The sequence below is a fragment of the Cynocephalus volans genome, chromosome 2 (assembly GCF_027409185.1).
Source record: "Cynocephalus volans isolate mCynVol1 chromosome 2, mCynVol1.pri, whole genome shotgun sequence".
NCBI classification, from domain to species: domain Eukaryota; kingdom Metazoa; phylum Chordata; class Mammalia; order Dermoptera; family Cynocephalidae; genus Cynocephalus; species Cynocephalus volans.
This window is the reverse complement of record NC_084461.1, coordinates 167,593,709-167,721,800: the sequence shown is the minus strand read 5'-3', so window position 1 is coordinate 167,721,800 and position 128,092 is coordinate 167,593,709. Positions and strand designations below refer to the sequence as shown.

General features: G+C 49.7%; 1 protein-coding gene across 1 annotated transcript; it reads right to left on the bottom strand.

Moving 5' to 3' along the window:
* Positions 1 to 14,701: 14,701 nt before the first annotated feature.
* On the bottom strand, positions 14,702 to 121,253 carry SCARA5 (scavenger receptor class A member 5). The gene is made up of 9 exons (XM_063087085.1): positions 121,132 to 121,253; positions 116,946 to 117,063; positions 96,081 to 96,209; positions 56,745 to 57,419; positions 47,673 to 47,753; positions 47,136 to 47,234; positions 45,421 to 45,477; positions 23,355 to 23,549; positions 14,702 to 14,869 (listed from the first exon to the last, which is right to left on the bottom strand). The coding sequence occupies exons 1-9, from the start codon at positions 121,180 to 121,182 to the stop codon at positions 14,733 to 14,735; spliced, it is 1,542 nt and encodes a 513-aa protein (XP_062943155.1). The 5' UTR covers positions 121,183 to 121,253; the 3' UTR covers positions 14,702 to 14,732.
* Positions 121,254 to 128,092: the final 6,839 nt, after the last annotated feature.

The window sequence follows — 128,092 nt, the reverse complement described above, 5'->3', positions numbered from 1 at the left end:
CAACTGCTAGACCAAAAGAAGAGCACATCAAAGGCCGAGGCTGGATGGAGGTTGACACTCGATGGAGGGTGACTTTCTGAGGAAAGGCCAGGCCAGCCAGTGGAGTGCGGAGGGAGAGCAGAGGGGGGTCACCAGATGAGGCTGCAGAGAGAAGCCGGAGCCAAAACATGCAGAGCCTGAATTTCATCCTAAGAGCAATGGGAATGCTCTGAAAGGTTTTCAGCAAGGGGATGCAATGACCCAGTGTGTGCTTTTCAAAGTTCTCCCTGACTGCTGTGTGGAATGTTGATTGGAGGCAGGCGAGAGTGGAAACGGTGAGACCAGCAGCAAGGTGTGGAAGTTGTCTGGCAGAGTCTGTGGTGAGGGCTGGAAGGTCTAAGCGAGGTGGAGAGCTGCAGACAGGGTGAGAAAGACACCGGACGGACGTAGGGCAGGAGCGGGAGCTGTCAGCATCCCAGTTGGGTGCGGTGTGAGGTGCACTGAGCTCGACAGCCCTGGACGGAAGGGGACCACATGGTGGGAGTGGAGGAGGGAAATAGCGAATTCAGTTTGGGACTTACTGTATTTTAATGTTTTTAAATTCACATACAGTAAAATTCAGGGGTTTTGGGGGGGGTGGGAGCATATACATTTCTATACATTTTGGCAAATGCATAGATTCCTATAACCACCACTGTAATCAGGATACATAACAATTTCATCTCCCAAAACGTTTGCTCATGCCAACCTTTGTAGTCATGTCTTCCCCTTACTCCTAAAACCTGGCGACCACAGATGCAGTGTTTGTCTCTACACTTTCACCTTTTCAAGAATGTCCTTCAAGTGGAATCATGTAGTGTATTCGTATAGTCTTTGCAGTCTGGCTTCTTTCACTTAGCATAATGCATTTGTGTTGTTGTGTTTTTGTTGTTGTTTTGGTATAAGCGCTGTCTTCTATTTCTTTTTTTTTTTTTTATGATTATACATATTCATGGGGCACAGCACTGACCATCAGCACCTGTGCCCAAGATGTGATGATCAGATCTATACTTCTCATCTGTGTTGTTGTGTGCATCAACAGTTCATTTCTTTCTGTTCCTAAGCAGCATTGCATTGTTTGGGTGTACCACAGCTTATTAATCTGCTCACCCATCGAAGGACATTTGGGTTGTTTCCAGCTTCGGCATTTATGAATAATGATGCTGTATAGTTTCATGCGTAGGTTTTTCATGTAAACATAGGTTTTCATTCCTCTAGGGCAAATGCCTAGATTTGGGGTGCTGGCTTGTATAAATTTATGTTTGACTATAAAAAACAGCTCAGGTATTTTCCAGAATGGCTATGCCATTTTTCTTTCCCACCAGCAAAGTGTGTTGCTCTACATCTTCATCACTACTCAGTATTGCCAGGTTTGTTTGTCTTTATTCATTTTGGCCGTTCTAGTGGGTGTGATTTTAATACTGTTGAGTATCTTTTCATGCACTTATTTGACATATGTGTATCTTCTTTGCTGATGTGTCTGTTCAAGACTTTTTGCTTAATTTTAATTGGGTTTGTTTTCTTATCGGTGAGTTGGCCATATTGTATTTGAAGGGCCTTTGTGATATCGAGGTGGCACTGTGGGTCCTTGGAGACATACGCTTGGGATGCAGGGGAGAGGTCTGATCTGAAGGTGTTCATTTGGGAGTCAGTGGCATATAGATACATGAAATAGTTCAAGGAATGCTCGTAGAACTGCGTCTTGAGAAATTCCAGCACCTCATGGCCAGGGAGAAAGGCGAACCTACAAAGCACATTTAGGATAAGCAATGACAGGAGCTGGAGGGAAACCAGACGTGTGTGGTGTGAACCAAGCCACAGGTGAACCGGCTACAGACAAGAAGGTAGAGGCGGAGTTGAATGCTGGTGAATGATCAGATGTAACAAAGACTACAGAAGGCTCTTTTGGTTTACCAACCCAATCCATCGGTAAGTTAGGACTATTTCAGCAGCCTGAGGTGCGGACGGATTGGAACACGCTGAGGAGAGAGAAAATGGAGTTGGCAGATCATCTCTTTTGAGATTTGGCTTTAAAGGGAGGACAGAGTAGTAACTGGAAGTAGGATCAACGAAATTGTGTTCTTGAGCCTTGCAGGAATTTCACAATTTCTGAATTAAGATTGGACTCCTTCCTTTCTTACTTTTTTGTTTTTTGGTGTCTGGCTGGTGTGGGGATCTGAACCCTGGACCTTGGTGTTATCGATGCCGTGCTTTACCCAACTGAGCTAACCAGCCAGCCCAACTCAACTCTTTCATTCACTCACTCACTCCCCATTTATGAGGTCCTGAAACGTGTCAAATATGTTGCTAGGAAACAAAGCTGAATGTGATTGAGGCCCCAGATGACAACAAGCTGTGTATACAGTTTCCGCATGTGTCAACCCAAACAGAACAAGGTACAAGAGAGATGTTTCTAGTAACATTTTTCTTCTGCAGAAATTGTGAATTTTCTTAAGGCTATACAGGTTTCAAGGTCATAAAATATAGGAGCTGAAAGAGAACTGAGAGACCATCTAATACAACCCTTTCAAGTTACAAATGTAGGAATTTGAATCGCAGAGAGGCTAAATAGCTTGTCCATGGACACATGTCCAGTAAGTGGCAGATACGGAGCTAAAGCCTTTATCTTCTTCTCAGTTCAGAAAACTTTTCCACTACCCCATGCCAGATTATACACAGGAGCGTCAGTTTCTGCATTTCTAAATTCATATAGCTTAAAGATCCCTTTAAATGATACTGTTAATGAGTTCCATGAGTCAGTGCTTATTTTACATATTCTGCCAATTAATTGTGGTTTGGGGGTAATCCATTCCAATGCCCTGGATTATAAAGAGTGGCATCACCTGTTATTTGAAGGTAATTCATTCCAAAGCTTGTACCAATTACATCTAATAGAGTTGAGAGTTAGCTAAATTTGTCTGTTAAGTGTCCTCAAATTGGAAATCAATTCGATTCTGTTTCTTTGCACCCTAGGAGCAACTATGGCATTGGGGGAGGCGGGGTCTCTACCTGATCTGGGGATGTGGATACCCTGGGGGTGGTAAAGTGGTAAGGCTTGAAGACTTGAAGCAGTTCCCCTAGCCCCGCACCCCCCTTACCTTGTGGATGACAGGCTGGAGCTGTCTGTTTTGGGTGTTGGCTTTTCTTTGTTGTTGCCACTAGAGATAACAGTAAGAAGAACTTATTGTTATTTCTAACCTTCACCACCCCCACTCCTATTCTCCCTCCCCATGAAATATCTGGATTGGGCTCTTACCATCTGCAAAATATTAATTTCATTTGGAAACCAGGAGCATCTTCTACCTCATCTAGAACTGGTTACTTCCCCAGCCAGCAGCATGTCAAGGAGAAATAGAGAAAAAAATATATTCCCGTTGTACAAAACAGCCATTTTCATGCTCAATGCATTTGGCAATCAGATCAATCTTTGTTGGCCTCTACCTAATCTCAAGAAGGCAAATACCTGCACCACTGTATCTAGCTGTGGCCCTGGGCAAGTGATATCATCATTAAATATTAGAGCTGGAAAGTGTAGAGGAGGAAAAAATAATTTTTCTCTACCCTTCTAAGTGCCTGGCTGAGGCCCCTGTAACAAAAGACAGATTAACAAGAGAAAAATGAATGGAAGTTTATTAACATGTATATCTTACATATGCATGGGAGGAAACTCAGGGAAAGCCTAGCTCTCAATGAGGTGGCTTAGAACTCTTGTCTATATAGCATCTTTAACAAAGAGCAAAATATTTCTAGAGAAGCCAATGTGGACCTGAACCCCTTCCCCCACCCTTAAATATTAACTGACTAGCTTTTCTGCTTCTGTAATTAGCTTGCGCAAGGTTTTACAAGCCCCTGCGGGTGGGACTTTCTGGTAAGGGCAGATGAAGGACTTCCCAAACTGTCCAAAGTTCACCCAGTTCTGGGAAGGGCCTAACCACACAAGGGGTGGGCTGTTGGGCAATTCCCCAGTTCCTCGTCTGTATACCACCCCACTGAAAGCCACCAATGAATTTAAAAGTCACCTCAGGTGACCAATAAGCTGTATACAACTCATCCTGTTGCCAAAGTCTGCCTACCAAACTGTATAAAAAGTGCTCGTGTTAAGAGCTCGAGGCCGCTTCTGTCCTGAAGACGGAGTGACCCCAGCATGCTGGAGTAAAACAACCTCTTGCTTGATTGCAGCGATCTCTGTCTCCTGGTCTTTGCGAGATGAGCCTTCCCAACAAGTACGATTTGTGCTTTCGGGCCAGTCTTACACCACAAGAAAAAGGAAATGGATTTTGAGTCTCTAGGAGTGGCAAGCTGTGGAAGGCAAATGTAGATACAGGCTAGTTAGAAAAGTTTGTTATGTAGGCTCCTCTGATGCTGTCTCCAGGCTGATAAGGCTCTAAAGTCATCTCCAGTAATCAACTTAGTCCTTCCTGGTAGAAAGGGGAGGAGGGACACCATTGCAAATTTATGTGCTGCTTTTAGGCATATAGGGTGAGGGAAGAGAGCTTTTCTTGTATCCAGTTCTTCTCAATTGCCTTTAGCTCAAAATAATCCTATGCCAAAGTGGCATATTTTGGGGGTGGTGTGTTCAGCTACCTTTTGAAAGACTTTCTGAGCCCACATCATTTGATATCACGGACAAAATAATTAGGCTTAGGGAATGAAACATCTGACATCTTATACATTTGTGCTGGTGCCTGCCTTCTCTTTCTGTTCTGTTTCTTTGCCTCTAAAATAAGAGGGCTATGCACTCCAAATGTCCTTTCCACCTTTGACATCCACTACTCTGAAAGTCCCTTTGAGCCCTGCACTCCACATGTAGCTGTGGACACGCAGCCCTGCTTCACCGCCTGGGAGCTATTAGGAATGCAGAATCCCAGACCTCACCCCAGAACTACTGAATGAGAAGCTGCACTTTTTGTCGTTGTTGTAAAAAAACTAAATTTATTGCTTATAGTTTCTGAGGCTGGGAAGTCCAAAGTCCAAGGAACACATCTGGTGACGGTCCTGGTGGTGGCAACAGTGACCCAGGGGTCTCACATGGCAGAAAATGGCAGAGAGAGACTAACCGCTCATGTGCTTGAGAAGCTGCATCTGAACAACGTCCACAGGTGATTCATGCACAAGAGTCCGGTTTAGAAATCAAATTGATGTTGGCCATAGACCTGTGCTTTTTCCCTAAAGCTTTCAGTGCCCTTTCTCTCATTAGCCTGCAGAGGGCACCAGAGAGCCAACAGCGGTCTTACTGAAGAAAGTCCATGAAGCTTTGTTTTTCCCTCTTTACCTGTGCCCAACTCTACTCTCCTGACTTTCAAGTTTCTGTTAGCTCGTCAACTATGGGAAAATGGGCTACAAAGTATATTTTGAGGCTGTTCACAGTACAGATAGAAAAGAACTGGACACAAGGATCCATGAGCGGACAAACCCCGTGCATGATTAAAAAAAACATAAGCCCTGTTTCCTTGCAAATTCAGGTAAATCCGTGGTTGATATCACCACTCTAACAATGTAATTTAATAAAGTAAAATTTATTTTGGTTCTGGAATTTATTTATTAAGGCATTTATATTGTATTTTATTGTTCACCAGTTCCCTATAATTTTTAATCATAATGACCACCTCTCCAAAAAACCAAAAGCCAAAGTCTTTATGTTATCATACAAATATAATAACATGGAAGATTTTATTATACATAGCATTATTTGTATAGTGCTTCAGAGTTTGTAAAACACTTTCAGTTTAACTTTTTAAAAAAATCCTCATAATACAGGGTATATAGGATACCCCACTAATAATGATGATCCCTAAGCCAGGGGTTCATCAGGTAAGACGTGGAACTAAGATTTGAATCCAGGTCTCCTTATCTTCCATAAACATTCTATTTTACCAAATGGCTTTCATTAATTATAATAAAATTTCTGTTCAATGAATGATGTCAATGTGTAGTTATTCACTATTGATATATTTTATTTGGATATTTGACATTTTACCTATAGGCTACCTGCTTAGCTCAGTTAGTTAGACTGTGGTGTTGTAACACCAAGGTCAGGGGTTCAGATTCCCCTACCAGCCAGTTAACAAAAATCAAAACAACAAAAAATTTTACCTGCTAATATTTTTTCCAGCAGTGCAATTCACCAGAAATAACTGATTAGATATTATAATTGCCTAAGAAGACCCCATCTTATCTGTTGTTGGGAAGCTGCTACTGGGCAAAATGGACTTTAAAAACCATATTCTAAAATACTAGGGGATGGGGATGTTTCCCAGAAAACAAAGTCAACATTCCCTTGTCCCGCCAACAATCCCTTTGATACCCTATTCCCACTCTGTAAGCTCTCTTTCCTCTTTCTCTAGTGCAGAAAGGAGAGGATTTTTTTCCTCCCTCTCTACCTTCCTTTTTTTCTCAAATATTAAGTACCTGGTGTCTCAGTCTGTTCAGCCAGCTATAACAAACTACCAGAGACTGGGTAGCTTATACACAATGGACATTTCTTTCTCACAGTGCTGCAGGCTGGGAAGTCCAAGATTAAGGCAATGGCAGATTCAGTGTCTGGTGAGGGTCCCCTTCCTTGTTCATAGACAGCCGTCATCTGGCTGTGGCCTCACATGGTGGAAGAGGTGAGGGAGCTCTCGGGGGTCTCTTTTATGGGGACACTAATCTCATTCATGAGGGCTCCACACTCATGACTAATCACAAAGGCCCCACCTCCTAACACCATCACCTTGGGTGTTGGGATTTCAACCCATGAATTTTGAGGAGACACAAACATTCAGCCAGTAGTACCTAGTATTTATCCGGTGCTGATGGTACAGTGGTGCGTAAGGCCCTGTTTCTATCCGTTGAGTCTATTGAGGAAATCAGACACTGGACAAATAGGAATACTAATGTGGAAGGGGACCACGGCAGCTGATAACAAAGGGACATGCCCCGGTTCGGGGATCAGGGAAAGCTCCCCTTGGGAGCAGTGGTGTTTAGGGTGAGACCTGAAGAATTGCAACAGTCAGGGGTGGGAGTGGAACAGTGGGAGGAAGAGATATAATCCCTACAGCTGAGGGAACCAAGAAAACTCAGGGAGAAACTCAGAAACTTAGAGGAAACCCTGCAGAGCAGGAACTCAACCCTCTGAGGAGGCGCACAGTCCTGCAGCTGCTGGTGCTGCTGAGACGATGTGGCAGGGCTGGTTCTACCAGTGCTGGGAAAACTGTAGGCTGGATCCAGCTGATGCTACAGGAAGGAACCTTAATGGCTGGGAGCAAGACGTCTCGCTGGGGTGACACTTAAAGAAACCTCAAGCAAACAGGAAGAGATGACAGACGGAAAGCCTGCTTCTGTGGCAGCAAACAGCAGCCATCCAGCCCTCTCTCTCCCCAGACTCACAGTCTCTGCCTAGCACTGCCCATGTGTAGAGCCCGCCAGGGAGCCCCCACAGCAGAAACAGCACTTGCAGAGCATCAGAAAGTATTGCAAAGCTGAGCACAGCATGGGTTTGGGGCTGAGAGACAATCACTTAATAACAGACACAGATGCTCAAAGTGGCCACTGCCACTCTTTGCAAAGTAGCACAGGGCTTTGGATGCCAAGCTGGTCTGATGCCCCAGGACCATCCGAACAGGACTTTGGGCTCTAAAAGAAGTAAGGAATTACAATGGAACCTTCTAATCTAGGCCTCAGAAAGATCTGAAATTTGAATGGGCATCATAACACACACACAGAAGCAGGCACTTGGCTGTTATGGTTATCATTCTAGTAAAATGAGTGAATGTCATGATGTGGAACTGTTGTTAATGAAGACTTCTGGCTTTACATTTACTAGGATGAACAATTACTAGAGCTAGTGGTTTTGGATTTTCTATTGGCAGTTGCTGCCTGATGGGAGGTGACCCTCAATGAAGGCACAATGTCTAAGGGATCAAGTAATGGAACAACCACCAAAATGACATACTCAAATTTTTTTTCTTTGATGGGGAAATCTTTCCATCAGAAGGTACTACAGGGGGCTGGCCAGGTAGCTCACTTGGTAGAGCATGGTGCTGGTAACACCAAGGTCAAGGGTTTGGATCCCTGTACCAGCCAACCGCCCCCCGCCCCCCCCAAAAAGATTGACCTGTCAGATAAGTTTTTTAACTTTCTGGTTTTCTATGTTCATGCATAAGTATGGCTCAGAAACACATGGAAAGAATAAGGTATTTGTCTGATTAAAACTAGATAAGTCAGGAAGTAAGTTCGGTATAAACAGTAAATGACTCTTAATCTTAATCCAGGAAATGTTCCTCCATTTGCCAGGATCAGCACGTGTTGTGGTGGCACCTGCTGGACGTTCTTCTTTGCATAAAGTTATACAGTCCCAAATGTCAAACAACTTCCTCCTCAGTCTGATTTGTGATTCAAGAATAGACAAATAAATACGTCAAAGGGTTTGAAAGAGGGAAGAAATTATACATGAAAATAGTTTGGTTTGGAATTCTTTGCCAAGAGAGATTTTAGGAATAATTTCAGAAAGACCAGAGGTGCTGAGTAATATGGGAAGGAGAAGAAACCCAAAGTCTTTTGGATCATGGATAGGCTCCTTCGATGATGTAGTAGGTGAACAAATCATAGAAATTCCACAGCTTTATTTTTCCCTGACTCCTTTGTTTTTTTTAAATTAATTTATTATTATTAAATTTTTTACCTTCCAAGATGTTGCAGAGCAGTTGGGGGAGGGGAGATGGGAAGGGGGAGGAGGATGAGAGGAAGAGGAAGGGGTGACATGGCTGAGGCCCATAGCAACCCCTTCATTCTGTCAGGGGAGCCCAGGGGGCTTCCAACGGTGGTTCAGTCATGGCTGGGCTAGATGCAGACTTGGGGGGGGGCATAGCTGAAGCCCTTGGCCCCACCCCCATCCTGGGAGCCCGGGGGTGCTTCCAGTGGCAGCTCAGCGGTCGCCACTGGGCTGGATGTGGACATTGGAGGGGCATGGCTGAGGTCCTCAGCCCCCAACTGCCCCAGTACAGGAGCTCAGGGTGCTTCTGGCAGCAGCTTGGTGGTTGTCACTGGGCTGGATGTGGACATCAGGGGGTGTGGCTGAGGCCCTCAGCACCCCCCACTCTGGCCCGGAAGCCTGGGGCACTTCTGTCAGAGGCCTGGTGATCATTGCTGGGCTGGATGCTGACGGGGACATGGCTGAGGTCCTTGGCCCCCACAGCCCCAGCTTGGGAGCCTGGGGAGCTTCCAGTCCTTCTAGGTTTTATAGGTGCTTCTTTGGTGGTGTTAGACCTTTACTGGTTAATATCAGAACTTTGTCTCTGATCTGTGGGTTTTTTGTTTTTTCTTTCAGTTCTGTGTTGGATTATTTGCTGTTCCCACCACTTAAACTCTGCACTGGAACTAATTTGTTATCCTTTGCTGGCTTCTAAAATGGGGGAACTTCCTGTGGGGACCAGCATTGGAGCCCTGTGGTTGAGCTAAGTTGCTGTTTTGCCACTGATTTCCTGGGGAAAGCTTTTAGTACAGCTCTGGTTTTAATTGTTGACCTTTTAAGCATTTCCAGGACTGTGAGGTCTGGTACACCTGGGTTGTGTGGAAACTCTGGTCTGAGCCTGAGTCTTTTCAGCAAACTGCAGTTCTATATTCCTGACCAGTCTATACCGAGTGGGCCTATGCTGATTGGAGGGCAGATCAGCTGTCCATGCTGTGCCCCAAAGTTCCCCCGGTGGCTCCCCCAACCCCACACTCCAAATGTTTCCCATGGGTCAGGCCGCATGCTGGTCCCTTGAGATGACTCACTGCCCTCTGAGTTGCTCCTTTTTTCAGTTGTCTGTGGCCCCTCACTCCTCACTACATGGGAATCCTGTTAGTGGTCTTGCTGGCTTGGGGGCCACCAAGGCCCTCTTCTCCCCAGTAGCCTCCAGGCAACTTCATACGAAGGGCTCAGCTGTGGCTTTTGCCAGCTCCTGCTCCATGTGCTCACCAGGGCCAGGCTTGAAGTGGCCAGGGCTTGAAATGGTGGGAGAGGTTCTTTCTCTCACTGTGGCTTTTCCTGTCTTCATGAACTCTGTAGTCTCTCCTCCTTTTCCCCTGAGCTCTAGCAGCCCCCACTTGGCAGTTGTTGCTTTTTAATAGTTGCAAATTTGTTGATTGTGGGAGAGGGTGACACTGGATACTGTCTATTCTGCCATCTTGATCGGACTAGTCCCCTGACTCCTTTAAATGCTGCAATAATCTAGACCTTCCAGGACTAGCCAAGGAGGAGGAGTCATCAGTCTATTTTGAGAGTTTATTAGGGATCATAGGAAGTCTGTGGTCTTGGTTGGTGTTAATTAAAGGGCGTGCTGTGGGCTCACTCTCTAGAGGTGGTGTGGGGGGGTCATTTGAATGTAGGTAATTAAATGTAGAGCTGGTTATTTCTGTAGGCGTATTAACAGTATTCAAGGGCTCAAATGTTTTCTGTTCTAACATGACTGATCTTAGACATTCACCTCCACCTACCCTGACTTGGCCTTTCAGAATTCTAGCACTGTTGTTGGTTAGGTTGCATAGAGTGCAGTGCTTAAGGTTTCTTGGATTCAAGTCCTAACTTCTCCCTTTACTGTATGATCCTCTCACTGCCTGAGTCTCCTATGTAGAACTGGGGTGATTAGAACAGATTCAAGGGAGTTCATTCTTGTAAAGCTCTTAGAGCTACTACATGGTAAATGTTCAAGGAAAGTGACTATTGCTTCTACCACAGTAGCTTATCTACTAATATTTGAATGAATGGGTGTATTAGTTCATTTTCTGTCACTGATAACAGAATACCTGAAACTGGATAGTTTTTAAAGAAAGGGATTTATTTCTTACAGTTCGGGAAGCTGGGAAGTCCAAAGTCCAGGGGGCACATCTGGTGAGGGCCTTCTTCTTGGTGGAGACTCTCTACAGAGTCCTTGGCAACACAGAGCATCACATGGGGAGGGCCAAAACATTTCCACGTGCTCACTTGCTCTCCTTATAAAGCCTCCAGTCTACTCCCCGATGCCCCATCAAACTGCTAACCCATCAATCTGTGAATGGACAATCCTCACAATCCAATCATCTCTCAAAGGCTCCACCTTCCAAACACCATAGTCTGATTGCCCCCCTCTTAACACTGTTGCATTGAGGACCAAGCTTCAGTGAGCTGGGGGAGGACATTCAAACCACAGCAATGGGTTTGTGTTCTTAGTGTTCAATCATCTCCATTTTGTATTGTTGATTATTTATATAACCAGAGCCACCTGGGTTATTGTTAACTCATTAGCAATAAAGATGGTGTGTTTGTTTGTCTGTTTGTTTTAACAATGAGCTATTTGTGTCTTGCATAAGTAGCTTGGCAAGCAATCACTGTCCCCTTCACCTGTGTATTTCTTCCAGTTGCACATTATTGTTCTTGTGTGGAGGATGTTATACTAAATGCCTGTCAAAAGGTAAGAGTTAGAATGCAGAGTTCCACAAGGGCAGGACTGGCCAGTCTGCTCCATCCCTCTATCTCCTGTATCTGTAGGTGCCTTGCTCATGGTAGATACTCAATAAACACATATCAAGTGAACACACAAACAAATGACGGCAAAGAACCTTGTCCAAACCACTCCCATGTGGGTGGGGCATGGGTTTCCACAGGGAAAGAAAGTAACTCATTGCGTCCATTAAAACTGATCTGATCAAGGTCAAGTGCTCGGATCCCCATACTGGCAGCCAGCTACAAAAAAACAAACAACCCCCCCCCCCAAAAAAAAACTGATCTGGATCTGTAGTTTCACAAGTAACCGGTCTGTCCCTCAGACCCCAGGCCACATCTCAGTGAGTGGCACGCAGGCAGCGGCAGAGTCGGTGCTTTCTCTTCTATCTGTTGAGAACACAAGATGGGAAATGAGAAACCCCCCTGTGTGGACATAGGCAGGAGCTGAGAGGTCAGGGAATTGGGGAGGAGCTAGTTATTGAAGGGTCTGAGATTCCACTGTGGACGCTTGTCTGTTTTAAAGCCGATTGTATTTTTCTGAAATTATTTCCTTGTTGCTCATTCATAGCTTAACTCTGCCCATGCTAAGGAGAATCCAGCAAGAGCCCTGAGCTGGCATCGGGAAGGAGTCTGGTGGGCGAGGGCCGTGGTGGGGGCCGTGAGAGAAGGCTCAGGGCAGCCTCTGCATGTTCAGTCACCCTCCCCACCCAGAGAGTCCTTTCCCAGGTCTGGTCTCTGCCAAACCCTCACGTTGTATTTTGTGTGAATGTGGAAGACTCTTCCCTCAGGATCCTCTTCAACTAGAAAATACCCACTGGGAGGACTTCTACTTCCAGCCATGAGAGAGCAGCACTTACCAGAATTACCCTCTCTATGACATAACCAGAAAATTGTCCAAAATACTCAAAACATGTCATTTCAGACCCTGGACAATAGGTAGCTCAAGACTGTGATCCCTGAGATAAGAGGCCTAGATACAGGCAGGGGAACCCCAAGTGAGAACCATGGAGGTGTGCAGAAATAGACAGGTGTTCTCTTCTCTGTTGAACACAAAAGCAATTCTCTCGTGAGATGGGCCGTGACTACTGTGACTCGAGGCATCACGTTTCAGCATGTTCTCAGTCTAGACTGTGTTGACTGCCTTCTGGAAGTATGAAGGTGGCTGTCATAAGCCACCCATGCTGCCAATCCCTGCTGAAAAACGACCAGACCACTGACTCCACCAGCCCTCCTCACACCCACTGGGTTTTCATGCGAAAGAACGTGATGAAAAGCTTGTCAGTGATGTGTTTTTTGCTTTATTGAAATTCTTTCTTACAAAAGGTCTGATGTATTTTAGGCCAGGCCTAATTTCACTTAGTCCCTGAAATACAGGTCCATGGTCATGTCCATGTCCTCTTAAGAAGGTATGTAAACTAGCAGACTTCTATCAAGGTTCAAATGCTTTTCAACAATGTTTTTATTTGATGCAAAACAAAACTTGTGTTTTCCCAAATGAAGACCAAGTAAGAAAATTATGTGGGTCTTCATAGGTGGGGTAAACTATACTCTTTGTTAGAACCAAGATTTTTTTATCTAAAAAAAAAAAACTCAATGTGACATCTTTCCACCTTTAATTTTTTTTTTTTTTAATGTAAACTGTGCAATGTGCTGAGCTATGCAGTAAAGAGTGCTATGTTTATATATGCATACGTATATTGGCTCTGGGAAAAGATGCATGAATACATGCGTGTCATGTAAACATAGCAGTTGGTCAGGAGAGTCTCTGACATTAGGACATTAATAAGTAACAAGCATATTGTAAGCATAGAATGACCAAGGGCGCGGATTAGGTTTGTCAGCTGGAACTCTGCTGGTCCTGTATGGGGAGGGGCCCGGGTCTCATGTTCCCCAGGCAGGCCGATGCTCACCCCATGTGATCACGTATCCAAGGCCTGACTGTGAGTTTGTGATTCCCCGAAGTGAGGGAGGTCTGTGCTCACTCACTACCATGTAGCTCCCTAGTTATAGAACACATATACGGCCCAGTTTGACCTCCTCCTTGTGTAAAAAGCAGAATATGACCTCCCTGTCACTAGGAGGGGGTGTAGACTATAAACCTGCAGAGGCCCATGGTCGCTTAAAACCCCTGGAAGTTATGGGGAATCCTCACTTCCTTCCACCCCTGTAGGATGCATCAGGACTTGTGTTTTCCTGACCAGAGTATCACACCTGAAAAGTCCAGGAAGGGGCAATTATCATCACCTCCACACAGCTCCAAGAAACAGGTGACTTGGCTTAAGCCCTGACTGCCCAATGACTGAGTGTCAGACTCAGGTAAACACAGACAGTCTCCTGTCATGCTCCACAGCAGTTATCCTACCTGGATGGCAGACCTGGAAACCTATCTTGTCTGACCATGTGCTTCCACACTATGGGCTTTGGAATATGCAACCTTCTGATCACATGTGTCTCACACCTGAGCTCTTGCTCAGGTGCAGCAAAGACACACTGAGGTTCAGGTGGGAACATGGTCTCAGGCATTCTCAGTCTTCTGACTCGTAGGCCGGGTGGATGGGCCAGCTGAGTGCCACCTGGAGGTAAGGTCTTACCCTGACTGACATGCCTTGTACCAATGCCACACAGCAGATAAATGAATCTTGCTCCCAAGACACTATTTAGCATGCCATGGTAGTCATTCAGTAAATGTCAGTTTCACTCCTCATCTCCAAATCCAACTGGATTCCTGCAGGTGACTTGCAGCCCCTACCGCTGGCTTCTCCTCTTTCACTTGCCCAAACTAAGAATGGAAGGAGGAAAGAGGTCCCCGCTGTTTGCTGGGGAGGACGATGTTGAAACTATGGCCTAACTGAGGTTTGGAAATCATCGGAAGAGTAAACGATCCGCCATCCCTCCCGTCTCCACTGCAGCTTTTGTCTTCTCTGACATATTCTCAGCATTTGTCTGTAACTAACAGATGGGAGGGAACATGGACACAGAGGCCCAACGTGTGGTGCTCAGAAGTCTGAGCAGGCTGGCGATTCAGCTGACTAGGGCTCCCCACGCAGGAGCCCTGGCAGAAGGGACAGGCAGGCAGCAGATTCCTTTGGCGCAGACATCCAAGAGGAGAACAACCACAGGCCACCACAGTCCTGGGCTAGAGATCTGGGGGCTGGGTGTGCTGGACTGGGCAGGGCAGAGTGTGGTCAGGGTAGCCCTGCGCAATGCCCCCACCCCAGGAATACATGAAGATAGCTGGAGGTGGGGCCCTGACCTCGGGCTGTGCCCACTCTCAGTGTCTGTTGCACGTCAGCCCAGCATCCTCGGCATGTCCACAGTTTGTCACCCCCCACTTGGAGAAGCTGCAGTGGAAGATGGTGTCCTCTGTGCCCTTGCAGGCAACGTCATCCATCCAGATCTTCCCTGTGCCTGTGGAGACAGGTCAACATAGTTTCTTAGCAGACATGCAGGAGGGTAGGAAGGAGAAGATGGAGCTGACCCTATCTGCCCTTTACCAGGCTGGCCCTGGCTCGGCAGGCACTTTTCATGTCTGGTGACTTCCTCCTGCCCTCTGCACCCCACCGAGATCTCCCACTTATTCATTAGGCTCAGTTTCCTGAGGGCAGAATCACAGTAATTGATGGTGATATTGGTGGGGTTTATGAGTATCTTCTCTGTCTCAGTCCTCACCATAGTGCCATGAGGCAGGTAGTAATAGACCCATTTTATAGATGGGAAACCTGAGGTTCAAAGAGTGATTGGTGCAAGATCCCTCAGCTTGTTAGTGGTAGAGTCTGAATTCAAACCTCCCAGGCCCATACTTTATAAGAAACAGCACACAGCTTTTGGGCATGACAGCTTGCAGCCTTTGCTGATGAGAGTCAGGCAGGGCTGAATCAGAGGGACAATGTCAGACAGATCCTGGGTTGCCCTAGTGCCCCAGAGCCAAGTGCATCAGTACCAACATTATTTCTGATCTTCTGAGGTTCCCATTCTATGAGCCCAAAATAATGGTTAGGGAATGGCAAGGGATCCCAGAATTTAACATTAGAGCCAGCGGTATATTTAAGGATATGCAGGAGCATTCCTAAACCCTAAGTAATTAGGTCAGTTTCCACATAAAATGTCCCTAAGACAATTTATTTGACAGTTTTACCTGCAGCCAGCCTGCTCACCCAGCTGTCAAGGGGACCAAGCTACTGGTCTGCAGGTGCCCATGCAGGATGCCCTAGGGCTTTAGCTGGCTCTCCCAGCTCTATACCTGAGTCCTGAAAGTCATAAACTTGGCACTGAGGTCCCTCAGTGAACACCAGGGAAATAGGGCAGCTGAGCAAGCCTCTGTGAGTGAGTGGAGAGGGCTTGTCTAGGGTCAGAAGGGGCGGTGGAGAGAGAGAGAGCTGAGCAGAAGTCACCTGGGGCTCCCACCGACAAACCGGTGGGACCACCACCCATGGTTCCAGTGGGCTGTCTGGGCTGATGGCTGTGCCCGGCCCCAGTTGGCAAGAGCCCATTTGGGAGCCCTCTGGAAGAGTGGCTGAGGTCCAGGGCTCCCACGAATCAGTCAGTGGCTCAGAGCCTCGCTCCTCAAAGTGAGGTCCTAGACCCACAGCACCAGCCTCACCAGAAGCCTGTTAGAAACGCAGACCTCGGGTCTGCCCAGGCCGCACTGAACCAGAATCTGCATTTTAATGAAGCAGCTATGCCTTGCAGCGTGGGAAGCCCTGGGAGAGACACAGGAGCAGGGCTTTGCAATGAGATAGGCCTCAATTCGAGCCTCAGCGCCATCTGGAGTGACAATTTCAGCGTTCAAACTGGGAGGGGATTCCCTGGCTGTGGGACTTTCAGTAGTAAAAGTGGGTAAATTCTAGGTAAACTGGAATGGCTGGTCACCCCAGTAAACTCACCTCTTAGCTCTCTGACCTGGCATCAAAAAGCACGGGTTACAGGTCGTAGGCTGGGTTCCAACATTACTGGCTGCATCACCCCGAGCAAGTCAATGAGTCCCTGTGTTGGAAAGGGCTTTGCCATCTACCAGAGCCTCCGAGCTCCCAGCCCGGAGGAGCAGTACCATACCTCATCTCTCCACAGCCCCTCCCTGGCCCATCTCCTGCAGCCGGACAGTCTCTCTCTCTTTTTTTTTTTTTTTAGTGGATTGTCAAGATGGACTATTAAAGGCTTAAACTCCATCATTCACTCTTGAACAGTGAAATCCGTTCACAGAGAATGTCAAGGGAACACCTAAACGATTTCACTGCCACCCAAATCTACTGCATAAACTAAGTGGTTTAGGCCTATTTTTGTTACGTGGAGATTTTCAGCATCTGTTGTCACAGGATCGTCACACAGTGAATCCAGGGACGGAGCAGGGAGGAGAGGCCCCCTTCCGCCACCCTCTTGGATGTGTCCCTTGTCCAGAACCTCTTCCTGGCCTATAGAGCTGTGGCTCTTACACAATAAGCCCTTTGAGGCTGAGTAATAACTCGCAGATTAAACGTCTCCTGGAAAACACATCGGTTTACAAATGACCCAGGAAAAGGCAGCAGGCCCAAGAGCTCTGTGGGATTAGTCACACCCAAAGCAAATGAAGAAGCAATAAGAACAGGCCCAAGGTCACCCAGCCCAAGGCACACACAGGATCTCCAAACTCCAAACTCCAGCTGGTGTTTAGCCAGGGAGTTCTGGCTAATGTCCAGTCATAAACAGACCAATAAAATGGGAATAGGGTCACTAAATGAGCAGCACTGAGTATCTACAGTTGCAACAGTCTGGAGCATCATCGAAGGGGTCATTAACCAGAAAACCATCTCTGCACCTCACACCATGCACCAGAGACTGGAACCCTATCAGCTCCAGGTACCCATTGTGGTTTATCTTTAGAACTGACCTATGGCTACTCAGAGTGTGGGCCGAGAACCAAGGTGACAATGGCATCTGGGAGCTTGGTGGAAATTCAGAGCCTGCACTGTAGCAAGACCCCAAGAGAGTCACCAGCACATGGAGTCCAAGAGCCAAGTTCTAGGTTAGGTCTGTCTGCGCTTCCACACTGGTTAGCTCCGTCGAGTCACACAACAAAGCCCTAGCAGGTAAGCAGGGTTGGTACCATGCTCCCCGTTTTACAGATGGGCATAATGAAGCCTGTGGGACCGTCTTATCCTGAGGAGGCGAGATGGGCAAGAGCACAGGTTGTCCGAAACTTACAGCGCCAGGGCCTGTTTGAAGGCAGGGCTGCTTGGATGAGTGAGTGGGGATTTTATTTTAGCCTTATCATTCATTTATTTGACAAATAATTGAGGGCCTACTGTGTGCTCAGTACTATTCTGGGTGTTTAGAATACATGGATGAGCAAAAGAAGGCAAAACAACCAGAACAAAAAAATCTCTGCCTCAAGGAGCTGATGTCTGAGTTCGTATGTGTCTATTTAGAGTAATGTTAATAATGGAATAAATCACACTGAATCCTGCAAGCTTCCATCTGAGCTTCACACAGAGGTTGGCAGGACAGCTATTCAACAGCCATTTAAGAAAGAGGAAAACTGAGGACCCAGAAATTTTAAGTGAATTGTCCATGGTCCCAAAACTATTAAGAAGAGACCATGACTCAGGCCTATGGCCCAATCAGTTTAGTCCTTGCTCCTTATATAACCACAGCCCACAGCACAAACCACCAAGCCAGGGGGTGGCAAAACTGGGGGCCAGATTTTGTAAATAAAGTTTTATTGGAACACAGGGCCACCTATTTGATTTTGTATTATCTACAGTTGCTTTCATGCTACAACTGCAGAACTGAGTTGTGACAGAGACCACCTGGCCCACAAAACTGAAATGATTTGCTGTCCTGCCCTTTACAGAGAATATTGGCTGTGCTTTGCACTAAGCCATCTCTCAGTATTTGAATCTTACCTCAGAAAAAAGGGCAAAAAAGGGTAAAAACAATCTAATGAGCAAACACTCCCAATTCCATCCATCCATTTCCTCCTACAAATCTGTCTGATTTGCACTGGTCCCGGCCTCCTCTCCTGGTCGTCTGTCTCACAGGGAGGTCTCCCTGCTGGTCCGAGGCTACTCCCAGCTGCACTGGCTCCCCCCTCCCCTGTCCTCCCAGACCACACCCAGAACTCACCGTGCTACCATCTTCTCCAAGGCCCCTTGGGCCAATTTAAAATTTAAAGCATCTTCAAGGATCTCCCATTTGGGTCTTCCTTGCTTTTCCCCAGGGAAACAGGTAATTTGATTACTAAGCCATGCCCAGGAAAAACTCTTTGGTGCCAGACCACTGAGAGAACTGCCAGGGACTGGGGACATCTTACTGGGGAGGGCTCAGGTCAGGCAAGCACTAGATTCCTTCCTTCCTTCTTCATTCCCTCCCTCCGTCTCCCTCCCTCCTTCCCTCCTGCATTTATCCAGTATCTATTACATTATTACATCCCAGGCACAGTTCTGGGTTTTGGAACTATAAAGGCAAATCCCTCAAGATGTTCACATACACTGAAGATCCTAGATTGGGAGGTCATGAGAGGTGCTATGACAAAGATATAAAAATGGCACAGGATAGAGGTATTTACATCATGGGGGTCGGGGGGTGGAAGGAGCCAGAGAAGCTTCCCTCAGGAGACGACAATTGAGCTGACATAAAAGCTGAGCAGGAAGGAGGGAAAGGCCTTCCAGACAGGAGGAGCAGCACGTAGGAGACACAGCAGCATGACGGGCATCGCACATGCTCTGAGAACCACTGAAGGTGAACAGCACGACTGGGTGGGGGACAGGAGGCAGAGACAGGAGGCCCTGGGTGCTAAGCTGAGGAAATCATACGCGAGCCTGAGAGCAACGACCCACTGAGGACAGGCAGGGAGGGACAAGAGCAGGCGCTCATCTTGGGAAGACCCCTGGCAGCCACAGGGAGGAAGGCCCCAGGAGCTGGCCTGCAGGGGTGCGGCAGCCGTGGGGAAGTCGCTCCCAGAAGACTGCAGCTACTGCCATGTCCTCTCCCACTGACGCCCACCTGCACCCAACACACAGCATATAACACGTACCATGCCAACTGCTCGACATGTGTAATCTCCTGTAACGTTTGCAATGTCCCTTACAAAGTGGAGGAACTACAGCTCACAGAGGTGAAGAAATCTGCTCAAGGTCACCAGCCAGTAAGTGGCAGATGTGGGATTCCAGCATGGGTGGCTTGACCCCAGAGCCTGAGCTCCCAGGGTGAGGTAGTGGGCATGGGTTCAAGAGACACCAGAGAGGCAGACACTGGTGGGATCTGCAGGACTTGGGGACCAACCAGATAAGGGGATGGGGTGGGTAACAGGGAGGAGGTGCCACGGGATTCTGGTGTGGATGGGGTCTGACTGAGCTGGGTGTGCAGTGGACCAAGGTGGGGAGGTAGAGGACTCGGTGGGAAGGAAATGTGTGCAGGGCAGGCCAGCAGGGGAGCTTAGAGGGTCCTGGTGAGGGTGGGGGAAGGACAGCCGCGGTCCCAGCTGGCAGGAGAGGAGCACATCAGTGGGGCTGATGAAAACAGAGACCACAAGGGGCCAAGGGCCTGGGGGCTCCGTGAGGCTGAAGTGGGGTGAACTGGGAGTAAATCAGGGCACCAGTGGGTGGGAGGTTGTGGAGAGACCTTTTCCTTGGCCCTGTCCCCCTGCCTCACCGCTGCCACCAAACCACTGAGAATCCCCTCCAGACCAAACAGGCTGCAGCCGGGAGTGGGCATGCTCAGCTCTGTGCCCTGGCCCAGGAGGTGCCTGGAGGCTGCTTGTGGAAAGAGGAGGTGGCGGGAGGGTGGCCTGGGCTAGCAGAAGGGGCACCAGATGTGCCTCGGCTGTGTCAGGCCCTGCCTGCCCGGGCCTCGGCTTCCCTCCATGCACCCAGGAGTGACACCTGGCTTGCCCACCTGTAACGGTCCTGACTAGCACATGGATCAGTCATCAGACCACGATGGGGACATAGTGCACATCTGAGACATCTCTGGAAGCAAGTCCAGCACCCACTGACTGCTCTGAAGAAGCAAGCGGCAAGATGAGAGCTTCCCGACATGTATCCTGCCCCCTGAGAGTTGGGGGAGGCCAGTGGCCACCAATCCACAGCACCACTGGCCCACGGGGCTCGGGCTGGGCCACCTTTTCAACAGCTGCCCATGACCTTCAAACTACCTATCTTGGCTTCTTGAAAAGAGCTTATGATTTTTTTTCTAAAACGGTTTTGCTTGGACTCCTTTCATTTTGGGCTCCCACAAGGACTGCTCCTCTTCTTCCTCTTGTAAGCGGTTGCGGTGGTTTTTCTGGAAGAAAACAAGCTGGAATCCAGCCCAGAGCTTCAGGTGGGAGGAAATGGCTCTGTCCCGGGGGGCTGCCCTACGTGGTACTGGCCGCCTTTGAACTCCCTGCATCTGGCTTTTAAGAAGAGGGGCCGGGATGTGTGGGAGTCCACTGGCCACTCCCTGCCAGCTGTCCCAGAAGACATCACCAAGAGTCACTTTCCGCCAATGAGACTGGGGAATAAGAGATTCTGAGCAAGAACTGTACAGCCTGTGCTGGGAATGCAGAGGGACATGGCTATGAGGAGGGGGTCTCATGGCCAGTCTGGATGGGACCTGGCTCCATTCTGGGTCCCTGTAGCCATTTAGCACAGGGGGTTGGACAGCTGTGGCAAGACAGCAGGCACACCGGCTCCACCCCAGGAGGAAAGGAGCTCCCGCCGAGGGCAGCTGTGTCCACAGGTCACCAGGGGGACCTGGCAACAGAGCGTGAGAGCATCAGCCCAAATCCTTACCCCATCTGCCAGCACACAGGTCCTCTGGACAGGTGACAGCAGCACCTTAAAACCCTAGGGACCAGGCTGGAAGGCATATCCCAGAGTCTGCAAGGCCCCAAAGTTACAGACAAGACACCAAGACCCCAGGCAGAGAGGGGACAGGCCCAAGACCCCATGGCCAAGGGGCAGATCACTATTATGTAAGTCTGGGGAATACCAGGTTTATGAATGTGGGGCCGTTGTTTTAGTTTGGGGTCAACATAGTTTTCTCCATGTCCAAGGTCGGATGGAGGAGAAGGCACATGAGTGTGAATTTGTGTATTTGAGTGTGAGAGTGTGTGTGGTAGCGTGGGGTGTGTGTGGGTTCAGCACATGTCATTTGGTGGGTGTGGAATACGTGCTCCCTGCATCTGGGTACAGATCTTCGTATCAGTTTGGGTGGTGGCTGCAATAGACTGAATGTGTTCCCCCAAAATTCATATATTGAAAACCTAATCCCATAACACTAAGGGCAAGGGTTCAGATCCCTATACTGGCCAGCCACCAAAAAAAAAAAAAAAAAAGAAAGAAAGAAAAGAAAAGAAAAAGAAAAAAAACCCCACCTAATCCCCAATGTGATGGTGTTAGGACGTGGGGCCTCTGGGAGGTGATTGGGCCATGAGGGTGGAGCCCTCATGAATGGAATTAGTGCTCTTATGAGAGCCCCAGAGAGCTCCCTGGCCCCTTCTGCCATGTGCAACACACAAGCACTGTCTATAACCAGGAAGAGGCCCTCACCAGATACAGAATCTGCCGGCATCTTGATCTTGGGCTTCCAGACTCCAGAACTGTGAGCAATAAATTTTTGTTGCTTATAGACCACCCAGTCTAAGGCATTTTGTTATAACAGCCCAAATGGACATAGACAGTGGCCATAGTAAGCATGCCAAGGTATACAGAGTGTTATGGGCTGCATTTGTCCCTCCAAAGTTCATAAGTTGAAGCCTGACCCCCAGTACCTCAGAATGTGACTGTATTTGGAGATGGGGCCTGAAAAGAGGTGGCTGAGGTAAAGTGAGTTCATGTGGGTGGATACTAATTCTATCTGGTGTCCTTATAAGAAGAGGAAGAGACATCAGGAACCTGCACCTGCAAATACAGAGGGACGACCCTGTGAGGACGCGGGGAGAATATGCCATCTACAAGCCTCAGAGGACGGCCTCAGAAAGAACCAACCCTGCCTGTCCTTAATCTTGGACTTCCAGCCTCCAGAACCCTGAGAAATAAACGTGTGTGGTTTGAGGCACCCAGCCTGTGGTTTCTGTTACATCAGCCCCAGCTGACTCATACAGAGAGCTAGCTGGAGAGACAGACCCAGGGGTAAATGGAGACTGGAGCTGGGAGGGACAGACGGTTCAAACCCGCCCGCCACCTGAGAGGAGTCTGCGCACCTCCCTCAAGTCTCTTGTGCCACCTGTGGGAAGGGGGATGTGTGTGCACACATCAAAAGGAAAGCAGACGAACGGCAATGGCTTGTGAAATCTTGTCACACAAGGACAAGATGAATTATCTGGAGATATTCATCTGGAGAAGAGAAGACTCGGAGAGGCAGAGACAGCCGGCAGCGTGGTTAAGAGTACAGACTCTCCCCAGCCTCTGCTTGCGTCTGCCATTTGCTAGCTGTGTGACATTGGGTAAGTTACCCCACCTCTCTGAGGTTCTGTTTTCTCCTTTGGAAAAGGGGGATGATATCTGCACATATATCACAGTGAGTGTTGTCAAGATTAAATGAGTGAATATTTGTAACGTAGCCTGGCACACAGGGAGCTATATAAATGTGAAATTATAATAAAAAGAGGAGAGAGATAGGAGAGCAAGTTACAATCATCTGGGGAGCTGTTCAGTGGGAGAGGGGCTAGGTTTGTGCCTGAGACACAGGACTGAGAGTGAGGGCCAGCAGGGGAAACTGACGAAGACATGATTTAGATTCAGAGAAAGAAAGAACTTCTAACAATCAGATCTGTCTGAAGATGACAGGCTTACTTGGGGGACAGTGAGTTCCTACTGCAGGAAGAATCCAGGGAGAGGCCAGTGACACTTGGCAGAATGGCAGTCAAGTGACACGGGCTTTGGAGAGGAGACCTGTCCTAGCTTCCACGGGCCCTCTCCCCCATCCTTTGCCTTACCTTGGCCAAAGCGAGCTGTCCGGTACACCTCCTCAGCGCTGCGGAAGCCCAGCATGCGGCACACCACATCCCCGTCCTTCTTGTCCCAGCCGTCATCGCACACGGTGCCCCAGTGCCGGTCATGAAACACCTCCACGCGGCCCTCGTGCGGCCCCGAGCCGTTCACCAGCCGGATCATCACAGCCTCCTTGCCACCTGCCGGGAGCAGCCAACTGTCACTACCAGCTCTGGACACTCTGGGGACCACCCAGGCACCCCTCTACCCCAGCAGGAGGGAAGAGAGGGATGGGGCCATGGCCATGCCAAGACCTCAGCCCCAGAAGTCACGCCATGTCACCTCTGCCCTTTGCCAGCCTCCTTCTCCTCACCTTTTGTTTTTTTAACAGCCATTTTAAGGTCATTTTAAGGTCACAGCAAAATGATCGGACGGTACAGAGACTTCCCATATACACCCCCTGTCCCCACACACGCACAGCCTCCCCACTGTCAATATCCCCCTCCAGAGTGGTGCATTTGGTACAGTCCGTGAACCTGCACTGACACGTCATTATCACCCATGTCCACAGTTCACATCAGGGTTCAGTCTCGTAGTTACACAATCTATGGGTTTGGACAAACACACAGTGACATGTATCCACCAATGACAGCATCATACAGAACACCTGTTCATCCCTCTCTCCCCCTAACCCTGGCAACCACTGATCTTTTCACTGACTCCATAGTTTTGCCTTTTCCAGAACATCATATAGATGGAACCATATGGTACGCAGCCTTTCACACTGGCTCTTTCACTTAGTAGTATGCATTTATGTTTCCTCTGGGTCTTTCCATAGCTTGGTTTTTAGCACTGAGTAATAGTCTGTAGTTGGATGTATACCCACCGAAGGATGTTTTGGTTGCCTCCAAGTTTTGGCAATGATGACGACAGCTGCAGGTTTTTGTATGGGTGCAAGTTCTCAGCTCCTTTGGGTAAATATCAGGGTGCGTGATTGCTGGATTCCTCCCCACCATTTGTGACCTGGTGACCAGCAGCCAGGCCTGACAGGAAGGAGGGTATAGGAGGAACAGAGGAAACTGAGGGATGGTTGGGGCACTGTGGCAGGTGGCCTTGCTGTGTGGCTCAGTAAGTGGAGAGGTGCCTGGGAGGCGTCTCAGCCCTGCAGTCATCATTCAGCTCTACTGTCCCATGAGGCTGTGAGCGCGAAAGTGCTTGAAGCCAGACAGACCCAGCTGTGGACTGTGGCTCTGCCACTCACTGTCTGAGAGAGACGGTGGTCCATCAGATCTATAATGCGCCTGTGGTGAGGCACATCGCTGCCTTATATGCCACTGAGAAGGAAAGAACGGCTAGTTAGGTGGCAAACTATGTCAACTGCTGGATGCTTCCTGATTTCACAGATGTTAAGATGTGTGTCACAGAATCAATGAAATGTGGCGATAGATGTAAAGAGCTTAGAACAGCAGCTGGCACATAGTAGGCTCTTCCCACCTAAACGAACTTGAGGAAATTTCATAGCCTCTCTGACGGGGGGGACAACAGTCACAGGACTGCTGTGCAGATGAAATGATGCACACAAAGCTCCGAGCACTGTGCCCGGCACATAGTAGGCACTAGGTAAATGAGAGTTTGCTCCTTTTTCTAGTGGCTGATGCCCTGTGGCCTTCACCTCTAAATGCATCCAGCATGGTGCCTGGCTGGAGGAAATGCACAGTCAGTCCTTGCTGAGCAGATGCATGAGTAAGGACTCATCCTTGTGCATGACAAAGCATCATCTTAGTTCTCCAAAGGGACGTTCTGGAGACTCAACAAACATGGGGGCAAACAAAAGGAGCCTTCAGATCATCACAAAGCCAGGGTTTGGCTGGGGAGTCATAAGTGTCAGGGTGATACCACGGTAGAGCCAGTGTTGGGATCACAGCTGGGGTCTCCTGATGTGTCTTTTCATCATCCCATCTGCCCCACCATTCATGGGGGGCTATACCATCTCATGGGGGCCTTCAAAGGGAAGCCTCAGCGTGAGGTCAGTCGGTAGAGCGAGCAGCGACAGGAGGGTGCTGTGGGTCCCAGGGCAGGTCAGGCAGAGTTCAGGGTGTCAGATCAAAACAACAGGAAGAGGCCGGAGTGAGTGGGGAGTCAAAGCTGGTGTTCAGAGGTTCCCTGACTTAGCCTCTCTCTCTGGCCAGCCTGAGCTTGGCTCTCGGTGACTGAGAGTCAGTTAGAGAGCTGTGGGTACATCCACGGGCAAAGCCCTGCCCTCGTGGAGTGACATGCTAGTTGGGGACACTACCAGCAAAGCGCTGGATCTACCTTAGCAGTAAACAAATACAAGCAGGACTATGGCCAAGTAGTGGTGACAGTACAGATGGGAGGAGAAGCACGGGGACGGGTGGGAGCGAGGTGAGCCCCTCTGGCACGGGAGACAAGGAGGGCCTTGGGTGGAGACCGAGTGAGCTGAGGAAGGACACGGACTCTGCCAGCTCAAGAAAAACCAACCCTCTGTACTCCAGCCTAAGCTTTTCTCATTCTCTAGGTCTCAGCTTAGATGTCCCTTCTCCCGAGAAGCCTCCTCTGATCCCACACCTGGCTGGGGCCCCTTCTATGGACTGACTTACTGCTTCGTATCATAATTACTCTCTCGGGACACTGTGAGCATTCTGAGGACCATGTGGTCTGAGACAGGGCCTGGTACATGGAGATGCCCAAATCTGTGCAAAATGAAGCCCTGCACGAGTGAGTGGATGCGTCTGATAATGTAGACCTGGGTGGGCAGGTGCCATATGGTGGACACAGCCCCCCAGAGTTCAGGGCTTGGTGGGAGCCTGAATGAAGAAGCCGCCATCAGGGTGTCCCATGGCTCCACCGTCCTCTTCACACATCTCAGCCCATTCTAGTCATGCTCTTGCTGGCTTCTTGTTGTGAGATGGTTCTGGACCCAGAGCTCAGGCTATTGGTACAATGACTGTACATTCCAGATGTGCCTGTCATAGGACTATGGTGGGTGTTAAAGAAGTCTGGACAATGTCATTTGGACACTGAAATATTGAAATTTCCAGGAGGTTCCAAGGTATGTGGAACTGTCCAAAACAAGACGAGTGAAAAATTGAAAGTATAAGGTAACCATAATTATGGGACCCACAGCATCAATGTCAAGGATGTCTCTAGTTCTTGGCTTATATTCCCCATGCTACAAGCAAAGTCATAGCTCCCAGGACTCCCCATGGCCCCTAGTGGGGTACCCCCACCCCCACTACAACCACAGTGATCTCAAGGACTGAAAAGAGAAAAAGTGCCCATGAGGTGATTAAAAAAAAACTAGACAGCACCTTGATGAGGCTGGACCCCACCCAGACCTCAACGTTGGTTCATCAAACACCAGAGCCTGTTCCTCATCCCTTGTCCCCAGAGCCTCCAAAGTCAGCTTGCCCCCATGTGGAGGACCACCTGCCCACGGGATCGACCTATGCTGCAGGCCCCAGAAGGGTCAAAAGGATTCTGAAGCTGCATCACCTCCCCTGGACCCATCCAAACCAGACATCTGTTCCAGCTCTGTCTTGTGGAATTTGGCCCTAAACTGTTTTTTTGCATCCTTTTCCAGCTAACAAAATCAGCTCTGTCGACATCTCCCTGGGACACTCCAGGCTGAGTGAGGTCTCACCTGCATCAGATGCAGACTTCCCCGTTCAGGGACTCAGACAGTCCAAGGGGCTGTTCCACCAACAGTGTCTCTGGTCCCCTTTGTTCTCAAGGCTGCCAGGCAGGTGGACAGGCACCTTTCCCAGGCCTGAACAATAATGCCACCTCCTGCAACGCGCTTGGGGAATCACCAAACATGCTGCAAAAGTGACCCCCCTCCAGCCCAAGAAGGGCCTCATGACTTGTTAAGAGGTTTGGGTTTCTGCGGGCAGAGGTTTTGAACTCTGCAGTTTTCTAGCATTTTCCACCCCAGGGCAAAGGTTTCCCACTAAGCAACCAACCACGACTGGGAAATGCTGTCACTGAACAGACGCATCAGCTCCACCTAATCAGACACAGTGCCTGAGTGGTGGCCACACCTGGTTTGTGACCCCCCCATCCCCCCAACCAGAACGCTTCTTGTTACTCCAGGGAGTGTCCTCAGACGCCCAGAGTGATCCTTGCAGGGCATGTGGGGCGCAGGGGTCAGGGAGATGCCTCTCTTTGCATGTGACAGCAGAGAGAAACAGAGAGCCAGATTCCTGCTTGTGTAAAGCCGGCCAGTCCCAGGACGGCAGTGAGGGGCGCAGTGCGAGGCGAGGGCAAGCTGCTCGTCCACGACGGGCGAGGGGACCCCACACTCTGGGGCTGCAGTCACATCCTTAATAACTGCCCTGCATTGACCCAGAGGCCCCTCCCCCTCTTCTTTGCATCCAGAGCCCTGGAAAGTCCTTCCTTCCCTGCCCGCCCCCCCGCTGCTTGCTCCCCCAGGCCTATCTGATTTGTAGTTACAGGTGAGTGCCTGGGGTGAGGAGGACATCACACTGTTCCTCTTGTTCTGGGTCCTGAGCCCAGACTGGGGTCTACCTGTCCACATGCCCACAGTTTGCAAGTGGAGAGGAAGGGACTGGCCCCAAGGTCAGCTGCTACCCAGCTCTGCACAGGAGTGGCACCCCAGTGTTCCACCTCTCGGCTGGAAAACCCAGAATTGAGGGAACTGCCAAGTGGCTGTTCCTCCCCAAACACACGGAAGTCATGTGGAGATCTTTCCGACATAGCTTGTCCCAATCCCCAGCCCATCAAGCCCGGGGTAGAGCTTTTCCTTTGAATCTTCCCCCCTGCCCACAGCAGGGACATGCAGATGTCCACAGGACTGGTCTCTGCTCCTGTCTTCTCTGCTGCCCCAAGGTTGGGGACCATGCTGCCACCCTGACACCCTGTGGCAGAGGCTCTCCCCTTTTATACAGAGCAGCCAGCAGACAATGGTGCTCTCTATTCAAAGCCTAGACCCTAAGCATCACACTTGGCCTGGCTGTGCAACCCCAGGGGAGAAAACCGACGTGAGGGAGCCCAGGGCAGGAGACTGGCCCCTTCCAGCTGGGTGGCCTCCTCACTGTCCCCCAGATCAAAGGGCTCACTGAGTTACCCCCACAAGTCTTCTGGAGCATCATTGGTTCCACCTCCCTTGGGGCTTTCTGCCTCCCCGTTCCCCGACCTGCTTTGCTGAGCCCGCCCACCACCCTGCCGCTCCTGCCACCAACGCTGTGGCCCTCGGCCACCCTCCTGCAGCAGGCCCCAGTCGCATGGACCCTGACCTGGCTCCCTGTAAAGAGGGTATGGCTGGGGCATAGACGGGGTTGGTTCACGTAGAAGGAGGAGGCCCGGGCATGGACTGGGAGGCTTTGCGTTTTCTGAGGATATCGCTGGTGACAACTTCCGTGAGTTCAGGTGTGGGCTACAGATGTCCTATTACTTAGCGCACAGAGCTACTTCTAGGGAAGTGTGACACAGTCTTTGGGCTTTTCCCATCATCACGAGTCACAGAGAAGCAGGGAATCTGCCAGGTGGCGGACACTTGAGATAACACAGTCCAAGATCTTCACATGATACAGGAGGGAACAGAGGCCCAGAGAGGGGATGGCCTCCCCCACAGCATCCCATGGGTGAGAGGAGAGCTGGGCCTGAACTTGAGACGTGACCCTCAGAACAGCTCTCTGTCTATACCCTCCTTTCTCTCCCAGAGTCCTTCATTCTTCATGAGATCTCCGAGCAGGGTCCCCTAATCCGCTCCATGACTTTGCTGCAAGATGCCTTTTGATGGAGCAGTTGCCTGAAGAACAACTCCTTTAACCCTGGAACTGTACTGGCTTCTCCTGAGTCTCACGGAGGGCCAGGATGGCCGGACAGTCCTCATGAAGCACCCCCACTGCTGAGTGCGTTTGGGAAAGTGGACAGGCCGCTGCTTCCAGGGAGGCGAGAACAAACCAGCCCCAGCTTTTGAAGAGAGAGACCATATCCATTGAAAGCCTGGGTGATTCCACTTCCTGTGCACAGATTTGAGGACACTAAAGATACATAATCCGTATTAATTCTTGATTTTGTTTTTTGGGGGCTGGCTGGTAATGGGATCCAAACCATTGACCTTGGTATTGCAAGACTGCGCTCTAACCACTTAGATAACTGGCCAGCCCCTAATTCTTTACACATACCTTTAAGAACGCATTTCTTTTTTCAATGTCTCATTTATTTATCCCTCTAGATGCATGTCCAGAATCGCTACCACACTACGGGATTGCACTAAGTGCTAAGGATACGAGGACAGATAGTCTTTGCTCTTGAGTCGCTCAAGTGAACTAACAGCCTAACAAGGACAAGGCTGCAGAATGTCAGGGCTGGCAGGGAGCTCGGGGCCTCCTGAGGCCAAACCCCTCATTTAGAGGGGAGGGAACTGAGGTTGGGAGAGAGGAAGTCATCAGCTGTTCCTAGGCTGCCCGATGCCTCTCCTTCTAGCCACAGTCACTTCCAGCCCTGGCCGCTCTCAGTGCTAAGCCATGGTGCAAGAGAAGCTGGTTTGAGGTTAAGCCAGCGGGCCACGGGTGGAGGCAGGACCCTTCTTGGGAGGGCTCAGGAAGAGCTTTCAGGCTGTGAGGGTTGTGTGCACATATCCTGCTTGCTTTTGGACAGAGAGATCATATCTTACTCGTCCACAGCTGCTCAACACTTAACATCACACCTGACTGGACGGAAGTGCTACACGAGTGTTTGATGATTTGGTGACAGACGCATGACTCTGTTGGCACACACCATTGCAATCCCCTTCCGAATGTCTCACAGTTGATTCCTGTCCCTCCTGGTTCCAGTCTTAACCTTTGGTGCCTGGCTGTCCAGAATGGTGCTGTGCTCGTCCACATATGCCACCTGCTCGGGACGGAGAGGCAGAGTAACACTGTCCCAGCATGGAGCCTGTGCCCTTGCTGTGCATACCACGATCGGGGCCCTGGGCTGCATCTGTTGGCACGCCTTTCCGTAGATTCTTCTAGACTCCCATTGTTCACTGATCTCTACACATAGGTTGAGCCAGCTGTGGGACACAGAGGTCATAGGGAAAGCGAAAGTAAATGGTCAGGATCCCTCAGGTGTTTGGAATCTTGCTGGGCTTGACCTAGCCTGTTTGATGTAAATATAACTGCACACATGCGCCCAGGTGTTCCTTGGCTACTATCTGATGTAGATGCACATGGGCACCCAGGTGTTCCTGGGTTATTTGACTTGAGTATAAAAGATGAGTGGCTCTGATCCACAGTGCCCCCCACCCCCTGGATGACTCTGGGGGTGGGTGGGGGCACAAGGGGGCTGCTACTGCTGATGGAGGCTGTTGCTGCCAGGGCCCCTGGAGTGTCCCCGGAGGCCACCGCTGCTGCTGCCGGATCTGCTGCAGGTTGCTGTAAGCTGCTGCTGAGGAAGTTTAGGACTGAGCTCACATCAGAATAAAGCATGTCAACTCTGCCAATGACTCCGAGGATCTTTTCCCAATTACCTAGCTTGTGACCTGTATGTGAGGGGTCTGTGACCCAGTCTGTACAACGGGTTTGAAGGGTCTGAGCCCTAGCCTGACATAGGCCTATCACCCTGTCTCTTCTTTGCACACGACAGTGCTGCAGTGTAATCGCAGTGAGCACGGTGGCACCACGGGGGGCCTGAGAGCAGCGGGTGGAGCAGGAGCCCACAGCCCAGTTGAGGCTGCCACCAGCCATGCTCTCCTGTCCTCGGGGCACTCTCTGCCTCACTTCCTCACCTGTCACACTGGCTCCTGAGGGTTGCTGAGGCATCCCTGACAGAGGGTCTCCTTGGCTGAATTGCAGTCAGGCCCCCCTGAGTCCCCTTCTCAGCTACATCTCAACCTCGGCCTGTGACGACTTGAACACACATGAACGTACTTTCTCATGGCTCCAGGCCACATCCCTAGGATGACCCTAGTCCCTCTTAAACTGCCTGCCTGAGAAAAGTCCAGGCTGCCAAAAGAATTGGCTATTGGTTCCAGTGACATCTGAGGCTAGGGCCCTGTCCCCCAGCCTCTGGGAGGCCAGGAGCCTGATTCTGATCATCAGGGTTCCAAACCAGTTGGGTTTCACATGGGTCAACCCCACCTTCCTGCTTTTCGTAATTTTTCACTTCCCTGAGCCCCTGCTCACCCCCTCCTTAGTCCTTCATTCTCCTTTAAAACACCCGTCACCTCTGTACAAATCAAAGGTGAATCGGTTCACTCTGGACTCTTTCCCTACTGTGATAGATATTGCTGATTAAGATCTGTCTTGACACTAACCAGTGTCACCTTTGTCTTTGACATGGGGTGTGGCAGGACTGTAGCGTTAGACAAGCCGAGGTGTGGGCTGGGCACAGAGCCCGGGGGCTCTTCTCTACGTGCGGGAAAGGCCAATGACTGGTCTGTCTCGGAAGTTCTGTCCAAACTACAGTGACCAAGATCAGCAGGACCACCCGGACTCTCTGGGGAATCTGAGCTGGTGATATGGAGAGAGCGGAGCAGAAGCAGACAAGGAGAGGCAGGGACAGTGGCATTGACAAGCTGTGTGGGAGCTGAGACATCACAGAGAAGAGCTGCGCCCCCCAGTGTGGGGCCCCCAAGAAGGCCATGGGTCTTGCTTGGCCTCCTCATTCCAGGCTCTGCAAGGCCCGCCTGTCTTATGGGTCCTGGTCTTCCAAAGTCTTCCCAGGGGCTCTCACTGGGAGTCCCCATTACTTGAGGTGACCCAGATGAGTCTCTGGTAGCAAGGACCAGAAGAGCCCAAAGAGAGCCCCTGTGAATCGCACGCCCCCATCCGAGGGCTGATTAGCTACTTGCCTTCTTGGGCTCTGGGGTTCTAGGAAATTGGGGTGGAGTCAACATGGCTGTGGTGATTCCTGTGGAAAGGCAGTGCAGGAGGCTGGAAAGAGGCTGGTCTGGAGCAGGGTTGGAATTCTGGCTCCACCACTGGCCAGATATGACCTTTCAACACCTAACCTCTTCTTCAAATGGGTACAACGGTGGTGATTGAGATCAACAGCGCATGTCAAAGATGTGTATGTCATCAGCGCCCGCCAAACCCAGCAGTGTGTCAGCTCTGAGGAGTCTCCACACGTCGCTGAGGACAGCTTGGATACGAGTGGCCCGAGCAGGGATCGCATCCTTGAAAGCCTCTTTGCAGAGCAACCCTGCTGCGTAAGGAGTGGGAATGAGTGGGCTGATCCCTCCAACTGGACTAACCTCCTCTTCACTTCCTCATTTTCCCCAGGGCTCAGTTCCTGGCTCTATTGCATTTTAGGGGAGGGGAGACAAGGGTGTCCGGCAGAAGACCAGCTCCTGCTGTCAGCAACTTTCTGCACACCAATGCAAACTGGATGTGATGCGCCCAGCCAGACAGCTCTGGAACAGTCTAGGAATGCAGCGCTAGGGCCGGGGCCACTCTCAGGCTTCTAGCCCAGACCTTATAAGTCTTCTAACATGTGGGGATTCTCCTCTCAAACAAGCATTTCTTTGTTCTTTCTGCCTTGTAAATACATACATAGCAAAAGTGGGTTCCAGACAGAGCAGGCTGGGTCTTACCCTGATTCCCCTGGCTTTGAATCCTGGAGTCCAGGGCTGGTCAGATAGCTTAGCTGGTTAGAGAACAGCCTTATGACACCAAGGTCACAGATCTGGATTCCTGTACCAGCCAGCTGCCCCCCACCCCAAAAGATGAATCCTGGAGCCCCAAGAGCTGGAAGGGACCTTCAGTATTGGTTTAGAGCCCCTCCCCCACTTCAAACACAGGACTCCTCTCCTCTCTGCACCACCTGACAGCCGCTCGTCCTGCCTCTGGGAGTAGAAAGGAACTCGACAGTGTCTCTGGGGAATCCATTCCAGGATTTTAATGCTAGCATCTGGTTTCATTTACTGGGCACTGGCATCTCTGGACGTCTCCAGTGTTTTTTATCAGGTGATTCCCTACCTTATTTTACACTACATGCTCTGGGTTTCGTGGGTATAATCGGGGAGCGAGATATAGAACATCTTTCTCTTTCTCTCAGCACCACTGAGCAAGTGGCTTCATGACTCAGCCCTTCAGTGCATCTAGGAGGACAGCTTCATGGCCAAGAGCCACCATCTCTCAGATCTGGTTTCCAGGGCTGGGGTAGCCCCGATTCTACCCACGACGAGCAGAGCTTATTTACGCCTGGCTCAGAGCTGCCCCCAAACCCAACTGCAACAAAGCCAATTTCAGGGCACTGCCCAGGAGAGATTTCAAGTCAAGCCTGAAGAAATGGTGAAAAGAATTCTTGTCTGTTTGCTGAGTTCCTCCTACACGTCAGGCACTGTGCACAGTGCTTTATACATGCATTTTCTCACCCACTCTTCACGAAAGCTCCACAAGTGAGTTATCATGGCTCTCATCTAACAGAAGAGAAAACGAGCCCAGGAAAGTCGAGTAACTTGTTCAGGGTTACACAGCTGCTACATGGTAGAGTCAGAGAGCAGAGCAAAAAGCACAGAGCCGACTCTCAGGCTGAACACTTTAAACAAATACTCATATTTAAACAGCCTTCCCATTACACAGAGTGTTTTTCATTTATCTCACAACAGCATTATAGGGTCTGCAGTATTTACTCTCCTTGGGCTTAAGGGAATGACTCCGACTGAAAGCAGTGATTCTCAGCCCTGACTGCCTACAGGAATCACCTGGGGGGCTTTGAAAGACATCAGTGTGGGGGATATTTTTGAACAGTTTTTTTTTTTTTTTTGGCGGCTGGCCGGTATAGGGATCCGAACCCTTGACCGTGGTGTTATGCGCACCACGCTCTTCCAAGTGCACTAACCGGCCAGCCCTGCAGGTGACTTGATGCACAGCCAGGGCTAAGAAATACTATCTGAGAGGATGGATCCGGGAGTAGAACACACAACTCACCAGTGGTAGAGCCTTGTAAGTAAGAACATCACAGATGTCACCTCATCTGGGAAGGTTTCCCTGACCTGTGGCCACACTACATGCACCCACATATGAGAACAATTGCACTACTCTTCCCTCTGCCCTGCCTCCATGTACTCCCTGTCGTAAGCATCCCTGTAGTCCCCGCTTGTAAACAGAGACTTTCATTGCAGCACTCAGAAAAGTGTATTGAATAAATGATGGGGGAACAAATGGATGAATGGGACTCACAGCTCTCTGAGGGGCTCTAAGAATGGAGCTGATCACTCAGTACCCCAGAACCCACTTGGCTGTGCATCAGAAGGTCCATAAAGCCCAGGGAACTTTGCTCCTAAAGAAACACAGGAGGGAAAGCCCAACCTGAGCCTGGAATATTGCAGCCCCTTTATGTTTGTTTTTCCTGCCTTCCAGTTCCCCTGCCAAAGCAAAACAAGACTAGAGGGAAGAGGTTGTAAAGAACAGAAATAAACACACTGGGCTGGGAAAAAGAGGCTCTCATTCTCGGCAGCTGCAGAATAGAGCCCCGGGGATAATTAGGACCATCTGCCCATTAAGGAGTTGAACTTTTATTCTCTTGTAATGAAAGAGCCCCCCATGCCCCTAGCCGGCCTGCGGCACCGGGCTGGGGTGACACTTCTCAATGGGGAAATGCGATCCATATGGGAAGGACAGGAGCCATCCCAAAAGCAAGAGAAGGAATTTCTGGTCAGGCTCTCCTGGAGGGCATCATTTTCAAAATGTGGTCTAGCCTGTGGGCGGGCTTTATAAAATGTTCTTTCCTGATGGTAATCTGCTCTTAATATGGTCCTTTACAACTCTTCCAAGCACTTTCATTAGACAGTCTCCTGTGGTCTTGGCAGCCTTCCTCTAAGGTAGATAACGGTATCCCCATTTTACAGATGAGAAAGCTGAGACTCAGAGAAGGCAAGCAACTTTTTCTCAAGGTCATGTCATAAAGTGACCACACCTGGGCCTCCACAGTGCTGTGTCTCTGATTGGGGGTCACATGAGGTACTCAGGACTTTGCAGAGTAGAAGGAGCAAGAGACACATCTCCCGAGTTATCTCTGCACTAGTCACCTCGGCTTTCCCTTCAGCTGCTGACTCACCCCTTTGTCTGCCCAGCTCTGTTGCATATTCTTTGGAAACTGGGAGTTTGTCTTGGCTGATTTTGCTGTCCCTGGCTGCAAGGCTCCTAGTAGGTGTTTACTGAAAATGTGTCCCATCAAATAATAAATGAAGAGTTTTCTCTACCAAGCCCTGAACCAGGAGCTCAGCCCCATCACAGTGGGAGGGTGTTGCTAATGCCCAGAAGCTCTGCTCCGAGCTGGATTTGTAGGAATTTACTAAGTGGCCTGAATGGACAGATGAATCCCCATCCTTCCTTTTACTCCTGGATCTCTCAAAGGGCAGCAAGAGGTCAGAAAGTCAACAGGCATTTAGGACTAGAAAGATATGCTGAAGAGCCAGGAGAAAATCGGAGATGCTGAAGAAAGTTCCTTTTATCAGGCCTGTAGCCCTCCCGGCCGAATGCCCAGCGAGGAGGTGCTGACATTTAGAAGGCCTCCCTCTCAAAGGCATTATGGACCTGTTGCTTTTATCTCCAGGTCCCGTGCCCAGGACTAGTAGCCTTTCCTGGGAGGGCTCTCTTGTCCCCTCTGCCTATCTCAGTTTCCTATCTCTGTTCTGCTCCTCCTTTCTAGTTCCAGGTCTGGGACCCCTGTCTGGGGCCACTGTCTGGGATGCATCCGTGCCCTGCTATTGCAAATCCTCTACTGTAAATCCTCAAAGGCAGGTTTACCACTTTCTAACTCTGTGACCTCGGGCAAGGAATTTAACTCAGTGGTTTCCTGCTGTTAGATGGGATAATGAGACACACCTTAGAAAGTTACTCTGAACTACACATGAGCTCAGTCACGGGGGTGGTTGAGTCTCAATAGCATTGATCAGTATCATCGCTGAGGACCATGGTGGGGACTGAGATGCTGTGGCAAGTGACCTGGCCAGCCTCTGAGTCAGTGAGGAGCCAGATGCATGTCCCTCCCACCACAGAATCCACAAGGCCCCCGAGGAGGTCCCCAGGCTTTGCCTGTCTTCCATCTTGTCTTTCTTACATCTGAATTTGACAAACAGCCCCCTGTGGAAAGGGAGCATGGAGCCCAGCCCCATCTGCATGGCTGGCCCCAAGTACCCACCAAGAGTGTTTTCCACGTCAAAGGACAGGAGGGGACACGGAGCTGTGAAGTTATGGCAATGGTGGCCAGAGCTGATCCAGTTACGTCAAAAAGGCACTGTGGAGACCTCCCAGGCTGGACGTGTGGTGCCCACGTCGGGCTTCACCTCCCAGCACAATGGAAGAGACAGCGTCACGGGGATGGAGAACAGTTCCCAAGTTTGTTTGAAATATTTTCTAAATAAACAGTTAAACCATTGCTGGTTTTAATGTACGTCTGGACTTAGTTTCAACTTAAAACTTCCTTCAGATGAAACCCACATCAAAGACCCAAACTTCAGTTCTTCAGTGGTTTCAAGGCGTTGTTTTTGTAGAAAATTCTGCGCACACCTTCAGTCTGAGGTTTGTATTACTCAAGGTGTTTTCTTGTGGGGCAAATCCGGGAAACTGCTGCCTGTGTGCCAGGGACTGGGTCTGCCCGTCCCTGAGGGAGCTGCCTCCAGGCCTGTGCAGGGAGGGAGGGGACAGCCGTGTCAGCTGAATGTGCTGAAGAGAGAAGCCCAGATGGCACAGACCCCACGGGGCTGCTAATGCACCAAAAAAGAATAGCAATTTAGGGAGCAGTAAAACCAGAGCTATGGTCTGAATGGTTGTCTCCTCCAAAGCTCATGTTGGAAGTTAATCTCCAATATGGTATCTGAAAGGTGGGCCCTTTAAGAGGTGATTAGATCTCAAGGACTGTGCTTTCGTGAATGGATCAATCCATTCATGAATCAGTAGGTTAAAGGTTTAATGGGTTATCAAGGAGTAGGGTGGGGGCTTTATAAAGACAGCAAGTGAGAACATTAACATGCTCCCACTCAGCCCTCACCCTGTGATGCCCTGTGTCACCCCAGGACTCTGCAGAGTCCCCACCAAGAAGAAGGCCTTCACCAGATGCACCCCCTGGATCTTGGACCTCCCAGACTCCAAAGCTGTAAGAAACAAATTCTATTTCTTTGTAAATTACCCAGTTTCAGGGATTCTGTTATCAGCGAAAGAAAATGGATTGATTCAACTGATTACCTCGACTCACAAGCATGAAATACCCCACTGGAGTGATGGGTCACAGCAGCAAACCCTCTTAAGTACACTTCCACACCTGGCTTAACATAAACTCCAAACACTGGCTTGTTTATTTTCTTCCAACTAGTGGCTCTTCCCAGGACTTGGCCCTGGGATTCTGCTTTCACTTAGCATGTATTTAGAATACAAATATTAGTCATCCTGTTAATGACCTCTCACGTTTCCCAAGGGGGGCCTCATTTCCCCTTGCCTAAGCACATTCCCCTTGCCAGGGTGCATGCCAGCTCTTGTTCCTCTGGCCAGGGACACTGAAAATACCTTTTACAAGAAATGAATGTAATATAACTAGCTTAGTTGTTCTGACTCTCAGGCAGCCCCCTGCAACCCTCATTTTACCACATGGCTTCGTAAAGGGGCTTTAATTTTTTTTAGGTCCTCTTGAATCTATTCATACAAGGGTACCTCAAAAAGTTCATGGAAAAATAGAATTGAAAAATAATACAAATATTTCTATGAACTTTTTGAAGTACATTCGTATATGAAGCTATCCAACTAAACGCAACATGGATTAATCAGAATTAAACTGTTTTCTGCACACAGCAATGTAAAAGCTCTCCTGGAAGGGGTCACTGGAAGCTTTCGGGAAGAGTCGCTAGATTTGTTTTTGGAAGGCTTAAGATAGGATCTTGGCAAACCAGAACAGCCGGAAGGCCAGATCCCGTCCTCTGCACAGAACAGGGGGAACAGAAGAGAAAATTGTGGGCCTGGAGATGAGTGACTGGGTCTCAGGACCACACAGCCAGTTGGGTCAGCACAGGACTTGGATCTCAGGTTTGCTACTATGATATTGTAATATAATAAGAAATGTATATTTGGTCTTATTAAATAAAAGTTAGAGGAAGCCATTTTTTGGACCAAGTTCCTGTACTAGGCCCAGAAAGACCAGACTAAAAATCAAAATGAAGTCACCCCTGCTAAGTTCTTCTAAGTCACTTAGGTTATGATCTGACCTTCCCAGAAATCAGGAGAAAGAGATAACAGCCAATTTCCCAAACAGGCCAGTTTCAATCTTCAACAGATGTGATAATAAAGGTGCCTTTGCTATAAACCTTACACAGAAAAGACAGCCTGAAGTCACCTGACGTTACCTAGAGTAGGGAAAATATAGGAAAATGGTCAGGGCCGCTCAGATGTTCAGAATCTTGCTGAGCATTTGATGTAAATATGCACGTGCACCCAGGTGTTCCTTGGCTATTGACTAATGTAATTACATATGTGCACCCAGGTGTCCTGGGTTATGGACTTAAGTATAAAGGACTAACGGCTCTAATACACGATGTGTCGCAGCCCCTTGGAATGCTCCGGGAGGGGGTGGCTGCTCTTATCTCTGAATAAAGCCTATTAATTTTTTACCCACAGCTTCCAGGATTTTTTCCCTATTACCCAGCTCGTGGACCTGCATGTGAGGAGTTTGTGACCCAGTCTGTACAACGGGCTTGAAGGGTTTGTGAATTCTAAGCCCTCGCTTGACAACTAGTCAGTTATTTTTCTATTGCTCTGTATTCCTGTCCCCACCTCACAAGGAAAGTAACTTTGAAATGACCAATATTCTTTTTGTTCTTTGATTTTACTTTCTTTAGCCATTTCTGTCTATAAAGCTTTTGTTATTTGTAATAGACTTTCTCTGAATCTGTGTCGGATGATGTTTCTATGGTCGATCCTCACACTTGGCTCCCAGTAAACTTTATAAAATTATTTCTGCCTCAGCCTTAATTTCAGTCTGCAGTCTTCCTCCTGGTTCCTGGCCAGAGTTCACAAAACTCTTGTAATTTCCTAAGTGATAAGAGAGGTGAAATAGCTCTGGAGCATCTTTTCTTTTCTTTTCTTTTTTTTTTTTGGTGGCTGGACACTGCATGGATCCGAACCCTTGATCTTAGTGTTATTAGCACCATGCTCTCCCAAATGAACTAACTGGCCAGCCCAGAGCATCTTTTGTTATTCGTAAGATGCCCCTTTCAACCACACCAGAGTATAAGTTAATGTGATGGCTTTTGGAAAGCCCCCATGGGTTGCTGGGGGAATCAACCATGTTTTTGGAGGTTGGGGCCGGCCAATTATTTAATCAACCATTTCTACCTAATGAAGCCTTCATAAAATCCCCAGAGGACAGGGTTCAGAGAGCTTCTGGGCTGCTGAACCCATAAGGTGCTGGGAAGGTCAGGCCTAAGCTGGCACTGTGAGGCCCTCTGTGACCCCGCATACCTCTCCGGCCTTATTTTTTGTTTCTTATATCCCAGACCCTTGCCATGCCAAACTATTTGAGATTATCAGACAACACTATGCTGTTTCATGCATGGTTCTCTTTACGGGGGTCATCCATGCCCACCTTTTAAACACTAACGTACCCTTCAAGACTTAGGTCAAAGACACCTCCTAACTGGCCCCCAAAAGCAGGAGGCAAAGTTAGCCTGTGTACCTACCTCTAGCAGCCCTGCCCCCCTCGATGGCAGTGGTGTGTTGATGTGTCTCTCACCTGCTAGGCTGTGAGCTCCTGCAACGTGAGGCCAGGCCTTAGCGAGGTGCCGGGTGTACCACGAAAGCTCAGTAGATGAACCCACCAAGCTCTCCTCCCGTTTTCCTTCCTCGCACACAGCTATCTTTTCTTTACAACGGAAGTCGGGGGCCAGTTCTTCCCTTCGTGAAGGTGCCCCCAAATCTCTCTGGCCCCCGCTCCTTTCTAATGCCTGCTCTGTCCCCAACTGCTGTGTTTCCAGCCTCTGCTGTCCCCACTCTCCCCAGAACTCCCTGTGCTTGGTGTCATCTTGCTCCCGACATGTCCTTGTTTACCATTTCCTTGAGCTTGCTTTTCCTTCTCCCTGATGTTTCTGTGGCACCTCACTCTGCTTCAGTTTTCCTAAGTGAATTTTGGGTCCCTGTGTGTTCTCAGTTACTAGACATCCGCTTAGCAGAGGAAACACGAGAAAAAGGCTTTTGCAGTTCCACGTGGGCTTCGTGTTTGCATCTGTCAAGCGAGTACCTGTCAAGCAAGTTATCAGATAAGGACAAAGAGAATGGAGGAACGAGTGATGCATAAACTGAGCAAGTGGCAGGAACGTGCTGGGGGCCTCTGTACCTGTCACCTAAGTCAAGCTACTATGCACAGTTGACACAATCCCTCAGCACATGAAAGGCAAGTGGGGTGGGCAGGGCTTGGCTGGCAGAGGCTGGATCCCCCCACCCCCGGGTGAGAGCTTGCCCTGGTCTGTCTCAGAGCCACAGAAGTAGGTTAAGGCAGCCAGGGCTTGGTGACATTAAGAGCAAACTCTGAGACACAGAAGAGTAACTGAGAATTGCTAAGGGAGAAATCAGCACCTTCATACGAAACTGCTAGGAATAGACAGAGTGGCCCTTGATGACCCCACGCTGAATCAGGGACAATCAAAGATGGTAGAAGGATGGACGTGTGGACTCCAGGCCAGACAGACCGGGTTCGTGTCCCTCACAAATTCTGGTGACACAGGCAAGCGCCTGATCCTCTGAACTCTCAGCCTGGTCTCCCTCATGTGCCTCCTGTGGGTCACTGTGAGAACTAAGTGACACAGCATGCACAGACACTCACAGAACCAGGTGCAAGGTTGCTAGTACCATTATGTGAGTGGTCAGTTTTTCTTACATGTGTGGTTTACTTTTTTCTGTTTTTTATTTATGTATTTGTTTATTTTTATGGCTGGCCGATAACATGGATTGAACCCTGGGCCTTGGTGTTATAAGCACCACACTCTAGCCAGCTGTGGTTTACTCTTAAATCACACTGTTGCTGGGATATTAAAGTTACATAAGAAATGCGTGGTTAAGGGCTGGCTGGTTAGCTCAGTTGGTTAGAGTGGTTTTATAACACCAAGGTCAAGGGTTTCAATCCCCATACCCGCCAGCTGCCAAAAAAATAAGAAAACATGGTTAATGTATATATTTGCATGTTAAAGGAGCAGTAGCTCTGTCTCTGCATATCTGAGATAAGGCTGACTTTTGATACTTGGTACTGCATTACCCCAAACAGATTCCCCAGGGCTCCTGGTGCAGCTCACTCCTGGCACAGGGATGGGGGTAGTTCAAGGACTCCCAGGGACTTTTTGCCTCCTTTATTCTAAAACATCTCAGCAGCTATGGGGAAGACTGTCTGGAACCCCTTCCCCTGATCATTTCTTCTGAGCTTACACCCCATGCTGGGGCGCCCACTGTCCCGCCCCTCGCCCCCAAATGTATGTCTCTAAATATTGAAAACATGCCCAAATATTTTTTTCAAGTTTTCCAAGATGCCAATGATAACTATCAATAAGCTCTGGTTTAGAACTCACCCGTGTCATCCTGCATATTTTTTTCCATGTGAGACAAAATAAAGAAATGTTTTCTAAACAATCTGAACTTACATTCTGCTTTAAATTCACGCTATGGGACTTAAACAAAACTGACTCTTTTACCCACCCCCTGGTTGCAAAAATACTATTTATTTTTCCTGCAAACGGGCTATATACTAGGGTAAAACAAATGTCTTTCTCTCTTGAGATGGGTATACATAACTTTTTTTTTTCCTTGCCAAACTTCCAAAAGTCGAACATCTAATGGGAATGACTGATATCGCCCTTGCCAGCTGAAAACCTTTTCCTCTCACCCAGCAGAAATTAGGAGGTCTGGATTCTAGACCCAATTTGGCCATAAGCGGGGTGACCTCGGGGGTTTCCCTCCTCCTCCCTGTTCTTGGTCTTTATTCAGTGAACTGGTAGGGTGCGGCTGGGAGAAGGAGAGCAGGTCATCTGAAACCCATCCAGCCCTAAGATCCTATGACTCCAGATCAAAACACGGGTAAACAATGGTAAGATTTTTGTCCTGAAAAATATTTTAATATGGATTCAAAACGCCTCCTGAGAAGTCTTCTCTGTAATGCCCTCCTCAAAGGAAAATCCCCAATTGCCACTTCCCACGCGAGGGGCATCTTTTCTGTTTTTCTCAACAATCCCTTTAATGTAGTAACATCCCCACCTGCTGGAACTTTAGTTTTTTGCTGCTAAAGGTACCCACTTGGGAGGTGTTTGGTAAAGGTTCTGCGGCTTCAGGCAAAGCTGGGTCCCAGGAGACCAGCCTGGTTAGCAGCTTCTCCACAGTATTGGCTTTTGGACAAGGGGAGCTTTCTGGTGCTGAGAACTCTTTTTTCCCACCCTGTAGGTCCCATGGCGGGGGGTGGGGGGACTTCCCAGGGCCCAGAGAATGACTAAGAAACCCCAAAAAGTGGGCATCCTGTTCCTCAGAATTTCCACACTTTTCTGAAAGATGAGCCCTGGCTGTCTCCTCAGAGCCTGGCTCTCAGGGATATAGTTAACACCTCTGGGACTGGAGATCCTTGGAAACAGCAGCAGGAGTCTGAATATAGCCTGGTTGTGGCATGGCCAGAGGCAGGGGGGTGGAGGCCATGGGAAGGCGCCCCCTGTGGCGGGGCACAGGCCTCAGTCCTGACCGGCTTCCACAGCCCCCTCGGCCTGAGGCCCTTCCATGGATCTCTGGTGAGGGAGGGAATCACTGGTGGTGTTAGGAGCCAGACCTGCCACCCAAGACCAGGGGCTTCCCAGAATCAGGAAGTCAGAGGTGCCATGTTGAGTTCTGCCTCTGCCCCTGCCTGATGACGTGGGGCAGTCAGTCCCCCTCATTATGCCTCTGAAAATGGGAAGGTGGAGGATGACCGTCCTGTGTGCCCCCCAGGCCCCACCACCCTGTGTGGTGTGAAGCCTCTTGACAATGGCGCTGGCCCCCCACCTTCCCATCCCATCACCCATGGATACCATTTTTGGGGTCTTGTCAGGGAGCAGGAAGGAAAAGCTCAGAGCTGTGTGTCTGAGTTCTGGGCCCCAGTGAGGGTGTAGCCTCCTCAAGGCGAGACAGAAAACCTCAGTCCCCGAGGAGGGACCGCCCAGAGTGACATCAGCCTCTGGCCATGCAGCCTGTAGGCTCCAGGCCCAAGTCGGATGGGTGCCCTTCCCCATGCTGCCCCCCCACCCCCGGGGTGGCCCACCACCACCTCCCCACCCTGTGCCCCGGCCCCAGAGCCCACCCAGCTCAGCCCATGGATGCAAGGGAAACAGCGACCAAAGCACCCTTGGTACAATGGCGACTTTGCCAGCTCAGCCCTCCTCTTCTCTCTCTCAAGCCAGCCAAAAGAACAGCTGCCAAAGAACTCCTGATGAGAGCCCCTCTGGTATGTGGGCAGTGTTTCTGATCTCCCTCTCAAAGGTCATCTTTCCACACAGTGCATCCCTTCCTGCCTGCCTGGGCCAAGAGTTCCTTGTTTCTCAGAGCCACATGCCACGGTCCTTCTCAGCTACCTTGGCAGCCTCTGTCAGAAACTGATCAGCAAGCAGAGGAAGAAAGCGCTCCTCAGGACGACTCCCTACACTTAGATCTGTCACCCATAACGTCCAGACTCCCTGCCCTTGTCTTCAAAACTCTTTCTGGCTCCAGGCAGGGGCTAGCACATCACCTCATCTGGCCAGACATTCCAGTTAAGCCCTTGAAAGGGACTCTAGATAATGCCAGAAACGTGGTGAGGCACACAGATGGCTCTGTGGATTTTGGCGTCTCGGAGGAGGTGGGCGTGGGAAGTCCAGGACAGGCCAGGCGCTTCCTTGGTTTTCCTCTGGTGTGTCCATCGCTTTAGAGGACAGAGTGTGGTCACATATCTTGGTCCTATTTGATTCATAATCGCTGCCCCAGGGAAGGGGAAGCCAGAGGAAGTAGGAGGAAAGTCCAAGTGTCAGGGGGCCTTGGGCAAGGGGCCTTGGGCAAGGGCCCTTGTTGGGAGCAGGTCTCCTTCTGGTCCTGTGCGTCTGGGATAAAAGTATCATTTGAAGGACCTACTGAAACCAAGGGAGATCAGCCATGTGGAGACCACGATCTGGGTCTACTTGTGACTGCAGTGGTACTTGTCCCTGAGTGTCCCCAAGAGAACCAGAACACAGGTGCTCTTTGCCCAGGCCCAGGCTTCCCAGAGCCAAGACAGGAGCACAGATGCCCAAGGAGGTGATAACCTGCTGTGACAGATGCATTTCAAAGCCCAACTAATATGGGATTTTTTGGGAACTTAGCTAGGAGACTCGAATTCATTCTTCTCTGGCAATCTCTCCTAGATTCTACATGTAGCCCTTTGGGGGTAAAATAAGCCTGGGATAGGGTGGCATGATGAGATACACTGGCTTCCCTTGTAAACGTTTTTGTAAGATGCCAGCCCTCCCCGTGGCAGTCTGCCAGATACTGAGATCTCCAGCCTCACTGCTCGTTTCGTGGCAAGGGAGAAAAACAAAACTAAATCCACTTTGCTTCTGCACCTTTCCGCAGGTAGGACCCAGGGAAGGGAGTATTTAACGAGGTCAGTAACTGAATTTTAGCAAGTGTCTCCAATGATTTCAAGAAATATGTCTGAATTAGTGTATTACATGGGATAATAATGAACACTTCCTGAATCCTAACCAGGTATCTGGGCACTGTAAAAAGCACTTTACATGGATTAACTAATTTAATTGTCACAATGATCCTATGAGGTAAGGGCTCTTAGCATCCCCATGTTATAGATGAGAAAACTGAGGCACGGCGATTACACATGGCTAGCTAGTGAGGCCACCAGGAGGGAGCCTCCAGGTCCATCCACACACCTTCTAGGCTTCTACGCCCTCTAAACTTGTAGCCTGTGCCCCTGGGTCTATCGGTGTCACTTGCTGGACTAGCAGGACCCTGAAGAGGTAGGACAGCTCCTTTGACACTTGAATCCCAGCCCATAGCTCCAGCCTCTAGACCCCAAACTTGTGGGGCTGCTTGGGTGACAGCTACACCTGTGTTGACACAGTGTCCAGTGACCCCAGCAGAATCTCCTTACTGGCTTCCCCTGCTCTGTCTCCTTTCTCTCCTTTCTCTCCTTTCAGGCCTCGGTCACCTAAAACAGAGAGGAAAACTGGCATTAGGAATGGAAACAAATCCTAAATGTGAACAAAATGTTATCTGCGGGAGACTTATTAACCCAAGACCAGAGAAAATGACTCAGGCAGGAGCCAGCAGCAGCTGGAGGGCACAGCAGGCCGATAAGATCACAGCCAATTATGCTGCCCACTCTGGTCACCCCGAGAAGGAGGAGGGGGCCGCTGAGCAAGCCGCCTTCCCTCCTAGGAAAGCACAGAAGAGCAGCGTCTACAGCACCGACTCAGAGCACTCACTATCAGCTGCAAGAGGACACAGCAAAGATATTCCTGTGGAACAGTTAGGGTTTTAGAAGTCCACATCTAAGTCTGCTCCAATGAGCGTAGGGGAAATTCAGGGGGGAAGGGGCTTCAGTTATAAAAGGGGAGAGACGGGTTATACACCAGGCAGATTATCCGGTCAGGGAGAGTTTCCAGGGAACTGTGGAATTTCCTTCCCAGGGCATGGTTAAAGAGCTGAGCTCTTTTCCCAGCTGTGTTTTTACACTACAGAGAAGTTGAAAATCCTGGCACCAGTCGATGGGCAGTGACAAGGGAATTCTACCCCAAGGACCTCCAGAAAGATACTTGCAAATCAAAAGCCCATGGCATGCTGTGGGTGAAAAGCAAATCAGCAAGTTCCAGAGGAGCATGCTCGGGGCAACCCAAGTCTTAAAAACAAGGACAACCATGTATGTGTATACCCAAGTACTTAGGGAAAGGTCTGGCAGGATACACTCCAAAGCATTTACACGGGTTAGAGCTGAAGAGACTGAAGGAGCAGGGGACTCACGTCCTACTTTATGCTTTATATACTTCTGCATTGTCTATTTTTTTTTAACAAGCATGTGCTACTTTTACATTCTGTTTTAAAATCGATTATTTTTTTTTCAAATGGGACCATAAAACGAAGGAAATCCTCAGCCTGTTTCATCTCTAACCAGAAAGTAAAATAAAATTTCCCAGTGATCCAAGGTTCAGGAACCATCCCTGACATGGGGTGGGAATGATCAACTGTTCTTTTTTCTTAGTTTTCATTTTTAGAAGTGAGAGTAGGGAGCCTGGGGACAGAGGTCATCTTCTGCAGTGATGATAGGAGGTCTGGACACTCTTCAAAGGAGCACGGAGAGACAGGGACTGACTATAAAATAGGCACCCCTAAAATGAAAAAGGGGACCGTCCATTGGAAGAAAGAAAAATCAGAAACGCTGTTGGCAATATAAATTGGAGAGCTGAATTAAAGTTGTAAATATTGGGGTAATGAAAAGAATATTTCATAAGGTTACGAAACTGGCACAGGACTGGAGAGGACAGCTGTCACTTGTGTCTGTCCTAGGGCCCATCCTGCCGGCTTCCTCTGGTTCCATCTCTGGGCTATCATTTCTACAAGGACTTTGGCGTTTGCAGAGCGCGGTCACACACACGCACTCCATGTCTCCTCATCAGAGCCCTGTGCAATATGGTATCGTGAGGATTTCTAGTTTGCAGATGGAACACTGATGCTGTTCAGGATAGAGCAACTTGCCCCAGGTGGCTCAGCTGGCCAGGGGCAGAGCGAAGATGGCCTACTCCAGTGCCCACACGTTGCCTGGGGCTGGCAGTGAGCCGGACTATGGGGTGCACTGAGAGTTGTCATTACCTTTGAACCCGCGCATGCCCATAGGTCCCGTGGCCCCCAGCTTCCCAGCATCGCCCTTGGGGCCAGGCAGTCCTGGGGTTCCTCTCTCCCCTGGCAGACCTGGAGAGAGAAGAGACAGAGGGTGGAGCCTTAGACTCCCAATGGAGAGGGCCTTAGAGGTCATTGTCTGGGGGTGTCAGGGACCTGGGGCTTCAGGAAACATTGACAGGGGATACAGCATGCTTGAAGGCTGGTCTGGATTGTGGGACACCTCCAGCTCCTCGGAAGGCCCTGGTCACACAGACCCTGATTCCTGGGGGGGGGGGAGTGGTTTCAGGGAGCTGTGGGCCTCTCCTGCACCCTTTTTGTTCAGACCCTGACACTTTCTGAAAAGGAGCATTTGCTCCATCTTATTAATTTCTGGAAGAAACAGAGCATCTGCAGCTGAGTTGACTGAGCATTCTCCCAGGGAGCCCCATCTTTCATACCAATGACAAGGTGGGGTTCAGGGACAAATTTGGGGTCTCTCCCAGGCCCCACCCAGGGCATCCCCATTACCTCGAAGTCCAGGTAACCCAGGGGTGCCAGGTTCGCCTTCCTTTCCTTCATTCCCCTGATCACCTTTGGGTCCCGGTGGCCCTGAAAGGGTTAAAACAGCACCAAGGTTAGAGAGCTGCTTTCTGGAACAAGACCAAGACTTCTGTGGAGAAACCAAAATTCCCTGTCTCAGAGAGGAAGGGTCAGCATGGTGCTTCAGAAGCACACAGGGCCCCACTTAGCCCAGTTTTGGGGAGCATCAGCGAAGGCTTCCTGGAAGAAGTAATACCCAGAGTGAAATCTCAAGGAGAAATAGGAGATAGCTAAGTAAAGATGGAGTGAGAGTGTGTTATGGCCTGAGTATTTGTACCACACCATCCATATGTTGAAGCTATCACCTGCAATGTGATGGGATTAGAGGAGGGGCCCTTGGGAGGTAATTAGGTTTGGATGAGGTCATGAAGGTGGAACCTCCATGATGAGATTAGTAGCTTTATAAGAAAAGATACCAGAGAACTAGCACTAGCCCTCTCTCCATCTTCCTGTCCCTCAGTCCCTCTCTCATGCTCTCTTTCCCTTGATGTCACTGCCATGGGAGGACACAGCAAGAAGGTGGCCACCAGCAATCCAGGGGGAGGGCCCTCATCAGAGCCTGACCGTGCTGGCGCCCTGAGCTCGGACTTCCAGCCTCCACGGCAGTGAGAAATCAATAGCTGTTGTTCAAGCCACTCTCCAGGCTATGATTTTTCTTTTGTCTCTTCAGATACCTTTTTACCATGGGTCTGTGATCTTTTGTTATGGCAGCCTAGGCTGGCTGAGAGTGAAAAGGGAGAGTTCCAGGAAGAGGGGAAAATCCCTATACAGGCTTTAAGGGAAGAAAGAGATATGTAAGCCACGATGGGATAAGAAGCTGGGGAGCACGGTGGGGTGGGAAAGTGGGGAGTCTTGGAGGCTTGGCCTGAGCCTTGGACTCGACCCCAACTGAGGGCACGAGGAGTCAGAGGAAAGGCATGAGGAAAGAGCCCCGTTAGATCTGCACGCAGGAAGGCGGCTCAGTTTTGGTGTAGAAAGTGGATCAGGACAGGAAGGAGGCCGGAAGAGAAGGAGGCTGCCGCCTGTCCAGGTGAGAGGTGGTGGAGCCCTTCATGCATGAGCTGGCTGTGTGGCCTCAGACAGGTCACTTCAACATGCAGCGTTGTGGTGGGGACTGAATCCAACCACGTGCGTTAGAATCCCTGCCATGCCGGAGCCTTGGCCTGGAAGGCAGCCCCCTCAGGAGCAATGGGAAACCCTTTGCTGTGGTTTCACCCCAGGTCTTTCTGTCCCTGTGCACTCAGCCACACCCCCAGGGCTAGACATCTTGCGATTCCCAGGACCCTCCTGCCACCCACTGCTGCACCTGCTGTTCTGGTGGGTGAGCCTGTGAGCCCACCCTGTCACTGCCAGCCCTGAGACTGTGCATGGCCATCTTCTTGACTCATCATTCCTGCTGAAAGTGGGCGTGACCTGTTTGAACACACGTCCTTGATGCCATTGGACATGTATCTCACACTGTCTTATCCTGTAGCCATACAGAGTGGGTTCTCTCTTTTCTAACAAAACTGCCAGCTCCCTGGGACAGGACTTTACCTCCTGGACCTGCTGGGAAGACTCAGACTGCAAGCTCTCACCTCCCGCTGCTTTGCAAGAGAGAAAGGGGATCAGGAATAATGTCCACACCATATTGTACTGGGTTGCAGTGTCCCCCTCAGCCCCATTCATGTCAACTCAGAACCTCAGAATATGACCTTATCTGGAAATAGGGCCTTGGCAGATGTAATTAGTTAAGATGAGGTCGTACTGGAGTATGGTGGGCCCTAATCCAATGACCACCAGTCCTTGTAAGAAGAGAAAACAGACAGAAGTGCGAGGAGAACACCACGTGATGACAGAGACAGAGACTGCAGTGACATGTCTACAAGCCAAGGAACATCGAGGATTGCCAGCGACCACCAGGAATTAAGAAAAGGCAAGGAAGGGCCCACCCTTAGAGCTCTCAGAGGGAACATGTCCCTGTGGACACCTTGATTTCAGACTTCCAGTCTCTAGAACTGTGAGAGGGTAATTTCTGTTAAGCCATGCAGTTTGTGGTGCTTTGTTATGGCAGCCCTAGGAAACCAAAACATGTATACTCACAGCATAGCGGTCATGTCTTGCACAATAAATAGTTGATGAATGAATGAATGCATGAGATCAGAGGGTGCTAATACACACAAAACAACCATGCAGCCAAGATCGAGATGTACTGATACATTCCAAAAGTTGGCACTGTCTTCAGACCCTGACCAAAGTTGACAGCTGTTTAGTATTTCAATAGCACATGCTATAAGGGAAAAGTAATCAACAAATTCACAAGTTACACAGATCATTTAAGGAGGACCAGGTTTTGTATCTATTATCCTCTTTTCCATGAAGAAAAGCAAAGTAGGACTGGCCATGCAGATCCCAGTTTGCAGACGCAGAACCTGTTTGGAACAAACCTAAGACTGCACAGCCAGTGAAAGGCACAGTTAAGAATCAAACGAGCTACACAGCTCCATTCCAGCCATCTCTCATCCAGGCCAGGGCTGCAGTGATGGCAGCCGAGAGAGAGCGCCTGGATCTGTGCTGCTGGGCTGGCCCCCACTTTGCCCTGCCGGGAACCCAGGCGCTCCAGGAATCAAGCTGGTCACAGTGTAAAGGATGCGGGTGTGAGCCACCATCTGGATCTTCCCAGGAATACCTCTCACAAAGGGAGAACACTGCCCGGCAGGCTGGCGTTGATGGGGCACCCGGTGGAGACATGTGGAAGGTGGGGGTTGACTATGGACACAGAGTGTCTTGGATTCAGGGCCCGGTTCTATTAAAATGCAGGTGGAAATCCCTTTTTCCTGCAGTCGGCAGGAGGCATGAGTGGATTTGACAACATGATGAACACAAATGGCTCCATAATCTTGAGAGGTTAGACCACCCCGACCACCTGTGTGCTACTCTTCATAAGGTGACCTCAGAACTGTCATAAGATTTCTGCTCAGGGTTATTCTACGGCACACCTGAAGTCACCCTGCCTCTCTGGGATGGGTCACCCAGGGATGTCTAAAAACATCCCACACATGGATATATTGTTTTAAACACAAGTGAGTGGTGAATGAGGGTCTTCACTAGAGGTTGCCCGGGAGAAACTGGGGTGGACAGTGACAGTGGCCGCTGGTTCCCAAGCCTCAGTCACGCCCTCAAGTGGTGCTGGCAGTGTGACCAGGGCCTGGGGGCAAGGTGGCCTGGTGCTCCCAGGACCCAGTACTTCCTCCATCTCGGCTGCTGCCACAGGCAGTGCATACCCCAGACCTGACTTCTCTCCATGTTCATCAGAGCCTTTTCCCCCAGGAATCCAGGCTAGAAACCTCGAGCCTGCTTGAGCCCTCTTTCCTTTGTCCCCTCAGCCTCCTTCCCACCACTTGTATTGCAGGCTTGTCATCAAGGAGAGTCCCTCTCATGTCTCCACCTCCTGCTTCAACACCACCATTGGGTCCCCATGGCCTCACTTAAGGCTTTCCAATGACCTCCTGTTTCTGGTCTCTCTCTGAGCCCACTGTGTGCCTTGCTGTCTGATTAATCTCTCTGAAATAGCAGGACAACCACACGAATTCAGAGCCTTCAGGGGCCCTCACAGCACGCTGGGCCATAACCCCTCCACTGGAGACCCCTCAAGTCCACTCGCCATCTGACTCTTTCTGCTGCAGACTTATGGCTGGAGGATTCTGGGCACAAACTCTCCTCTACTTTGGCAAAAACGTTCTCCTCAGGGTGTCTCCAACCACGAGCCAAATCCTTTCCTTTTTAAGAGTCCAGTCCCTCTGAGACCTGAAGTCACCTTCAGGCCCACCCTTCTGATCTCTTAGGGCACTACAGGCAGAGCCCCTGAATCTCAGAGCTGGAGGGAACCAGGAGACCACTGTGCTCAATGGCCTGTGGGAGCACCCCAAGCCTGGTCAGGACGGCCCCCTTGCTGGGCACCATCACCCACCTGGAGCTGTGGTCTCGCTAGGAGACAGCCTCCCCGTAGCCCTGTGCCTCACACACACCTGGCACACAGTTGGGATGGGGGACTTGTATGTGCTGGAATTGGGGAGAGACCCCCTGAAGAACACATGCTCAGGACCACTGATGAACCAGGCCTGCAGCCAGCCATACTGTGACCAAAATCGTGATGTAAACACCACCCTGAGAATCATACGAATCCCGAGGTGGCTGGCAGAGGGTAGAGTCCCCAGCTAAGTGCTCCACTTGCAGGTCCCCGAAGTCCCCAGGGCACTAGACTCCCAGCAACTAGCACCTGCACGGTTTGGGGAGCTCTCCCACTTCCATCATTTATGGCATCTGTCCACACCCCTGAGAAGTGAACAGGGTGGGGATGGTCAGCCCTGTTTCACAGCCACGGCCACTTGGACCCCAAAAGGTGCAGGGACTGCCCTGGCTGCGGTCCTCTGAGCCACAAGGGAACAAGGGATGGGGGGCTGGGCTGGGTCCAACTTTCACAGGCCCCCCACTCCCTTCCTAGTGGAGAGTGATACAGTTCACTCAGGTCTCTGCCAGGCCATGTCCCCATCTTTAGAAGAGCAGGAATGCTGTTTTACATGTTGCTGCATTTGCTGAGATGCTCAGCACTTTCAACAGATCCCCTGTAACTGGAAGCCACTGTCCCAGTGTTTGAGCTGGAAGCCACTGTTTCACTCCTTTCCTCCATCCCTTTGTAAATATTTGTTGAACTGGACTCTCTACTAGCTGGTGTCTTTCCTTAAAAAAAGCAGCCCACAGATAAATCTGCTTTGGACTTTTCTTGAGCCCAGAGAAGTGTTTTCTAGTCCCAGCTCGGCCGCTGGCTCGGTATTTGACTCAGGCAAGTCATTCCCCTTTGCTGAGCCTCAGGGTCCTCAACTGCAAAACGAGAGGACTGCACTGGAGGATTTCAGAGACCTATCACCTCTCCAAAGTTCTGTGGTCCTAGAAGCTTGCATTCCAGCAGAAAGAGCCATCTGAATGTGGCTGGAGCTCTGCCTCCAGGCTTAGTTAGTGTCTTCCCTCCTAGCATGTCTCCCTTTACTGGTAATCTAAATTTTCTGCTTCTTTCAAACCCACAGACAGATTTCAACAGACCTGACTGATGCTGAAAATCCAAAGCAGAAAATAGAAAGCCTCACTGTGGATGTTTGCAAAAAACAAACTGGAGACAAAACTCATCAAAAACTGTACAACAAAGCTAGAGAATAGAAACCATTTGGGTCAAGCTCAATAATAACATAAATAAACTCTTATTTGAGAAAAATTCAGTATTTGTGGATTCTGAGGAATTCACAAGTACTGAGTGTGTGCGTGTATGTGAGTATGTCTATGTATGTGTGTGTTTGTCTACGTATATGTGTGCACGTGTGTATGTGTGTGCATGTGTGTGCACATGTGTGTGTGCATACATACGTGTTTAAAGATCCTAAGAGAGGAACTGGACAAAGCTGGGCAGAAAGGCCACTCCAGACAGCAATTTGGAAATAAATGCACGGAAGTTTATCTGGTAAAACATCCCTTGTCCAAAAGCTAGGGTAGAATGTTGTTTTATTAAAGTTGAGTGGTAATTACATTCAGATATGTCAAACAGAAGTCTTTGTTTTATTTGTGGCTGGCTGGTACAGGGATCCAAACTCTTGACCTTGGTGTTACAACACTGCACTCTACCAAGTGAGCTAGCCGGCCAGCCCAGAAGTCTTTTAATAACAACAATTAGGCCACAATGAGAGAGCAAGGTGAGAAAGGGAGAAACTAGATATGGGGTGACATGAGAGCTGGGGGCCAAGTGGTTCAACTATGAAGAGCCAGGAGCCCCTGCACTGTGGTCTGAATGTCTGCGTCCTCCCCCCAACCCCAGGTCATATGTTGAAACCTAACCCCTAGTGCGGTGGTATTAGGAGGTGGGGCCTTTGGGAGGGGATGAGGTCATGAGGGCTCGCTCCTGAATGGAATTTGAGCCCTTGCGAGAGAGACTCCAGAACGCTGCTTTACACTGTCCACACGTCAGGACTCAGCAAGAAGGCACCAGCTGTGAACCAGGAAGCGGCCCCTCGCCAGACACTGAACCTGCCGGCACCTTGACCTTAGACTCCCCAGTCCCAGAACTGTGAGAAAGAACCGTCTGTTGTTCATAAGCCACACATCTATGCTATTCCACTACGGCAGCCTGAACTGACTCCTCCACCCATCAAGAAACCAGCGCCTGGAGACTGGAAGGCAGGCCTGGGCAGGACGGAGATGAAACTTTCAGTTCAAGGGAACCAAGGGTAGAACTTAGTTTGAGAACCAAAGACAGACTACTTAGAAGATTCCACTGGATGCACCCTGGCAAATGGGTGACCCCCAGAGCAAGGAGCCAAGGAGAGTGGATGTGGAAAGGAAAGAACCCGGATGTGAATGTTTGGTGAGGCCCCGGAGGATGCACAGGCAGGGAGCGTGGTGATGTCTGTGGACTGGAAGAGGATGGAAAGAGAAAATGCCCCAAATGCAGGAAGGGAGCCCAAGGGACCATGCACTCTTCTCTCGTCCTTGCTTGTGGCTGGGAACCTGGATGGTCAGTGACAACAACCCAGGTTTCTGGGCCAAAGAGGCCCATGTGCAGACCTCGGCTTTGCCACTTGCCGACTGCATAGAAAACAGTGGGAAAGTTTTTCAGGTTTCTCATCTATAAAGTGGGGACAACAATACTTTTTGCAGGATGTGAGGATTAGTGGTCTTGAACATCTATTTGGAGAATTAATATCTACACAATATCTGGCTCATCAGAGGTCATAATCAGTGTGGCTACTGTTATTAGTAAGCACCTGAACAGACCGCCATGGGCAGGGGAGGTCGAGGGAGAGAGAAGACAGGAAAAGCCAGCTTCCCAGGGGTGGGCATTTGGAAGAAGAAATTCTACCTCAAACCCTTCTTTGATTTCTGAGATGTAAAAGTTGAAAGTGAGTCAGGACCAGAAAACCAGGTCGGGCATGGGAAGCCTCCGATTGCCCAGTGTCCAGATTCACCAGCTGTCCCACAAGCATTCTTTGAGTCTCGTCGTGTGTATTGCAGCGTTAGTGCTGGGCACACAGAGACAGACAGATCAGCGTGGGCTTCGAGCAGCAGCAGGAGCACTGGGCATCGGGATTAAAAGTCCTGGTCTTGTCATTGAACTATACACTTAAAATGGGTGAATTTTATGGCATGTAGATTATACCTCATTAAAGCTGCTGAAAGAAAAAGGCCTGGGTTGGATCATTACCAGCCGTGTGGTCTTGAATTAGCCAGGTCCTTCCTCCCTGAGCCTGTCATCTTCCTGCCAAAATCCTACCCCTCCCTCAGTGATGACACTTGCCTTAAACCTAGCCCAGAGCTGAGATGGCCACAAGGACTCACTTTAAAACAAAACAGTGTGCATGAACACGCTCTGTGGACTGGGAAGGAAGGCCCATCACTACACTTTCCACTCTGGTAAATGTAGAAGCTCAGAGGAGGGAGTCTTTAGTGGGCTAGAGAGGTTAAGGAGTTCTTGGAGGAGTAGGTTTGGGTGAGATCTTGAAGCATCAGTGGGATTGGGATGGGTGAGGAGGAGGGGCAGGAGGAGGGCACTGCAGTGGGTGGACAGCTGGGGGAAAGCGGTGGAGGAACAGGGAAAGGCAGGCAATGCTTTCAGGGCAGTGACCAGGTGTGTCCCTCTGGACTGGACACCTCACCCAGGACCAGGGGTGCAAGCTGACCATGCATGAGCTGTATATGGCCCACAGAGTTAAACACTGAAATTTTTCCAGAAGTTCCCACGCTTCTATTTTCTCTTGGAAGATGGGAAGACTTTGACATCCTGGACCCACCTTCCAGCCTGGCAAAAATGGGCTGGACTTGCCATAGCCCCCTGACACCAAGATCACTTTGCTTATTGCTCAATGGCCCCTGCAGACAGTTCCATGTGCACCCCTGGTATGAGGGACAGTGGAAGAGAAGGCAGGAAGGACAGAACAGGAATGCAATTCTGGGATCAGAAAGGCCTGGGGCCAAATCCTGCTTTGTCACCTCTTGGCCCTGCAACGGTGGCCAAGCTAAGCTTTTTCAGCTTCCAGAATCTCAGTGTCCTCATCAAAGCAGCATGGACAACTGTCTCAGAGAGTTGTTTTTAAAGGATGCTGTATGAGATACACCCAGCACAGGACCCGACCCATAGTAGAGGCTCAAAATGGCATTACTACTGCTGCCTGTCAGGCTAGGGAGTTTTTGGTGAATCAGCAGACTTTGGGGAACCAGGGCAGGTGTTGAGCCAGGGAGAGGTATGGGAAAAGTGCACTGCATGAGGAGCCTCTGCGGGCACATGCAGCAGGAAGGGACAGGGGTGGGGAGTGGGGGGAGGGACCCACTGGTGAGGGGTGAAGGCAGGGAAGGTGGGTCTCTAGACTCTCACATTTGCAGGCCCGTGGCGAGAGAACGGGGGCCCATGCGTTTGTGCTTCTGTATTTAAGAGTTACAAATGAAACTAGCAAATTGTTAAATAAAATATGTTCTTCTACCTGGATGATTACATCTTCATCACAGCCTACAAGGCCAGCTTCAAATGTGGAATTCTCCAACTCCCTGGAGCTCCGACTATCGGAACACCATGACACTGCAGGAGCCAGCCCTCTTTATTCCCTGCCTGAGCCTGCAGCCTGACCCCTTCTCCTCCCAGCAGTCCCAAGCTCTAGGAGGCTCCGATGGATCTGCCTAGGTATGAGAACGGCCAAAGGGGACTAATGAGGACAGGCCATTCTCATGCCTAGGGGTGTGGACACTGAGTTGGCTCTCTGCCCTAGGGAGGTTTGCCCAGGGGAGAGACCCATGCAGGCCCTGGAGGTGGGTACAGGCCGTTTGGGCTGAAAATTCCAGAGTAGGGCAACACTTAATAGCGGGAGTACGAGCTAGGAGTGGCAAGTGCACTTGGGGATGGGGACTCCTAGGCCCTTGGGAAAGGGTGCACAGGAGGAAGCCCTGAGTACCCCAGGGCACTGCGGGCTGGGATGGGCGGGGCAGTACCTTTGGCCAGGGAGATGTTCCTCAGCGCGATGGAGTGCTCCCAGTCCTTGAGACGCAGGTCTTCGGTGACCGTGTTGAGCACGGCCAACTCCTGCTTGAGCTGCAGCTCCATGCCCATGTGCACCAGGCGCATGCGGCGCGTGTCCTCGCTGGCGTTGCTCACCAGCACCTGCAGGTCCTGCAGCCGCGTGTGGTGCAGAGCCACGTCATAGGACAGGCTGTGGTTGAGGCCGCGCAGCGCACCCCCAACGTCAGCCAGCTCCTCGCCCAGGACGCCCACCCTGCGGGCCAGCCCGTCCAGCAGGCCCGCGTGGCGGCGCAGCAGCAGCTGGCTGCGGTTGCTCTCCACCTGCAGCTGGTACAGCTCCAGCTGCGCAGCATCGCTCTGCTGGCCCGTGCGGTCGCGCAGCAGGGCCACCGCCTGCTCGGTCTGCGCCGCCTGCGCGTGCAGCCCCCACAGCACGCCCTCCAGCCGCTGCACCGCGCCCGCCAGCGCCAGCAGCGAGTCTGACTGGTTCTGCAGTGCGTCCTGCACCTTCCACACCTGCTCCGTCAGGTCGGCCTGCAGCGGAGCCTGCAGTAGCCGCAGCTGCAAGTCCCGCCAGCTCTCATTCAGCCGGTTCACGTTCCGAGTGAGCGCCTTCAGGTCATCCGGGGAGCTCCGGGGCCTGGATACTGCGGAGGAGGAGGAGAGAGATCAGCGCACTGGGGAGCGGGTCCCAGGTACCAAGAGCCTAGCGTGCAGTAGGTGCTCAATAAATGATAGCTGAATGAAAAGCAGATCCCAGCCACTGTGCTCACCAGCCAGTGGTCCCCAGACCTGTGTGTGCATTTGAATCACCTGGCTAGGTGTCTCACCTGCAGAAACTGTGATTGAAACGGTTTGGGGTGTGACCTGGGCTCTGGAATTTTTAAAAGACCCCAAAATAATTGTAAGATGCAAACAAGTTTATGAACCAGGACTGTACGAATCTAACCATCAGGTGTTAAGTTGATCTGTATGAAATTGCCATTTTTGTGTATTGATGAATGGTTAGATATCAGCGGTTTCCTGTGGTTCAGCTTAAGAAATGGATGTTGTTATCCTCTCGACTTTAGAGGTGGAGACCTGCTATGGTCTGAATATGCCCCCCCCCATTCCTATGTGGAAACTTAGTTGCCAAAGTGATAGTATTGAGAGGAGGGCCCAAGATCAAGGGATTGGATCCCCCTACCAGCCAGCCACCACCCCACCCCACATATAAACATAGAGGCAGGGAATTTAGGAGATGATTAAGTCATGGGAATGGGATTAGTTTCCTTATAAAAGAGGTGCCAAGGAGCTGTTGTCCCTTCTGCCATGTGAGGACCCATAGAAGGTGCCATCTATGAGAGACAGGCCCTCACCGACACTGAATCTGCTGGCACCTTAATCTTGGACTTCCCAGCCTCCAGAACTGTGAGTAATAAATTTCTGTCATTTATAAATTATCCAGTCTAAGGTATTTTTTTATAGCAGCCTGAACAGACTATGACAGTACCATTATTATCCCTCTTACAGTTAGAGCTGGGAACACTGCCCCGGGTAGCACGGCAAGCAAATGGTAGCCCAGAGGGCTTGCTCCAGAGCCTGGAGACTTTCCCTCAAGTCTGTGCCACCCCAGGGCAGCCTCAGCTAGGCTCAAGGCGACAGTGTTTATTTTATGGCCTCCTGAGTGCCGGGGCCCATTTCCTCCTGCTTCAGGAAGGGCCCCCCTGGGCAGTGAGGACTGATTTTACATCAATACCCTCCCTTCTCTGCATCCCCCAGCCCTTCTAGATTCCCCCTTTTCCTCCCCAGCAAAGAACCTGTCCCATGGACTCCCACCCTTTCCTCTTAGTTTCCTTCTCTTAGTTTCCTTTTCGGTTTTAAGCAGCTGTTGCACGAGACCAAGAGGAGGGCTGTGTGCGTCAGTCATTGTACCCTAGCATCCCTGTATCTCCTAGAGTTCAGGACTGCACAGGTGCACCACCAGTCCTGTAGCAGGGCTGTCTAGGGATGCCTGTTCGCACACTCTGCTCTGCACAGTAGAAAAACAGAAACGAGAAATGGGGGTGGAGCCAAGTAGGGGTGGGGCAGGTGAGGCACAGAGAGATTCCATCTTGGAAATCTCGGAATGGAGAAAAACAGAAAACTTGGTACACAGATTGTTCAAACAATGAGAAAATTGGAATGGAATAGGTTCTCTTGCGGAATGTTATGTTGGGAAGGGGGAATCAGTTGTGAGGGCTCTTGGGCCAGGAGCAGACCTGCTGGTGCAATCCTTCAGTGATGCTTCCAGAAGCACACAGCACTGGTGGTGGCCACACTGGAGGAGATGTCATTAAAGATTAGGTCCAGAGGCTCATAGGGCTGCATGGATCTTGAGACCGACCTCTCCTCCCCCACCCAGAACATGAACTGAAGAAGATCCTGCTGCCAAGTGGTCACCCAGCCTCTGCTTGCACCAGTCCCTCTGCCTTCAGTTACTGCTGACTGTTAGAATGTTCTGCAATCTATCCAGACTTGAAACTTGCCTCCCTGTAGTTTCTATCCACTGAGGCTGACCTTTGTCGTCACATGGAACATGGGAAGTATTTTTTCCATAACACAGCTCTTCAGAATTTCAGAGAGTTATCATGTCCTACTACACCATAATTTTTCTGGTTTAAAATCTGCACTGCCTTTATTTATTTCCTGATGTCTAGGTTCTAAACCTCTATTCATACTGGCTGTCCTCTACCGTATGTACCCCAGATCGTCAACTTCCCTGTAAAAGCTGGTGCTTGATCAAAGTGTGATTTTACAAGGTGCAGACAGACTGAGCAAAGTGTGGTAAAAGGATCGTCTCCCCCATCCCGGCCATGAGACTCCCACTGAGATGATCAACACCGGGCCTTGGTTAGCTTCATCGGAGCTGTGCAGAGTCTAGCCTCAGGGTTGGGTCTATGCAGTCTCTGCTGAACTGGACATTACCCCATTTGACAAATGAAGAGACTGATGCTGGGAGAGTGTGAGTGACCTGCTAATGGCAGGCCTCCTGACGCCACGGCTCATCTCTGGAAGGTTAACTAGAGTTGTCAACACCAGGAAAGATCCCAGGGAAAATGAATCCACAACTTGGTCATAGCCCAGGGGTCCACAGGGTTTGTCTGTTGAAGAAGGCATCACAGGCCAGGATCTGATCCTAAAACCAACATGTCAGTCCAATATTTGGCCCAGATTGGGTGACAAGTACTGACAGGGGGCACCAGGGAACAGAAGCCAATACTTACATGTCAGTCTCTTCTCTCGATGCCCCTGGAGCTCAGAGAGACGCTGCGGCTTATCAGATGTAGGAGGAACACTCTGAGCTTTGTAGGACACTCTGGTTTTAGAACTGGGATTGTGGGTGACTAAGAGAAACAGCACCACCTCCTTGACTGAAATCCCAGGACTGATGGAAGGCCACATTTGCCCAGAGGCAGGACCATTAAGTAGGCAACGTCCTTCCCTCCCACTCTCTTCCCAGCTGCCCCGGCCCCTCCGTCCCTCTTCAGGTTGTCCCCGTGTCCCTCTGGTCGCCTGTGCCCTGGGAGGCCCGACCCTGCCCCTCAGCTAATCCTCTCAGCACCGACCAGCTCTGGGCTCTTCTCTCTGTCCATATGGTGACAGCTGACAATCAGCTGCCCCCTCCCAGAGAGGTCATTTGGGTCCTTTTTTGCTGTTCATTGCACAACCCACACTAACGCAAACCCAAACAGAAGAAAGGACGGCGCTTCCAATCCCACAACCTCCAACTTAGCGCGCGGCGGTTCTTCTCATTTCCTTCTTCTAGCCTCATCCACATGCAAACCCAATCTTTACAGTCTGATTTCTGGGTTTTCTCCCATCTAATATTATTATTATAATGATTTCCTATGCATTTTTCCATCCTTCCTCCTGTCTTTTATCATTATAATTTTTTTTTTTTGTGACTGGCCACACCAAGCACACCAGCCATCCCTATATAGGATCCGAACCCGCGGCGGGAGTGCCGCAGCGCTCCCAGTGCCGCACTCTCCGGAGTGCGCCACGGCGACCGCAGAAGAGACCCTCAAGGGGACGCATCGTAACTTACCCTTTCTCTTACTGTTGAATCCTGTTTTTTAATCATGGTAAATAAGCTTTCAATCAGAAAGTTCTTTTGAAATTTTTCCTAACAATGAATTCCCAGAAGTTGGATTAGTAGGTCAAAAAGCGTGGACATTTTTATGACGCTTTAAAATAGGGCTGGCTGGTTATCTCATTTGCTTAGAGCATGGTGTTATAACACTAAGGTCAAGGGTTTGGATCCCTATGCCAGACAGTCACAAAAAAAAAAAAAAAAAGAAGAAGAAAAAGCAGCCAAATTACTTTCCCCCCAAATTATACTAATTTATATTTTCATTATAGATTTTTAAATGTGCCCTTCACTCCCCTCATGAATCTACTGTGTTGACTCCTGCTTGGAAAAGTAGATGACACCTGCTAGTCCTAATGATCATCCCCCGTACCCCGAGAGGGCAGCAGAGACCTGTCTTCTCTGCCTGTGCAACTCTGGCTAATTGGGAACAGTAAAGGCCCCTATTACAGACTGAATTGTGTCCCCCCCAAAAAATGTGTGTGTGAAGCCCTAACCTCTGATGTGACTGTATTTGGAGACGGGGCCTTTAAGGAGGTATTTAAGGTTAAATTAGGTCAGAAGGACGAGCCCTAATCCCATAGGACCATTGTCCTTTTAAGAAGTGGAAGGGACACCAGGCAAAAGGCCGTGTGAGGACACAGCAAGGGGGCGTCCAGCGAACCAGGAAGCGAGGCCTCAGGAGAAACCAACCCCAACAACACCTTGTTTGCAGCCTTCCAGCCTCGAGAACTGTGAAAAAATAAACCAGCCAGTGTGCGGTATTGTGTTATGGCAGCCCGAGCAGATGCATACAGACTCCCCGGGGATTTGCTTATTTAGAGTTGCTCTCTGGGCCCCAGAGGATGGACAGTTAGTTTTCTTCAGGTCCAGCTTCATAATTTGTCAGGCCCAGAGCACAGCAAAACTGCAGGGTTTCTTGTCCAAAAAGCATGATAGAAGGCCTTCTCCTGGCTTCTGTGGTCTCTCTCCTGACCTGTCCTAGTGGTTTATTTGCTGTTTACTGTTGCGCTCGCTCAGGCACAAGGACACTTGGGGGCCAGTGCGGATCCTCACAGGCACCTGGGCCCCGCCCTGTGGCTCATCACACATGCTGGACCCAACCCTGACCACTCGCACCGGGTGGTAGTCGGGGGCTGAAACCCCATCCCAGGGTGGCAGGGGGTGACGAGAGGTTGGACTGACATAAGCAGAGGTTCCAAGTCGCCAGCACAGACTCCACTGTCCCATGGGACTCCACCGAGAAAACACAAATTCGAAGATAAATTTATCACCAATTTCAGGAGGGCGACTGGGGACTGTTAAATCCCAAGCTCAAAAAGCCCATGCGACATCACTGGGCACATGCCCTGAGGGTGGGCCCTGGTTTTCTCCTACATCTTGGGGGTCAGGAGAACACTTACTGAAGTGTGCATCACTTTAAATGCTAAAGCTCTATTGATAATCTCTCTGTTATGCAATTTGAATGAACACTATGCTCTGCTTTGAATTGATTTTCCATAAAGTCATGTGTCTCCAGACCTCGGTCAACGCAGCTGGGATTTGCAGACTACATGAAGGAAGCCCCTCTCTTTTTCTTGGCGCTTACACTGACGAGCTTATTTGCAGTTGCATTTCAGACCCGTCCCCTCCCACACTCTGCCCTTAGTAGGGTGTTCTCTGAGCTCTGACACCACCTGCCTTCCGTGTCTTCAGCCTGAAGGCCAGGCGGAACTTATGCCAGGGCAGTGGCTGACCTGACACACGGGCTCGAGCCACCTACTCCCAGCAGTTACCGAATCGCCCTAGTTGGGGGGTTTCACCTATAGAACACAACACTATTGACCCACAGGGTTGGGAGGACCATGGGGGATTGTACAGCACTGGGCAGCACACACCTCACCAGCACTCCCAGGAAGAAAGAGGCTCTGTGCAAGGCAGGAAGGGTGGCGGGGCCAGCGGGCCTTGGGGACTGAGCTGTTTGCACCCCTCATGCTCTGCCTCCTTCCTGAGCCCCTTCATCTGAAAATGGGCATGACGATTTCTACTTCATAGGCTGTGGGGAAGAGGGAAGGAAGAGACTTCCAGTAAGAGACTAGAACCAAGGTTGGCATACAGTAGGTGCTAAGTAAATGTCATCTTTCCTGCCTCCCCTGCATAGAGTTTGGCGTGTGACTGACGATCCCAGCAGCAGGTTCAGAGGACAGAGTGCTAGAATAAGGGACAGCTGGCCTAAATGCACCCTGACTTTATGCTGCAGGCAATCTCCTGCCTCTCTTCTCATCTCTAGTGGGATTGTGAGTGCTTGTCCAGCCTGCCTCCTGAGGCAGACGCTGATACATTCTCACGTATTGTCAAAAGCACACATAGATGAACCGATTAGTGTTCAGCAATCAATCCTGAGGCAGAATCTGAATTTGAGTCTCTACATGATGCCTGCCAAGCAGCCTGACTCCAGCCTGGCTTTCTGATGGGGAACTCACTACTTTCAAGGCCTTTACGATGTCCGTGTGTCTCTGACAATTAAAAAGTTCCTTCTCCACCTTCCACCTGCTCAGCAGTGTGGCAAAGTGGTTAAGAGCTGGGGACTCTGGAACCATCTCGGTCTCCTCCACACTGGCTGTGTGACTTTGAGTTTCTTCACCTTGTGAGCCTCAGTTTTCTTGTTTGGAATGTGAGGACACTAATAATACTTATCTCATAGGGTTGTCAAGGGATTTAGCGTGTTACCATGGGAAGCACTTGGAACAGGGCTTGGCCCACAATGAGTGCTCAGGAAATGCCAGTTATTATTTTTATTCTGTGATTATTCTCCCATTTGTGAAAGAATAGTTGAAGAATAATTAAAGCACATTAAAAGTAGATACGTCAGACAGCGAGATAAATGAACTGTTGCATAAACACGATTTGAAAGAGTCACACTCAAGTAAGAATCGCTCCCTGTTGAGGACATCGAACATCTGGAAGGAATTAGATTTGGGGGGAAGGGTGCTGGTGTGAGCAGAGAATGCACTGTGACTGTTGGAAGGGGATAATTCATGCTGGGGTGCTTAAATGAGCCCCACAAGAGGAGGCCCCTCCAGGCTTTGACAGCATGGTTTAATGTCCAAAGGATATTGACCCCCAAATAATTTCTGTTCTGATTAGCCCAGTTTCCTAAAATGTCTGCATCATTCCTATGACCTAATGCATCGCCTTGAAAAGGCCACTTCTAAAATGCAAATATAATAACATAAAAAATATCAAGGTATCATTTTATGTCTGTGAAATTAACAGTGTGAAAACAGTAATACTCAATACAGTGAAAGGAATCTATAATGTAAATATAAATTAGTATAATATTATGGGAAGTAATCTGGTTGCTATTTTTAAGAGTCATAAAAATGTCCACGCTTTTTGACCTACTAATCCAACTTCTGGGAATTCATTGTTAGGAAAAATTTCAAAAGAACTTTCCGATTGAAAGCTTATTTACCATGATTATAAAACAGGATTCAACAGTAAGAGAAAGGGTAAGTTACGATGCGTCCCCTTGAGGGTCTCTTCTGCGGTCATCAAAATTATAATGATAAAAGACAGGAGGAAGGATGGGAAAATGCATAGGAAATCATTATAATAATAATATTAGGTGGGAGAAAACCCAGAAATCAGACTGTAAAGATTGGGTTTGCGTGTGGATGAGGCTAGAAGAAGGAAATGAGAAGAACCGCCGCGCGCTAAGTCGGAGGTTGTGGGATTGGAAGCGCCGTCCTTTCTTCTGTTTGGGTTTGCGTTAGTGTGGGTTGTGCAATGAACAGCAATAAAGGACTCAAATGACCTCTCTGGGAGGGGGCAGCTGATTGTCAGCTGTCACCATATGGACAGAGAGAAGAGCCCATAGCTGGTCGGTGCTGAGAGGATTGGCTGAGGAGCAGGGTTGGGCCTCCCAGGGCACAGGCGACCAGAGGGACACGGGGACAACCTGAAGAGGGACGGAGGGGCCGGGGCAGCTGGGAAGACAGTGGGAGGGAGGGACGTTGCCTACTTAATGGTCCTGCCTCTGGGCAAATGTGGCCTTCCATCAGTCCTGGGATTTCAGTCAAGGAGGTGGTGCTGTTTCTCTTAGTCACCCACAATCCCAGTTCTAAAACCAGAGTGTCCTACAAAGCTCAGAGTGTTCCTCCTACTTCTGATGAGCCGCAGCGTCTCTCTGAGCTCCAGGGGCATCGAGAGAAGAGACTGACATGTAAGTATTGGCTTCTGTTCCCTGGTGCCCCGTGTCAGTACTTGTCACCAATCTGGGCCAAATATTGGACTGACATGTTGGTTTTAGGATCAGATCCTGGCCTGTGATGCCTTCTTCAACAGACAAACCCTGTGGACCCCTGGGCTGTGACCGAGTTGTGGATTCATTTTCCCCGGGACCTTTCCTGGTGTTGACAACTCTGGTTAACCTTCCAGAGATGAGCCGTGGCGTCAGGAGGCCTGCCATTAGCAGGTCACTCACACTCTTCCAACCTCGGTCTGTTCATCTGTCAAATGGGTAAATGTCCAGTTCAGCAGAGACTGCATAGACCCAACCCTGAGGCTAGACTCTGCACAGCTCCGATGAAGCTAACCAAGGCCCGGTGTTGGTCATGTCAGTGGAAGTCTCATGGCCGGGATGGGGGAGACGATCCTTTTACCACACTTTGCTCAGTCTGTCTGCACCTTGTAAAATCACACTTTGATCAAGCACCAGCTTTTATGGGGAAATTGACAATCTGGGGTACATACAGAAGGATTTCTGGCAGCCACCAGAAGCTAGGAGAGATTCATGAATTAGATTCTCTCTCTGAACTTCCAGAAGGAACCAAGGCCGCTGACACCTTGATTTGGACTTCTGGCCTCCTGAACTGGGAGAGAGTAAATTCCTGTGGTTTTAAGCTCTCAAGTTTGTGGTCATTTGTTACGGCAGCCCTAGGACACTAATGCAGACCTCCAAGGCTTGGCAGATCCCCTTGGCATCAAGGCACAGGCCTGAGCAGTAGGTCAGTCTCACTAAAGTGGAGGAAGGAATGGTCCCCGCTCCCAGGCCACTTAGTGGTGATCGAGAAACGGCAGGAGGAAGTTTATCAGAAGAAGCAAGTGGGGTCTCAGTGGGTTGTCTGAGCACAACAGCACGGCCTCAGGCTGGGGTCACCCAGAGGGACCATCTGTAGGTAAGAGCCTCCCAGCCCCCAAATTCCAGCCTGGAATTTGGGAGCAGGACTCCAGTGCCGTGGGAAAGAGCTGCAGCTGGGGAAATGATGAGCTGGGGCAGAGGAAGGACTGGGGGACATTCATTATGACCCAGGGAAGGGCACAGCAGATCTGTAAGTTTTGGTGAACCTATTTTTTTAAGTACCACATACCCTCGTTTCTAGCTCAGCAGGACACCCAGGATCAATATTTATAGGCTGGAGACTGAATTCTCCCTGATGCCTGTGTCCCACCAGCCCCTGCCCAGGTATAGGAGGGAGCTCAGAGCAGCAGAAGGCCCCTTTGAGAAAGAAGCCAGACAGATACTCCATCTTTGCACAGGTGGCTGTGCTGTGTGACGTGGTGGCAGTCTGGAGACTCACTTGCCAGGGGCTCCAGGGGCCATAAAGTTGCTTGCATAGGTATGGTATCCTCAATGGCTATCTGTGGTGGCCTTTGCCAGTTCTGAGACTGGTAGGACTCACACAGTAAGCAAGCGAAAGAGGCCACCTCTAGGTCTCACAGGCAGAGCCAAACAGACAAGGCCATCGGAGTTGGGGACGGCTTTCCACGGGAACAGGGGCTGGCTGCAACTCAAACGCCCTCATATACACACCGATCCTGTCCCCAGCACACTGGGGACCACATGCTGTGGACGGAAGGGGCATGGGGCACACACTGTCTAGTGGCCAGCTGATGGCCACAGATATCCATATTAGGATGGCCTGTCAGAACCTCAAAGGAAGAAAAACCCCACCAATGTATTTATCACTGTCCCCAGAGGTGGGGCTGGATATTTTGTGCCCCCACACAAGTGTTCCTGGTTGGTGGCCCAAGCAGACAGTGTTTCTGATAACTTGCTGCTGATCGCTGTGAAAATGGGATGAATTATAAATCAAGAGCCTCCTCTGGGGGAGATTAACCCTGGATTCCCCTTTCACAAGCCAGAGTGTCTGAAATCATTACCAGTAATGTCAGGAAACCAGTGTTTCAATGGAACTCATTCTTTCTGAATTCACAATTAGAATTAGGGACTTGCTATTTAGACTAACACAGTGCCTAACACAGAAACTTGCACCTGGCAGGTGATCAGTAAATAGTTGTCAGATGTACACGTGAATGATTGGAAAGGGAGAGGGTTATGGGACAAGCAGTGCCCTCGTCTCTTCCAGCCAGAGGAGGTGGAGTGGCAGGTCTCAGGCCCTGCCTGCTGGCTCTCAGCCCCCTTTTACTCCAGCCTCGACTGCAACAACCACGTTCCAGAAGGTGCAACCCAACAGCCCCCCCCCCCAACTACACCTCCCATCTCTCTTTCCACCCTCACTCAGCATGTCTATGACTTCTCAGAATCATGAGAACAACCTGGGATCATATGTGCACAGCCTCGATCAGTGGGGACAAGACTGGTGGGTACATGCTCTCCCCAGGCAGGCATCCTGAGGCTCTGCAACACAACTCCCTCATCCTGGCAGAACGGAGCCCAGGTTGCCGCAGCAGAAACCACCACAAGGACACAGCCTCACATCTGCTGTCCCTCCTTCCTGATCCTACTCTTTCCAAATCCCCCACTCTTGCATCTCAGGGATTATGTCTCACAACACACTCCCAAGCCGCTGGCTCAGGCTCTGATTTCCCCAGAAAGCCCGGGCTGAGTCAAGCAGCATCCCTCCCTCCTGCTTCACAAATTGGCCAGCTCTCATCCCATCTTCCCTTTCGCTGTGGCTTCTCCACATCCTGCTCCTCCATCATCCCAGGAGGCCACAGATAAGCTCTGATTTAGGTGATTCATTTATTCACACATGCATGAAGTCATTCGATACGTGTGTGTGAGGTACCAACCCACCATATGGGTCTGAACCGTGGAGAATACAGAGAAGCCTAAAATACAAACTCCTGTCAATGTAGTTTCTTGGAAGAAAACTACACAAATCAAGGAACCTACCTACCTATAACCTTGTTTTAACCTGCTTCTGTTCTTATGGGTTTCAAAATGTTCACTGAGGGAACAAAAGCAAAACCCAACCTTAGGATCATCTACAGAAGTAGTGTAATTAGAGAATGTTCTTTGGGAGTCTGGGGGCGGGGGTCTTTCTGCATTTTTGTAAGATGCCTCTGTTAGCACGTGGAGGACGAGTTGGCAAGGAACAGGAGCTTGAGGTGGGAATGGGTTAGGAGGCTGTGCTCCTGGTGAGAGAGATGGCCCTGAACCATGGCCATGCCTGTAAGGATGGAGAGGGGACAGACACAAGCACAGTATGGACATAGAAAGGACAGGACTCAGTGGCCCCTTGGATTTAGAGGTTGAAGAAGAGGAGGACATCAGCACCATTGAATGATGAAGGGCCTGTGAGATCGGCCCACAGCTCTGTTAGGTCCATATGCTTATTGATGACTGACAGCAGCTGCACAGCTGGCAAGAGTAACCTTATAGATGACAAAATCCAAATCCAAAGTTATGTAGATGTGAAATCTCAGCAGGAGATAGGAGGATCACCTTTATAAAAGCAACAGTTGCATTTAGCATTTACAGTCAGATGCTGAAAGATGGTTGGAGTCAGCATCAGTCAGCAACCATTGGTCCAATTCCTATTTCTGCCCCAGACACTCCACACACCTCGGGCCCCTAATCCTCAAGTCCATCCTCGGGAGTAGGCATTATATCCCTGTTTTAAAGAGGCGGGAACTAAAGCTCAGAGAAATTTAAGCACATTTTCTAAAGTCTTACAGGTAGGAAGGGACAAAACCATAACTGGGGGCAGGTACTCTGATGCCAGCTCCAGTCTCTGCACCTCCTTCCTCTTGGGGAGACCAAAACCACGCCATGAAAACAAAATGGCCCAATGCTATAATTAGGTGTCATAAATAAGATTACTCTTAGTTGCACCCAGAATCACCCTGTAAGCCTTGGATGGGTCATCCAGGGAAAATCAGGTCTAAAAAACATCCCATACATGGATATATTTTTTAAAACACCAATAAGTTGCGCATTGGTTGGCTCAGGCTGTCATAACCAAATACCATAGATGGGTGGTTTAAACAACAGCCATTTATTTTCTCATAGTCCTGTAGGCTGGAAGTCCATGAACAAGGTGTGGCAGGGTCCCTCTGTGTGTGCACACCCCTGCCATCTTTCTGTGTGTCTTAATCTCCTCTTCTTATAGGGACACCAGTCATGTGGGATTAGGACCACCCTAATGGCCTCATTTTACCTTAATCAGCTCTTTAAAGATCCCATCTCCAAATACAGTCACATTCTAAGGTCCTGGGTATTAGGACCTCAACAAATGTATTTCAGGTGAACACAATTCAGCCATAACTAGTGCTTAGTGAAGGCCTTTACTAGAGGTTAACTGGAAAGAAGTTGGGGTGGACAGTAAAGGGGGGTGCTGATTTCCAAGCCTCCATCACGTCATCAGGTGGACTGGCCCACCAGTCTCAGAAGAGCCTGCGGTGCAGCCAGTCTGGGCCTCACGGGGCCAGGATGCCTGGTGCTCCCAGGACTTGTGCCTCTTCCAGACATCCTCCTCCCTGGGATAATGAACCTGCAGGATCTGATTGTTCAGTCTAGAAATGTAAGACTCCTGTAGGGCACAACAATGTGAATCTACCTAACACTACTAAACTGTACACTTAAAAATGTTTAAGATGGTAAATTTAATGTTATGTGATTGTAAACATGATTTTTGAAAAAATTTCCTTATGGGGAATCTTCTCCATACTTTCATGGGGGATGTCGGTGCTTTCTTGCAGTTATTTTTAGAAAGGAGCCCTCAAAGACCTACTAATTGAGTACAGCTATAAAGAAGTAAAAACGTCTTCCAACAGATTTAGACCCTGTTCTCAAACCCACACAGAAGGCAGAGTCCCATTTGGAGGAAAGTGCTTTGCCCATGGTAGGTGCCCAGTGACTGTCCCAGGCATCATTCCGTGGTGCTTAAGCAAAAATGTCCATTGATGTGCACTGTAATAAAGCCCCCATCTGAAGTGACACCGTCTGGCAAGAAAGATTGGTCTGAGTACTGCTTTTTTAAGGCCCAGAGTTGATCTTATCTACAGCAGTTTTTATTCTATTTTCATTTAAAGTAAAAGGGGGAAAATCCTAATTTGCTGGGTTTCACTGAATGTATGGCCTTTTTACATCCATATTGCGCCCGCCTGTCATAAAGCAGTAACTCCTATCTGGAATCTCATCCCATCCCTGAGCTAGCAAATTAACCATTTATGTATTTTTTAAAACACAAATAAGTGGCTTAAACTTTATTAAGAAAAAACATGAGATAGTTTTAACACTTATTGCAGAGATAGTCTCTTCGTATATGTCATAATTGGGTCCTGAACAATTGATAGGAGGGAAACTCTCACTTATTCATCACTTACTGACTGCTGGGCACTGTGTTAAACACTTTGCCACATATGGAATATCTGACACATGCCCAGATCTTTTCATTTTTATAGCGGTTCTCAGAGACAGATGTTGTGGGGAAACTTAGGGTTTGGGATCTGCAGGTAAGGTACTCAAATCATGGCACAATTAAATGTACATGTCGGACAAGGACTTTTTGTGCTCTACCCCCTCAAATACCACGCCCTTCTCCCTGCTTCGTGGAAAGCTGGGCCAGTGGTCAGACACTGGGGAGATTAGCCGTGTGAGCTCCCAGGAGCTGAACAGTGCAAGCTGCAGTGTCACAGCCAGGGTCTGTGCTGATATGCAGGGACAACCTGTCTCTTGGTCCAGCATCATGGTTTCAACCTCCGAGTTGGCAAATTCACTCTGACTTTTCCATGTTCCCCTGTAGGGCCTCTTGTCCCTGCCTTTCAGTCTACAAATGTGCACTGCTGGTCCCAGTGGGAATCAGTCAAGACAGTGGCAAAGACAGGCCTGAAAGTTACCTTGGCAGCCACTCGGATATTTTTCCCAATCTTACAGGTAAGGAAATGGAGTCAGAAGAAGCCTCTTGCCCCAAGCCATGCAGCTAGACAGAGGGACAGATGGGACAATTAACCTGGTGGTCCATCCATAAAAATGGACGGAAGAAGAAAAGAAACTGATATTAATGAGTGACTACTCAGTGCCAGACAGTACCTACCCCATGCAATCCTCTGATAACACTGTTCATACGTCCAGTTCTACAGAGGAAGCTTAGAGAGATCGAGTGGCTTGTTCAAGATAATATGCTGGTGCATGGCAAGTCCGGCGTGTAAAGCCCAGACTACTGTCTCTCTCCACTCCCCCACAACGCACAGTCCACCCCTCTCCTTGCAGCGGAGCCTCCTGAGGCTGGGTCAGAGGATCCCTCCTCTGCTCCTCCAGCCTGCCCTGGCTGTCATCTGAAATCAGTGCGGGCAGTGAGCATGCTTCTCTCTTTCTATCTTTCTGGACAATTTGTTCCATAAGGGCTTGTTTTCAAACAGCTCAACATCGCTCCCCCAGGGTTTCCAAGCAGCTTTTGGTTGGAGCAGCGTGAGCTCTCCCTGTTGGCTGATTTTCTGAGATCCATCTTTCTTCACTCGTTGAGCCCGTCATAAAGTATTTTAAGGAGGTTGGAAATTATTCTCACTAATAAACATGTAAGGAATCTGGGCCAGACTTGCGAGGAATCTAGGCATTTATTGGGTTTCCTCTCTCAGAACATGAGATTTGGTGCCCACGTGTCAGATTTCTCACATCATTGTTCTTCAAAAAGTGGCTCCACAGTGCAGTAAGATCATAGACACTTCGACTGAAAGTAACCTCAATAATAATCAACTTCTTACTTTCAGATGAGGAAACAAAGACTTAAAAAGGTGATATGAAATGTCCCAGGTCACCTAGATCATTGGTGGCAAAGCCAGGGCTAGTGCTCGTATTTCTCAAAACCCACTTCATATCCCTTTCTACTATACCAGACCACTGTCGAAGAAACCAGAATTAGGTATCCACCCACCCACCCACTCATCACCACTGATTCATCCATCCACCCACCTACCCATCCATCTACCCACCTATCTACCCATCCACCTACCCACCTACCCATCCATCTACCCACCTATCTACCCATTCACCCACCCACCTACCCATCCATCTACCCACCTATCTTCCCATCCACCCACCCACCTACCCATCCATCTACCCACCTATCTACCCATCCACCCACCCACCCATCCACCATCTATCCATCCATCCATCCATCCATCCATGTGAATCATCATTGACAGTTATTCAAAAAGGCATTTCCACCCAAACAGGCAGAGTTTTTCTAATTAAAAACATTAACACAAAGAATAAGAGTTACTTTGAAGGATTAATTGGTCCCCAGAGTATTTCGCATTGTTAGGTTGGTTGGATATCTTCAGGATTGTAAAAATATTTGGTATTACAAAAGTCATATGAAATTGTGCCAGTAACAATCCGTCACGATGTGGTATCATGTGGATTCAGAGCCTTGAGACCTTGTAATTAAAAAAAAACAAAACAAAAAACTGCATGCATCTCATGTTTACAATTTTTGAAAAAGAATTTTGTGTGACGTGCAGAAGACTGCATAGAGGAAGTACTCTGGAATTCCACGGACTCTGAGAATTGGATGGATCCTTAGACACAGATTGGAAAGGATGAAATATTAAACTTGGAATCTGAAGGCCAGGTTCAAGTCTGGACCACAACTAACCTGAACACTTGCTCTTGGACGAGGGAATTCATCTCTCTGAGTCTCTCCCTTTTCATCTACAAGTGAAATTAACAATATCTATCTCATGGGATTGTTGCAAGCACTAACGAAAAGAATGAACTCTAATTGAGCTCTTACTATGGGCCGGGCACTGTGCTATGTGTTTTATGGAGATGTTATTTCATTACAGGAAATCAAATATGTGGGAAGAAAACCCCACATACACTGCACAGCCCTGTTCAAATTCAGACTGTCCGTATTGTTCACATCCTTTCCGTGTACACTTTACACCCTGGATGCTCCTTTTCCTTCACTGATTATCAGATTTGCTGGAATTAATATTGGTAATGGAACAGCAAATGAATGTATAAAGCTTTACATTTTGCAAAGCACTATTATGTATATTATCTAATTTTATAATCTTGACCAGCATTTAATCCCTATTCATATTGGATCTTCACTAAGGCCAGTGAGTAGAAATGGCTTTTCCACCACAAGCCAGTGACAGCCAGGCCTGGGGACTTCGTCGTGCAACTCTAAGTCAAGTTTGCTCCACACGCCTTTACTCCCCGTTTGTGGCTTCTGGCAACCTGAACACACAGCTCTTCCCCCGTTCACCCCTGGGGCCCCCAGGACTGCTTCCCCTAGCACTTGGCAATCACTTGGTACTTCCAAAGAGGCCCAGACACTGTCTTTTCTCTTTTCAACCACCACCTCCAAGCCTGCAGGCTCTCTCTCCATGAGGAAACCTGCTCCTTGTCTTCCATGGGCAGGTTGATCCCAGTAGCCCAGCCTTCTCCATTAGCTCTCCCCTGGTTTCAGAGCTGCTTTCAAATGTTCCAGGCTTCTGGGGGAGCTTCTCCACTTCTGTACACATCAGTGATGAATCCCGGGCACCTGCATCCACCTCGTTCCCTGTTTTCATTCTTGGAAGTACTGCTGAAGCGCTGTGCCAGCTTGGTCCTTTCCTGTCCTGTTTGAACATATCTGGAGTTGGACCACCTTGAGTGGGTTGGTGGGCTGGGGAAACATCCCCTTAGCTGGTTTCCAAAAGCTCTTCATGCTCCTTAGCCCCAAGCCTGTTTTGCACCTATCATTCTTAGAAGTAACTCTGTACCCACTTTCACAAGAATATAAATGCCATTTTATATTCTGTCTCCGTCTCCTCACACCTCGCAGTATCTCTGCATCCGCATTGTTTCCACTAGGATCAGAGTACCCTCTTTACCTCCTCCCCAAAGTGACCTGCCTCTTCTGTCCCATCCTGTCTTCTGCTGGCTCCTCCATATGCAGGCAGCAGTGGGAGATGAGCAGTTCTGGGATTTTTTTTTTCACGGACTTATGTGTGACTGGAGCAGCAAGCAGGAGGGAGGGCTACCTCCTAACTAGTGAGGATTCCCCACAAGATTGCCCTTTAGATATTTAAAGACAGATCCTTTTCCTTAAGGTTTCAAGTCCCTTCACTATCAAGCTTATTCTTCACCAAATGTGTTGGTGACAGCTTGTCTCTATCCAGTGGTGTGCCAGTAAATGTTTCACAAATGGTTTTCCAGGGGAAATAAAGCCCAATTTGTAGCAGTCGTCCATTTCTGAGGTGTAAATACTCCCACTATGGCGGGTTTCAAGCTACCGACATGACATCACTGAATATGGAGTTAGGAAAAGATGCACATAATTGGAGTCCACTTCGGCACACCACGGTCTGCACCCCTCTTAAACTGTAGTGCTCAGAGAGGAAGGTAACACCGAGGAGGGGTAGAAAAACTGCCATCCTATGATCAGCTTTGTAATGACGGACTCAGGCCAGAATTATCAGTGAGTGCTAAAATCATTGAGTGAAGGATTATTGGGGAGCAGCATATTTGCACAAGATCAAAGTGTCTCCCCACAGATCACTTCTTAATTAGAGGGAATAAAAGATAACTTCACAGTAAATGATTCTGGTAAGTGTCACCTTCAGCGGGTGATCGAATTTACTATCACCAATAAAGGAACAAATCGACACAATCTGTCTCCTGAGCAGGATTTATAAAGTGTTACTTCCAAGAATGTTTAGCCTACATCAGTCATGGGGACACAATTAAACAAACCCAAGTTGAGGGACAGTATACCAAGCAACTGCCTCATATTTCTCAAAAATATCAATGTCATGAAAAACAATGAAAGGCTAAGAGCTACTAGGGTTTGGATGTCCCCCAAGCTCATGCTGGAGCTTAATCCCAGATATGGTATTTAAAAGATGGGGCCTTAAAGAGGTGATTGGACCATGAGGGCTATTCCCTCATAAATGGATTAATTCACTCAAGGATTAATGGGTTCATGGACGAGTGGGTTATCACAGGAGGGGCTCTGGTGACCTTACAAAGAAAGCAAATGAGCGCATTAACATGCTCTGGCTCAGCCTCTCGTCACGTGATGCCCTGCACTGCCTTGGGACTCTGTAGAGAGTCCTCACCTAGAAGGACCTCACCAGATGTGCCTCCGAACTTTGGACTTCCCAGCCTCCACAACTATAAGAAATAAATTTTATTTCTTTATAATTACCCAGTTTCAGTTATTCTGTTATAAGCAACAGAAAACTGATTAATACAAAGTCCTTCTAGATAAAAGGAGACTAAAGAGACGTGATAGCTACATGTGTACCCTGAATTATAAACTTCTCCAATTGGTCCAATAATTGCTTTATAGCAATTTTAAAATTGCCATAAATTTTAATTTATAGCAATCAATTTAAAAATTATATAAAATTATATAAATTAAAATTTATATCAATTTAAAAATTGCTATAAAGCAATTATTGTACCAATTGAAGAAGGTTAAATATACGAGTATATTTACGATCCTATTGCATCTATGTTAAATTTCCTGAATTCAGTAATTATATAGTGGTGATAGAAGAGAATATCCTTGTTCCTACAAATACATACTAAAGTATATAGGGGTGAAGCGTGCAACTTACTGTCAAATGGTTCCACAAAAATAAAATTAGCAATAACAATTGGGAAAGAGAGAGCGCAAGCAAATGTAGCAAAATGTAACAACTGATGAACCAAAATGAAGAATATATGGGTACTCATTATAGCTTCCATCTTCTCCAAAGGTTTAAAATTTTTTCAAAATAAAAAATTGAAAAAAAAATACAAACACTAAGAAGGTAATTAATGGGTGTGGAGTGGAATGGGACTGTCACCTCCTTTATTCTACATAGTATTATACCTCTCTATTAATGTCACTTTAAGTGCAAGAGCTTTTAGCGGGCAGCCATGTCACACATTAACCCACATTGTGCATACTGCCAACCTCACATCCTGAACCTTGCTTCAGAAATTGTCACCAAGCCACATCTTCCCCATTCTGCACTGTACCATTTCATGTTCATCCGTATTAAATAATCAGGTCTGAGCCATGTCTCTGGGTTTCAGGCTCATTTTGGATTCTGATTCTGCAGTCCTTTGAATTCAGTGCAGATCTCTGTGGACCACAAAGAAGATAAACATGTCATCTGGGATTGAACAACATATAACAAAAATTAATTGAGCACACAATGTGCAAAGTTGTGGCTTGGGCACAAATAAATCAACAACAATGAAGAAGATGTGATAGCTGACTGTAGCCTTCTGGAAGATGAGAACCAGGCTTTATATTTCCTTGGTCACCCCATGGCAACCCGTGGTGGGGAGCACATATTAGATATTTAGTAAATACTGGATTTGACCTTACATAGTAAGCAGACAAAAGGCTTAAAGAGCCTGTCCCCTTAAAAGATTATACAATTACTAATAAAATGTATAGAGAATTTTATGAGATCATTAGCTATCAAAGAAAGGCAAAATAAAAAAAAAAAGGAAATCTCTCTAAAAATAATGGGACAGTGCTACATCATACTGGCAGGACTGTGGTGAAAACGAGTGTGTTTATACATTGCTGATGACTGTGCAGAATACTTTTGGAAAGCAATTTGGCAAAATGTATCAACAGCCATAAAAATGTTCACATTCTTTGTAAAATAATCTCACTCCTGAGAATATTCCATGGGAGTAATCCAAAAGAAGGGAAACGCTATCACACAAAGAAATTTATTGCACTTTTATTTGTAGCGGTGAAAACCTGGAGCAGTCGTGAATGAGCAATTAAGAATAGTTAAATCATGGTTCATCTACTAGTTGGACTTTGATTAAGCCTTAAAAATGACAACTACGAGGTCTATTATGTAACGACATGGGAAATGCATATGCTGTAAGAGTAGGAAACACACACGAACACAGATTAAAAGAAAACTGGATTATTGAAAATAACTGACTTTACAGTGGTGGAATTAAGAGCACATAAGTAATTTTTATTCTGTATCATGATGATATTGTCATGTTTAAGCAATATAAATAATTTAAAATAATCATCTATTGATTAAAAGAGGAAAGGACCAGGTTATAGGCTGAATTGTGTCCCCAAAATTTCATATATTAATGTCTCAACCTCTAACACCACATTATATTTACATTAGGGTTGGGCCCTAGTCTAAGCTGACTGGTATCCTTATAAAAAGAGGGAGAGACACCAGGAGGCTGCACCTGTGTGTACAGAGGGACGACCACGTGAGGACACAGGGAGAAGACGCCATCTACAAGCAAAGAAGAGAGAACTCAAAGGAAACCAATCCTGCCACTCCTTGATCTTGGAATTCCCAGCCTCCAGAACTGTGAGAAAATAAATTTCTGTTGTTTAAGCCACCCAGTCTGTGGTATTTTGTCATGGTGGTCCAAAGTGACTAATATAGACCATAACAGACAACCCAACCAGGCAGGCCCAACTTGGCTATATCTAAGGGTAGGACCGGAAGACTGGGCAAGGTGGATTGATCATTTTCGACACACCCAAGTGTGCTGAGGTCTAGAAAGAATCTGATGAGGTCTCTTTTGCTTTCTTCAATGACTGCAATGTCCAACTTTCTGATTCAGGAATGGGGTGGGCCTGAGAATCTGCATTTCTAATAACAACCTACTTCCTTCTCCATTTCTGTTTTAGTGACCTATTTGGGCTGAGATCCTGTAGGATGATTAAAATTCATTTTCCCTTTAGCTTTTGATTTTCTTCTCTGTTCTCCTTCAGCCTCTTCTGTGTCTCCCAGCAGACAGAGTTCCCGGGTGGTCAGAATGTCCTGTTGGACTTTCAAGTGCGTGCTTGCTTAGAGGTCCAAAGGGCAAGTGGTCCCACTTCTGGGGATATACCCAAAAGAACTGAAAGCAGGGACTCGAAGAGGTATGTATACACTCGTGTTCACAGCAGCATTATTCACAGTAGCCGAAATGTGAAAGCAACCAAGTATCCATTGATGGATGAACGAATAAATGGAATGTGGCATATCCATACAATGGAATATTATTCAGCCTTAAAAAGGAAGGAAATTCTGACACAGGCTACAACACGGATGAACTTTGAAAACATGCTAAGTGAAATAAACCAGACACAAAAAGATAAGTACTGTATAATTCCATTTATGTGAGTTACCTGGAGGAGTCAATCTCAGAGACAGAAAGTATAATGGGGGTTTCCAGGGGCTGGGGAAGAGGGAGTGGGGAGTTAGAATTAATGGGGACAGAGTGGCAGTTTTGCAGGGTGAAAGGAGCTCTGGAGTTGGATGGTGGTGACAGCTGCACAGCAGTGTGAATGTACGAATGCCACTGAACCATGCACTTAAAAATGGTTAAGACGGCAAACTTTATGTTATGTGTATTTTGCCACAATAGAAAAATTCCAAAGAGTAACTAAAGAGGGGAGCAGGGTGGGGTGGAGGCCGGATGACGGACTGAGCCTCGGGCTGGGTCCCACAACTCATCCCCGGGGTGAGGGTGGCGCTTAGGACAGGGTCTGGCTGGATCCAAGTGAGGGCTCCAGGCGAGCAATTACTCAGACTCATCCTGTCCCACCCAAGGCCAGTGATAGATGGGCCGGCTGGGAGGGGCTCCGCGGAGACTCTCGGCCTTCCCAGCTGAAGTTTCAGGACCTGGCCTGGAGCCTGTAGGCTGGAGCCTTCTTTCTCCTTCTCCACCTTCTCTTCCATCAACTAAAAAGGCAAGGGGCCTGAGGCAGGCCTGATCTATGGGCTGATGGGGACAGTGGGCCAGCCCCTCCGCCCACTGGGAGGAAGGGTGCAGCCTGGGGCCCATGTGTTTGGGGTTTGTGTGGCTGGGGACTTGAGTGCTCTGCAAAATGGCTATTCCCATGGGGTTTGGTGGGTAACATTCCCAAGTCCCTCGCCAAGGAAGAAAAACAAACAGCTGAGAGCAGGCAGCTCCAGCTGCTGGACATGTTCCAAGACTGAAAAGGGGAAAAGAAAATGATTCCAGTCCCAAACGCCTAGTTAAAACTGAAAGCAACGGGCTATGGGAGGGAATGGGCACTTTTCCATAAGCCCTGGCTTTATCAAGGAAATTTAAAAATCCATCCTGAGAGTTCATGAGTTTTGCTTCGTAATTTGCAATGTGGTGTTCCAGCCCTCTTTGCACATCTGTGTGTATAGTTGTGCTATAAAGGCAGACGTCATAAAAATCCACAAGGCCAGGCTGTGGGAACTGAGCACAAACGGGCGGAACAGAGAATCGGCTCGGTACTAGCCTTCCTTGTGGAAATCACCCTCCTTGTCCTTCACGACTGGTGCCTCAGTTTCTCTATCTATTTCTTGACGAGAGGCCAGGGTGTGGTGGACAGAACAGTGAACTTCGGAAGACCCGAGGCCCAGGCCTGTTTTGATCTCACGAGTAGAGCCCTGCCTGGCCCAGTGCTCTGGTTGGAGCTGATCCGCGTTCCCTCAGTGGGGCCAGGTGGGAATCGTGCCGGGACAATGGGGTTAGCAGGTAACTAGGGAACCAGAGTCTGAGCCTTGGCTCTGACCCTAACTGCCAGTGCCACTTACATTTCACGGGCATTTATTTATTTTCTCCTCTGAGAACCACCAACTTTGTTGGACCTCAGTCTTCTCATCCGTAAATGGGGATGATGATATCGACCTCACAGCACCATGTGAAGATCAAGAGGCACACTGGATGTGAAATCTTATTACCGCTGTAGCGCCATGGCGGTGAGGCTGGCAGTCACCATGTGGGAAGGTGGCGGCCCTTGGGGCACTACAGATGGGCAGCGGGGCAGCCGGCCTATTGCTGCTGCATGAAGACTCAGAGCAGGAGGGAGGCAAGACAGGGCAGGTGATCAGTGTGTCCTTCACCTCCTCCTGTCCTCCTCACCCCTGAAACTCATCCTGTCTGACTGGCATCTCCCTGGGGAAACGGCTGTGCCCATGGTGACTGGAGCTGCCTGGCAGCATTTTGGGCATGGGTCCTCCCCCACAGTCCTCCTGGGTGCAGACTCTGGTCTGGCTCCTGCAGAGGACAGGGAGCTGCAGTGGCGTGGGCACAAGGGCGCCTCTGTTCCAGCCACAGGAAGAAGGGCTGTTGCAGAAAGTGCTGGAGCTGGAGTGAGCTGGCTGGGCTGGTGGGGCTGCCAAGCATAAATGAGCAGGCTGGTCCTGGGCAGAGACCCCAGGAGGCAGAGCACATGTGCTCAGTGCAGTGGCGAGGCCTAGCTGAGAGCCCCGAGCAGCCAGGGCAATGCCACCCGCTGGCTGCCCAGGAGAGTCCATGCAGCCAGGGGAGGTCCAGAGCCACCAAAAAGGAGAAAGGGACATCCTCACTACCGGCCCCAGGGTCTGAGGCAGTGACACCGACACTGTTGTTGCTGTTAAGTCACCTGTATCTGGGCTTTGACGTGAGCTGCTCCTTGGATGTGCCAGGAACAGGGACACCTACTTGGAACCCGGTCCAGGCCCCACCTTGTGAGGAGAACCTCCTCATGCAGACTCGCACCACGATGGGCCTTACACCCATGCCTGGGGACATCCCAGCCTCCCCCTGCACCTTCAAACAGCTCCCCTCTGCCACCCTCTGGCCGGCAATGTGGTCTGCCTCAGCAGGAGGGCCCAAAGGCCCTGGAAGAAAGTGAGACCTTCAGGGAAGGGAATTCCCCAGTCCCAGGACCCTGTAGTATGGCCCATGAAGAGGGAGACATACTCTCTTATCCCTGAGGACTCCTCACCTTGTGGCCTGGGAAGTAGCCAGACGAGGGACAGAGTGGGACCCTTTCACACGTGGGGACTGGGACAGGGCTCCAGTCCACTTGCCTGGGTCTCAGGGTGACACTGACCTTGTCCATCCTCAGAATGCCCAGAACTCAACGCTGACACTTCCCCTTGAATATATATTAACAGACACCATCTATGCACCCAGTAGATCAATCTGAATGAGATCTGTGATAAAATGTCAATCTGAGACCTCAGCTCTGTGAGAAAAGCAGGACTAAGCAGCCCACTGCACAGACCTCACCAATAATCACCACTCTGTTACCACACGTTGGGACCCACCACTGCCCGAGCAGAATGGAGGGGGCTTACATACATTGTCTCCCTCAAGGGTCCCACATGCCTCAAGGGTGATCCTCACTTTACAGGTAAGGAAACTGGAGCTCCAAGAGGTTAACTCACTTGCCCAAAGTCACAGAGCGAAAAAAGAGCAGAATGGGATTGGAACACAGGTCTGTGTAATTCTAAAATCTAGGCTGTGCAAATGGTACAGAGGCACATCCCTGCCGTCCAGGAGGCCGCTGTTCTGCGGGGAGTCAGACACAGAAGCAGCCAGCTTCAGTACAAGAGCTGGGAGAGAGCCATGCTAGACAGATGCAAAAGGACCCCATGGGAGCCACTGCTGTGGTTACACCAGAGGACCAAGAATTGCTCAGCGCCAATGGGACTTTGAAGTCCAGTCCGAAATTCTCAACCGGGAGTTCCCTAGTAGAACCTCTAAAGAGCCCCAGGGTAGAAATGGGCTTTCTTGGTGGCCAGTGACTGGTGACGGTTGATGCATCAAATAATCAGGTCCCCAAGGCTCACAAGAGCAAGGCCTACCGCCCAAGGAGCCAGCCAGTGCAGTGCTGGGACCGAGACACCAAGGCTGGACTACCAGCGTGGGGACCTGTCCTCCACAGTTGGGCCACTGATTGCCCACGGCCACATGGTGAGGCAGAAGGCAGAGCCCAATTATAACGTGGGTGTGCCCTGCCAGACCTCCCAGAGCACTGGGCTGGTCTACAGGAGCTGGGGAATGCGTCTCCTGCACCCATCAGAGGAAGCCAGATCCTTCCTCTTCCTCTTGGGAGGGAGGTTTCCCAAGATTCAGCTGGAGAAGAGGAAGCCTGGAATTTGCACTCAAGTGTTCTTTCAGTCCCTAGTATACTGGGTTGAATAGTGTCCCCCCCAAACTCATGTCCACCCAGAACCTGTGAATATGGACCCTTCGGAAATAGGGTTTTTGCAGATGTAATCAAGTTAGGATGAGCTGCAGGAAAATAAATTTTTGTTGTTTTTAGCTACCCAGTTCATAGTACTTTATTATAGCAGCCCTATGAAAGTCATAGGCCCAGGGAGTCATTTTCTAATCAGCTCACAGTTGGAATACAGGGTTGGGGTAGAGATACGAGTTTGTATGGACAGAGTCCTTTTAAAGGGAGGGGAAAGCGGACTCTCCGCCCTTGCTGCTACCACCTAAGGGCACAGGCTGTAGACCTAGCAAGGCACTGCTTCCCCTGGCTCAATGCCAGGCCAATGCTCATGGTACAACTAAGCTACCTGCTCTGTTTCTCACAGGTGACAAGACCTTTCTGTGGGCCCAGGAGTATCAAATTATTTATACATATTTACAGTAGCAGAATAATAAAAAATCCTGCCGTTCCATGTAAATTGGTGCAACCTTTCCAAACAGCCTTGAAATGTATGTCTACTTTGACCCAGCAATACCACTATTAGAAATCTATCCTAAGGAAATAATTTGTCACATAGAAAATGGCTTATGTGCAAAACACTGTGGGGCAGGATGGATTTTTTTCTCCTCTCCCTTTACCTCTTTCCTGATCATGACACATAACCCAACTCCTTTTGGGACCAGGCACAGGCCAAGCTAGGGTAAGAGAAGGGGGTCTTTTGTAAAAAGCCAGAAAGAGCCAGAAAGGCAGGAAATGTTTTCAGGATAGTACTGCATGGGAGTCTTGCTTTGAGAAGGTCACTTCTGCAGGGTAAAGGTCCGATGTGCATAGACGTGTGACCTAAAGCAGAACCCTATCCCTCTTCTACAGCCTAATCCAGAGGGAGACCAGATGGCCTGATGGCTGACATCTGGGCTGAAGGCTGAGAGGAAGGCCAGGTGGTTGAAGCAAGAGGACACTCCCCAAGGGGTCAGGAAAGAGCTGCATCTTAGGGGGCTTCAGGAGTCCAGAGCTATGAGGCACGGGTGAACCGCTTCCGGGGCCCTTTCCCCGTCCCTCTCACGGAGGACTCAGCAGGCCACTGGAGCCTGGGCTGAGAGCAGTCCCGCACGCCCTCCCACACTTGGCCAGCTGCAAAATGACATCTTCATGACTCTCTGTTCTAGCTGTCCCTCAGGTGCAGAGTTGGAAACTTGAGTGCCCAATGATAAGGATTTAGTTTTTAAAAAAGACGGTACATTCATAAAGTGGTTGTGTTATGAATCGCCGTGAAGAACAAGGGGGACTGGGAGGAGGGGACGGTGAGTTTGGGTTGGGCTGTTGAGTTGGAAGTCCCTGAGCCCTTCACGTGGAACTCTTCAGAAGGCAGTCGCCCACACAGGAAGAGGTTGGGACTCGAGTCACCAGCACGTGCACGAGGTGGCCGGAGTGTGAAAGTGTGTTCGGAGACTCAGGTCAAATCATGGAGATGTGCTCCTTACCTGGGGAGTGGGGAGCGGGGCTCGCACGGGGAGTGGCCACAGAAAAACAGTTGAAGGGGGAACTTGGAGCATCTGATTAATGACTTGACTTTATGCCCAAAGAAAGCAGAAGTTATTTTTAAAAATTAGCAAAGCAACAGGCTTCAAGAACCAAGGGAGGTGCCAGAAAGCATGTGCCTGGGTCTGAGTGACATCTGGGACCCCTGAGGAGGGCGACAGGGCTTCCCTGGGGATCAGAGCCTCCATGCATGTCCCCATCTGCCACCCAGAGCAGGACGCCTCCCCACCCTGGGCCTCTGTACCATTTACAAAGCTGAGGACAGGACTGGTCCTCTCCAGCTCTGATTTTATTTGTAACTGTGCCTCTCCCTTGCTTGTGCCCTCAGGGCCCTTTGCTCTGCACTGACTCCTGGAGCCTCTGCAGGCGGGAATCAAACCACACGGGGCAGCCACAGGCACATTTGGAGAGAGAACAGAGATACCAGCTGGCCCCACCTGAGGGAGTCCACCAGGCAATGTAGACTACATTGGGTGCTGTGTTCTCAGGGCTGGAGAAGGATTCCTGCGGCTTTTTAAGAGGGCAGTTTTGTTAACACCAATGACATTGGAGGAAACTGAAAGAGAAAAATGTTCAGCAGTAAGCCGCCCACCCACCTTCCAGGGCTGTCTTCATTTCTCTGAGCTCTCTTCCATCCTCGATCTTTCCATATATGTATTTGTTTGTATAATGTCACTCCCAGTGCACACACACGGTCGGGTGCCCTTTTTTCCCATAACATGATTTCATAAGCATTCTCCCATATTGCTTCATCGTTATCATTTGAGATGACTGTGTAATATTCCTTTGTGTTGAGTTACCATAATTCAGCCAAACCACCCTCAAAAACTGGACATTTAGGTTCTTTCCAGTTTTGAGTGATTACAAATGCTGTTGCTAAGACTTTTGCACATATGCCATTTTTCTGCTTTATAATCATTTCCTTAAGACAAATCAAGTAGGATTTCTGAGCCAAAGGGTGTAAACTGCTTTTTCAGATCCTGAAAGGACATTGACCTCCTTCAGGAAACCTGCTTGTTTATTCATGCTAAATGGCTAACGTTTGGGGACAAGTGTTAATGGGTTCTTAAGAGACGCCTTTCCTTGACTCCTCCCAGAAAGATGCAGTTTTTCCAAAACTCTGGCAGATGATGCACTGAAACTGCTCCACAGGAGACAGCAGCCGGACCCTGTTGCTTGGACAAAAGCATGACAGAAGGACAAAGCACTCTGCATAGGGGCTCCCCCCAGGTGACTCTGTGGGTCTGGAGGCACTTCAGCCCTTCCTCACTGCCCTCCCCTGTGCTCATCCAGGGGCTAAGTGGGGCAGGGGGTCTCCAACAACCCCTCTAGAGATGGGGATCCTGCAACAGGGGGCACTGGCACTGGTGCCCGCACTAGATGACGGCCGAGCTCAGGTCAGTGATCTCACCAGAGAGAAACATGGCTAGGGACCTCTGGGTCCATCCATGGCCCTGAGCCAGAGAAGAACTTGGGCCTGCTTCTTTCCTGGGGTTTCCCAAGGAGGAGAGGCCTGTGGAAGCAGGCACAGGAACGGGGTGAGACAGGAATGCAGGGAGGGGCCACTCAATCCTTTGGATTGCCCCCAAAAGGATTTTAGGGAATGTGGGGCTCTCATGAAGGACCATAGAGAAGGGCAGGAGCTGGGCAGGCCTGTGACCATGAAGCCATGCAGGGCTGCCCAGCTGGAAGGGCAGGTGGGGCACAGGAGGACTCGGGCTTCCCGCCTCTGAGGTGCTTCTCAGAGATGGAAGGCAAGGGGTGAAGCCGGACATTATCCTAACACAGCCAGACATGCCATCTGCCTGGAAGCCACAGCTGTGGGCCCCTTGGTTCTGCCAGAACCACAGAGAAGTCAGGAAGGGCCACGACCAGCACCAGCACCACCACAGACGAGCTGGCTGGTGATGGAGAAGCCTCTGCCTCCATCTGCTTCCTCGTGGGCCCTCTCACCAAATACTTGGTACATTCATATCATAGAAAATTATCCGTTGTTTCCCTGAAATTCAAATTTAACTGGGTTTCTTATATTTTCATTAGCTTCCTCTGGCAACTCTATGTGGGGGACAGCTGGGTCCAGGCGAGAGGCGAGGGGCCCATCCTCTGATGGAGGGAACATGGGGGTGGGGGAGACGTATCTACATGCAACTCTTGGGTTTTGGTTCATACAACTGAGTAGACCATGATGTCACTCACAGAGATGGGGAAGACTGGGGAGAAATGGGTTTGGAAAGGAAAATCAAGAGTTCCATTTCCACATCAAGATTGAGATGCTTTTAAATAACCATGTGGGCATGTGGCAGGCAGGAGTCGAACAGATTAGCCTGGAGTTCAGAGGTGAAGACGGAGCTGGAATCTGACAGAACCCAATAAAGGTCACTAGGAAGAGGGTTCAGTCAAAGAGGAGACGAGGTCAAGGACCCAGCTCCCAGTTACTCCAAGATTTGCAGGTGAAGCGGTGGCGGAAGGGCTGCAAAGGACCCCGTGGTTGCTGCCCCGATTCCAGGTGACCTTCTCTGGGTATCTCAGTCCCTCTACTTTGAGATCTACGGGGAAACGTTTATGGAGCCAGGCACCCCGTGAAGGCACTTTACCTGTTATCTCTGAAACTTCACAATACTGAGAAGCAATCATGTCATCCCCATTTGAACGGCTTTCAAAAATGAGACTCTGAGAAACAATTTCCCCAGATCACAGCTCGCACGTGATCAAGCTGACTTCTGAACTCAGGTTTGCCTGGTTCCGGCACTTCTGTTCTATGTGGCGTGTTGTAGTTTCTCTCCTGTGTATCTGCCCCACCAGTCGATACGATTTTCATGGCAGGGGCCTCTCTTCACAGCTCCTCGTATCTCCCCTTCTCGTGTGGTATCAGGCACATCTTAGCACTCAGTAGTGTTTGTTGTCTTGGATTTGATGGGAAGGAGCTCCAAACCCTTGGGTAGGGACAGCCAAGGCACAAAGCCTATAGGATTGTCACAGAAATTCCAAGAGCTTATACCTTCTTCTCTCCAAAAGGCCAGAGAACAAGAGTTTGTTAGCGGCTCGGCTTCTATCCCAGTCCAAACCCAAAGCCATCATTAGCAGCAGCATCTACTTGATGTCTCTGTGCACACCCAGCAGCAGATAACACCAGAAAGCAGAAGGAAAGCATGGGTTAGAAGGTATGAAGGCTGAGCCACAAAGAAGGAGATGCAAAGCTGCAGAGGGAAGCCAGTGGCCCACGTGGCCCACTCCCATTTTCTTTTTGCTTAAATAAAAAGAAAGTGCCTTTTCTTAGCCGGGTCTGAGTGCTGTGCAGTGCCTCCCAAATCTCCTCCGACCCTGGCTCCTGGGTGGAGCTCAAAGCATTTGACGAGTCTCTCTTGATATTTCCTGCAGAGCACGTGGAAGAAGGTCTGGATTATTCTACAGTCGGTGGCAGTTGCCCTTGGTTATAATCCCCTAACACACGCAGGATACTTTCTATGCACCACTCGCTGCACTGGGCAGTTTACACGGCTGGATTAATTTCATCTCACCATAGCACTTCCGAGTGGGTAGAGTTATCACTTCCACTCTATAGATGAGGACACTAAGGATCATGTAGGTTGACTAACTTGCCCAAGGTCACACGCAAGTGGCAAAGCCACTATTTGTACCCTGGCAGTCTGTTCCTAGCGGCCATGCACTTCCACACTGGGCAGTAGATTCTGCCTCAGACCAGGAGGCTCAGGTAAAGTCCCAATTTCACAGTGTCCGTCTGTAGTCCAGGCTCCCACCCCTTGGCAGTGGGCCCGTGGGCCAGAACACGCAATTCCTCTGAGTCTTGGTTTCCTCATCTGTGAACTGAACTATTTTGTGGATTCCTTAGATTGTTAAAAGAGTTAGATGACATCATGCATGTGAAAATCTTTGAAAACCATAAAAGCACAATCCAGAGGTGAAGGATTAAAGAGCTGATTAGGGATCAGTTCAAGCCTAGAGCGGGGTTGGCACGTCTTCAGGAGAGGGCCAGATAATAAATGTCTGAGGCTCTGAGGGCCACACGGTCTCAGTCACGACCCCTCAGCCCTGCCGTCAGAGTGTGAAAGCAGCCAACAATACCTAAGTGAGCGCATGTGGCTATTTTCCAGTAAAACTCTACAAAACAGGTGGTGGCCAGATTGGGCTCTTCGTCTAGAGGGGGGACTCCAGCAAGAGGTAGCTGAGATGGCTCTCCGTGCTATCCTCCCTAATTCCTGTAAGCAAAGATTTGACTGAAGACCCAGGGCGTACACTTGTTAAATCTGCAGGTGACTCTTCTCTCCTCCAGCATGGGCAGATGCCCCATCCTGTGTGGTGGAGTTCTTCGTAGGGAAGTCAGGGGGTCAAAGTTCTCTTTCTCCCCCAACTCCCCTGGGCCTAAGGTGAGATTGGGGCGCCTTCTGCTGGGGGAGCTCTGGTAGCTGGGAGAGCCTGACAGCCAAGGTGGGATGCCAGGGAAGAGGAGTTAGCCTCTCAGGTGAGAGTCTGAGTCCAAGAAAGATGCTGCAGGGGGGTCTTCCAGGTGACCCCGCCTCATTTTGCAGGACACGAAGGGAAAAGTGCCTGCGTGGGCTGGCGAGGGCTCGGTCACGTCCCCCTGGGAACCATATACATGGCGGCAGGCTAAGGAGGGGGTGTTGGGTTGAGATACTGGCTCAAGCACGACTGATGGCCCAAGGCTGAGGGAAATCTCAGTGATGGATGTCCAGAGCCAGAGGCAAACTGATCCAACAGGCTGTGATACTGGGCAGACACCTGCACGATGACATTTAATTGGGATTCCTGACGCGATCTGCATTTAGGTTGAAGCAACAGCAAAAACAGCAAACTCGTTGTGCTGACATAGAACGGGGAGCCGCTGCTCGGCAAAGCTTCCTTTGAAAGAGACCCGGGGTCGGGGTGAGGAGCGGAGAGACATGGTCACTGAGGGCTGCATGGGACCCTGCCATTGTGTGTTACTGTGAGCCAGCACTGGGAAGGCTCCTGCAAACTGAGGCCACATCAACACACATGGACCAGATCAAAGTTGGTCACAGCCCAGCACACCTGGTCCTGGACAGACCACACCAGGAGTGGTGTCTAATCCTGTTGACTTCTCCTCCTGGAGCTTGTTGGGCGGGAGGGGAGGGTGGCCATTACATTGAGATGTTCAGTTTAGTTCATCCATTTATTGAGCACCTGCTGTATGCAGGGCCTTATGCTGGGCATTGGGAATACAAAGATGAACAGGACATGGTGCTTTATCATGAAAGAGCTCGAACTAGAAGGGAGCAGGCACGTAAACCAATCATGTCAACAGAGTGTGGCAGGTGCAAAGAGAGGCCACATATGCAGAGGTCTCCAAACCAGTCTCATGAGCCAGTGTTGGAAGAGCTCACTGACAAACAGCCTCGAGGAGGAGGAGAAAGCCTTGTGATGAGTTATTCCTGCGGAAGGAAATAGAAACAGTGCGTGGGAGAGTCGAGGAGGACAGACGTTGCTGTCACTCGTGGCTGTTCTTCCACAATGCCGCATCTGTCTGGGAGGCCGTGAGGGAGGCTCTGGCCTTGGGAGGGAGGTTGCACAAGACGTCCTCTGAGGTCCCTTCCAAGGCTGAGCTTCTCGGTGCTTGGGGTGTGGCTGGCTCCGCAGAGATGGCTCCAGTGCTCTCTCTATTCAAGAGCTACAGTGCCAGGAACGCTGTCCTGCTCTTGGCTCGGGACTGCACTGTCACAGGAAGTCCAGGATCCCTCCGACAGTGTTCTAGGCTTCCCCTGTGTGTTTATTAGGAACATGCGGGGTGTGGGCAAATCCCCTCCCACCACACCAAGCACAGTTCTCTCTGTTTATAGACAGAATCAGTGGGTACTCACGCTAAACAAATAGGTCTCTAATCCTTTGCTATTCTGAAAGCAAAATCCCTCTGACTGTGATAATTACTAATATCTAGTATTTACTGAGCACTTTTTATGTGCCAGGCCCTAAGACTTTTCATGTGTTAATTTAATCTCCACCACAACCCTATGGGGTAGGTACCATGATCAGATGAGGAAACTGAGGATCTTAGAGGTTAAATTATTTGCCCCAAGATGATAGAGCCATTCAGTGGCACAGCCTAGATTTGATCCCAGAAGCTTGGCCTCCAAGCTGATATCCTGAAGGGAATGTAGCTATTCTCTGAGAATCTTTGAAAGACACAAAGAACAATAGACCTATCATTTAACCCATTGTTTTTCAGACTACAGCTTGTGTCCTATTAGTAGATTATGAAACAAATGGGTAGTTGCGACCTGTGGGAAAAATAGAATAGTTTGGTCAGGCTCCCTTGCCTCAGGTCCGTTTGGGGGTAGAGCAGCACATTTCTTGTAAACAAGATGTGTGTGGGTGGAGTTAGTGCCCATGTGCACCCATGTATCTTTTTAGTTTATTGCTATTGTGTGTTCTGCAGTGTGTGAGGCAGTACTGGTGGGCAGAGCTCTCCTCTAAAAATAGAGCATGTTTACTCTGCTGGCAGCTGCTCAGTTTTTCTGTGGACTTTGCTGGTAGCAGTTGAGTTTCTGAGTTTCTCTTTGTACTGCCTAGCTCTTAGATGGTGTGTGCTGAATAAAGATGATTCCTTCTTCAACCAAGGCTCCAAGGACCTTTTTGCCAGTTACCTAGCTCACAGACCTGCGTGTGAAGGGTTTGTGACCCAGTCTGGATAATGGGCTTGAGGGGGTCAGTGAGCTCCAGACCCAGCCCTAGCTCTATATGACCATTTTTAAAAAAATAAATAGAATAGAATATAAAATCATCAGCACCCATCACGCATTTAAGTATCATTTCAGGTATGTTTACGTGTGCACTGATTGTGATGTAAAAGGTGTGTCGGTCATGGTCAGAAACATTTGAGACATACTGATCTTGTCCAACCTGCTCATTTTACAAATGAGTGCACTAATTTTCAGACAGCAAAGGGATGTTCTCGAGATTATGGAGTATTATTAAAGGATGACCTGGGATTAAATCTCAGTTTACATTGTCAAGGTTAACTGCAGAGAAAACCAAGAAAAAGCAAGAGTAATGACACTCACAGTTGTGGTGGCATTTCTGCTAGTAATACAACAATAACATCTACTACTTTACCGTGCTTACTTTGCACCAGCCACTTTTCTAAGTGCTTCAGACATGTTAACTTAAGCCTCAGAACAACCCAGTGAGCAGGCAGGTACACTGATCTCTCCCATTTTCCAATGAGTAAACTCAGATACAGAAAGGTCAAGTAATTTGGTCAATGTCACATAACTGGTCATTGAAAAGCCGTGATTCAAACCCAGGCAGGCTGCCCCCAAAGCCCCTGCTCATAAAGTACTACAGAATTCTCTGTCTCAATATTCTTTCTGAGCGCTATAATGTCAATACAGTATATACTATGATGCGTGCATATTAATATAATTACACACCTACTTCTTCTACTAGCCAAATAAATGTCCTTGGGTGGTGATTCCGTATTCACCATGTCATTTAGATATTTGGTTAAAACTGAAATAATCATATTTTTTTCCACAAATAAGATTCCCTCCTGGCTTCCTTGTCTCTGACATCCATCCATCCATCCATCCATCCATCCATCCATCCATCCATCCATCCATCCATCCATCCATTCACATAGTAAAAAACATCATGCACTTTAAGAATCAAATAGGACGGGCAGAATTTTTTTAAAAAGACAGCACCATCTGTAACACCCTTCCTGGTTCCAAAAAGGATTAAGGCAGTTTATGAGGACACATAAAACACCCTAAGGTAAAAGTAGAAGAGAACAAGGAAAAGGAAGAACGACTAAGAGTGCACTTCAAAAAGTTCGTGGAAAGATTCGTGTTATCTTTCAGTTCTATCTTTCCATGAACTTTTTGAAGTACCCCCGTATACTTAGAGACACCAAACAGAGCCAAGAATGTGACTAACACAAAAAACGCTTCCCATAAAGTCTATGCACTTCAAAGACAGTGGGTGGACCACAAATCTGTCCTGGTTTTCCTTTCAATTACCTTCAAGTTCACACATCATACAACAGGATGACAGCTGACTCTCAGTTCGTGTTAATTACCTCTTTGGAAGTGATTTTAATGACTTTCAGATATGCCATCTCCATAGGGTGAAAGCAAACCAATTTCCCAAGGAAAGCATACGTCCTTCTGCAACTGAGATGGAAACCAATCTCTCCACGGGTCCCCTGAAGTTGACGTTGTGTAACGGAATCAAAAACATCCTTCACAGCGTCCTTACAATGAGCATGAGGATGGAGTTTCGTGGGGTTATTTCTGACAGTGTCCCTGTAAAGACCGAAGCATCATGGTCCTATTTCCAAGATGCATAATGGAATCAGTCATCTACGGTATAAATGGATTGGCTCTGAGCAAACTGTTCCCTGACTGCAGAGTCCAGGGACAGACCTGCTTGAAACAAGGTGATGAAAAAAGAGGTACTCAGTTCAAATGACATTTGGACAATTCTCCCCCAGGCTGAGGCCCTCCCCAGCCACTCCAGCCCTCAGGAATTGGGATCTCCTCTGCATAATTTGGCAGTAGCATGAGCTACATCATATTGCCCTAAAGCATGCATGTGTTTATGATTTGCAGCCCTACAGTGCAATGACCACATCTCATGGCTTTTTATTCTCAGGGCTTGTCCCTCTGTCCTGCACCTGCCAAGCTCCCCTGCAAGTTAAGCACTTGTTAGGAGGAGGATGACCATGACTGGCGGCGCTGTGAGGGGAGAGCCCCTGGTCCAGTGGCCATAGGCTGCAGTGCTGATGCTACAGCTCCCAGGTGAGACCCCCGAGTTGTCTGCACTTCCTCTTTCTGCTGCTTCATTTTCAGAATGGGAATTCAAATTTGCCAATGAGTGTCATTGCAAGAAAGGGGAGGAAGAGGTGGTTCCTGATGACCACACTTTGTCACTGCAGTGTTATTCCAGTGCAGTCATGGGTAAGACTGGACCCTTCTACACACTAATGTGCTAGCGTGAGGACCTCCTGACCACAGGACCATCCAATCTCCATTCTCTTGTTTTGAACTTAAACCCAATGGTCTACACTGTCCAAAAATGAATCTGGAACAGAAATGAAAACATAATGGGGAACTCCCAGCCCAGGTAATAAATAAAATGTGTTGAAGAGAGAAAAGCTTGGAGGATCTGGGGTTGGAAGGAATCGATTGTTGAGCCTCCGTGGGAGGCGAGGGAGTAGAACCCAGCGATGGCTGGGACATCAGAGGAGACCCCGGAGGCTGCTGGTCAGGAACGGACAGTTAGATGCGGCAGAAAGTCCACCTGAGAGAATAGTTTGGGCCACTGCTGAGCCAGCCTCTGATGGGGGAGCAGCGTGACACAGGGACATGGGGTGCAGCGTCTGCCTCTTACTCTGAATACTGGGCAGGGAGACGGATGGAGAGATGTGCCATGCGGGGTTTATAAGAGTGATACTGGGGCGTAATAAGACTATAATTTTGTAATATTGGAAAGCAGCAAGAGTAAGCATTTGTGCTCCTATGAGATGTTGCCCGTCAGGTATTAAGATATGGCACAGGGCTACAGTGGATAATTTTGTCATCTGTTGTCATCGGTTGTCCTGGGATTTGTGTCAACAAGGAGGTCTTGAAGTCTAAGCATGGTCCAGACAGATCTCTTTCTGTGAAAGGCGACGTCTCCAGGGCATGCACAGCAGGTTCCATCCAACAGGGGAAAACACCCACAGCAGGATACCGGACAGACAGCCAGGCGAGCCCAGCTTCACGCTGAGCCATGAGCTCCCTGCCCTCTTGCTATTTTCTGAATGGGAGCATCACTGGGGACCTTCAGTGAGGTAATCTAAGGAAACCTCCTCCCTAGGATCAAGCACAGCCTCCTTAAAGAGGCTTGTCCAACACTTCCCAAGTCCCCTCCCTGTGGGAGCAGAGGATGTTAACTCTACTCTTTCATTGGCCACCTTCACCAAACCTCTCCCAGAGGTTAACACGATTTCCAGACAAGAACCTGGGGAGGTGATGGTGGCCACACATCAGAACCAAGAGATAAAATATGATGCTCTGTTCCATCAGATCAGTTCTGCTCCACCCCAAATGTTCATTCCACATAGGCAATGTGGCACCCCAAAACTTCAAGTTCAAAAGTGATTGCGATGATCAAAATTCTCCCCAGGATTCCACCTGGAACAACTAAGGAAGCATGCCTACATTTTTATTAGATTGGAAAACCATGACCCAACCTCCTTTCTGAAGTTTCCAGGACACCATTGCAAATCCCATTTCCTCTCCAAGCCAGGAGAAATCCTTTCTGTGTCACACTGGACAGCACTACTTTCTAGAAAACGCTCCTCTATTTTGAATGGAAATTTGTTTCTTTATAATATCCGACCATTCATCCCAGCTCTGCCCTCTGGGGTCACACAGAACAAGTGTGCCCTTTCCCACGTGGCAGCCCTTCAGACACCATAAGAGAACTTTCCCTCTGCTGCAGGTACTCTCCTTCCCAGGAAATGATGCCCTTTTGGGCCCTGCAGGCCTCCAGAGGACCTGCCCTGGACCCTCCACCAGCCTGGTCCCTCTCCTCCCCATCCCTTCTGTCACCTGAAAGTTCCCGTTCTGCAGAGCAGTTGAAACACCATACCCCAGCTTTCCTGCTGGGCTGAAACACTTTCCAAACATTCCAGAAATTTGTTATGGTCCCAGCAGCCAAATCCATAACACCCAGATCCTAAGCTCTCACTGAGCAGCCCAAGAACATGCTCAAGTTATCCTCTGGCTGTCTGGGCTTGCGGTGGACCTTGCTGGACACTATCCTTTGGTTGCTGAATGAATCATGAGTTTCTCTCACTGTTGCTGTTGGACACCCCCCAGGTCACTGGTTGGTGGGACAGACCCCACCCCTGATGCATGTCCTTTGCCCTGAGTGTGGAAACGTGAAGGCACAGGCAGCATTGAACCCCCATTACACTGCTCAAGGGACTAGTCCCACTCGACGGAAGGTGTATCCAGACCACAGAGGTCCTGGGCATTAACTCAAGGTCCCTACCCTCTGCACTCCAAGTCAGCTCCACCTGGCCAGCAGCCTTGCTCTGACTAGCCCCACCCCCCTCACACAACAGCCACACTGTGTCTCCAACCCTAGCACAGGTTCTGGCACAAGGTAGGTACTCAGGTGAGGTGTGTTGGATTGAAATAAACTGATCCCTCGGCCTTACTGTGCAGAGCCCTGCACACCTCCAATGAGAAAGGCGGGAACTAAGCAGCTCTTCCTCTGGCAGGAGTCAGGAGGAGACCACCCCAGCCTCTGCTGGACTGTCACTGTCATGGCTGGACTGCCTGTGGGTGGTGAACTAGGCTGCTCAAAGCATGGGGTCAAGAGACCCCCATCTGATCCCTTCCCAAGTCCATGAGCTCTGCTTCTCCCTGGCTGGAGAACGTGCTCCAAATCCCAGCCCACCACCTGCCCATCTCACAGAAAGAAACAGGGGAGGAGAGCTTGGCTGAATTGAGGGCAAGTTATCCCACTCCCGGTGACTGCAGAGGGCAGCAGGTTTACCACGACCCTGATTAGTCTCAGCAGCAAAATGCCTCGTGACTATTCTCATGGCACCCCAGCACAAGGAGCTAAGATGATGCTCTACCTGTGTGGAATATACCATAAAGCATATATACTTCACTGGGCCTGGTTTTCCAAAGCCTTGCAGTTTCAAATATTGACCTTGCAAGGACAGGAAATTCTCCTCAGGCTATAAGTCTCTGGTGTGAGATAAAGATTTGTGGCACAGCAGGTTGCTGGCTCAAGGACAGACTAGTTACTGATTGTTATGTAAAGATACTGAGAAATTGCTGTAAGAAGGAATGTTTGCTAAGATCAAGCTTTTGTTGATAGCCTTACTGGAATGTCATCTGGCTTGTTTCACTGAAAGTTACCAGCCTATACTGTTAAACTATAACCCCACTTATGTCTCTTCCTGTAACTTCCTGGTCTGGAAAATAAATGCAGGAAGAGAACCCCAATTTGGGGTTAATTTCCTGAGGAAGGGCTGCCTCTTGCTGGAGGGTCCCAGGGAAGTTAACCACTTTGGGGCTTCTCACTGCTCAGAAGAAATGGGCTTTGAGTAATCCTTTGCATCTCCATCACCCAAGGGAAGTGGGGTGACAAATCCATGGGGGCTGAAGCAACACAAAGCAACAAACCTGCTCGGTGCAAACCACACCCAAGAGGTCCAGGGAGGCCTAGTGCAGTGCACAGTGTCCCACAACAGTGCAGGAAAGGTCAGGAACCACTCTGAGCAGCTAGGTCTCTACTGCTTCACTCATAGGTTCCACAAGCTCACATAGGCTCTGTCAGCTTGCCCCACACAAAACAGGCATTGCTGCTGAAGAGCCAGGCCTGGTTGGAAAGACCAGCCAGCTTCTTCCTCCATGGTTTCCATGGTGACAAGGGCAGTGTTCAGGCTCATGATGCTGGGAATGAAGAGTGGAGGTTCCAGGTCTCCCATCCTCATCCCAAAAGGCCAGGACAGAAAAGGCTTCTCTTACCTGCTAAGATGAAGATGCCCACGAGAATCAGAAAGACCAGCAGGTAGAGCCCCAGGACAGCATGCTTCAGGGCTGACAGGGAGCCCAGCTGGGTACAGCAACCGCCCACCTTCCGCTTGTGGCATGGACCTGGACAGTAAGAGTAAGAGGAGAAAGGAAAAAAGACACTTGAAAACCCCATCAGCTTTTTTTCTGTTTTGGTCTCATTCTCCCTGATGCATGCAGATGTTCACGTGGAACCTTTCATAAACCTTCTGCACATCTGTAACTCAGCCCCCTGATGGGGAACTTTCCAGAATGTCACAAGACACTGAGCTTCTAGCTCTCCTCTCACCCTCTGGGCTCATGACTGAGCCAGCAGGCAAGTCCATAGCCCACATGCTCATACAAACCCCTCTCCTTGAGCCAGTTCCAGCAGCAGAAAAATGTTGAAATAGGCTTGAATACGTGCCTTTTAGGAAGCATCATCATCCCATGTGATCCAGGGAACGTGGAGAGAATTTAAAACAGGCATTGCAGATTCAAACTTCTATGGTGGCCAGGAAGGGATGGGAATAAACAAAATGGGCCAGGTGGGACCACGGGCAAGCCCCTCTGGAAGAGGTTGCCCTGCAGGAGTGAGGGCCGGTGTTGCCAGATCTGGAATTTTCAAGACATCCCCCTACTTGTAAGTGTTAGCAACTAATTCAAAAAGCAGAAAACACCAGGGAATATACACAAAACACATTTGCAAACTGGGTCTGACCACCAGCTTGCAACCTTGGTTTAGCTTTACTGGAAAACATGGTAACCTTGTCCTCTGAAACTACACGAGACTCACCAGCTTCCGCCCAAGATGGAAATGCAAAGTATCATCGCTGTAGCACACCTTACGGACTGAACCATATAGTCCAGTCCCTTCACTTTACAGATAAAGAATGTCAAATGTTAGTGGCAAACCGTGTCAGGACCCAGGTGATCTTGTCCTTTGAGGCAGCCTTCTCAAATGGGCTGTGCAGAGGCCATTAAACTTATTAAGCTCCACCTGTCCCATCAATGGAATGTGGAAGGGAAAGGACACTTTCCTGCTTGACCCCAGCAGGGCACAGAAGAATTGCTGGAGGACATTTTTTCAAAATATGTATGCTTCTGTAACGCTTATTCCTCACCCCTTGCTGGTGAAAGCCCCCTCCAAGGGACTGTCCCCCAATGTGAGAGTGTCACTAACAGGAGCATGTTGCACGCGAGGAAGGACCAGAAAAGGGTTGGCAAGAGAAGTTAAATATCATCGATATTTAGAAAATGTCTTGAAAGATGATGTGATGTTTGCAATTGCTCAGTAGGTGTCCGTTTGCAAGGAGGAAGGTCAAGGCTACGTGTTACCTGTCAGTGTCATTACTATGTCCTTGGCCTTCAGAGACTTTGTTACCATCAGGGAAACTGTGATGACCACTGATGCTCAGGATCCAAACAGCCCCAGCTCCCAGACATGTTGTTTCCCACTGATTTATTCCATTTTATGGAAAATACTGCTGTTAGAACAGCTAAGCAGAACTATTACCTAGTATTTCCATAAAACACTGGATACAATGTGGAGCGAGTTGTGAAGAAATACAAATTCAATGACCCTTCTTGTCAATCCTTAAATATTAGCAAATTTCGAAGGGCTAGCCTGGTTTTTCACTAAGACTTGAACAGAGCCCATCTTTCTAACTCACCCTAAATCTTCTTTTCTAGGATTTTCCATCCCTTTTCACACACTAAGATCTACAACCAGTTCTGCTCCTAAATGGATAGGCTTCTGGCAGCATTTCAGCTTTTTTTCCTGGTGAGAGCCACCAGCTATCTGGTTGCCACTTATCAGAGAAAAGTCTGTCTCCTTTGAGAGTCAGAACAGTGTGCACAGCATTACAAAATATTATACAAATATTAGTTATCATTCTTATGCTGGTGATTCCAGCTGTCCTACTCTAAGCTGTTTCCTGCTTAGGCTCATGCAGAACAGGAGGAGGAAAACCACATAGCCATCAGTACTGCTAACTGGAATCTTATCTTTGCAGGTTGCATGTGTGTTACTAGCTCACTGTAGCAGTGGATCACATTGCAATGGCACCGCTCTATTTTTTTCCCATGAAAAAAGAGTAGTTCCCTTGCCTCTCTCTGAGGCTTCTATTTAATAGCAAGCACCTACCATGACAGATCCCTTCGTCAACCAACACACAGAACATAGACCTTCCTCTGAGAGAGCTTAGTTCTTTCAGATTTGATTACTTTGCATATGGAACAAAATCTATTTTAAATAGAACAGAGTAAGGGCTTCAAATTTTCTACAAATGGTTAGACCAGCAGAACATGAATGGTCTGGCAAGATGCTTAGAGAATATGACTACAAGGGCAAGAAATTTTAGGAGAAAGACAAGTTCCTAAAGCTATCCAGAACACATTTATGGAATTTTTTTTTTTTTAGGGGCTGCTGCATGTTGGCTGGGTAAACCAAATTCAAATTATTTAAGGTTAGTGGAAGACTAAAAACACTCCAAAATGATACAATCAGCAAAGCCAGGGCAAAAAAGAAAAAAGTAAAATAAATGAGCTATTAGCATGAAAAGACACGTAGGAACCTTGAATGCATATTACTAAGTAAAAGAAGCCAATCTGAAAAGGCTATGTGCGTTATGATCACAACTAAACAACAACATTCTGGAAAAGGCAGAACTATGGAGACAGCGTAAAGACCAGCGGCTGCCGAGGGTTTGAGGGTGGGGGAGGAGGGATGAACAGTGGAACACAGAGGACGTTTAAGGCAGTGAACTACTCTGTGTGACACTGTAATGGTGGATTCATGTGTTCCAGCTAGCTTTTGTCAGAGATGTCAGAATCAAAATGGAGTTGCTTGTGTGAAAACTCTGCCAAACGGGGTCAGGGAAGGCCGTGCAGGGAGGTTCTTACACACAAAAGCCTGATAACAAGAACTCTCATGAAGGGCTCTGCAAAGCCATGACCTGGCACAAGCTAACAAAAAATACTTCTGCAAGGACATCTGCCCAGTACCTCTCTGTCCGGACTTGGACTGGTGTAACCTTTGTCATTGACCCTTGTAGCAGAGGATAATTATTCCCAAACAATAAAACCCTTTGTCTTCCTTGACCTCCCTGAATACACACATAGTTTACTACGTGTGCTCCCATTGCAATGTTCTATTCCCAGTTAAGCTCTACTTAACATATTTGGCTTCAGTTTCTTTTTTAGGTCAACATTCCTTAGATTCTGTATGTCTTGCTTACCTCTGTCCTGCAAGCCAGCTTGCCTGGAGCTCACCTTCAAGTGCAGAGTGAGTGACCCAAGGCTTTGCCCCCAACCACCTCCTGATCTCACTCACACACCAAGCCAACATGTCCTCTGCCTTAAAGCACTCCAGGGCCAGGTACAGGCAACTAGAGACTGTGCCTGCACCCCAGAGCTCACCAGAATTGCGCAAACTCGCCAGTTCCACAGTGGTTACTCTGCCCGCCTTGCCTTTCCTATGAAAACCTCTGGCTACTGCTTCTCCTGACCAAACCTGGTGCTTCTCCCGTGGCCTGTGTGGCATGGCATGTCCCCCATCTCAGAAAATGTAAGAAATAAATTCTTCTTTCAATGGCATTGGCCTCTCTTTGCCACTCATACCTCTATAGATTAAATCCTGAGTATGATTTTAAAACATGTTATCAAACATCTGTCCAAATCCATAGAAAGCCCAACACCAAGCGTGAACCCTAACGTGAACTATGGATGTGGGTGATGACGGGTCAATGCAGGTTCATGCCCTGTACCAAATGCACCGCTCTGGAGGGGGATGTTGATAGTGGGGGAGGCTGTGTGGAAGGGGTCTGGGGGTGTATGGGAACTCTTCGTACTTTTCTTTTAATTTTGCTGTGAACCTAAAAGTGCTCTAAAAATATAAAGTCTATTAAAAACAAAAGTGGAGATTTTGACTTAAGGACTGCCAAGGTGAAGACTTTAACAGACATTTCCCAAACACCCACACCAATTGCCCTGCTGGGGTAGCCAGCCTTCAAGATGACACCCATGACCCCGCGCCATGTGGCATCACTTCCACATTGTACCAGAATCCACTTGTGTGACAGAAGAGATGATGTGTCACCCCTGACATGAGACAAAAAACGCTGCAGCTTCCTTCTTGCCCTCTCTTTCTCCCTCTTGGAACATTCGTTTGGGGGAAGCCAGCTGCCGTGTCAGGACACCCCACAGAGAGGCCCAGTGGCAGGAGCTGAGCCCCCACCCGACAGCGGGAGCAGGCCTGAGGCAGACCCCCAGCCCCGCCAAGCCTCAGACGCCTGCAGCTGGGCCAACATCTTGACCACAATCTCACAGAGACCCCAAGCCAGAGCCACCCCGCTAAACCACTCCTCACACCTCCCAGATGACCTTATATATAAACATTTTTGAGCAAAATTTTTATCCATAAAAAGTCCAAATCTTGGCTTTCCTTGCATACCTGTGACTTCCTAGAAACAACGTGAAGAATAAATTTCTGTTTGCTTTCTGTTGCTAGGTCTTGGAGAAGCTCATTCTGTGGCAGTAGATAACTAGCACACTCATGGTGGGCGTGGGGACAACAGGATGACAAGCTGCATGAGGGGGAGACTTTGTCAGCCTGGCTCACTTCCAGCATCCACTTCCCAGGCCGGTGCCTGGTAAGTGGTGGGCACCCACAATGACAGTGGCAGATACACCCGCTGCCCTGCAGATGCTCCCCTAGGAGGGCGAGAAGACGTGCAAACAGGGGACTACAACACAGGAAGGATGAAGGGGAGCAAGAGATGTGGCCAAGCAGAGCACCACAGTGCTGGTGACTCACACTGCGTCGGGAGCGGTCACCAGTCTGCACGGAGGAGGCAGGTGCTCAGCAGGGCTCGCGGGACTGGCCTTTCTCATGGGCTGAAGTCGATCCCTTTCTCTTCAGCGTTACCATCCAGTGTCCAGCTACTATGCACTTGAAAACTGTGATTTTAAGAAGAAAATTTTCCTCCTGCATGTGAGAGCAGTTCCAAAGGAAGTGCCAGACAAAGCTGTTAGTTATTAATGTAGCTGTTGTTTGCAGACGTGGGCACACGCAGGCCAGAGCAATGCAGAAAGCAGGGAACGACAACAAACACTCTCCGAGCTCTAGGAAAATCATGGGCAAGCCTTCTCCATCTTGCGGTGGCCTCCAGAAATAAGGGTGGCAGCTCAGGACATCAGGAACCAAGGGAAGGGGACTCCAGATGTCTGCAGAGGGCAGTGTCAGGTTCCACATGAGCAAATAGGGACTAAAGATAAATGCAAAGTGACTCAAAGAAAGAGCCCAGCCTGCTAGGTTGGGGATGTCGTGTATCTCCACGTGGAGCATGTGGCTCCCTGATGATGGCTGGGAGCAGCAGAGGGACAGGTCCCCATCTTCAGCATCCCATCAGCATACAACTCTGCCATGGCTGAGTATTCCTGGGCTATTATTTTCCTGACGTCACCTCATTTTAAAAAAAAAAAATTTATTTAAGAAGAAAACTTTATGTCATCACCATGAGTGGAAAGTTAGTATCTTCCTATAACACATTAAAATAACTACCTATTAAAATAACACATTTAGACCTGTGTGTCGCTCAACATGATCTTGAGTACCACTGTACTGTGTTGTATACAGTGATATCCTGGGAAACATGAACGTTAGTATAAACATAATTAAATAGCTGTTCAATGACATATAACAAGGAGAAAATTAACGCACAGCAAGGAAATTTTATTTATAAAGAAGCAAAACTGAACTTTAGATATTCAAGATTAAGAATGTTCTAGAAGGTGGCATGTTAAAGATGGTTAAGTACCGCTGAAAGAACCACGTCAGAACCTCACGCACCTCTCTAGCACTATCCTCATTATGTATGATTCTTGCTCTACATGTCCGGCTGCCCCACCCGTCTGTCTATAAGGTCCTCTGAAGTGGGGCACGTCTCCCTGTCACCAGCCCAGTGCATAGCAAAGAACAGCAAACACACATGGACACCACTTATTTTTGCTGCAAAGATTGTCTCTCACATTCGCCTTGTGCAAATAATTGACCAGTTCCACTTGGCTGGAAAAATGTAATTTTGAGCAACATTTTGGTCTGAAAAAATACACACAGTCTTGGTTTTCCTTGCCTATCCAGGACTTCTCATGGCCACCTTGTGCCCATATAGGTACACCATGGGAGTAAATCATCGGCACTGAATCGACAGCTGACTCCTGGCTGAGTGTCCAAATCACATGTGGAGCTTCTGAGTCATCCTGAGGCCTGAGTCCTGCCCCTGGACATTGTCATTCGGATTCAGTGGTGAAATCACAGACCCCTGGCACGGGGGTACATAGTTCTGGAGGAGGGCATTTGTTATAACAAAAGAGAATGTGAAGACACATTCTTGGATAATAAATGAAAAGTCTTACTATTACAACAGATTGATTTATTGAGGAAAAACCTTTGATTTCTTTTTAATAGGACATATTCAAAACAGGGTTTTCTCAAGCTACTTTATTATTCCCAGAGGTTAAAACTGTGAAGGTTCCTTTTATTTTTATTTATTTTTTGGCAGCTGGCCGGTATGGGGATCCGAGCCCTTGACCTTGGTGTTACAACACCATGATCCAACCAACTGAGCTAACCAGCCAGCCCAACAGTTCCTTTTAATAATGAGAGGAATACCCTAAAAAGTTTTTGCTAAAATACTACATGTTGGGGACAGGGAGGTGTTTGGCACCACGGATTAAAGAAAACAGGAAAGTTTATATAAAAACCACTCAGCCTCAGAGAGTTGAGCTGAAGATGAGTAGAGGAGCGGCCCCCCAAGGTCAGTGTCTCACCACAGTCGGAGCCTCGGAACTTCTGGATCCTGGTTTCCCTGTATGAGGCATGTCGGTGCTCCCAACATTCCCACAGGGAAAAAAGCATAGGTTTGGGGCTCCAGGCAGGGAGGGGCTCAAAGCCTGCCTCTGTGACGTATTGGCTGAGACCCTGAAAGAGCATTCTGAGTGATCCCCTTCACCAGTGTCTTTTCCTTGAAAAAATAACATCTCAATTTCTTCATTATAATTTTAGAGCATTTGGGGAGTTATGTGTTTGAATTTTTTCCCCTCCAATTAAAAAGAATACTCACAAATGGGATCTTATAAAAGTGGACATTTATTTATTTCCAAAGAATCTGGGTCTAAACAACATGAAAACCAGGACACAATGATTCAATTGTCACCTACTTGAGTTTTATGAACAACAAACACTCGTCATTTTCTTTGTGTTCTCTTTGGTTCCACAGCTCATAAACAGCAGGTGGGGATAGGGTTTTATTGCCGGGAGGGACCCCAGAGCTCAGCTCACCCGGGGATCTTCATTAAACCCACCCCGTCTGACTTCTTATCATGCACCACATCGGTCTCACTGGTTACTCTCCACGCACAATGTTCATTGTCACAGGCCACCCCAAATAACCTCCGTCTTTGAAGCTGTTGCACCTTTCTGGTTTTGATGGTGGCCTCTGTTCCCTTTTCCTCAGTAAAGGGAAGAAGGAGGAAAGGACACTGCCAAGGAGAGCCACCCATCCGGAGTGACAGCAGACCCCGTAAGCAAGTCTCGTCTGAGCCTGGGAGGGTCCCCAGCAGCCAGCTGGGGTGTAGTGAACACCAATCACCTTGCGCAGCTGGACCCCAGACCTGAGTCCCCGGGGCAGACACTCCAGTGAAAAGGCAACCCTGGTCTTCTGCACGGCCACATGAGTCTGAACCTTTCACATCTATGTCTAAGAAAGGAGATGGGGTGGAGGGAGGGACAGCCGGAGCTAATTCCATTTAGATTTCATGATAACCTAGGACAGTTTCTCCTAGAACTTCCGAGATACCTTGTAATTTTGCCACTTTCCCATGATGTTTGTTATTTTTCTCAACCCCTGTTGGTTTCTCAAGTTACTCTGTATAAAAAATCTTGAAAACAATCAAGAGTTTGTGTGCTGTACTTTCTGCAGGAGGAGGCGGGAGGAGGAAGGGACACAGGCTGGGGCACATCTTCTTCTGCAGCTGAGGCTGAGGGAAGCAGAGAGAAAGGCTCAGGTGGGAGGGAGGGGATGGCAGGCAAGGTGGGCTCGAGGTCACTGCGACCTGAGCAGAAGGCCGAGAATCCCCCAGGAAGAATAAGGGGGTCCTGGGGCTATGTCTCATTCATCCCTGTATCCCACAGGTCCTGGTACACAGCAGGTGCTTAGTTAACATCTCTGGGCTATTTGTAAGTAAATGGGATTAATAAACTAAACACAAATTTAACAGGCACTCCAAGCCATCGCATCTGTCTGTATGTACCCTGTTTAGGCTTTTTGTAATGACCATGTTTACTAGTTTCTGTATTTGATGCTTTGACATCTGGGGCCTTGCTGACTCTACAGAGATAATAAAGAACTATCCCTAAAGATAATAAGGAACTCTCCAAGAAGCAGTCCTTCCATATGCAAATCAACCAATTCAGAGCCATTCCCCCACCACATCCTTTACTGGGCTGACACTCCACGCCACCATCCACCAGCCCTAATCACCCCAGACAACCAGGGACAGCCCCAAAGCCCCCAGAGCCCACTGAAATTATTCACACTAGCCAGTCCTTAGCCTGCCCACCTTGCCTTGCCCACTTCTCCCCTTAGAAACTGCAGTAAAGTCTCCTGCCATGATCTTCTCTCTTCCCTCTGCCTCCTGATCGACCCTGTTGCCTCTCTGTGTGATCCCCCACAGCACGGCATGCCCTTCCTCTTGGGACCTGTGAGTGACAAACTATCTTTGCAAGTGGCAGTCATCTCCTGATCTGCTGGCCCCACTATATCTGAATAATAATAAAACCTACATTTTATTTTATTTATTGAAACATAATTGATTATACATATCTGTGGAGTACAGCATTGAATATCAATCCCTGTGTGCAATATGTCATGCTCAAATCAAGATGATTAGTGTATTCGACATTACACAATGTAATCACTTTTGAAGACTTTTACCAATTTCCTGTTACCCCCCCCCCTTCCCACCTCTGGTAACCTCAGCTCTGTTCTCTCCTTTTGAAAGTTCAACATATTATTGTGGCTGTTGTATCTTTCTTTCTTTTTTACTTATTAGTTTATTTTTTTTAGCTCTCACTTAAGAGTGAAGACATGCAGAATTTCTCTTTCTGTGCCTGGCTTATTTCATTTAACATAATTTTCTCTAAGTTCATTCATATTGCTGTGAATGGCAGAATTTCATTCTTTTTATGGCTGAGTAGTATTCCACTGTGTATATATACCACATTTTCCTTATCCAGTCATCCATTGATGGACGTTTAGGTTGGTTCCAACTCTTGGCTGTTGTAAACAGAGCTGCAATAAACATGGGAGTGCGGTTGTCCCTTCAATACGATGACTTCCATTCCCTTAGGTATATACCAGCAGTGGGACTGCCGGATCGTATGGCAGCTCTATCTGTAGTTGCCTGAGGAAATCTCCATGCTGATTCCCACCAACAGCATAGGAGGGCTCCCCTTTCTCTGCATTCTTGTCTGCATTTGTTATTTTCTGTCTTTGTGATAATGGCCAGTCTTAACTAAAACCTACATTTTGAAACAGCTTCGGCACCTCCAGCAAGTGCCTCCTGGCTGAGCCCTTTAGCTACGTTAATCCTGAGCACAATTGTGCCGATGGGTGTTACTACTTCCATTTTGCAGATGGTAAAGCTGAACCTCAGAGAGGTTAAGTGACTTGCCCAGAGCAAGTGGCAGAGCTGGGATTCCTTAGCCTTGCAGAAAGGAGGAAATGTGAGCCGAGAGGAGGGATGATGTTGTGAGTAATGGGGACGTCCTGGGAAGGAATGAAACAAGGACAGGTCACTCATTCCCTCAGCAACTCCTCTTGAGCAGGCATTGTGGGTAAGAGAGGTGACTCTCAGACTCTATCTCTGCTGCCCATTTAGTGCAGCCAAGAAACAGGCAGTTCCCACTCTTCAAAACAACCAGTCCCAAGACCCATGACCAGGGAACCTGGAAAGGACTGCTGCTTCAGGCACCCCCAGGAGGGAGTCCCACGGCTGTCCACTTTCTCTCTTCTGGTTATCCCAAGACAGAGACTGCAGCCAGGGAGCATGAGACAGCAAGCACCCTCCTCTGAGCCACTTAATTTACCTCTGCATACAGGGGCTGTTCTGATGCTGGGTTTCCTTTAGTGACAGAGTTTTGCACCCACCCACCCCCCACAAAAGTCCATCATCTCCTGGAATCTATGAACTACACTTGCTACAAGTAAGACTTTGGAGCTTTAAAACTTATCTAGAAATAGCAAGAACAACCATTTTTTATATTCTTGATCACAAAACATAACTCCTTTACTTGGAGAGACAGTCATGGGAGGGTGGGGAAAGGGCACACTCGACCAGCCAAGGCCACCAGAGACCTCCTGGGCTTCCATGAGGTCGCAGACTCTTCCCACACCCACAACTGCCAAGACGATGCCTCTCCTGCCTTCACTCTGTCGACCCTCTTAGGGGATCCCCGATACAAGTCCACATGTTCAGACAATCCCACTCCCCCTGGACACCCTGGAAATAGACATTACATTTACATGTTAACAGACACCCTTAGGTCCAGGTTGGGGAGCGGTCATAACTTTAGAGGAAAGACACGGTATTCCTACATTTGGCAGAGTATACTGAAATCCAGACGGGACTGGGGAGCCATAGTGCCAGGATGACGCTTGCTAGGCAAGGGGACAGAGTCAAGCTCACTTTTACTCATGGGCAATTGCGATGTCCCCTTCAAGCAGAGACACATCTGAGAGTGAATAGCCCTCTACTAATGTGCAGGAGAGTGGGCGTAAGTGACTACAGTTCCTGCACACCAGGAAGTCTAGACTACATCAGGGAAGCTTGTCCTCAGTGGCCATACCCTCACCAGTCCTCTTCAATCGACCCTCGCCCCACATCTGATTGCCACCAGGGTGACCTTGGATGATAAACACTAACCGCCGAGGTGTCAGAAGCCGGCCCCTCCCTGCAGCCTCCTCTCCTAACACACTCTGTACAGATGAGGCCCTGGCGAGCTCCCCCACTGTGACCATCTTGGGGACAGCAGGGGTGACGGCTGCAGGACACGGTGCAGAGGGCTGGGGCCATCACGGTTCAGGCAGCTCTGTGGCTGGGCTGCAACATTAACCAGTGACCGCATCTGCAGGGTGGGCTGGGCCCCCTCTTTATGGCTGAATTGTGCTCTTCAGATGTGAGCTTCCAAGCCAGAGAGCTCAGGTCATTTCTTGGACCGGACGCCAGTTAGTGTCCCAAGCTTCCCTCAGAAGCCATCTAAGACCCTGTCACCGTGCTGATGTCCAAACCCACTTGAATTTATATGTTTCCTGCCAGCAGCACTTCTTAAGGTAATTTGTTCCATCTTTCCCCTGCATGTAGCCCTTTATTCCCACGGTCCCGCCCTAGTCTCATCATGACCCAGAACAGCTCCACCTCCGAAACCTGCAATGCCAGGAAGCTGCTCTCTGGCCACCACCGAGTGTCCTCCCAGCTCCCACGGCCCCTGCCCCGGCCGGGCTCTTCCACTGTGCACAGCTCCGGGCCTGGCACTGGAGGAAGCTGAGCTATGACCAAGGCTGGCGAGATCGAGGACCAGGCCCCACCTCTGACAAGCCAGGTGACCTTGGGCAATTTCCTTTTCCGAAGACTTCAACTTCTCATCACAAACTGGGAGGGATAATAGGTACCGAGGCCCAATGGGGACCATCTATGGAAGCCCAGAGCACAGCGCCCGCCTGTGCCTCGTGCTCAGTGGGGGGAGATAGTGTATTATCCTCCCTCCTAATGGACCCCTCCCCTCCCCCACCCTCCCCCAGTCCTCCCCAGCCTCCCCTGTCCCCTGCCCTCCTCACCTCCACAAGAGCCAAATGAACTCTAGTTTCCTTGTGCTCCAGGACAAGGCCACCCCTCTCCAGGCCCACACACCACTGTGGCAGGATGAGGGTGGGGTGTCCTAGGACTCCGGATGCTCCTGGAAGACCACTCCCCGAAAACCTCACTGCCTCGCCATCAGTTTCTGTCCTGAGGTCAACTGGCAGGATCACTGAGTCCTCAGTCCCAGCTTAGAACAGCCCCACTGTCTTAGTTCAGGCTGCTGTGACAAAGTGCCATGGACTGAGCGGCCTACAAACAACAGACTTAGTCCTCACAGTTCTGGAGGCCGGGAGTCCAAGATCAAGGCACCGGCAGATTCAGGATCTGGTGAGGGCCTGTCTCCTGGTTCACAGACACTGTTTTCTCACGGTGTCCTTCCATGGTGGAAGGAGAGTGAGGGGCTCTCGGGGGTCTCATGGATAAGGCCACTGACTCCATTCATGAGGCTCCACCCTCATGAGCTCCCAGAAGCCCCACCTCCCAGTACCATCACACTGGGGTCAGATCTCAACATATGTATTGTGGGGACACAAACATGCCATCCACAGCACCCACAGAAACCCCAGGGTTGCGAGGACCCCTCCATCACCCACTAACATCCCCAAACAGCCTTGTTTATCCTCCTTTGACCCCATCCCTCTCCCCAACTTCCCACATCTTCCCACTGTGGCCTGGACTTCCCCGCCCTCACCTGTCACCCGTGGGATCCCTTGTTCCCCCAGCCTCTGCTCTGACACACCCTTTCCCGTTCCTGGGAACCCTGTTCTCCTTCCTGCGCCCACCCACGCCTGTTCCCCTCACAACCATCTCACAACCAGCGGGACTCTCCTCCTTTCCTCATGGCCCACCGATCCGTCGCCCGGCTCTGTCAGCTCCAGGGCACGAGTCCACATCCAGGGGTGGTTCACCTCTCATCTCCTCCGTTGCCATCACCCCTGCTCGTCTTGGGTTATCCTAGCTGGACCCGACCCTACACCCCTTCTCCCACCCCCTCAATTCTTTTTGCAGCTTCACAGCCAGGCACCTTGAAAGGAGAGTCTGCATTGGATCCTTTCAAGTCAGATTTAATCCATTGCAATCTGGCTTCTTCTCCATCCACTCCACTGAAGGGGCTCTGCAGAGGTCACCAGTGACCTTCCCACTGGAGAGCCTAATGTCCTGCTGCAGCTGGAGCCATCATTCCAGAACACTCCGAACCCATCCTTTCTCTGCTCTGAATCCCTTTGCAGGCTCCCACTGCCTCCAGAGACCCAGGTTCCTGTGGATGGAGTGGGAGGCCCTCCGCGATTTGGCTTTAGTTTCAGCATAAATAAGAGTGTGGGCTTTGTGTCTCCGCAGGAGGTCTTCCTTCCATCCCAGGCAGACTTAGGGCTCCCATTCTCCCTCCAATTGTACTCGGTGTGTGCTTCCATTAGAGCATTGATAAGTTACAATCAGGCTCTATTTACATGTCTGTATCACTGGGGACTTTAAGCCCCTTAAGGGCAGGAAGCGCCCTAAAGCCCCATAGTCTGTTGGATGAATGAAGTCACAGCTTCTTTTATCTGTCTTAAACTCACTCCTCTCAGTCTTCCTCCATCCTGGCCCTTATGGGTTTGTTGAATGTGCTCATTCATTCAACAAGCAGAGGTGCCTGTGATATGCTGGACACAGTGCTAGGTGTCCAGACATTAGGGTGAACCCAAGGCAGACAGTGCTGACCGTCATAGAGCTTTCAGTCAGAGGGGGACTGAGACACACACAGCTGCAACAGAACTGCCACTGAGGGGATTGGTGGGCTGGGGAGAGCAGGCCAAGGCCTGGGGAAGAGACAGAGAGAAGTCAGGGCTTCTAGACTCGGGGGACATAATGCATGCTGTTCATTATGGGAAATGCGAGTCAGCACCCAGCAGACCTGGGAACAAGGTGGGTATGAAGCTCACTGTTCTGAAGACCAATAACAGACTGTGCAAGGGACTAGAGCCCCGTGGCAGGGCCCAGAGCACAAGGAGAGAGACAGAAGGCACGCCACAGTACTCGTCAGTCGTGGGACCTAGCATTCACGGTGTGCTCCACATGTACCAGGCTGGAAGGCCTGACGGGGACCAGCTCACGTAGCCCTTGCAGTAAACCTCGAGCCGGTGCTGTGAGTCTCCCACTTTACACAGGAGGGGATGCTGAGGCTAAGAGCCTGGTCAGGGTTTCACTATGGGCTCCAGAGCCTGTGCTCTTTACAATCAGCCAATGCCATCCCCACAGTGGAGGCAGTGAGACCGTTCAGAACTTTAAGTTTGGGCTCAGGTGACTGAGGTGAGTGGGGATCTGAGGGGTCTGCACACACTACGTGGCCCACACCCTGAATTTCCTTCCCTGGATCTCCTTTGGGTAAGTTTTGCATGTGAGCTGACCTCATGCTGGTCTGCACCAGGGAGGGAGGGAGGAGAGAGAGGGGACAGACCAGCCAGAGCGATGGTGAAATGACAGCAGTCAGGGGATGCTGTGAATTGATTGAATTATGTCCCCAAAGTTCATATATTAGAAGTTTAATTCCCACTGTAACTGTTGAGGGCTGGAAATTCTATTATGGTAGTTGAAAGGTGGAGCCTTGAAGAGGTGATTAGATTGTAGGACCGTGCAGTAGTGAATGGATTAATAATGGTGGTCAGGGGCGTGGTTCTGAGGGCTTGTAAAGGGGAGCACATGAGAGGTGAGTCTCTCTCTCTGCTCCACCATTTTTTGCCATGTGAGACCCTTGCATTGCTGTAAATCCACCACCACAGAAGACCCTCACTGGATGTGTTCTCTGAACTGTAGACTTCCTAGCCTTGAAACTATAAGCAGTAGATTTTGTTTTCTTACAAATTACCCAGTTCCAGGTATTTTGTTATAAGCAACAGAAACAGACTGATACAGGGGCCTTATCCCATGGCTCCTGCTACCCCTCGTCACACACGGCCAGCACAGAGCAGCTGTAGGCCCCGTGGAAACACCTTGTTGAAAGATGAAGATGAAGAAGTGAAAGAATGAATGAATGAATGAATGAATGAGTGATCAAGGGCACGAGTGAGAGCAAGGCCTTCGGGTGGAGAAGTGGATCGTACAATGACGAATAACCACTCCCACTTCAGCATGCCTCTGCTCAGGGAGCCTCCTGAAGTCCATCTACCCACCCAGGGCCCTGCCCTCACCATGGATCTCCTCCAAGTCCCACACACTCCAGAGTATACTGAGCTGGCAGGACAAGCAGGTGACATCCCCCCAGGCCATCCTCCCTGCTCACTCCTGGAGTAATGCCACGTACAGATGGCACAGCTCAGTGGCTAGAGGTTTGGGCGGAGGCAGAGGGTGGGGCTTCTCTGCATGGGAAGAGCCCCTGCTGGATCTGGGTTCCTCCACCTCTTTCCTGACACCTCCACAACACCCCAGCCTCCACGAGGGACAATGAAATGCAAACCTCAGGAAGACCCCTGGGGGCAAAGTGCCTCTGAGCAGGGTGGGAGAAGGATAGGCTGTCACACCCCACAGAGCTAGGAGCCCCCGGGAACCAGGATATTTCTCGCAGATTCTAGTATTTGGGAAATAGGTCTAAAAGAACTTGCTCGATGTTGTTGAGTATCTAAGCCTCATGAGAAGCCCACTAACCAAAACTCAGCTTTCCCGAGCAGAAGGTAAGGACCAGCCTCAGAACACGCCCCAGGCCTGGGGTCCCTGAGAGGTGGTGTGGGTGCCACTTTCCCCCACTCCACCAAGTTTTGCAGGGGACTCTCCAAAGGGCAGGAGGAGAAGGAAGTGTGGATGGAGGGCCACTGCGTGCGAGGTGCTTCACACAGGTTATAGTACTTACGCTCCCACAGCACATGTGAGGTTGGTGACATTATTAAAGATGAGGACACTGGGGAGTAGTGGGGCCCTGATGGAAACAGATGCCCACTCAGATTCAGAAACTTCACGGGGTTTAGAAAAGGGGATGTATGCAAAGGCGTGCCAGGGTGTGAACGCCCACAAGGATGGGAGCAGCGTCCCTGGGCTGTAACCACCTTTGGGCCCAAATGGTCAGGGGTGGGGAGCACTTACTACAACCTGGGAGGAGAAAGCCCATGTGCAAGGGCAGCTTGCCAGGAGCTGTGACCTCTGGTGGAGGGACACGACCAGCCGAGGTGACCCCGTAGGGCAGGGGCTGGGGATAAGTGCTCCAGCCGCCCTCCCTCCACCTGTCTCCTGCTGGGCTCCAGTGAGGCAGAGGGAAGAACGGCTATAGGTGGGAATAGAGGGGCAACCAGCAGCCCCCTGCACCCAGCTTGAGGTCACATGCCCAAGGTCACACAGCCGCAAGCGTGTGGTCCAGGGAGCCGAGCCCTGGCGACTGCAGTCCAGGCTCCGTCTCGGGAGGGACGGCCCATGCGGCCAGCGAGACCGGGAGCCCACCTGGCCACCAGCTGCCCCACAGCCAGGCTTCTCCAACAGTGCTGTGCTTCCTGCTTCCAGGGACAGCCCCGGATGTGCCACAGCTCTGAATGAGTGGTCACCCCTACCCTTCCCCTGCTGCAGTGCCTGATCTCCAACCTGTAAAGGGCAGTGACCCTCCCAGAAAACCCACTCCCATCCTGGGTAGCCACCCAGCAGCCTTCGGCCATGCCAAATGCACCAGAAAGATGTGGTGGGTGGGAAGGTAGCTGTGGGGGTTCCCCAAGGAATGTAATTTAATTTTTTATGGGGAAGGCACACAGGATGGAGAGGGGGAGCCCGGGCCCTCTCCAAGCAAGCAGCCCGGCTGCAGGCGGCCTGGAGCATGTGTAACTCATTACCTCCGCGACCTTCCCATTTGCGGCCACAGATGACGCCACAGTGGGGCTGAGCCGGGGCGAGCACGACTGCAATATTTTTCTGACGCTCACACCTCTCTCTGGCCCTCGGAAAGCGCTGCAGAGGAGGCAGCCAGCACCACCCACTCCCGGGCCTCGCCTCCTGCCTCCTGGCGCCAGACCAGAGAGGCTGCAGCTGCACCACCACAAAATAGAGGCTGCGGGGCAGGCGGGGAGGGGTGCGGGCTGCTGCTCAGAGGGAGGTGTGAGTGAGCATCACCGTTAGAGACGGTGACATCCCGGGACTGGCCCTTCCAAGCAGTTCCAGCCCCACAGGCGGACCCTTCTGCCAGGTGAGGAGGACGGTCCCCACCCTGCCCTGCGGCCCTCCTATCCACAGCATCCCCAGAGGATGCTGGTGACTGAGATACAGGGAAGAGGCAAGTTCCTAAGAGGTGGCCCAGCCAAGGGGTGCAGAGCTGGGGATGTCCTGCAGGCACCATGCAGCAGGGGTTGTGGGGGCCTTGGAGGAGATGGGATGTGACACAATGGAGCTGGCAGTCCCTCCCCTCCCCTTCTCACCTGGTAAGTGAAAGAGGAAAGAAATAAAGGCCAGGGTGGAGGGGAGGGGGCGGGGGAGAGGAGGTGTTTCAGTCTGTTTTCTTAGAGTACCTGAAACTAGTAATTTACAGAGAAAAGAAATTTCTCTCTCATGGTTTTGGAGGCTGGGAAATCTAAGGTCGAGGTGGCACATCTGGTGAGGGCCTTCTTCCTGGTGGGGACTCTCTGCAGGGTCCCGAGACACAGGGCACAGGGCATCACATGGGCGAGGTCTGGGCGTCCTCATGTGCCTCCTCCTCTCCTTACAAAAGCCTCGCTCTACTCTCATGACAACGCGTTCATCCATTAACCTGTTCACCCGTGCATGGATTAATCCAGCCACAAGGGCAGGGCCCTCGTGATCCAATCGCCTCTTAAAGACCCTACCTTTCAAATACCATAATGGGAAAAAAGCTTCACCTTGAGCTTTGGAGGGGACAACTATTCAGACCACAGCAGGAGGGGAGGGGAGAAGGAAAGAGAAAAGGCAGCAAGTCACTCTTCTGGGGAAGGGTCCCCCACAGTGAGCCCTGCCCAGCCCGCACTGGGGGGCTGCACCCCGGGGACCTCCTGTCTTGCTTTTCCTGCCCAAGCTCTGGTTGTGCAGGGAACGTCCTTCCCTCTCTGCAGTGTCCGCCCAAGCCTGTAACACAGGAATGCGCAGCACTTCAGCCTCCCAGGAGCCTGTCCACCCTGCCCCGGTCCCTGATGGGTGGGCAGGGAAGGTGGCATGGGCGCTCCTGCTGGCTGGAGGAGCTACAGGGCCAAGCCACATGCCTGCGGCGCTGCAGCAGGCGTAAGGTGGAGTCTGTATTTTCATCCCACCTGGCTCCTCCTCTATTTGGGGTTCTGAATCCAGAGGTGAGGGGAGTCAGCACCATCAGCCCATGCCTCCGCATCTCCTTCCCTGGCAGGAACCCTCACCTACTGACTCCACAAAGGTTCCTGAGCACCTGCCACGTAAAAGACCCCGAGAGAATTCAGAGATGAGCCAAACACCTCCCGCCCTCGAGGATCTGACCTCCTGGTGAGGATGGAGACCACACTACCCAGCAGACGGCCGGGCTCGCCCCAGCCCTGCAGGAACACAGACAGACGAGGACTCTGAGGCCCAGTGCAAGGACACGCCTGCAGGGCAGAGCGATGGAGCTGGGGATTGGGGTGCTGACAGGTGGAGAAGATGGGGCGGGTGGGGAGGCTGGGGCCACCCCAGAAGGAGGGCACGAAGGTACAGACGGGGCAGGGGAATAAGACAGAGGCTGGAACCTGCATGAGGTGGACAGTGACCTCTAACCTGCATTAAAGTCTGAGTCACACTTTAGTATGTGGCTGCGCTTTGTGACTTTGCTTCCCTGATCCCAGCATCCCCCAGCCAGCCTGGTGTGAGAGGAGGTGCTGTCCCCTCTGCCTCCCTCTGGCCCTCCCCTCAAGGAGGAAATCCAGCAAGGGACTCGGGCTGCTCCCAGGCCTGACACTTCACCTCACCGTCTAATTCACTAAAGGGTTCCTGGTGCTGGGCTCCCCTACCTCCTTATCTTCCTTCAATTATGCACTCAATCATTAGTTCATTCATTCATTCAACAAATACTTGCTGAGCACCTACTACGTGCCGCACTTGGGAGACATCATTAAACAAAACAGAGATGCCTGCCCTTGTCCAGCCTATGTTCTTGCCGAGGGGAACAGACAGCGAACAATAAACACGCTATATGAGAGAATTACACAGTGAGTGGGAAAGGAACAGGACTGTGGAAGAAAGGAAAAGAGGAGCGGGGAAGAGATGCGGGGCCTCCTGGGCCTCACCATCAGGGCCTGGGTTTGGCACAGGGCAGTGTCATATCCCGACTTGGAGATTTTTTCATCTGGGGTTCAGAAAAAGGGAGAGTAAAAATGAGGTGAGGGGAAGAGGGTATGATGGTCCCAGTGACACCGCTTACCCTGTGGCCCCCTGGTACCCCGGGATGGCCTTGATGTCTCCTCCAATGACCTCCATTGTGCTGTACCCCAATGTTTGTTTTTGTTTTGCCAAGCCAGGCCTCTTTTCTGACGGCCCAGTGAGGACAGAGCTGGGTCCATGATACGGAAGTCACCTTCACCTTTGCTGATGAGCTGACAGGCAGCGCTGAGTGGGGCAGCACCCCTGGCCTTTCTCTCCCCCCAGTGCGGGGACCTAACAGAAACACCCGTCCAGCTCAGTGTAACTCAGCTGGGAGAGCCTTTCCCTACCTTTTCTCTTCTAAAATCTTTTTCAGTCCTGGAGGCCTTTTCCCAAAAGCCACCTCCCTGCTGACTTCACTATTCACACCTGTTTTGTCCTATTTTATATTTGGGGGGACTGTACCTTGCCAGCCCCTTCTACAGGAATCATAAGCTTCTGGAGGGGAAGGACCGGTCTAATTTCTCTTTGGAGCCTGCCTGGCACCTCACGCATACCTTGACTCACTGTAGGTCTTCAAAATATATTTGTTGGCTGGAATCTGGGGGAAGAGCTGTCACAGCAGACAGTTCACCAGGGCGGGGTGAGCAGGTGTACCGGTCAGAAGCCCAAACCTTGTCTCCTCTGCCTGCTGAGACTGTCCCCACTCCCTGCCTCCCTGAGCTACCTGCTTCCTCCTGCACTCAGCACCCATGGGAGGAGAGACAGTGTGGGAGTACGAGGGGGAGTCACTTCTCTTGCATCATTTCAAGAAACAGTTGGCAGAAAGGAGCAAAATAAAATAAGCTGCTGGAGAAAACACGTGACTAAAGGCTCTAGCTGGCCAGCAGTCTCCGCAAGGCTCTACTATAAGCTTCAAGCTTCTCCTCTCTGAAGAGGGGACGATGCTTTACTCTCCTACATGTGCCGCAATAAGGAATGTGTTCGTTCGTGTGGGGAGCACTTATTAAGCACCTACGAAGTGCCTGGTTCTGTGCTGGGTGCACGGGAACCAGGCTGCTGGAAACGAACTTCAGGCCCCTTTACAAGAAGCTGCATTAGCTGGATCTCCAGAGTTTTAGCAAATAACCAGGCCCCTAGACCCCGTGCCTTCTGGGTCACTGGGTCAGGGACCCTTCCTGTGGCATGACTGGGGGCCTCACACCAGGAGGAGGTGAGCACCTCGGGGAAGTATGCTGTCTCCTCACAAATGCTTCAGGAAGTGGATCAAAGGCTCCTCTCCTCCACCAGGAGCGTCTGGGCGGAGGGTTCAGACACCCTTGCCCGACCCCAGCCTCTGTCTCAGAGGCAAAAGGACTGTCCTGGGAGTCAGAAGACTCGGTGCTGGGACCCCTCTGTGACTGATGAGCTGTGTGATCCTTAATGCTTTACTTGGCCACGATGAGCCCATCTGTGAAATGGGCACTCTCATTGCTGTTCGCACAGGTTTGTTGAGATGAATGAAGGAGAAAACACATGGAAAGAGACCTTTCAAAGCAAGAAGTTCGACATATGCAGTTTTAGTCAGGGAGGTCACCAGCACCCGATGGCAATGCCCAGGTTGGGTGGCGGGCAGGCTACCCCCAGAGCAGATCTTGCACCCAAGACTGAGCCAGAAGCACTCACCATCCTCACACAGGTTCAGCTTGGACAGGCTCCTGCCGTCGAAGGGCTCCTCAAAGAGGGAGCCGGAGTCCCGGTCACTCACGGTGTGCAGGTACACGGCTTTGTTCTCCATTGCGTCCTGCAGTAGCAAGAGGAGAGGGGCAGGGGGAGGGAGGCGGAAGGTCAACGATAGGTGGAAACGGAAATGGATGGAGAGGACAAGGGCCTGCCTCCGTGACCCTGAGCCCCAGCACTGGACCCTCCTCATCACCAGGAGCCAGGTGCAGCCACCAGGTCCTTGAGATCCTGATCCCTCCACCCCCGCCCCCATGCTCAGGGCTTGGAAAGACCAAGACCCTTTGGACCTTCATGATTGCAGGATCTGTAGGTGGGGCTGGAGCCCTGAGCTGGGGGCCTGGAGAGGCCTATCCTGCTGACCCAAAGGGTGACCAGGCAGCAGTTTCTGGGCCCTCTGGAGCCCTGGGCAGGGCCACACATCTAGATGGTCTTCTGAGCCTGACTCACTAGGCCTCTGGGTCTACCCCACAGTGTACCAGGAATGGATCCATTGACCCGGGGAAATCCTTAGCTACCTCAATTGAAGCAGGCCTGTTTGCACAATAGTGTGTAACACCACCGTCCCGTTTTGTGGTCTATACACGTGCAATGTGTGTGGGAATGATGGGTGGACGGGGAGGGCTGTACTCGAGATCTTGCGGATCGTTCAGTGAGACATGGACTACAGGACTCTGGCTGGAAGGGATTGTGGGGATTTTGTATTTCTTTTCACTTGTGGATTTTCCGTGATGCGTTTGCATCCTTTGTGTAATGAAAAGAATTTTTTTTTTTAAGATGACCAGTAAGGGGATCTTAACACTTGACTTGGTGTTGTCAGGACAACACTCTCCCAAGTGAGCTAACCAGCCATCCCTATACAGGGATCCAACCCGTGGCCTTGGTGTTATCAGCACCACACTCTCCCAAGTGAGCCACGGGCTGGCCCCCAAAAAATCAATTTTTAAGCCAAACTAAAAACTATTGACATAAAATTCTGGATATTCTTTTTTTCACCTATATGCTCAGTGACTTTACAAATTATTCTCCAACTGATCTTTTTTTTGGTGGCAGCTGGCCAGTACAGAGATGGGACCCTGGACCTTGGTGTTGCCAGCCCCACGCTCTAACCAGCCGAGCTGCCTGGAGAGCCACACAAATGACTCTCTAGTTTCAACTCGGTTCTAGCCATCAGTCTATCTTGACTTTAATTTCTGATGCTCTTTAGCTATCTGAATATTTAATTTAAAAATCCATTTTTAACAAATGAATTCTTTAGAAGATAAGAGCCCCCCTAGGAGCATGGGTCCCAGGTCCTGTATGGAGCAAACTCAACCCAGAAGCTCAGAGGAGACAGGCAGGGGTCCAGGGCCTGGGAGGAGATGACACAGTGTCTGGCGGGTGGCGGTGGGGGGACAACACTGCTGATCGAAGGGATGAGTTGGTTCCTCTTCCCAGGTGGCATGGCTGGGAGGCGATGTCACTGCTTCATAAATAGGGGTAACGAAGGACGGAGGCTCTGCCAGGCAGAGCACATCGTGAATCTCATTTTCATGACTTGAACTTGGTCTCCAGAGACCTCTGGCTTTAGGACTGGGAACAGGCTAGAACCGGCCAGTTGCTGGACAACTGTCCTTCCTCCCAATGACCCTCCAATGACCCAGGAAGGATGGGGGCTTCTGCTGTTACCTCTGAAAGTAATGAGACCCCACACCCCCACACGTGGGTGCACGCACATGCATGCACACGCATGCACTCACGCACGCACTTGATCATGGTGCTCCCAGTCTCTACAGGCCTTTCTTCCAGCTGTGAGAGGGGCAGAAGAGGGGGGTGTCTACAGCTACACCAGGATCTCTCTTCCCTGCTTCAGGCACCTCCCACCCCAGCTTCTCTGCGCTGGCTGTGGTGGTGTCCAGTTTACTAGTCTCTTAGTGCCGGCCCCCTGTCCAAGTCCTCCACCCAGTGAGGGCCTCTAGGTGGGGCGTTGGGCGGCTCCGTCAGTGCACAGCTCTGGGGCAGCACCCCTCCCCTGGCCTCACTCCCAAGGAGCTGTGTGGCAGGAGGCCAGTGTCTCTCTCTCTCTCTCTCTCTGCCACAGGCCACAGCTCTGCTGCCTGGAGGTCACACAGAGCCAGAGCTGGATGGGCGCTATCCCTGCTCAGTGGAGGTGCAGGCCCCATCATCATTCCCACCTTCCTCCTCGTGGGCTCAGCTCCTGGTCCGAGCTGGAATGTGCGGCTTGTTATTTGGAATGCATCTGCAGGGCGGCCCCTCCCACATCCCCTCCTCTCAGCTGGCCGGAGCAGGAGCCGGGGGAGCCTGTTGGGGAGAGGGGCTGGTGAGCGGGCCAGATGTGAGTGTGGAAATGCTCAAGCAGGCGGCTCTGCTAACATTTGCCACTTGCAAAGGAAACCTGAGCACATTCTGTCTGCCCAGGTGTTATTTGGGGTTGTTTTTCTTTCTTGAGAAATGGGGGCTGGTCTTTGGACCCTCAGACCATGGGTCTTTTCACCTTTGGGCCAAGTCTATGTGCACACTCACCACAGAACACAGACATGTGCACCCAGGGTCTCCCTGAGAGCTCCTCCCGGGAGCACTAGGAGGGGGTGGGCAGATGGTGTCATCATTCCATCATTCTCATTTTAAAGATAAGCCAAGCAAGGCCAAAGAGGCAAGAGCCAAACCACCCGGGGCCACTGGCTCGGCCACAGGGTTGCTCCATCCAGGAAGCACATGTCAGCCGCTTTCAGTCACCACCTTCGGGGTCCCAGACCAGGCAGTGAAGAAGGTCACACCTCTGAGGACTAGCCCAGCAGATGGAGACCCTGGGGCTGAGGAGAGGCTCTGAAGGGAGGGGACAGGGCCAGGAGGCGTGGGCAGGGACTGGAAGTCACAGTGTCCTGGGAATCAAGCCCAAGGAGCCTGGACTTCAGCATTTCAAGTCAAAAACAGGGCCGTCCTCTAAGCAGGGACAGTACACCCTCCTGACCTCTTAGGGCTGTTGTCATTCACTCTCTGGCACTTTCACCCAAGGCACTTAGAAGGGCAGTTTAGAGCCAGGAATTTACTTCCAGCTTCTGCACTTAAGAGCCGAAAAGGCCCGCAGCCATGTAACTGTCCCCTGCACCCCACCCCAGGAGGCTCCCTGCAGGAATGTGGGGAGGGGGGAACTCAGAGGACAAGGGCTCCTATCCTGGCTCCCCTTCGTATATATTATGTAGGGAACTTGGCCAAACCGGCTGACCCCACTCAGCCTCAGGTGCAGCCCCTCTAACGTAGGAAGGTCAGTATCTGCCAGCCCGTCGGGGTGGCTGTGAGCCTCACTCAAGACAACACACTTGGGAGGGCTTTACAAACAAGGTCACACAGGAGCTGGTAGCAGTGATGAAAACCCACACCTCCAGCCTCTTCTGACCCTGCCACACAGCCAGGTGAGGATTGGGGGGATCTCTGGGTTCCTCAGGCCTCCCTCCTGTCGAGCAAGCCCCAGAAACAAGGATGTTGGGAGTTCCCTTTGCAAAAGGCAACCATGAGTGCAGTCCAGGACTGAACTCTGGACCTTGGCTCTCCAAGTCCCCCTCTGGGCATCAGGGGGACTCTATCAGTTCTTCCTGCTGGGGAGCTCCCAAGACAGTTTCTCTGGGTTCCAGCAGCTAACTCTGCAGGGCTCACAGCTCTTCTTTGGATTGTCTAGTCTTAAGCTCATCACAACAAAGTAAAAATCACCACGATCCACTGTGTCCCTCTCTAGAGAGAGAATCACTAAGTAGGTTTTAATTGCTCCCTCTAACGGTGCTAACCTATACCATAACACACAGCTGGAGAGGTGCAGAGGTTTTGTAAACGACCTCTCCCTCACAAGTCCCAGCACCGGGCACATGCACACATGCTGCACCTGGACAAGGGCTGTCACCTGTACCACCTGCTGCCTGAGTGAGCTCCTGAGCAGTGACATGAGCCAGGCAAGAGCTGCCCTCTGGCACCCACAGCAGATGCTGCAGGCTCAGGCCACGGGGCTATCCCACCTAGAGCAGGCACCTCCAGGCTCTCCATCCTGGAGACTCCATCCGGCTCATCCCGGTCTCTTCTGGCTGCCTTTGGGACACCATGCCCAGGTAGGTGCTAGGACAGAGTTAGTACCAAGACTCACCTGAGAGCCCCTGGCTGAGGCCGTAGAGCCCGTCCCCTCAGTTCTCAGCATTCGTCATGGTGGCCAGAAAGTTGGCTGCAGCTGTACCGAGACCCCAGCAGCCCCTCAGAGCTTGTCCCCACAGCCAGCCAAATCCAGACAGAGTCATAGAAAGAGGCTTCAGGGATGCCCAGTGACTTGTCTCAGGGCAGGACCACAGGGGTCACTTCTGCCGGAGGACCAGATCAGGGGGCAAGATTCAACTTTGTAGCTGAGAGGGGTCTGCGCCAGGGGGTCCCTGTCGTGGCGCCTCTCGATCAGGAGATGTTCTGCAGAGGCGGCGGTGGCTCTGCTAGGTGCTGGCTGAGCTGTGAACTGCAGCGGCTCCGGCTCCGGGGGCCAGTCTTTATGAAAAGTTCGCGGAGCAGTTGCGAGGTTCCCCCGGTGGGGCCTGGAGCACGGCCCCCCTCTTGTGGCCAATCTCGGCAGTACAGCCCCACACGGGAACGCCCGACCCTCCCAGAGCACGCAGTCAGCCTTGGCCTTGCGACTCTACCGGTTCTAAAGGCCCTGCTCAAAATACTTTCTGGAACGCTTCTGGGGGAATGGCAGCTAGACCCGGCTTAGGAGCCAAGCAAGACCAGTCTTGTAAATTTATTTAGAGGACAAAATTGGCATCGCTCAATTAATTCACCAAACTTGGCTTAGAATTACTTTGTGTATTTTCCTGGAGTCACATCCACCCCCAGAGGACACAGATTGGCCACACTGGGGGCTCCAAAGGAACTTCCCGAAGTCAGGCTCAACACGACTCAGCAAGAAAACCAGTGTTTATGGAACATTCGTGCTACACAAGGCCAGGAGATAGAGAACTGAGTAAGACTAGCTGTCTGTAAGCGGATTGCAACCAGAATGGGTGGGGAGCCCAGGCTCACACGACTGCAAACCTAAGCATGACCAAGTACATTCAAAAAAGGAGATCTAACCAAGCATTAAGAAAGCAACTAAAGTCAGATTGAGGTGGTAGAGGGCAAAGTCATTGGGGAAACCCCTAAAATAGTTTGAGCCGTGGTGGCACAGCCCGCATACATGGACGGCCTCCAGAGGACGGTGCTCTGAAGGTGACGTTTGTGAATACATTTCCGTTTGCTGGCTACAAGTTCAGTCGCAATACCTGAGGGTCAGACTTTGCACATGAGAATTGTTTGTCAAGGTTCAGCTCTCTCTGCAGTGAGGCAGCAAACCTACCACTGAGTCAGAAATGTCTTAGTCAATGTTAATGACTGTCCCTCCTGCCTGATGGTCCCTGGGAGGCAGCTCCAGTGCAGAGAGGAAAAACAGTCAGTATATGATGATGATGATGATGATGATAGTAATAATGAGGGGGAGGAGACGGAGGTGAAGAAGAAGAAGAAACACTTTATAGTACATACCATGTGCGGGGCAGTTCCACGTGCTCTTCCTGTATTAATTCGTTTAACCTATACAACAATCCTGCAAAGTAGGTACTGCGATTACGCCCATTCTGCAGAGACAGGGAGATCACTTGTCCAGGGTCACACAGCCTATAAGTGGCAAAGATAGGATTCAACCCTAAGCAATTTGACCCTAGAGTCTGCGTCTTTAATCACTGCCCTATACCGCCTCTCATGAAAAGGAATGTTTTGTCACCTGTTAATTCACCAAGAAATGTGATCATCGTAGGAAAGTAATCTTAAAAATGGCCAGAAATGTGTTAAGAAATGTAATGTCCAGAGATCTTCATTGCAGAGGTACGCATATTGGCAAGAAATGTGGTGGGTTAGTGCTATGGTCTAAATGTGCCCCCCAAAATTCGTGTGTTGGAAACTTAATCCCCAATGCAACAGTGTTGAGAGGTGGGGCCTGATGCGGAATGCTCAGGACATCAGAGGACTCCACCCTCATGCGTGGGTGGGTGCTGCTATGAAATGGGCTTGCAGGAGTGGGTCTCTCTCCTGCTCTGTGAGGACTCAGTGTTTGTTCTCTCTTTTGCCTTTTACCTCCTGCCGTGTGAGGACGCAGTAGGAAAGCCATCACTAGATGCCAGTACCTTGATCTTGGGCTTCCCAGCCTCCGGAACTGTGAGAAATAAATTTCTGTTGTTTATAAATTACCCAGATATTCTGTTATTGCAGCACAAACAGACAGACAGTTAATGAGACCCTGGTGATATTCTACTTTACCTAAAACAAAGACCTTTTGGGGTTTTTTTTATCACAAGAAATAAAACTTTAATTTTAATTTATGTACATAATTTTGTTGCATAAAATATTTTACTGTGATCTATCAAGTGTAAACAAATTTTACATTAAGGCAAAATTCTGTGGGGTAAGAGGAATAAAAATAAGATCATAGGGGAAAAAGTAAAATTCCTAACTGTTAAATAAGAATATTCATATGTTTTTTTTAAGCAGATGATGGTTAGTATCAAATTGCTATGGAGTTTATTTTTCATTAAATACTTTTAAAAGGACAATTTGACAGTCTTGTTTAAAAATGCACACATGTGCAACATGCTGAAAATTACATCTTAAATGACAACTTCATATCATGTGCTGTTTAAAATCTTATAAAGGGTGCAGGAAGACAGTTTGAGGATCATTGGGCCAAAAAGTAAGTTGAAATAAGGCTGCGATGAATATCAACCGAAGACCGTTTTTTAACACGCCTACACTGGTGTGTCTTTCCCAGGAGAGGAGGAGAGGACAGGAGTGAAGTGGAGGGACGGGAGACCCACGTGCAGCCCATGCAGTTGGCTGGGCCTCGCCTCCACCACTGATAATTGATGACACAGACATGGAGGGGGTCTAGTGTTCTGTACGTGACCCTCGAGTAGGCGTAAAATGGTTAAACTACAAAATTGTCAGGCAAGGGGACTTTTCTCCTTTGTCTCTGATTACGTCACTGTGAAGAAAATGGAGTCGGTATGGTCAGGCCCTCTCGCCTCACATCCAGCAGGGTATGATTCAGCACATGTGTTGTAAACAAGTGATATAAGAGTAGTGTCAGTGCACGTGCGTGCCCGTGTGCCCCTTGGCTCAGTGCCACTGTTGGGGACTTTCACTGTGGAAGGCAGTGGCTCTGAACCACCGGCGGCAGAGCTCACGTCTGGAATAAAGCATGTGCACTTTGCCGGTGGCTGCTCGGATTTTCTTTCACTTACCAGACTCATGACCTGCACAGGACGGGGCAGAGGGGTCTGAGATCCAGCCCGACAGTCGCTCCTCGTAAGGGTAAGATTCGTCTGTACTGTTCATGCAGCGGTGGTTCACTCTTCGTTTTTCTTTCTGTTGAGGAGTACTCCGTTACCCATATACAGGTACCACATTTGTGATCCATTCTCCTGTTGAGGGTGACTTATTTCTGATCTTTGTCTATTGTGAGTAAAGCTGCCAACCCAGGCAAGGGGACATTCGACAGTGAAGTGTAGGGATGACTTGGAGCACAGGTTTTCTAGTGAGTGAGGGTCCTCGGGGCAGCTCTTAGCTCAGATGATCCTTTCTTGACACCTCCAATCAGAACAGGCCCAAACCGGTTTGCTTCCGTCCAATCACAGACAGCACGTGTCATAGCAATTTCCCTTCAGAAGGTGTCAAGAAACGGTGGCTGCATCAACGGACAGCTGAGCAGACTTGTGGAGGAGCTGGGTCTGTGAAAACACAGGCAACCAAGCCTGAGTATTTAAAATGGAGGGACTGAGCTTGTGAATAGTCGAGAACTCTCCTCAGTGACCCCAGCAATCCTGATACCAATGCAGCCTGCGGAAGCAGGTGACGCACACCAGAGCACCATAGATGCGCTCGAGTGCTCCCTGCCTTTCTCTGAGTTATTTCATTTGGTCGTCCCAACCATACTCTCTCGGCGGGAAGGGGAGGGAGTTATTATCATCCTCGGTTTCCATCTGAGAGTCTGAACAAGCCTGAAACTGAAGGTCGGAGCACTGGCCACGTGGACACAACACCCACACCTGCCCTCTCCCTGCAGAGCACCTGCCTCTGTGGGGATCCCTTCCCTGCGGTCAGTCAGTCATTCTGTGCACCTTCGTGCGATGTATTAGAAATGTGTTTATGAACATGAATTAGACGAGCCCCACCCTTCTGGATCTCAGCCCCTGGTGAGAGAGAGCAGGAGGTGGAGACTCGCAGCCCAGCCCCCTCCCAGGCTCCCCACACGGCTTCTCTTGGATGCGTCTCAACCTCCACGCTCAGGCCGGACTCTTGCCTTTTATTATCCTAAACAGAAATCTCTTTTAAAAACCCTGAAACCTTAACATATCTGAAGAAAATAGACAAATCATAATCATGCAATGTGTACATTTCCCTATTCAGAACCTGGGGTGAGAGTAGAACATTCTGAGCCCCGCAGAAGCCCCCTCGTGCCCCTTCCCAGTGACTAACCCCCACCCCAGGGTGATCACTATTCCAATTTCTATCACCACAGATTATTTTGCCTGTTCTTTTATTCTCATATAAGTGGAATCACACTGTATGCGTCTGACTTTCCCTCGACATCCTGTTTGTGGGATTGTTCCCTCCGGTGGGTTCAGCGGCAGTTCATTCATGCCATGTGTGTGGCTGTTGATCTTTCCTACTGCTGAGGGGCATTTGGGTAGTTTCCTTTTTGACTGTTATCAGTAGTGCTGCTATGGACACTCTGTGCATGTACTTATCTGTATGGGAACGTCCAGGTGCCGTGCTCTCGGGTGTGCAGCTGAGAGTGGAATTGCTGGGTCATAGGTGGCCTTGTGCCCAGCTTCAGCAGACATCGCCAGAGAACTTTCCACAGTGGTTGTACCAGCTGACACTCTATCCAGCAGGGGATGAAAGACCCACTTGCTCCACATCCTCACCAGCATTAGTAACGTTTATCTTTTCCATTTTATCTGCTCTGATGGGTATGTCCAAGCATCATATTGTGTGGTTTTAATTTGCATTTCCCTGGAGACTAATGAAGTTCAGCACCTTTAAATATGTTTATTAGGTCCGATTGTTGACTTGAACTCTGAGCCTGTACCATTTACACCAGTAGGTCCCTGCCTGACGGCTTCGGGTTGACTATTCTGTCTGCCCGGAACGGTTCCCCCCAGATGTTTGCAAGACTAACTGCTTTGCTTCCTGCCGGGCTTTTCTCAAATGCCACCTTCTCAATGCATCTGACCCCAATGATTCTATTTAAAATTACTACCCACCCCTCACTGCTCCTGATCTTCCTTACCCTGCTCCACTTTTTCTTTTTTTCATTGCTCTGATCCACTTTAACTCCCTGCATAACCACTGTGCTGACCAGTGTTTACTACGCATCATCGTTTATGGTCGGCTAGAACAGCAGCTCCCTGAAGGCGGCGGCTCACTCACGCATGCCTAACACCTAGACCAGAGCCTGGCACACGGTAAGTGCTCAGGAAATACTTGCTGTGTGAAGACCTGGGGAAGAATGTTCCAGGCACTGGGAAAAGCAAGTTCAAGGCCTCAGCATAGACACAAACTGTACATGCTGGAGGAGCAAAAGGCAGGCCCGTGAGCCAGAGCACAGAGAAGGCAGTGCCCCGGGAGGGAAAGCAGAGGGAATCCGAGGTCATTGCTCTCGCATGTCTCCCTCTTCTCCCAGACAGCACAAAGATCCCATATTGTATATTAAAAAAAATATATTTTTTTACATATTCTTTATTATAGTTTGCTATTTCTTTTTTCATTTTTAAATGTTTAATTGTGGTAAAATACACATAACATAAAATTTACCAGCTTAACCATTTCTAAATATACCATTCAGTAGAGTTCACGCTGTTGTGCAAACATCACCAAAATCCATCTCTAGGACTTTTTCTTCTTCCCAGAACGAAACTCTGTGCCCATTAAACACTAACGCCCCACCCTCCTCCCCTGCCCCTGGCCACCCCCACTCTCCTTTCTGCCTCTGTGAATTTGACTCTCTGGAGACTGCGCTATATCTTCATTTGTGGCCTGCTCTGCAAAAACATATTCTTTAAATTTTTTTCCTTCAGTATTTTTTTTCAGTTAATTTTTAACCCGGTTCATGTGAAATATAAATCTTTCAAAAACAAGTCTTACCCGTTGTTTGTAAGCCAGCATTTATCCTTTGTGGCTGTTGTTCAGCTTTGTAGAAATATCTTGGTGGAAAAGACGTAATCTTTTCAAAATCCAGAGTTTGAGTTTATCATTTTTTTTAAAAAGTAACAATTGTTTGATCATACCATGAATTTCATCAATGTAGGTCTTGTTCGGGGGACAGTTTGATAAAAAGTAATTAATGTATACAGAAAATGATACGAGAATTTAGGTTTTTTTTGTAGTTGTGCAAAATTTTGTCCAATTATTAATGATTCATGAATCAGAGGTCCTTTATCCTCAACATGCTAGCACTCTGGGGCGAGGCAGCCGTGTAAGCAACACATGCGCTGTAACACAGCATGGAATTAGGGACAGGCCTTTGACTCACAGTGTCAAGTCCTGGACTTTAACCTGACCAGTCCGAGTTGCACGTCACTGGGCAGATCACAAGTTCTTGGTCTCAGTGTTCTCATCAGACGTAAAGACTATAACCCCGTGTCCTCAGGGCAGTTGCAAGGACTGAATGGGATAAGACAGAAACTGAGAGCCCACTAGTTTCATGAGATGTTCCTAGGAATCTCTTGAAAAAGAGTTCTCTAGCGAAAGCAAAAGGCATCCTCTGTTGCAGGACTTTAAGATGCCTTTAAGATGCCACAGGTATGGTGATCCTCCAAGTGCGGGCTGCAGCAGCAAGGCTTCTCCATTCGCAGAGAACACAGCTGAACACAGAGAACAGGGCTGGTGTTCCACGGAACCTACTGAAGGAAACTGAGCTTAGGTAGCAAAAGTGACTTGTCTATCACTGAAAACAACTTCCGAAGAATGTAAGGCTTATCACTCTGACTGGCAAATAATAGGAGCTGTCTCATGCTACCGGCATACGAGGAGGCATA

Coding starts and splice junctions, on each gene's coding strand:
- SCARA5 (XM_063087085.1), bottom strand. CDS start 121,182: ATGCTGAGAACTGAGGGGACGGGCTCTACGGCCTCAGCCAGGGGCTCT. Junction 47,754..56,744: donor GAACATCTCCCTGGCCAAAG/GTACTGCCCCGC, acceptor TAACCCTTTCAG/GGCCACCGGGACCCAAAGGT. Junction 45,478..47,135: donor GGGCATGCGCGGGTTCAAAG/GTAATGACAACT, acceptor TCTCTGTTTTAG/GTGACCGAGGCCTGAAAGGA.